Raw genomic sequence first — 144,179 nt, 5'->3', positions numbered from 1 at the left:
CCGCCTTGTGCTTCCACTGAGCCCCCGCTGTCAGGTGGGAATGCCATCAGCAGCGCGTCGACCAGTGTGCGCTTGTAGTCGCACATCTTCCAATCAGTAACAGGCGTTTTTACTAAATTTAGTTCCCTGTCCGTTATGTAGAGTAGGGGTATATCACAGCCAAAAATTGGTGAATTTCACCCAACAATGTAACAGACGAATTAGTGAAATGTATTTCCCTGTCCACTATATAGAGCAGGGGTATATCACAGCCAAAAATGTGTGAATATCACACAACAATGTAACAGACGAATTAGTGAAATGTATTTCCCTGTCCACTATGTAGAGCAGGGGTATATCACAGCCAAAAAAGTGTGAATATCACACAACAATGTAACAGACGAATTAGTGAAATGTATTTCCCTGTCCACTATGTAGAGCAGGGGTATATCACAGCCAAAAATTGGTTAAAAAGTCACCCAACAATGTAACAGATGAATTAGTGAAATGACTTAAAATAACATAAAATACGTAAAAATAAAAAATAATAATCTTAATCTAGGAGGTGGAGGTCCATATTGAGTAGGAGGTTGAGGAGACGGTGGACGTGGCGGTGTAGGTGAAAGCGGCGGCGGTGGAGGAGGTAGCCAACCCTGGTATTTTTTATTTATTTTTGCTTAAATTAGGGTACACCCGAAAACATTGGAAAATATAAAAAAATAAAACAATGAGAAAGTGAAAAAGTGCACAGGAGTATAACAATGGCTGGGTGAGGCCGGTATACATGTCTATTCTGCACAAGGTACGGACAAATCCTGCGGGATCCATGCCTGGTTCATTTTAATGAACGTGAGCTTGTCCACATTGGCTGTGGACAGGCGGTTGGGCTTGTCTGTGATAACGCCCCCTGCCGTGTTAAACACACATTCAGACAATACACTGGCTGCAGGGCAGGCCAGCACCTCCAAGGCGTAAAGGGCAAGCTCAGGCCATGCGCCCAATTTGGAGACCCAGAAGTTGAAGGGGCAGACCCATCAGTCAGTAGGTGTAGGCATGTGCACACATACTGCTCCACAATGTTGCTGAAATGCAGCCTCCTGCTAAGACATTCCGTTTTAGCTGGCGGTGCTGGTTGTTGTTGCATGCTGACAAAATTTTTCCACATTTCGGCCATGCTAACCCTGCCTTCTGAGGTGCTGGCGGTACGCCAGCTGCATTGGCGACCTCTTCCTCCTTCTCTGCCTTCATCTTCTGCTTCCAGTGTGCCCCCGCTGTCAGGTGGGAATGCCATCAGCAGCGCGTCTACCAGCGTGCGCTTGTACAGCATCTTCCGATCACTCTCCAGTGACGCAAGTAAGGACCGTGCGTTGTCCTTGTAACGGGGACCCAGCAGTGTGGCCACCCAGTAATCAGTACAAGTTAGAATGTGGCCAACTCAGCGGTTGTTGCGGAGACACTACAGCATGTAATCACTCATGTGTGCCAGGCTGCCCAGAGGCAACAACAAGCTGTCCTCTGTGGGAGGTGTATCGTCTGTGTCCTCTGTATCTACCTAGCCACGCACCAGTGATGCCCATGAGCTGGTTTGGGTGCCACCCTGCTGTGAACACAGTTTCTTCTCCTCCATCTCCTCATCCTCCACCTCGTCATCCTCCAGAACTGTGCCCTGGCTGGAAAATTGTGTACCTGGCATATGTTCGTTCAGGAACCCACCCTCAGAGCCACTTGTGAATGACTGGCCTGAAACCCTTGTAAATGATCCCTCTTCCTCCTCCTCCTGTGCCACATCCTCTTCCATCATCGCCCAAAGCATTTTTTTAAGGAGGCATAGAAGTGGGATAGTAACGCTGAGAACGGCGCCATCGGCACTGGAAATGTTGGTGGAGTACTGGAAATAGCGCAACAAGGCACACAGATCTCGTATTGAGGCCCGACTCACCTGTGCGTGCTGCAGCTGAAACTCTACTATCACCTGCTGCTGCTCGTACAGTCTGGCCAGCATGTGCCAGGTGGAGTTCCACCTTGTGGGCACGTCACATATTAGGCGGTGAGCGGAAAGGCCGAAGTTACGCTGCAGCGCTGACAGGCGAGCAGCAGCAGGGTGAGAACGGCGAAAGCGCACACAGACGGCCCGCACTTTCTGCAGCAGCTCTGACATATTGGGGTAATTTTTCAGGAATTTCTGCACCACCAAATTCAGCACATGCACCAGGCAAGGAATGTGCTTCAAAACGGCTAGGCCCAGAGCTGCTACGAGATTTCACCCATTATCGCACACCACCAGGCCGGGCTTGAGGCTCACTGGCACCAACCACTCATCGGTCTGTTGTTCCATGCCCGTCCACAGCTCCTGCGTGGTGTGGGTTTTTTCCCCCCAAACAAATAAGTTTTAAAACTGCCTGCTGTTGTTTACCCCTGGCTGTGCTGAAGTTGGTGGTGAAGGTGTTACGCTGACCGGATGAGGAGGCGGTAGATGATGAGGAAGCGGAGGCAAAGAGAAACTCCCTGCAATCCTCTGTGGTGGAAGGATATGTGCCAAACTGCTATCTGCCTCAGGCCCAGCCGCCACTGCATTTACACAGTGTACTGTTAGGGAGATATAATGTCCCTGACCGTGCTTACCCGGTCCACGTATCCGTAGTTAGGTGGACCTTGCCACAGATGGTGTTGAGCAGTGCACACCTGATTTTGTCCCCCACTTGGTTGTGCAGGAAAGGGATGGCTCGCCTGGAAAAGTAGTGGCGGCTGGGCACAACGTACTGTGGGACAGCCACCGCCATCAAATTCTTAAAACTGTCCGTGTCCACCAGACGGAATGACAGAATTTCAAAGGCCAGGAATTTTTAAATGCTGGCATTCAGGGCTAGGGATCGCGGGTGGGTAGGTGGGTACATCCTCTTTCGCTTCAGTGTTTGGGAGATAGATAGCTAAATGTCTGTGAAGGTTCTCATTTATCCAGATCATGGTATATATCTGTAAAGAATAAATCAAGGCAACTGGACTTACTGTAGATTTCTTGAAAACTTTTCACTCGTTCTTCCAACGAGCTTTCTCAATTCTGAGTGATTGTACAAAAAATTCTGGAAATAAATATGTAACTGAATCAACATCTGATAATTATAATCAGCATGGGGTCAGAGGTCATTAAACCCAGCATGGGGTCAAAAGTGTTGATGCCATTATCCTAATTGGAGTCAGTAGGTGATAATGACCTCCCAGAAAAAGGTGTCAAAACAGCATTGTATGGGGCAGACAATAGATGGCTTCTCCATTTTTACGTAGATGGCCTTCTTCACACCTCGTTTGTACCAATCGGCCTCCTTATCCAAAACACATACTTGTTGTCTTCAAAGGTGTGACCTGTTTCTTTTAGATGTAAGTACATGGCTGTAACGCACCTAGTTGATCAGTTAGGATCTCAACTGCAGAAGCAATGGACATCCACTATTATCCCACCACCCTTGTGTTTGGCTGTGGGATTCGCGGTTACTCAGTATGTACCCCAGGCGTCACTCTCAGTCTTAGGCGGAGAGTTTAGGGTAACAAAATCATTTACCGCTATCCATCTAATTAGTTTTACTGATGGTAAGGAGGGACTCTCAGAATTACAGGAGTCACGAGTTAGTATAAGCTTGTGCAACGTTCAGAGTTAGCATCTAGTATGCAATAGCTTCAGAGTTAGTATATTGCATGTCCTCAGTTTAGTATATAGTATGCCATAGGTTCAAGGTTAGTATATAGCATGTCCTCAGTTTAGTATATAGTATGCCATAGGTTCAGAGTTAATATAGCATGTCCATAGTTTAGTATACACTATGCAGTAGGTTCAGAGTTAGTATAGCATGTCCACAGTTTGATATATACTATGCAGTAGGTTCAGAGTTTGTATAGCATGTCCACAGTTTGATATATACTATGCAGTAGGTTCAGAGTTAGTATAGCATGTCCACAGTTTGATATATACTATGCAGTAGGTTCAGAGTTAGTATAGCATGTCCACAGTTTGATATATACTATGCAGTAGGTTCAGAGTTAGTATAGCATGTCCACAGTTTGATATATACTATGCAGTAGGTTCAGAGTTTGTATAGCATGTCCACAGTTTGATATATACTATGCAGTAGGTTCAGAGTTAGTATAGCATGTCCACAGTTTGATATATACTATGCAGTAGGTTCAGAGTTAGTATAGCATGTCCACAGTTTGATATATACTATGCAGTTGGTTCAGAGTTTGTATAGCATGTCCACAGTTTGGTATATACTATGCAGTAGGTTCAGAGTTTGTATAGCATGTCCACAGTTTGGTATACACTATGCAGTAGGTTCAGAGTTAGTATAGCATGTCCACAGTTTGGTATACACTATGCAGTAGGTTCACTCTGAGTTCCAGGACATTAATCAGAGCAGGTAACAGGCATATACTTGCGGTTAGTTGGTCCTGGCTAGAAAGCCAGTGGCAAGAAGGTAGACAGTCCTTCACGATGTAGTTAGGCATCCAGGTTTGGATATGTGGACAGAGTCTTCAGATACCATGGAGCTAGCAGGGTGCGCACTCCATTAGTGGAACACCCTGCTTAGCACCTGTCTTCAATTTAAGGGCTGAATGGTAAGTGGGCGGAGTCACAGAAGGCCCGGCGGCCACTGCATTCCACGCTGGAGCGCAAGCCAGCGTATCATCGCAGACGGCCGGTGCGTTCCACGCTGGAGCGCAAGCCAGCGTATCGTCACAGGGAGCCGCTGCGGTCCAGGCTGTATTGTTACAGTACCCCCCCCCTTTAAGGGACCCCTCCGGGGTACCCCGCTAGGAGAGGGTCGGTTGGGAAATCTTCTATGGAACAATCTTTGGAGTCTGGGAGCATGAACGTTTTGCACATCTTCCCAAGAGTCATCCTGGGGACCATACCCCTTCCATCTAACGAGATACTGGATCTTCCCCCGTCTTCTTCTGGAATCAATGAGCTGCTCAACTTCAAACTCTTCTTCTCCTTGGACCTCTATCGGAGGCAAGGGTCGAGGGTCATTTGATGGGAACGGTCTAGGTCTAAACGGCTTCAGTAGTGACACGTGAAATGTGGGATGTACCTGTAATCGAGGAGGAAGGGTGAGTCTCACCGTGTTGGGGTTAATAATCCTTTCTATCGGAAAAGGACCCAGGAATTGTCTTCCCAATTTCTTGGAAGGTACCCCCAACCGAAGGTTTTTTGTTGATAACCAAACCGAGTCCCCGACCTGGTAGGGAGGACTTTCTCTCCTATGACGGTCGTAGTAACGCTTCTGTCTTTCTTTTGCCCGTTGAAGGTTGTCTTTTAGCGTCTTAAGGGTAGTTTGCAAAGTGGTCAGATAATCGTCTGTGGCTGGAACGTTTGTGGGAAGGCTGGTTTGAGGAAGAGACCTAGGGTGAAATCCGTAATTAGCAAAGAATGGAGTATGTAATGTGGAGGAATTCGTAGAATTATTATAGGCGAATTCAGCTAGAGGAAGTAGGCCCTCCCAGTCATCCTGGAGAAATGAGCAGTGACATCTGAGAAACTGTTCCAGACACTGATTCACCCTTTCAGTCTGCCCATTAGTTTGGGGGTGATAGGCGGTAGACATTCTGTGGTCGATTTGAAGTCTGGAACAAAGTGCTCTCCAGAATTTGGATACGAATTGCGAACCCCTGTCTGATATGACCTGGCTAGGAATTCCATGTAACTTAATAATATTAGACAGGAATACCACGGCCGTGTCCTTGGAGGAGGGTAACTTCTTGAGGGGCATGAAGTGTGCCATTTTAGTCAGCAAATCCACCACCACCATGATGGTGTTGTTTCCTCTGGAAAGGGGAAGTTCAACTATGAAATCCATCGAGTCCCATTCCCAGGGTCTGTTGGCGATGGGAAGACTCATTAGGAGACCATAAGGTCGGTTCCTGTCAGTTTTACATGAGGCACAGGTCTCGCACGTGGAAACGTATTCCTCAATTTGTTTGGTCATCTTTGGCCACCAGAAGTTCCTGCGTATCAGGGTTGTGGTTTTAGCAATGCCGGGATGTCCCGCGAGGGGTAAATCATGGCAAAGTTTGATCACCTGATTGGTGAGGGAGGGTGGTATATACAGTTGGCTGTCCTTGTAAAGGAGACCCTGTTGATTCTGCGAAAGACCAGGGGGGGTATTAGCATGGTCATTAATTAGAGCATCCTTGAGCTGGGTTTCCAACGTTATGGTGGCAAGGACGAGTTTCTTCGGTGGAATGATCCATGTGGGGGCCGTGTCTGAGGTGCGAATTTCAGCCAGTTGTGACAAGGCGTCGGCCTTCCCATTTTTTGAGCCTGGTCGGTATGTAATTTGGAACTTAAACCTGTCAAAAAAAAAAACTCCACCGTACTTGACGGCCTGATAATGTTTTATTGGTTTTCAGGTATTGTAGATTACGGTGATCCGTATAAATTGTGATGGGGTGTATTGATCCTTCTAGTAAATGCCTCCAATTTTCCAGGGAGCATTTTATGGTGAGGAGTTCCTTTTCGCCTATGGGGTAATTGAATTCGGCGGTATTTAGCGTCCGGGAGTAGAAGCCGATAGGATGTAACGGAGTTGAAAAAGAGCTTCGCTGGGACAGAACAGCTCCTATGGCTGCCTGGGATGCGTCTACTTCCAGCACGTAGTGATGGTTCGGATTTGGGAGAGTCAGTATCGGTGCCGTAGTGAACCTGTTCTTTAATAACTCAAACGCTGATTGGGCGTCCTTGGACCAAACAAACTTCGTGTTGACACTAGTTAAACGGGTTAGTGGCTTAGTGGTAGCGGAGAAATCCTTAATAAATTTCCTATAGAAGTTTGAGAACCCCAGGAACTGTTGAAGAGCTTTCCTGGAATCCGGAATCGGCCAATTTTGGATGCAAGTGATTTTTGAGGGATCCATCTGGATACCTTTGGGTGAAATTATATATCCGAGAAAGGGAAGAGAGGTAGTCTCGAATACACATTTTTCCTGTTTGATGTATAAACGATGAACACTTAACCGTGCGAGAACCCAACGGACATGTTTCCTGTGATCGTGTAAGTTATCAGAATACACTAGTATATCATCAAGATAGATGATTACACATACGTCCAGTAGATCCCTAAAGATGTCGTTAATAAAATTTTGGAATGTGGCAGGGGCATTGCACAACCCAAAGGGCATCACTGTATACTCGAAGAGTCCATACCGAGTGCGGAAAGCTGTCTTCCATTCATCCCCTTTTCTGATCCTAATTAAGTTGTATGCGCCTCTCAAATCCAGCTTGGTGTAGATTGTTGCTGTTTGTAATCTTTCTATGAGTTCGGATATTAGCGGCAAGGGGTAGCGATTTTTGATTGTTACTTTCTTCAAGGCTCTGTAATCTATAATGGGCCTTAAGCTTGAATCTTTGTTTCTCACGAAGAACATCCCTGCTGCTGCTGGGGAGGTTGAAGGCTGAATAAAACCTTTTCGTAAGTTCTCTTCTAGGTACTGTTTGAGGTGAACAAGTTCTGGTTGTGCCAATGGATAAATTCTACCCGTGGGTATCTCACTACCCGGCAGCAAGTCTATGGGGCAATCGTAAGATCTATGGGGGCGGAAGAGATTCTGCCTTCTTTGCGCTGAACACCTCAGCAAAGTCTGCGTATTGGCTGGGGACCTGGTTCACTCCCACGTGCATGAGAGATTTAAGGGGAAAACAGGTCTCCATACAATAAGGTGACGTGAACTGAACTCTCCCCTGTTTCCATAGGAGGGTTGGCTGGTGTATTTGCAACCATGGCAACCCAAGAATCACGGGAAACAATGGAGAGTGTATGATATCAAGGGATAAGAATTCTGTGTGGTTATTTTCACATGTCACCATGAGGGGTTGAGTCTGACTGTGGATAGAACTAGAAGTGGTACCGTCAATGAAACTCACGGATATCGGAACGTTTTTTCTCATGTGGGGAATTTTATTTCGCTCGACCAGATGCGTGTCGATAAAATTCCCCGAAGCTCCCGTGTCCACCATGGCTTCAACGGTAATCCGGTTTTGGTCCCACTGTAAGGTGAGAGACGTGTAAATGTAACCACCAGTACTATTTTTTGTACTGCCTATGGTACAGGACGTGCCGCTCTTACCTTCGCACTTCTTACGTATCACGGGACATCCGTCAACGGTATGGTCAGCAGACGCACAGTATAGACAGAGCTTGAGGTTACGTCTCCGGGCTTTCTCAGTCTCGGTCAGAGGTCCTCGGATCGCCCCAATCTCCATCATCTCTACAGCAGGACCCTGGCAGAACGGTCTTGGGTTGGGTGTGAAGCCTGAGACTCTCTCGGCTCTGCGTTCCCTCAGCCGTCTGTCAATGGTGGTGGCCTTCTGCATCAAGGCATTAAGTGTAAGTGGTAATTCTCCTCGGGCTAATTCGTCCTTCAGGGCCTCAGAAAGACCTAGGCTGAACTGATTCCTGAGAGTGATATCATTCCATTCAGTCTCCCGGGCCCAGCGAGTGTATTCCGCAATAAAGTCTTCTACAGGTCGTTTCCCTTGTTTAAGGCTGCGTATAGCTGTCTCAGCGGTCAGCTGTTTACTATGGTCCTCGTAGAGAAGGGCCATTTTTTCAAGGAACAGAGGAAAGGATTCCAGGACTGGGTCTTCTTTTTCTAAATAAGTATTGGCCCATGCTCTGGGCTCCCCCCTGAGGTATGAGATCATGGTAAGTACTTTTGATCTGTCAGTTGGGTATGTCCGGGGCTGCATCTCAAACATTAATTTGCATGCGTTCAGGAAATCCCTGAACTGTCTTCGGTCACCCGAGAATAACTCAGGTGGGCTTACTTTGGGTTCAGGTCCATCACGGTGGTGTCCTGGCCCCTGAGTGACAAGTTGCCGTAGTGCCTGGTTTTCTAGCTGGAGATGTTGTACAGTCACATTGAGGGTCTCCACCCTCTTAGTGAGGGTGACGAGGTGACCTGCAACCTCCGCTGGATCCATCTGGGTTCCACTAATATGTAACGCACCTAGTTGATCAGTTAGGATCTCAACTGCGGAAGCAATGGACATCCACTATTATCCCACCACCCTTGTGTTTGGCTGTGGGATTCGCGGTTACTCAGTATGTACCCCAGGCGTCACTCTCAGTCTTAGGCGGAGAGTTTGGGGTAACAAAATCATTTACCGCTATCCATCTAGTTAGTTTTACTGATGGTAAGGAGGGACTCTCAGAATTACAGGAGTCACGAGTTAGTATAAGCTTGTGCAACGTTCAGAGTTAGCATCTAGTATGCAATAGCTTCAGAGTTAGTATATTGCATGTCCTCAGTTTAGTATATAGTATGCCATAGGTTCAAGGTTAGTATATAGCATGTCCTCAGTTTAGTATATAGTATGCCATAGGTTCAGAGTTAATATAGCATGTCCATAGTTTAGTATACACTATGCAGTAGGTTCAGAGTTAGTATAGCATGTCCACAGTTTGATATATACTATGCAGTAGGTTCAGAGTTTGTATAGCATGTCCACAGTTTGATATATACTATGCAGTAGGTTCAGAGTTAGTATAGCATGTCCACAGTTTGATATATACTATGCAGTAGGTTCAGAGTTAGTATAGCATGTCCACAGTTTGATATATACTATGCAGTAGGTTCAGAGTTTGTATAGCATGTCCACAGTTTGGTATATACTATGCAGTAGGTTCAGAGTTTGTATAGCATGTCCACAGTTTGGTATATACTATGCAGTAGGTTCAGAGTTAGTATAGCATGTCCACAGTTTGGTATACACTATGCAGTAGGTTCAGAGTTAGTATAGCATGTCCACAGTTTAGTATACACTATGCAGTAGGTTCACTCTGAGTTCCAGGACATTAATCAGAGCAGGTAACAGGCATATACTTGCGGTTAGTTGGTCCTGGCTAGAAAGCCAGTGGCAAGAAGGTAGACAGTCCTTCACGATGTAGTTAGGCATCCAGGTTTGGATATGTGGACAGAGTCTTCAGATACCATGGAGCTATCAGGGTGCGCACTCCATTAGTGGAACACCCTGCTTAGTACCTGTCTTCAATTTAAGGGCTGAATGGTAAGTGGGCGGAGTCACAGAAGGCCCGGCGGCCACTGCGTTCCACGCTGGAGCGCAAGCCAGCGTAACAACACAGGCGGTCGCTGCGTTCCACGCTGGAACGCAAGCCAGCGTATCATCGCAGACGGCCGGTGCGTTCCACGCTGGAGCGCAAGCCAGCGTATCGTCACAAGGAGCCGCTGCGGTCCAGGCTGTATTGTTACAATGGCTGAATCTTGACCAGAGGTTTTGGCTCTTCTATGGTGAGCCATACGCTGATGTAGTTGTTGTTTTGTTTCGCTGATATACAGTTCTGAGCATTCCTCATTACACTAAACTACATACACAATGTTGTCCATCTTGTGTTTAGGCATTGGGCTTTTGGGTGAACCAGTGGTTGCCTCAGTGTGTTGCTGGGTTTAAAGCAGACAGGGATGTGATGTTTATTAAAAATCCTTTTGAGTTTCTCAGACACCCCAGCTACATATGGGATAGCCATATTCTTGCGTCTGTCATGCTTCTTGCCCTCACTGGTAGTGCTCTTTCTTCTCCTTCCTTCTGTTTTGACAAAGGCCCAATCTGGATACCCACAAGTTTTAAGTGCCCCTCTGAGGTGTTTGAATTCCTTCGCTTTGGCCTCTGGGCTGGTGGGGATTTTCTCTGCCCGGTGGTGTAGAGTCTGGATGACTCCCAGTTTATGGTCTAGAGGATGGTGGGAATCAAATAGCAGGTACTGGTCTGTGTGTGTTGGTTTTCGATAGACCTCTATTCCCAGCTTCCTTCCCTCTTCCACTGTTATAAGACAGTCCAGAAACGCCAGTGAAATTGATGTTATGATCCACTGAGTTGATGTGGTCGGTGAAAGCCTATAACTCTTGTTTATGAATTTTAACCCAAGTGTCATCCACATATCTGAACCAATGACTCAGTGTAATTCTCTTGAAAGTGGTCAGGGCTTTCCTTTCTACTTCCTCCATATACAGGTTCGCTACAATAGGTGAGACTGGCGATCCCATAGCACAGCCATGTTTTTGCTTGTAGAACTTGTCCTTATACTTGAAGTAGGTGGTACTCAGACAAAGGCACGCACACACACATGCACACACACACTCCCCTATGGCCCACCGGATGTTCTCAGCTGAGGAGGCATACGCCCAGCTTGCCTCCGAGTCCGAGAGCCCCAGTAAGCATAAGGATGACCCCACTTTCCTTTTGTCATCTGCGTCCTCCCTGATCATCTAGCAATGATGATGAGCCCCAAGGCGGCGGGGCAAGGGGGCTGCCATGCTAGGGACCCTGTGGCCCACACTAGTACGAGCAGCTCTGGGGCTCGTACTAGTTTTTCCGGCCCACCAGATCAGTCCACCTGAGCCCCCTGCCGGTGAACTTGTCTGGTGTACCCCAGAGCATTCTGAACCCGCGATTCCTGATTTTGTAGGCCAACCAGGAATCCAGATTTCCACAGTGAGCTTCACTGAATATGACCATTTTAGTCTTTTTTTAGTGACCACTTTGTAAATCTGATGGTGGAGAAAACGAACATGTACGCCCGACAGTTCATTGCTCAACACCCGGGCTCCTTTTTGGCTAGGGCCGGTGGCTGGACTCCGGTCAGTGCAGCCGAGATGAGGACATTTTGGGGCCTTGTGCTGCACATGGGCCTAGTCAAAAAACCTGGTGTCAGGCATTACTGGAGTGGGGACGTCCTCTACCAGACCCCACTTTACAGTACAGCCATGACATGTACCCGGTTTGAGGCCATCTGGAAATGCCTGCATTATGCTGATAAGGCAGCATGTCCCCCCCAAGGTGATCCTGCCTATGACCGCCGTACAAAATCAGGCTGGTCATCGATCACTTTGGGGCCAAATTTGTGCAGGCCTATGTACCTGGAAGGGAGGTCGCAGTTGATGAGTCTCTCATTGCTTTTAAGGGGAGACTCATTTTTGCACCAGTATGTTCCCTCAAAGCGGGCAAGGTATGGCGTGAAGCTGTACAAACTTTGTAAGAGTACCTCAGGGTACACTTACAAGTTTTGTGTGTACGAGGGGCGAGATTCCCGTAATCAACCCCCAGAATGTCCCCCCACTCTGGGTGTTAGCGGGAAACTTGTGTGGGACCTTATGCACCCACTGCTAGATAAGGGTTACCACATGTACGTGGATAACATTTATACTAGTATCCCCTTGTTCCAGTCCCTCGCCGCCAGATCCACGTCCGTTTGCGGGACCGTGCGGAAAAATCAACGCGGCCTCCCTACCCACCCCCTCCAGGTACGTATCCCCAGGGGTGCGACCCGTGCCCTTACCAGTGTAAACCTGTTGCTGGTCAGATATAAGGACAAGAGGGATGTCCTTGTACTGTCCACAATTCACAGTAACGGCATCACCCCTGCCCCTGTGCGAGTTACCGCGGCAACTGTCCTCAAGCCCGATTGTATCGTCGACTACAATCGGTATATGAGAGGAGTTGATCTCTCTGATCAAGCCCTCAAGCCATATAATGCCATGCGCAAAACCTGGCATGGTACAAAAAAAGTTGCAGTCTACCTTGTACAGGTTGCCTTGTGCAACTCTTTTGTGCTGTCCCGGAGCGCTGGCAACACAGGGAAATTCCTTCAGTTCTATGAGGCAAACCTCAATGCCCTGATCTTTTCTGACCGGAAAAGAGCAGGCCGGAGTACCTCAGGAACTAGAGGCGCCCGGATCGTCCCTGGCCAACACTTTCCAGGTGTGGTCCCCATACTGGAAAGAAGGGACCGACACAAAAAAAGTGCAGAGTGTGTCACAGGAGGGGGATACGGAAGGACACCACTACTCAGTGTGACATGTGCCCTGATCATCCGGGCCCCTGCATTGACGGTTGCTTCAGGGAGTACCACACTTCCATGGAGTACTAAATTTATATTCCCCTTCCCCAATTTAGCCACTGACAATTGGATAAAAAACTATGGTTCTCAGACTTGAGACACTAAAACAAAAAAAAATAATTATTTTGCAAAACTAAAATACATTTTAAAAGTTGACATATTAGGTATCTCCACGTCCGTAAGAATCTGCTCAATAAAAATACCCCATGACCTAACCCCTCAGATGAACACGGTCAAAATTTTTAAATAAAAATGGTGCAAAAAAAAGGTATTTTGTAGTGTAAAACATAAATAAATAAAAAGTAGATATATTAGGTATTGCCGCATCCGTAAGAATCTGCTCTTTAAAAATACCCCAAGACCTAACCCCTCAGATGAACATAAAATATAAACGGTGCCAAAACAGAAATTTTTGGGCAAATTTTCCATTTTAATCAGTTTTTTTTCAGTAACAAAGCAAAGGTTAACAACCAAACAAAACTTTATATTTATTACCCTGATTCTGAAGTTTACAGAAACACCCCATATGTGGTTGTAAACTGCTGTATGACCAAACGGCAGGGTGCAGAAGGAAAGGAACGCCGTATGGTTTCTGGAAGGCAGATTTTGATGGCCTTTCTCAAATTTCTCAAATTTCATCTCTATTTGCCATTAACTGTTGTGCAACACCTAAAGGGTTAACAAAGTTTGTAAAATCTGTTTTGAATACCTTAAGGGGTGTAGTTTCTTAGATGGGGTCACTTTTTTGGAGTTTCTACTCTAAGGGTGCATCAGGGGGGCTTCAAATGGGACATGGTGTAAATAAACCAGTCCAACAAAATCTGCCTTCCAAAAACCACACGGCGCACCTTTCCCTCTACACCCTACTGTGTGCCCGTACAGTAGTTTACGGCCAGATATGGGGTGTTTCTGCAAACTACAGAATCGGGGCAATAAATATAGCATTTTGTTTGGCTGTTAACCCTTGCTTTGTTACTGGAAGAAATTGATTAAAATTGAAAATTTGCCAAAAAATTGAAATTCTCAAATTTCATCTCCATTTGCCAATAGCTCTTGTGCAACACCTAAAGGGTTAAAAAAAAGTTTGTAAAATCAGTTTTGGATACCTTGATGGATGTAGTTTCTAGAATGGGGTCATTTTGGGGTGGTTTCTATTATGAAAGCCTCACAAAGTGACTTCAGACCTGAACTGGTCCCTAAAACTTGGGTTTTTGTAAATTTCTGAAAAATTTCAAGATATTCTTCTAAACTTCTAAGCTTTGTAACGTCCCCAAAAACTAAAATAGTATTCCCAAAATGATCCAAACATGAAGTAGACATATGGGGAATGTAAAGTAATAACTATTTTTGTAGGTATTACTATGTATTATAGATGTAGAGAAATTGAAACTTGTAAATTTGGTAATTTTTCCAAAATGTTGGTAAATTTGGTAATTTTTTATAAATAAAAATGAATTTTGTTGACTTCATTTTAGCAGTGTCATGAAGTACAATATGTGACGAAAAAATCTCAGAATGGCCTAAATAAGTCAAAGCGTTTTAAAGTTATTACCACATAAAGTGACACTGGTTAGATTTGCAAAAAATGGCCTGGTCCTTAAGGTGAAAATTAGCCCGGTCCCTAAGGGGTTAATGAAGGATCAGCATGTCAATATTGGCATTGTCCATGATGTGGCTTCATTCAGTCACTGGGCTGAGATTGATTTCTGCCCAGTGATTGTGATGCTATCTTTAGTATTCGGTTTTGTAGGGAAAATTTTCCCGCTGGGCAGAGTGGTCATTCTGCCCAGTGATGTCCGTAATTGGTCAATTTTTGTGGCCTATTGTGATCCAGGGTTCTGGGTAAGGTTACCCGGACCTGGTAACCAGTGTCTAATTGGTGGAGGGTTTGGTGAGTGGGCTATAATTGTCTGGGCTCCGCGGGCTGGATTGCCTTTTGCCTGCATCTGTCTGCGGAGCCGGATCTTTTGTGACATCCCCCTCTCTCATTTTTGTTACGGCGATTGGCCTTTGTTAACGGTGATTTAAAGATGTCCTCCTTTGATAGGCGGGACTCAGATGTGTTGTTATGGTTTGCTTGAGTCTGAGTTTAAGACTAGACTCAGAATATGTTAGGGTTGGACTTCAATGGTGCCATATTCAACAATAAAACTTACATACTAAAATAAACACAAACCTCATATGGATGAAAAGGCCGCGGTCTTTATTAAAATCTTGGGGGTTACATAAATCAACCAACTTTAAATCCAATATAAATACCATTTTGAATAAATATTAAAGTTCATTCCTGAAATAATTTAAGTCCACCCAGAATTCTGAGCGACTAACCCCCCCGCCCCCCCTAAATGAAACAAAGACCGCGACAAATTGCAGGGCGGGCGGGACAAGCTTCTTCTCTGCTCTTGACACGCCGACTGCACTCCGCAGGTAAGATGCCTCAAAATATAGGTGAGTTTCCCGCCACACCTCACCGCCAACCAATCCAGACACTAGATAAAAATAGTAACAAGGCCCAGCAACCGGACAGCAACAGATTTATCCAATAGTAGCTGACCATTCTGCCAACTGACCAATCCTGAAGCTGTCCAGTTATCATACCGGCTCACTTAACCTGAGGAGAAATAACAGGAGACAAAGAGAAGGGGGGGGGGGGGGGGCAGAAAATACCACATACAAAACCATATGTTTCAATGGCACCATGAGGTGCAAAGCCCATTCAGGCCATGCCCCTATGATTATGTTTTTAATAAACAGGCATTGGTTGATTTTACCTCCACTCTCATGTGTTATTTATTTATTTAATGCATTATTAAACGGAACCTGTCATGTGGATATTTGATTATATTCTAACTAATTATATACAATCATTAACTACTAAAAAGTGCCTTAGATGTATTCACTTACTGGTGTGACAGATGGTTACCTCATAATATACACACAAAGATGCCACATGCCGCATGCTAATGAGCTGATTTGAGTCCAGCGTGATGTCATTGAGTCCAGCGTATATTTAATTCAGAGCTATAGCCTGCCCACCTGCTGCTGATTCATATGGAAAATAACTGTCATTCAGCAGCAGGTGGGCGGGGAGAGTCAGGAGCTCATGAATATTCAGGACTCATCATTATGAGCTGGAGCTTTTCAATACAAGATGTAAGCAGATTGACTGGGTCAATTAAAGAAAGTGACCCAGCATTTTGCTAAGAGAATCAGTCACTTATTTATGTTGCCCTTAGTTAGGACACCATAAAACTGATGACAGGTTCCCTTTAAGTTGGGTTGTATGGTTGTAATGTATAGTTCTTTTGGGACAAATATGCTATATATTGCCATGCAATTTTACCCACACCCGTGTGCAGATACCCGGAGGAGTACAGGCTGTGGATTTTTCAAAGCAGAATTGCATGTGGAAAATACAAATAATGCGGATTTTGCCGGTATGGATTTTCCCCAGATAATCCACAGCGGACCCGCCCCATGTGGCCATACCTTTCGGGTTCATTCACATGTCTGTATGTGTTTTGTGGATCCGCAAATTGCGGATCTGCAAAATACAGACACTGGCAATGTGCGTTCTGCATTTTGCAGACCGCACATCGCCGCCACCTCATAAAAAATTGCCTTTTCTTGTCCGCAATTGCGAACAAGAATAGGACATGTTATATTTTTTTGCGAAACGGAAGTGCGGATCCGCAAATGTAGATGCGTACAGCACATTCCGGCCCCATTGAAAATAAATGGGTCCGCACCTGTTCCGCAAAATTGCGGAAAGGTTGCGGACCCATTTTGCGGACGTGTGAATGGACCCTTAAAGTGAAATCTAATCCCATGCTCGGTCAATAAAATGCAATGTCTCTTGAATGTATACCTGGACTTGCAAGTTCTATGGGAAAACTAATAACACAAAGGGGGAGATTTATCAAAACTGCTGTAAAGGGAAACTGGTTTAGTTGCCCATAGTAACCAATTCGATTTCACTTTTCAGAGGAGCTGTGAAAAATGAAAGGTGGAATCTGATTGGTTGCTATGGGCAAATAATCCCGTTTCCCTTTACACCAGTTTCGATAAATCTACCCCAAAGGGTCTCATTTCTCAAAAACTGCCTAACAGTAAAACCGCCCCATTTATCAAAACTATGAAACCATCTGGGTTGCCTGTAGCAACCAGAGCTCACGTTTCATTTTTCTAGAGTCCTTTAGGAAATCATAGCTGAGCTCTGATTGGTTGCTATGGGCGGTTTCACAGATTTGATAAATGGGGCTTAAAGTCTGTATTCTTTCAATTAATGTACAGTATATTACAAAGCATCTATAAATTAAAGGCCTTGTAATATACAGATAGATACTGAATCCACCAGAATAAGAGGTTTAAAAAATTTCTGTATCTAAAACACAGATAACTAATGTGTAGTAGCTAAATAGAACCATCCATTTGCAATGTGCTTTTCTTAACCAAGGCACTCAGGGCACTTGGAGAATTGAAAAGCAGCACAGTAGCTGCCATCTAGGTATTTTTTCCTTAACATCCACTAGGGTCATTTGCTTTTTTAAAAGAAAGCTAATGAATCTCTCAGTATGTACTGGGGTAACATAGTAACTTAGTAACATAGTACATAAGGACGAAAAAAGACATTTGTCCATCCAGTTCGGCCTGTCATCCTGCAAGTTGATCCAGAGGAAGGAAAAAAAAAAAACGGTGAGGTAGAAGCCAATTTTCCCCACTTTAGAGGAATAAAAAATTCCTTCCCGACTCCAATCAGACAATCAGAATAACTCCCTGGATCAGCGACCCCTCTCTAGTAGCTATAGCCTGTAATATTATTACACTCCAGAAATACATCCAGGCCCCTCTTGAATTCCTTTATTGTACTCCCCATCACCACCTCCTCAGGCAGAGAGTTCCATAGTCTCACTGCTCTTACCGTAAAGAATCCTCTTCTATGTTTGTGTACAAACCTTCTTTCCTCCAGACGCAGAGGATGTCCCCTCGTCACAGTCACAGTCCTGGAGATAAATAGCTGATGGGATAGATCTCTGTACTGACCCCTGATATATTTATACATAGTAATTAGAGCTCCCCTCAATCGTCTTTTTTCTAACGTGAATAACCCTAATTTTGATAATCTTTTAGGGTACTGTAGTTGCCCCATTCCAGTTATTACTTTAGATGCCCTCCTCTGGACCCTCTCCAGCTCTGCTATGTCTGCCTTGTTTACAGGAGCCCAGAACTGTACACAGTACTCCATGTGTGGTCTGACTAGCGGAAACCTCTCAAACAAGAGGAGAACATACAAACTTGCAGATTTTGTCCTTGGTCAGATTTAAACCCAGGACTGCAAGCTAATTGCTGCCCAGTAGCCTGACTATTACCGATCCCTCAGCAGCTTGTGTCCATAAGGCCTCTTTCACACGGGCGAGTTTTCCACGCAGGAGCAATGCGTGAGGTGAACCCGCACTGAATCCGGACCCATTCATTTCTATGGGGCATCACTTGTGCGTTGCGTGAAAACTGCAGCTCACTCTATATTCTGCATTTTTCACGCAACACAGGCCCCATAGAAGTGAATGGGGCTGTGTGAAAATCGCAAGCATCCGCAAGCAAGTGCGGATGCGGTGCGATTTTCGCGCATGTTTGCTAGGTGACGATCGGGATGGAGACCCGATCATTATTATTTTCCCTTATAACATGGTTATAAGGGAAAATAATAGCATTCTTAATACAGAATGCTTAGTAAATTAGGGATGGAGGGGTTAAAAAAATAAATAAATAATGAAACTCACTTTATTTGCGAAGCCTGGCTCGTCTTCTTCCTTCTTCTTTGATGACCTGGGAGGAAAAGGACCTTTGGGGACGTCACTGCGCTCATCACATGGGCGCAGTGACGTCACCAAAGGTCCTTTTCTTCCCAGGTCATCAAAGAAGAAGGAAGAAGACGAGCCAGGCTTCAAGAACAAGTGGATGAGGTGAGTTTCATAATTTTTTAAAAAAAAATTAACCCCTCCATCCCTAATTTACTAAGCATTCTGTATTAAGAATGCTATTATTTTCCCTAAAAACCATGTTATAAGGGAAAATTATAAAATCTACACAACACCTAACCCAAACCCGAACTTCTGTGAAGAAGTCCAGGTTCGGGTCTGGGTACCAAATATGCCGATTTTTCTCATGCGAATGCATCCAAACGCATTAAAACGCTTTGCACTCAAGGGGAAAAATCGTGCATTTTCCCGCAACGCACACACATCTTTTCCCGCACATCACCCGCAACGCCCGTGTAAACCCAGCCTAAGGGTCCATTCCACGTCTGCAAAATGGGTCCGCATCTGTTCCACAATTTTGCGGAACAGGTGCGGACCTATTTATTTTCAATGGGGCTGCAAAAGATGCGGACAGCACACCGTGTACTGTCAGCATCCGCACTTCTGTTCAGCAGCCCTGCAAAAAAAATAGAACATGTCCTATTCTGTCTGCAGCCACGGACAAGAAAAGGCATTTTTATCATAGTGACAGCCATATGTCCAGTGTCCGTGTTTTGCGGATCCGCAATTTGCGGATCACAAAACAATTGCGGACATGTGAATGGAGCTTAACACATATGAGCACTTTCTCATGTATTGTACGTAGAACCCTCCAGATAGGAACCACATATACACATAAAAATCCTTTAAAGGAGTTCTCCCATAATTAATGTAAAACATTGTATAGTACATGAAAATCTCTTTCTAACAAAGCTAAAACCAGCCCTGTACCTTACATAGATCCAGAGATCTCCCGATTCATTGCTCTGCTAGATTTATATCAAGCTGGCAGCTCATAGGGGAGTGTCTTTTCAGCTACAACTCAGGGGGTGTGTCTTTTCTGCTGGAGCTCTCGCCCTATCACAGCTCAGGAGGCAGCTAAAGGAAGAAACTGAGCATGTGCGGCCATCTCAGTGAGCAGGTCAAAGAAATAAGAAAAAACAAACAGCAGGTGGCGCTATACAGATACATTTTATTGAGTAAACTCAGTGGCAATGCAACATTTTTAATTTCATGCAAGTGTTCAGATCCTTGTTTGAAAACTGTAGAATATTTTTCTTTAAGTGCCAAAGTGTTGGGCGAGCATGCTCGGCTGAACACTAGTTAGGCTCAAGCATCGCGATGCTCGGCACATCGCGGTGTTTGGCTGAATACCGCGTGTGCTCGAGCGCGATGCTCGAGTCTCCTCCCTGCAGGTTTGTTGGCTGCTACGCAGCAATAAACGTGCTGATAAGTACTTCCATTCACTGTAATGCTGTAACCATGTTGGCTGCTGGCATTACAGTGATTGGCTGGCCGGAACGCGTCATCGGGTGCTATATACCACCCGATGATACGTGTTCGGCTCAGTATTATTCAAGGAGAGCTGGAGAGCAGAAGGGAGAGATAGTGTAGGGATTGAAATAGCAATATTTGAGTTTTTATACTTGTTATAGACCCAAATGTCCTTTTAAAGGGGTTGTCCGGGTTCAAAGCTGAATCCGGACATACCTCCATTTTCACCCTGGCAGCACCCGTGACAGGATCATCGGAGCAGTTCATGTTCCGATGCTCTCCTTTGCCTTGTGCTAAATTGCACAGGGCAAAGGCATTTTTGGGAGATCCGGTGACGTACCGGGGCTCTCCATGGGGCTGCCAGGAAGCCCAGTGACATCGCCGGCACTGATGGGAGGGATTTAGCGCTGCCCTAGTTAGTAAAACAGCTAGGGCAGCGCTAAAGCCCGCCCATCAGAGCTGGTGACAGCTCCGAACACACTGCCGGGCAGAAGTTTCCGCCCGGCAGTGTGTTATTGAAAACAAAAGAGACCTAGCCTCAGGGGGGCTGCCTGGGTGAAAATAAGGGTACCCGGACAACCCCTTTAAGGACTATTGTGTGTGGCAGAAATATATACTTTTAGCGGAACCTGCGCTAAATAGCTTGCAATTGTTTGGCCGCTGCAGACAGCGACATTATCTGTGCTACATCTCCTGTCTCCTGCACTACTGATTTTCTGATCCCCTGCTTGGCGTAAATTAGGAGAGGCTTCAGAACTGCCCAAAATTTTGTGTCACTAATCTAATTAAATTGTAGATTGTAAGCTCTCGCGCAGAGTCTCTCTCCCTCTGTACCAGTCTAATAGTTTAATGTTTATCATATTTGTATTTTTTTAAATTATGTATGTGTAACCTCCTCTTATTGTCCACATCCATCAACAGGGTGCATGTCTCTCATAGTGCATTTGCAATGTTATCTTTTCATGTACATTATATCTGTACTGTATTAAAACCATACACTGGAGTTAAAGGAGTTGTCTACATTATTTTTATCGATGAAAACTACCTTGGCCCTAATAAAATAATAAAAGCACTTCCACTCACCATTCCAACCCTCTCCGATCCAGTGCTGTTGCTCCTTCTGGACACCCTAGGGTTATAGTGTGAGTGTACTGGTGATGATGTGCAGAGTGGGGGTAGTAGTAAATACCGTGAGGTGCAATGAGGAGATGAAATGGAAGAGGCAGTAGTTGAACCAAACAGGAACTATACTTGTCAGTTGTAGTCTTGCAGTAAAAAGCAGTTAAAGGCAGTACTTTGTGCTACATGAAGTTGGCAAGGATGATAAAGCTGCAAATCCCAATAAGCAGGCTCTGTGAGGTGTAGTATGTAGGTTCCAGCTCAACCTATGCAGGAGTGATAATGATACTCTACTTGGTTCCTGGTCTTGCTCAGGCTTTTTAGTCTTGCAATAATATGAATCCTCTATACAACCCAAGGGCGGTCTCTCTCATGGCAGGCAAACTCTCTGCTCCATTCTTTAAAAAGGTTGTCTTCAGAAACAGATCCACAATGTCAATATTAGGAATATGGCAACACACAACTTTTGCACATAGTTGTCAGGCTATGTCCAGGAGCTGGAAGCTTTTCTCAGTCACTTGGTGCAGTGGAGTCCATAAGCTAAATCTGCTGCTATCTCCACAAGTTCAAGTAGCTTAACTCCTGGGGCAAAGCCCAGGAGAACAGAGACAGAGTCTGTCTCCTAGACTCCTCACTCCTCTTCTCCCTCAACTCCTCTCCTATTTAACTTCCTGTGGCTGACCTATATAAATGATGTTATAGTGACCTCTAGTGTTGGAAATGTGTAATGCATGCTAACAGCCTGTAATTGGAATTTAGCAGCATTAACTACAAAAAATACAGTGATTAGTGCAAGATAACATGAAAGGGCATATAGCAATTTGGAGTGGCCTATACACACACAAGTGAGACACTACACTTTACTTACCAGGCTATAGCCAGTGACATATTATTGCGGCTGCAACTGTGACATTCTGTATACTGAAGCAGCCAATTACTGACCTCAGCAGTCTCAGGCCATACACTGCTGAGGGCAGTGACTGGCTGCAGTGGAATATGGAATGTCACTGCTGTAGCTGAAAAAATATTGGCTGCAGAGTCATTGGCTGCAGACCAGGGAGAGGAAGCAGCAGCAAAACTGTGTGCCGCCGTTTAAAGGGAATCTGTCACCTATTTTGACCATATAAAACCGTTAACATAGCAATGTGGAATAAAGTACCTTCTTACCTACATGTGTCTTCTTTCTTTTATTCAACTTTTCATTCTTATAAAAAAGCGATTTTTCTGATCTGCAAATGAGGTTCCAAGGTGCCCAGAGGGGCGTTGTTACTCTGCTCTAGTGCCCAGTAACGCCCCCCTGCAGTGCCCAGCCCGCCTTTCTTCCAAGCCCAGCACGCCTCATAAGAAATAAATGTCCTCCCACATACTTGCCGAACGGCGCCGCCCCCTCCCCACTACGTCATTTAATTTATTCATTGCACCATCGTGCTTCCTCCTCTCTTGGCCTAGGACGCCGCCCCCTCCCCATTACGTCATTTAATTTATTCATTGCACCGGCCCTCCCTTCCTCCTCTCTTGTCCTCCGAAATCCCGCCCAGGCGCAGCATCGGTGAGTGCCTGCGCCTGCACGATTCTCCTGTTCCAGAATGCAACAGCCTCCGATTACGTCACTGGGCTCGGCGCATGCCCAGTGACACTATTGAGGCTGTTGCCATCTGGAACAGGAGAATCGTGCAGGCGCAGGCAGTCACCGATACTGCGCCTGGCGGGATTTCGGAGGACAAGAGAGGAGGAAGGGAGGGCCGGTGCAATGAATAAATTAAATGACGTAATGGGGAGGGGGCGGTGCCGTAGGCCAAGAGAGGAGGAAGGAACGCCCAATGCAGTGAATAAATTAAATGACGTAATGGGGAGGGGGCGGCGCCGTAGGCCAAGAGAGGAGGAAGCACGATGGTGCAATGAATAAATTAAATGACGTAGTGGGGAGGGGGCGGCGCCGTTCGGCAAGTATGTGGGAGGACATTTATTTCTTAGGAGGCGTGCTGGGCTTGGAAGAAAGGCCAGCTGGGCACTGCAGGGGGGCGTTACTGGGCACTAGAGCAGAGTAATAACGCCCCTCTGGGCACCTTGGAACCTCATTTGCATATCAGAAAAATAACTTTTTTATAAGAATGAAAAGTTGAATAAAAGAAAGAAGACACATGTAGGTAAGAAGGTTCATTATTCCACATTGCTATGTTAACGGTTTTATATGGTCAAACTAGGTGACAGATTCCCTTAAAAAAAAAAATTCATAATATGCTAATTAGCATTCCGTTCAGTATTCGGCGCAGCGAGGAAGCTGGCAGCCGGCGAGCGCCTGCGAATACTGAACGGGACGGCACAGGCGCGAGATTTAGGCAGGAGGGATATCAAAAGTTTTTATAAAGTGCAGTTACTCTTTTAGGTTATACTGCTACATTTTATACATCTCTGTACATTTTATTTCAGTTTTGTGATAATTGTATTGTTGATAGCACCTGAAACATGACTACACAGGCAATTTCTTGTATCATTTGCTCTTGGTGACAAGGTTACAAATATGTAAAGTGTGTCTTCTGAACCTGTCATATTGAAAGGGGTTATCCTACTATAAATATTGTTTATACCTAAATCTTTCTGTGTCCACCTCAGAAAATGTGCTGAGGTGGAAACACATGTTCAGTTTTGTCTCTCTTTGCTCCTTCGGGTGTATGGAGGGATTTCTGGTGTGGTAAGAGGGCTGGAGCATCTTCTCTGCTTCTCCTAGAAGAAGCTAAGCCTCTGATAAGACAGCGAGACAGCTTTACTGCTGAGGTGGACACAGAAAGGCTGCTTAACAGAGGCATGAATTGGAAAATGCTTATATTCTGAGAAATTATAGGAAATTCAGGAATAATGTAGATGTAAGTACAAAAAACTGTTCATAATTATGGGCTGGATTTAACTATAAAGAATATTCTTTGTGGGATAACCCCTTCAAGTTTGCATGGGATCTTTATTGGCACAATTGTAATTCGTAATGTAATTCTACATTGGTTTCACTTCCAGTTTATGCTGCGCTTGGTAGAAAGTGGAGCTGCCCCCTAGCTACATAACTGGAAATTCCCTCTGCTCTCTCTCTCTCTTATACAATATATATATATATATATATATATATATCAATCCTTATATCTCATGTACATCATATTCATACGTAATAATGAGGAAGCATGGGGGAAATAACACAATTTGAGTGATTATTGCGCATACCATATACTGTATTTGTGTGCTTGCTCTTGTGCCATTTATTACATTGTATGACATACAAATGGATTTGTGGGACGTCTAGCTGCTGGGAATCGGGACATATCAAAATAAATACTTTGAAATCAATGTAGGCCTCGTTCACATCTCCATCACAGAGATCCAGTTGCCTGATATATCACAAATGATGGCCGGACATCATGCAGCAGTTTTTGTCGTCAGAAACCCGGCTTATGCCGGAAAGTGTCTGCCGGAACTCATTACAGTCAATGGCGATGTAACGGTGAAGTAGAGAATCCGGTAATGCTGCATCCTGCAAGATCCGGCAGGCTGCTCAATGCTGGAACAGTCTGCCGGATCTCCATGACAGAAATGTGAAAAAGGCTTAGAGTTATTACAAAATTCTCAGCCAAATAGTAAATTACATTCAGTAATTTTACCTGTGTGTATTGTGGGTAAAAAAGTAGGTCATGCCTAAAGTTGAGGTGTACGTGTCACACCACAACACTTACTTCATACTTCATATCTAAGAAATGAGCTCTGATAGTGAGCAAATGACTATGTGTGACCCCCTGACAGTTAGGAACCATTGATTTGAGGATACCTCTATGTTTTTATGATATAGAAACTTGCACAGTATATATATATATATATATAGTATGCTTAAAGGGGTTGTCTCATCTTGGTAGCATATCACTAAACTGTGCCACCAATGTCAGATAGGTGCAGGTCAATCCTATGAGACCTGCACCTGTCTCTAGAACGGGCCACATTTTTATGGTACTGATGAAAATAGCCGAGTGCTGGAACATTTGTGATTCTACCTGTAGGGGTTCCTTAAAGGGGTGGTGTCATCTCAGATTTTCAAGGCATATCACTAGGATAGGCCAGAAAAGTCACATAGGAGCGGGTCCCACTTCCGAAACCAATACCTTTCTCCAGAACAGGAACCTGGAGGTGAGCAGAGAGCAGCCACACATGCATGGTCTGACGAAAATAGCCAAACACTGGCTTGGCCCCATTCATTTCTAGCTCGGCTATTTTCGTAACTCCCATAGAAGTTAATGGAGAGCAAGGCGCTCATGCGCGGTGCTCTCTCCTTCACTATTGGGATCCAGTTCAGGAGTAAGGTGTGATATTCAGTGCGGCCTCTCATTGAAATGAACTGGAGACAAAAACCACAGAGCCTTTGGTAAAATTTCAGCACCTGTGTTCGAGACAAAATTCCACGGCAAAGGATGCCATGTGAACATATCCTTACTACAGCAGTCACTGGTTAATACAGGTCCCTATCACATAATTAGAATCTGTCTGTGCGACAGACGACTGCATTGACCCTGAACATAAAGACAGCGGTGGCAGAATCTCTCGAAGCCTGTCACTGGAACAAGCAGCAGTGGGCAGTGAGCGGCAGGTGCAGCATGAACTACTACTCCAATCTGACTCTGAGTGTCTGTAGGAAGGAGGTCAGAGGCAATCCCGAGGCTGCTGCCTGTTTGCAATGTACAAGCAGCAGCTACAGTTGTATGCTATACTTATTTTTTATATAGTATTCATATTTTGGATTGGTTTCCTTCCTAAAGCACCTTCTGTTCTCCTCACTTCCCCCACCACATAGCCCCTAACTTTTCCCCTTTCCTAAACTACCATGCCTCTCCCTAGAGGCGTGGGGGGCCTAGACCTTTTGGTTGCATTGAGCCCAAACATTTCTTTTAGCAGGCCTAACGTACATACTGATAAAACATGATGCATTGAAGAGATATGACATTTACTTATTTAGTAAGATGCCACCAGGTGTTCAAACTGTATAGCAATGGCCCATCCAGCTAATGAGCTGAGTGCTGGTGAACGTGCATGCTCAGTCCTCCTCCCCACAGCCAGTGCTCTGCATAGTGGCCCCTCTGTTCACTGCAAATAGAAAAAGCTTTCTGCTCTGGTTGCTGGAGTCTCTATTGCAGTATAGCTGAGAAGACTCATTCTGAAGGGAAAATAAGAAGAGAGTGAACTTTATTTGAAGCTGCCAGAGGGAGAAGCAGATGGATTCTGTCCACAGCCTGTCACCTTCAGTACAGTTCAGCAGCACAAAGGGGACACATCTAAGCATAACCTTTAAAGGGATTTTCTGGGATTTTGATACTGGTGACCTATCCTCAGGATAGGTCATCAGTATCTGATTTGTGGGGGTCTGACACCCAGGACCCCTGCCGATCATCTTTTTGAGAAGGCACCGACGCTCCTGAGAGCACTGTGACCTTCTCCATGCTTACCAAGCACAGCTCCGTACATTGTATAGTGGCAGTGCTTGGTATCACGCTCAGCCCCATAGAAGTGCATGGGGCTGAGCGCAATACCAAGCACAGTTCCTATATGTACGGCGCTGTGCTTGGTAAGCACGGAGAAGGCCGTGGCTCTCACAGAAGCTTGGGTGTCTTCTCGAACAGCTGATCGCTGGGGGTCCCAGTAGTTGGACCCCCACCGATCAGATATTGATGACAAGGATAGGATAGATCATCAGTATCAAAATCCCGGAAAACCCCTTTAAGAAAAGGGTATTTTTATGCTACAAAAACTAAAATGCATATATTAAAAATAAAATAAAAATGTATATATTTCCACAAATAATATTTATATTTTCAATATGTGTATATATTTATATAGTGACCCTGTACATTTCCTCCTGTCTCTGCTCATGTTACTGGCAGATTCCCAGAGCTGCCGGTAATCCGAGGAGTTGCTTCCTGCACATGTTGCAGAACACGCAGCGCGCTGAATCACCAACTCACACACTTTGAAATAAATACGCTCACTGCACAAAATGCCTTCCAGCAAAGACACACATAGTCAGAGACACAAACACAGGACCCTATCTATATAACTTCTCATAGAAGAACATCTGACATTGTGTAGAGCATTTATTTCTAAGTAAGTATCAGTCCTTCAGTTGTCATCTTCTGTCAGGTTCCTGGGAAAGCTGGGTGGTAGACGGCTCCCTTAACGCTTGTCATCATGCTTTGTTACAGCAGCAATAATAATAAACTGTCTGATTTTCCCCATTATAGGCACTTGAGTTGGTAAGTTTTTTATGTGATGTATACCTAACACTAAACGTGTCGGTTTGTCTTTATATGTGTCTATAACTTTAAGGCACAGCCACAGGTCACACTGTCGGCAGTATTAGGGGGGCGACATTAACCAATCAGTGATCATTCAATCTTCCCGTCATTAAAAGCTTGATATCAGAGACATGCAGAGGCACAGGAACTAGATGACAGGCAGTGACTGACAGATTGAGAACTTTCCAAGACAAGTGACTGGGTGAGAAGCACATGGTGAGAAGCTCCTTCAGACCCTCGAGCTATTAGGCACGGTAAAGAAACTTGGGGTCAGAAACACTTTATTGGGAAGAAACATGCGTGAAAGTTAAAGGGACTGGCACGTGTCAAAGTGATGGGGACTCAGTGACAGATGTGTTTAGTTGGAGGAGGGGCTGGCAACAGACACACATACAACACACACGTGACCCCTGTGAGACATCCACCTGGTGTGACACTGACACCAAAGGAGTAGCTCTGAGATAGTTCCATGGGTGCAGTGGAGCATTACGTGTGAGAATGCATAGAGAAACTCGGATGCACAGCCTGTCAGCAGAGCACCCCATGCAGAGCACCCCAGAGCTGCAAAACACTTTGAAGATGCCAAATATGTTGCGGATGCAGAGCATAGGACTGCAGAGCCTAACAGGTCTTCAGAGCAAGACAGAGATGCAAAGCTCAATGGACATGCGGCGTGCAGGGGAGATACAGAGTGGGACAGATGTGCAGAGCGCGGTGAGAAAAAAAGTCACGGTGGGGATTCAAAGTGAAAAACTTACACTGACGACTGGAGAGCTGCAGAACACGCAGCAGAGCAGATATGAGGACGCTGGTTCCAGAGATGAAAACCTACCTTCCAGTTACCTCTACCCCCATGGTTCTCGCCACTTACCTCACTCCAACTCCTATAGTCAGGAATATGATGTGGAAGATGCTGAAACTTATGCCCAAGATGATGGGAATCTATCATACTCATTACCCCTCCCACAGTCCTTCACTGGCACCCCAAGCCGGGGGTGCCAAAAGTCAGAAAAGGTGCAGGTAAACCTAGCTAACTATACCTTATGGGACAAATTTCACAAGCATCAGACAGAGATGATCATCACAAAGCAGGGCAGGTAAGTAACGGTTCTGTTATTCTCAAAGAAATGTGATTCGGAACTAATAGCACATAAAATGCACAGGCTCTAGTAATACTAGTAAAAAGCATCTATAAAATAATACGATATGAATATATACATACATATAAACATAAAATGACTATATTTCACTTTTCACATACTGACAACTATCACTATAAACATCATCTATTACACTCCATGTATAGACACACCAATGCTGAAAGATCGAAAGATCGAAAGATTAAAAGAAAACACGCAATCTCAAATTTATCAAAAAACAACGAGGACACAGAAGTTCAGATCTGAATGGTTATATCCTGAATATTTTTAGATCAACTAAGTTCAATGTCGGGTTAGTCTCTTTCAAGCCATTTTAATTTCAAGTCAATCAAATTCTGGGCACAAAAATATTTTGATACCATTGGTTTATTTGAAGTAGACAAACAGACAGATAGACAGATAGGACAGAGATAGATAGATAGATAGATAGATAGATAGATATAAAATAGATAGATATGAGATAGATAGATAGATAGATAGATAGATAGATAGATATGAGATAGATAGATATGAGATAGATAGATAGATAGATAGATAGATAGATATGAGATAGATAGATAGATAGATAGATAGATAGATATGAGATAGATAGATATGAGATAGATAGATAGATATAACTATATATTTTATAACATATATATATATATAAGATACAAATAAGAAAAAGGGGGCGCCAAATGTGCAGTATCAGTTGTTTACAAATGGATTTTAGACACACAAAATTGTGCTTACCAGATAGTGTCGTGAAAAGTCACAACGGCTGTAGATCGCTAGCCGGTTATTTCAAATACCGACCGGTGGGCGGTTATCCTAGGCTGCAGCCATGGTCTTCTGTGTTGCTCCCAAGGCAAACGACAGGTTTAGAAGATAGCTTAGAAAAAAATCAGGATCACTGGAGGCGCTGCCAGGATTCGGATGAATGATGCATCGGAAGTGGTGTAGTTGATGCAAAGAATCTTTATTCACAGGTAGTCTACTCGTTTCTGGGGCTGGATTGCCCCCTTCTTCAGGACTATATATTTATAACAATATTTTATTTCCTACCCATAATCAGGTGACTATAGGCCTACCCATAAAACATACAGTCTACTTGATTTTTAAAATGTATTATGGATTTGTTAGAAATGTTTTGCAAACTGTTAGGCTGCTTTTACACACTCAGTGTTTGGTCAGTGATTTCCATCAGTGATTGTGAGCCAAAACCACAAATGAAGCCAACACAGACATGAAGTATCATAGAAAGATCTGCACCTGTTTTGTGTTTTTGATCCACTCCTGGTTTTGGTTCACTGACAAAACACTGATGGTGTGATGACGGACTTAGGGGTAACTCTAAAAAAATGTTCTCTTACGGTAAAGAGATCCTATTATTCCCCAAGTAGGCCTCATACATGGCCACACGGCCTTGTACCAGACAAGAAATATATATATATGTCAAACATTTTATATATTAGTGTTTTTGTAATCGTACTGTTCTTGCATCTGTGCAAAAGAGAATTTGCTAAATCATAAGAAAGTGTGACATATAAGTATTGTTCTGTAAAATGATACATAGATGCAAGCGTCTGAAACGGAAAAATAGTTGGATTTAATATGTCCGCCTTTCATTTCCTCACTAATAGTTTGTTGTGTGCCTGCTCCTTTGACTAATCTTTGGGTTTCATGTGACTCATTGTTATTTTCTTAAAATTTTTTTGTAAACAGCTGCACTTGAAAATTTATTTTCTAATTTGTAATGTGTTTTTTGATCCTAATAACGGATTTCATGTCCTTCAAAGTTTTAACATAAACCTTAAGTGGTTCATGTTACTAAGCATCAAACGACAAAACAGAACAATTCAAAAGAGTATTAAAATTAAAGTGGATTTACACATAAAACATACACGACAGTCATAATTCTACGGTTATTACTATACATTGCAAGTTTCCATTACAATTTACTAGAGCCGTGAGGAAGCTATGGTCAGGCCTTCATGAGCCCATTCAGATGTTCCGGCGGACCATAAGTACTGACTCGCTCCCTATATCTGACCCCAATACTTATTTTTTACTCTGAAATGTTCCCACTGTGTAACAATGCAAACTACTTGAAATCTCAACAATACTGCTCATCTAGCTTTTTATGTAACTAAACTTACAGTGGAATGGCGTATCTATATTATGGGGTGCTGAGGCACTGGTACCTGGGGTAGCCCAGAGTCAACAGTATTATACATTTATTATAATAGATTATAATATTATAAATGTGTGTGTATATATATATATATATATATATATATATACCGGTATTTAGTAGATTTTTTACACCGGTAATCTTTCTCATAATACATTTATTTTTCATATTTTAAAATTGACTACTACTTTAAGTGATTTTTACATCTTCTATATAGATGGCTCTGTCTTGTCAATGCATATGTGGCTGTCTTCGTACGTCAGTTCTGTGTGTATATATTTATATTTAGAAAACATAATCCAGGCAGCACTCCAAAGAAAAATTGGTCCTTTTATTGAGCCAAAAACATTTTTTTTACTATCTATGGACTTTCTGAGCCAAGGTTTGTGGAGGCTTGCACCATGTTTACTATTAAGCATTGTGATGGCTAACCTCCGGCTACGACTCCCAGCATGCTCCATTCATTTCTATGGAGTTCTGAGAACAGCCAAGCAAGTGTATATCTTGGGAGTTGTAGCTTTACTACAGCTGGAGTGCCGGAGGTTAGCCATCACAGGTTAGGTGATGGACAAGCGCAAATGTTCCCAACGGTCTCTTACTAGAGCCTAAACTGATATTGGTGGGCCACTATAAGAGCCAACAGGCTCCTGAAGAGTGCAGTATTGCGAGCATCCTAAGCTTGCTGACATACGTCTACTTGACTAGCACTAAAAAGTTATAAATTTCCACAGTGATTCATAAGAACGGTGAGCTATCACTTTATGCGCTGTGTATTTTAAGGCATTTAGATGTGTAGGCGGTAACGATCTCTAAGTGAGACTATGCAGAGCTGTTTGACTGCTTTAAATTGAATGGAAATTAGTAGAAATGCAAACAGCTAAGTAAAAAAATACATCCTTAGTTAAAAACATATACCCTCGCATTCGCTCAAACTTCCTTGTGGTTTAGTGGTTTGGACAAAGTTATACCCTTCTGCTGTATGTGATCTTCTGAGAATCTGGACACATCAGAATCATACCCTGCATAGATGCCGAGGCAAAGATTAGCTTAAATTAGATAGATAGATAGATAGATAAATATGAGATATATATATAGATATGATAAATAGATATGAAATAGATACATATAAGATAGATATGATATATATATATATATATATATATATATAGATAGATAGATAGAGATGAGATAAATAGACAGATATATATGAGAGATAAATAAATAGATATGAGATAGATAGATATGAGAGATAGATAGATATGAGATAGATATATAGACAGATATGAGATAGATAGATAGATAGATAGATATGAGATAGATAAATAGACAGATAGATATGAGAGATAAATAAATAGATAGATATGAGATAGATAGATACGAGATAGATAAATAGATAGATAGATAGATAGATATGAGATAGATATATAGATAGATAGATAGATAGATAGATATGAGATAGATAGATAGATAGATAGATATGAGATAGATAAATAGACAGATAGATATGAGAGATAAATAAATAGATAGATATGAGGTAGATAGATAGATAGATAGATAGACAGGTATGAGATAGATAGATAGATAGATAGATAGATAGATAGATAGATATGAGATAGATAGACAGGTATGATATAGACAGATATGAGAGATAAATAGACAGATATGAGATAGATAGATATGAGGTAGATAGATAGATAGATAGATAGATAGACAGGTATGAGATAGATAGATAAATAGATAGATAGATAGATAGATATGAGATAGATAGACAGGTATGATATAGACAGATATGAGAGATAAATAGACAGATATGAGATAGATAGATTGATAGATAGATGGATAGACATGAGATAGATAAATAGACAGATAGCTATGAGAGATAAATAAATAGAAAGATAGATATACTATAATGTATCATTTCAAAATGTCAGTTTTACATGATCGTTTCAAATACAATGATAATATAAAATGTATATCATATCGACCTTTGTTTTATAAAGGAATTACAATTCATAAGCAAGCTGCATAATGGAAGGTGGGGAAAGAGGTGGAGGAAGATGAGAGGGTTGTGTCATCTTCGCATTGTGATCATTTAGAATAATCCAGTAACTTTAAACCTGCAATCCTATATAAAACCACCAATCACATCAGGATAACATGAGTTATACTTAATGGTCACCTCAGCTCTGCTACATCTGTTGTATAGATTTCAGTTTGTTAGTTTATACTGTGCAAAGCAAGGTTGGTTTGCTGTAGGGACACTCAAGAAATGTGTAAGTATTCCAGTTGTGCCTAAGGAAAAAAGTCACCCTTCTTGTGGTATTCTTTGAGCCAAAATCAGAAGTGGATTCAAAAAGAATGAGAAAGATAAATGAAGGACTAATACTTCTTGCTATTAGATCCCTTCTGGCTTTTTTCTCCAAAGTAAGCTGTGTGTGACCCACCCATAAAGTGCTATGATGGTATATAGCAGCACACCGAGTCCCTACACTGCCATATTATGAAGCCTTACACATTTAAAGCATTGCTCTACTTTATGGCATACAATGGAACATCCCAGAGTTTGCCCCTATATGCAATCAGAAGGAAATACAGAGGTACATTATGGGCCCATAGATTTCTATGGGTTTTGCAACACAGTAGTGTGCCTAGGCTACCTGTATATTGGGCAGATTTGTCGGATGTAAATTTTGTTGCAGATTTTACCCCTCATTGAAAATAGTCAAATCTTTAGTGAAAATCCATAAAATGTATTGATATGCTGTGGATTTTTAAATCTGCACCACAGGTAAATTTATGAGCAGAAAATGTATGCAGCATGTGCATGAGATAGTCCTACAGTCCTCTACTTTGTTGCGTCTCTATAACATGGCGGACTTTCGATCATTAAGTCCGCATGGAAAATCTTCACGAAATGTGTGCATTTACCTTGGCATGTGCTAAAGGCAGGTTTACACCGGAGCTAGGAGCCTTCTAATGCAGAATACGGCTCCATCTGTACGTCTGTAATAACACTGAAACTATATGGAGTAACACATACAGCTACGTGTGCCGTTACCCTTTGGCCACACAGGTGTCCATATTACGTCTGTGTGAAACCAGCCTTATGTCTTCCTTATGTTTCTATGCTTTTTATAGCCTGATAAGTACATTACAAATGAAGTCGCTTTTAATAATTGTAAAATGAATCTAAATACCATTAAAAAATATTTTTTTTCCTTTTTCCAGTTACGGTTTGCTAATAAAATATTTTTGCCCTGCTTCTCGATGTGTCACAAAACATATGGTGTTTCTCATAACTACGGCAACATCCTAAATTAAGGCGTTCACACAATCGCATCATTTACAAGTTTATTTTTACTTCGCTTTTTACGTTAAGAATGGTGTTATCATTTCCTCCTCACTAAACTTTTCAATTTCTTAGATGGTGTAAAAAGTTTTTTTTTAACAGTTTCATTTTTTTCTCAGGTTTACCCAGTTTGTCCACAATAGCTGTGGAATATACAGTACATGAAAACCCTTTGTGTTTCTACTGTTGTCTTCTGCCCTGTACGATGTATAAGACCTGTTTCTAGAAGGACTGGTTTGCAGATGGTGAGAGAAATCAATAGTTAACATGCCATGGACCTGTGCATAACTTGGCATTCGCGCTTCCTGGAGGATTAAATCCTGATTACACCTGCCGCTGCACGCTTCCGTTAAGTAAAATAAGATCGACTAGTAAGTCCTTTCTCAAGACTGTACTCCCGGAACTTGAAAGGAATACGTTTTCTCAGTTTTCTGGACAGACTAATACATGAATATTAGAAGTTGTATGGGAACATTTTGCCTCCATTTCTGGTTAGGATCTTCAACCATACATGTGTAGGTGTTCCATTTACAAAGAAAATGTTAAGGTCCGTTTTACACCACCGTTTTTTTTCTTCCCATATTGGGATATTGATAATTGGTAAATTATTCTCAAAGGCGGAACCCTTATATCATCAATAAAGTTTAATAATTTTTTAATCAAAGAAATAGACCCCAACGGCAAGTCATTGTCTCCAAATACAGCCAAATATTTTTTTTCTCTTGAACCTTTGGCGCTCACTACGGTATCAGAGCCAGGGCCCATCAGAGGATCCTTTGGTACTCTGCTGGGCCAGTTCAACCCCATTGAGAACAAATTCACAAGAAAGGAATGGGATGGTGCGAATAGCTGTATTTGTTGCTACGGTGAAGAAAACTCATATAAAAGCATACCTTACCCCTATACGAATAGCAAGGATTAACCCACAAACCTCAGAGCTTTTCTGGAGGGACTGTGGAGAATTGGGCGATTTGTTCCACATGCTCTGGAAGTCTGTAAAAATGAAATGCTTCTAGGACGAGACATTTAAGTTTATGTTGCAAATGGTTAGATGCAGAGTGGTACCAAGTCCAGAAATAATTTTGTTACTAAATTTAGGAATAGAGCAGATTCCTAGGGTTTTGGCACGCGTCCTAGATGCTGCTCGCTGTTCAATCATTGAAAATTGGAAGTCACATCAACCCCCAGATATTGCAGGAATTCCACCTAGGGTTAAAATACATACTACCAATATGAAAGGTGCATAGGTTTACAGTTTGCAACAAAAGATATCTCCCATATAAGATGGGAAAGGTGGCTGAACTGTGTAACACCCCAGAGTTGTGTTACTACACGCCTCTACCCCGCTACTATCTTCTAGGAGCCGTTATATTGTCATCTGATGTGATTTTGCTTATGTCCTCCACAAATGTGCATCTAAAACCATGTTAAACACAATTGTTCCTGTAATTTTCCTGGTATACTAGCAGGTGGCAGCATCATTGGTAGAGATAGCTTTCATTTTATGGCAGTTCAGAGTGGAACAATCCTGTTCTATTCTGCCCCCCTGCTGAAGAGAGGTGGACTATTCCATCTTCCTGCAGCCAGGGAGGAAGAAACCATTTAGAAAACCATTTTGAGTTACCCCCTGCATAGGGAAGACAGCAAGGACCAAGTCTCGGTCTGAGACTTAGTCATATTCCCAGTCTGAGCTCCTTCAGCCTCAGCTGGATAAAGAAGCAGAAAACTACAGACAACCTCCAGAGTTCTAGGAAGAAACCATCTGAGAGATAAGTCCAGAGACCTAGGAGAAGCCATTCCTCCTCAGCTAGTCTGTCCCCATACAGCAGAAGGTACAGAAAAGCGCAGAAGAGTAATTCCTGTCACAATTACAGAGCTACCAAGCAGATGACTTATCCTGCAAGCTCCAAATTTAAAGCAGAAGCATTCATTTCCTGCCAATCATTGCCTAAACCTGTACTGTGTTGGTGGTTACCTGATAGTATATTGTTTCTGCGCTGTTGATTTATTTCACGCAGGGTTAGGTCTCACCAGGAAAGATCGCACCAAAGAAATACAGGTATCCAGCTTTTTAAGAACGAAAAGTATTCACGATCCCTCCCCTCTTGCTTGGCTTCAAGCGCTTTTAATCCTCCGGTCCCGTACTTTATTTCATGGGATTTCTGATTACCATACGCGTTTCGGAGTGGACTAAGACTCCTTCCTGTTCTATTAACCCTCCTTGTGGTACTAAGTGGTGGTGTGCCCTACTATCCTTTTTCTTTTGCCCTTAAATATTTTTCAGAGGATTGGGTGAATCCTCTTTGTAGGTGCACCCATACCATTCTTGACCAGCAGGTGAGCCCTCTCTAATATTTATCTTCGATTGCCTGCATACTGCTTGGATACAAGTTATTTTCAGTAAAGAAACGGTTGAATTTATCTGGGGTGTACCCTGTGCACGCTGCAATTGGTGTCACGACAAATACAGAACTTTAACAACCCGTATCCTGGCCATTGCATTAAAGTGGCGTCAGTGAACAGGATTTAACTTTGTGCCTATAATACAGGCTATAGTAATAACCAAAATCCCAGAAAAAGAGACTTTTATTGCATGTACTTACTGCTGAAGAGTGTGGGTTTGCACCAGTTGCAGGACATTGGCAGAGCAGGGGTTAATCGGTCATCTTAGATATCTCTACCCGGCAGAGGGGAATGAACCAAACAGCCTGCCTCCACTGAGAAAGCATTCCTACAGCAGCAGGAACTAAAGTGCTGAATACAAATTCCCAGGAGGACAGAGAAATCGCTACCCATACAGGAAGTGAAGCGGCGGCCATCTTGAAAAAGGGAAAATACAGTCATTTCCGCTTTGGATGTTGGAGAAACGTCAACCGTCGATCTGAGTGAGTACTACTGTGAAAATAACCTTGCTAAAGACTGTTAAGGGTTATAATCTGTCTGCCAGAGCACCATACTCCCCAAAATTGAGCCGTTGCAGCAACTCTTGAAGGAGCCACGCACCAATTTTGCTGCGGTCGCCCAAAGCAACCTGCATCTAAATTGCATTGTAGCCCATACTTATCCCTCTAATCTGGTACTGGGTATCAAGGGCCATGTCTGACAACGAGGATAACACCCACTTGGACCGCAGTGATCAACCAGCAGCAGCGGCAGCCACCTACATCATGCCTCTAACTACTGCCATAATGGAGTCAGAGAAGGACTGCCCTGTGGCCATTGTCATTGCCACTAGAGACTTTCAACCGCTGCAACAACAGCGAAGAAGACTTCCAGTCCCTCCGGTAGGGAGCAGCAGGCCATCTGCCAGGCAGATTTTACCACTGTTGCCCCTGGAGTAGCAGAGCCAGAAAAGAGCAAGTCTGTGGCTATTATCTCTGCCACTACAGAAATCTTTGGGACTACTACTACTACTACTGCTGAACCCACCAAACAGGAGCACTGCCCTGAGGTGTGTGAGGATAAGGAGGAATCCACTGATACTGCTCTATGTACTCCAGAACCACCACCGAATCCAGAGCTTCTTGCTATCAAAGGCCAAGGGTCTATCCTTTATTGCTGTCCGGAGAATCTGTCACCTACCAGGAAAAGGCCAAGGCTTACAGAGGATTTTCCAGAGAAAGGTGATCTTGCAATTCCAAGTTCTGCCACAGAAAGCACCAGGAGATCGCAGATGAAGATTCTTCTGGAGTTACAGCTGCAGAAAGCACCAGCGCTAGCAGTCACAGTGATGAGGATGTCACACAGCTTAAAGAAGGATTTTTACACCCTCAACTATGGGACCCAGGAGGAAGACTTCCAGCGCTTTCTGTAAGAGACCCCTTGCTGTCAGGAGAACCATCCAATAGACTATAGGAGCCAAGCCAAGGACACATTTTTACTGGTAAGAAACATAGCCACCTGTTCATTGTTTACATTTTGGCATTTTTCATCTAACCTGTTTGTGCCTGGACTTAATGGACTCCATCTATCAGCCAAGCCATACCTCATGTTGGATTACAAATGATTTTAGATTTTTGTGTTTTTCCTACTTGTTACCAGTTATGCAACGTTACAAGCTTGCACCCAAAGAAAAGACTCAAACGTGTACCTGAGCTCTGTGTGACTTATACTGTTCTAATCTTGCACTAATTTTGCTTAAATGTTTACAGGCGTAGCAACGTTTAAGCACTCATGCCCATTGTATGGAGTCTTTTACAGATGCTGCAATGTGAATTTATGCACCTTTTGTGAAACTGCACTTAACTTTTGCCTTTAGCCAGATTAGTAGCACCTTGCTTTTGTGTCACTTCGCTTTATAGCTCTGTTCTCTTTATATGGACTGCCTCTGCAGATGCTTAATACTAATGGCCTACATCTGGTGTCATATATCCCGGGTACCCAGGTAGGACAAGTGGTAAGTCCCAGGGAGGTCCAGCAACTACAAGGGTAACCCAGCTGCTTCGGGAATGGTTAGGGGAATCATATACACCTCCTTCCTGTTTGTTATATGTGCCAAGATTGGTAATGGGACTACTAAAACCCCCATCCTGGTGTGTCTTCCAGGAGTTTCATGGGAATATTATACCCTCCTCCTGTGACATTGCCAGAAGCGTTTGGAGAAGCTGATACCTCCCCTTCTGTGCCTTTGCCTAAGGTATGGCGCCTCCACCTTAGATCCATTTTAGCTACCCTTAGTCACCATAGTGATCGTGCTATAAGCCTTATTTTCAGACTTTGGTGCAGAGAAGGGAATACAGGATAAAGCCACCCTTTCATTTGCGGGCATTTCATTACGCCATGGTGGGACTACAGAGTAAAAACACCTCCATGCTTTCTTCGTACTAGAGCTCAAAAGAAAGCCAGTAATGATTGCTTAGTGCAGACCTTTGGTTCACTGGGTATACAGAGAGGGAAACTGTTAATTAGGACACCCTACTCATTCGGGCAGGAACCTTAGGGTTGCTTATGTTTGTCTTTGTCTTTATATGCACTTCATGCAACACTTTGTATTTATTTTGGTACCCCAGAGCTAATTCCTCTTATCCTAAGCACAAGCCGAGGACTGCTTGACTCAAAGTAAGGGGGAATGTAACACCCCAGAGTTGTGTTACTACATGCCTCTACCCCGCTACTATCTTCTAGGAGCCATTATATTGTCATCTGATGTGATTTTGCTTATGTCCTCCACAAATGCGCATCTAAAACCATGTTAACCACAATTGTTCCTGTAATTTTCCTGGTATACCAGCAGGTGGCAGCATCATTGGTAGAGATAGTTTTAATTTTATGGCAGTTCAGAGTGGAACAATCCTGTTCTATTCTGCCCCTCTGCTGAAGAGAGGTGGACTATTCTATCTTCCTGCAGCCAGGGAGGGAAAAAACTGTTAGAGTCAGTTGAGTTACCCCCTGCATAGGAGAAGACAGCAACGACCAAGTCTCTGTCTGAGACTTAGTCATATTCCCAGTCTGAGCTCCTTCAGCCTCAGCTGGATGAAGAAGTAGAAAACTACAGACAACCTCCAGATTTCCAGGAAGAAAGTATCCCCTGAGAAACCATCTGAGAGATAAGTCCAGAGACCTAGGATAAGCCATTCCTCCTCAGCTAGTCTGTACCCCATAAAGCAGAAGTTATAGAAAAGTGCAGAAGAGTAAGGCTACTTTCACACTAGCGTTCGATCGGATCCGTTCTGAACGTATCCGATCATAATAATGCAGACGGAGGCTCCGTTCAGAACGGATCCGTCTGCATTATTTTGGCATATAAAAGCTAAGTGTGAAAATAGCCTCGGACGGATCCGTCCAGACTTTCAATGTAAAGTCAATGGGGGACGGATCCGCTTGAAGAGTGAGCCATATTGTGGCATCTTCAAACGGATCCGTCCCCATTGACTTACATTGTAAGTCTGGACGGATCCGCACGCCTCCGCACGGCCAGGCGGACACCCGAACGCTGCAAGCAGCGTTCAGCTGTCCGCCTGTCCGTGCGGAGGCGAGCGGAGCGGAGGCTGAACGCCGCCAGACTGATGCAGTCTGAGCGGATCCGCATCCATTCAGACTGCATCAGGGCTGGACGGAAGCGTTCGGGTCCGCTCGTGAGCCCCTTCAAACGGAGCTCACGAGCGGACAGCCGAACGCTAGTGTGAAAGTAGCCTAATTCCTGTCACAATTACAGAGCTACCAAGCAGACGACTTATCCTGCAGGCTCCAAATTTAAAGCAGAAGTATTAATTTTCTGCCACTCATTGTTAAACCTGCTGGCACCAGAGACTAAAGCTGCATACTGCTTGGATACAAGTTATCTTCAGTAAATAAACGGTTAAACTTCATCTAAAGGTCTTGACATCATTTCTGCTGCAAAATTCCTCCATTACTCCTACTATCACTACACTCACATTTATTGCAAGTGAGCCAGGAGCCAGGAGTTCAGCCGTACCCAGGTAGGAGATATTATAAGCCATTACACCACTCTGGCTTTCCTAATCTGGGACGTGTGCTATAACACCTTGAAAGGGCCCTGGGGTAGTATCCTGCGCACGCTGCAATTGGCGTCATGACAAATACAGAACTTTAACAACCCGTATTCTGGCCATTGCAACTGGTCTTATTCGGATGGATAAACTTTGCTACTCAGTGGTATAGCTGCCTGCTGTCTTTCTTTATTTTTTTACCTACACTGTCTAACTTGGGTTTAATTATAATTTTTTTCCTAAGTAATACAAGATTTGGTTGCCTGATGGATCAAGATAGATCCCATAGATATTGTATAAAAAACACAACCAAATGCAATACATGTTTCATTGCGTTTTTCACGCAGGTCTTGGGTCAAGGAGTTAGTGAGAAATTGCAGAAGCCATTCCTCACTGATGACTGCTAGGAGGTGCTGTGGGTTATTCTTCAGGTTTTCTTCACATGTAAGAAACTGAAGACATCCACCCAAGAAAGATGCAAGAACTTAACAGACTCACAGAAAACCCTGAAGCAAAACTGAGCACTAAGGGTACTTTCACACTTGCGGCAGAGGATTCCAGCAGGCAGTTCCGTCGCCGATCCGGCAATCCGGACGCAAACTGATGGCATTTGTCAGACGGATCCGGATGCGGATCCGTCTGACAAATGCATTGACATACCGGATCCGTCTCTCCGGTGTCATCCGGAAAAACAGATCCGGTATTCATTTTCTTTTGCATTTTTAAAGGTCTGCGCATGCGCAGACTGGAAAGATGGATACGTTTTGCCGGAACACTTAATTCCGGATCCGGCACTAATACACTTCAATGTAAATTAATGCCGGATCCGGCATTCCGGCAAGTGATCAGTATTTTTGGCCAGAGAGAAAACTTCAGCATGCTGCAGTATTTTCTCTGTCCAAAAAATGCAAGAGGGACTGAACTGATGCATCCTGAATGGAATGCTCTCTATTCAGAATGCATTAGGATAAAACTGATTGTTTTTTTTCCGGTATTGAGCTCCTGTGACGGAACTCAATACCAGAAAACAAAAACGCTAGTGTGAAAGTACCAGAACCTGCGCATATTTAATATTGCAGGATTTTTAGTGTGTGCTTCTGAGGGGTTTTTCAGTTTTTGGCAAATTTTATTGTTGTTTTTTGCTTTTGTTTTTTTGCAGCGTTTCAGATGCCAGCATCAGATGTTAGGTAATTTTTCTATGGAAAATATCAAAAAAACACAGGATTGTTTTTTTCATAGTGCCATTTTTTTTATACTTGAGACATATTTTTTTAAATTGCAGCATGCTATGCATCTGGCATTGAAAAAATGCAAGTGTCAGTGTGTGTTGCATCTTTTAATGATGATTTTGCATGACTTTTTTTTTTTTAACCAATGTGTACTTTCCTATGAAACAAAGCAATTCAAAAACGGCATAAAAAACACAAGGTGCTAAAACACATTATACAGGCAACAATGCCTAAAAAGACTGTAAAAAATGCTGCACTTCAGGCGTTTCTTGAGGTGTGTGTGGCAGCAACTAACTAACTTCGAATGGACATATTTACTAAGAATGCTTCCACTCTATGGGACACATTTTTTAAGACCGGTGTTTTAGACTCCGGTCTTAATAAGCCCCTGTGCTGGCGGTAGATTGCCAAAGTTACAACTTCAGCGTATCCACCGCCAATTCTAAAATTAAGACAGCTTCCTTGCTGTCTTACATTAAGACCATTTTCTAAGCCTAAGGCCTCTTTCACCCGGCCATAGTGCTCCCGTGGCCATATTGCGGGCCACATGCGGCGGTTCCGCAATACACGGGGCACCGGCCGTGTGCATTCCGCATCACGGATGAGGACCCATTTACTTGAGTGGGTCTGTAAATCCGGAGATGCGGTGCGGAACGGAAGCACGGAACAGAAACCTGGAATGGAAACCCACAGAAGCACTACGGAGGGTTCTGTGGGGTTACGATCTGTGCTTCCATTCTGCAAAAAAATTTAACTTGCTCTATCTTTTTGTGGAAAGGACGGTTCACGGACCCATTCAAGTTGAATAGGTCTGGATCCGTTCCTGCTGCCGCACGGACGTTGCCCGTGAATTGGGGACCACAAATTGCTGTCCCCAATGCACGGAACAGAACAAATACGTTCGTGTGAAAGAGGCCTAAACCAGGTGTAGAAATTGATGAATGAGACGGGCCTGCTGGCCCATGCCAAGGCCCGTTTTTTTTTTGGACCTGGCGTACCATCCAGCCAGGGGCGGATTAAGTGCATGATAGGCCCGGGGCTGTCTACCCAACTTGGGCCCCCCCCCATTCCCTCCACTTTAGTTTAGTTTTTTTTTTTTGTATGAAGAGGCCATATGACATCTTCAGACAAAAATAAATAAATTGGGTCCTAAACTGAAAAATTTGGTCGTCAAATTTAAAATACATATAATTGTAATAAAAAAGACATGGAGGAGAATACAGCACCACATACCTCTTACATCCAGTGACATCTCCTGTCATGTAAACCTTCTCTTTCCTCTTCTCCTCCATTTGACCCAGACCACCATGGCAAATTCTTTTAGCCGCATCTCGTCTCTACAGTTTGTAACACAGACACGTTAGATTTCTCAATTTTTCCATCAACCTCCTCATCCTGATGTCCCCACAGTGTCATCCTGCCACCCCTAATACTGTGCCTGTTGTGCTCCCCAATGCACCAGGAACTATACTGCTGAAAAAATAGTGACCCTGATAGATATAATTGGGGTATTTTATCAAACTGGTGTAAAGTAGAACTGGATTTCCAAAAGAGCTGTCAAATATAAAAGGTGGAATCTGATTGGCTGCTATGGGCAACTAAGCCAGTTCTGCATTACACCAGTTTGATAAATTACCCCAAATGTTCCTATAGTGTCCACAGCAGCTATAGTGTCCCCTAGAGTGCCCCGAGTAATAATAACACCCTATATTGTGCTCCAGGCAATAATCCCTGTATAGTGTCCCCAGAAATAATAGAATTGCCCCTACAGTGCCTCCCCAATAGCAACACCCCCATATAGTAATTTCCACCACACTGCCCCCACATAGTAATCCCCCATAGTAATTTGCCCCCACACAGTAATTTCCCCCAAACTGCCCCCATATAGTAGTTTGCCCCCACACAGTAATTTCCACCACACTGCCCCCACATAGTAATTTCCACCACACTGCCCCCACATAGTAATTTGCCCCCACACTGCCCCCACATAGTAATTTGCCCCCACACTGCCCCCACATAGTAATTTGCTCCCACACTGCCCCCACATAGTAATTTGCCCCCACACTGCCCCCACATAGTAATTTGCCCCCACACTGCCATTTCCCCACACTGTTCCCACATAGCAATTTCCCCACACTGCCCCCACACAATAGTTTTCCCCACACTGCCCCCACATAGTAATTTGCCCCCACATAGCAATTTCCCCACACTGTCCCCACATAGAAATTACCCCAAACAAAAATTACCCCACACTGTCCCCACATGGCAATTTCCCCCACACTGCCCCCACACAATAGTTTCCCCCACATAGTAATTTGCCCCCACACTGCCCCATATAGTAATTTGTCCCCACATAGCAATTTTCCCACACTGCCCCCACACTGCCCCATCTAGTAATTTGCCCCCACATAGTAGTCCCTCTCATAATAATTTGCCCCCACATAGTATTCCCTCATATTAATTTGCCCCCACACAGCAATTTGCCCCCACACTGCCCCATCTAGTAATTTGCTCCCACATAGTATTCCCTCCCATAATAATTTGGCCCCATACAGCCCCCACATTCCCCCCCATGTAATCGATTTATCTTCCCTAATATGTCCTCCTGTGTCCCTCCCCCCAAGTAGGCAAATGAAATAAAGAAATAAAAAATAAACAAAAAATTAAAAGATAAATACTCACCTATGTCCAGGGCCAGGCGCTTGCTCGCAGAGGAAGGCGGGCGGGATGAGTCAGGCGCGTCACAGTGCTGCGTCCCGGCACAGGCGCGCAATGACATCATCACGCACGCCTGCGCCGGGATTTCACTACTGCATAGGCCTCAGGCCTACAAGGCCTGAAGCCTATGGCGGTAAATGCCGGTGATCGGTGACGGGACAGGGAGCTATGCGCTCCCGTGCCCCACCGCAGTATGTGGGCGTTCAGGTCAGCGTTGGGCCCCCCAGCGGTGCTGGGCCCGGGGCTGCCGACCCGAACGTCCCTATTGTAATCCGCCACTGCATCCAGCCCATGAAAAGGAGGCTGACCGGACATTGCAGTAATATTCATTCAGGCAGAACCGATCACAGTGTCTCCAGACACTTTACCAGTGTCCACAATAAAGATATCACTTTATTGAGGCTAATAGTTCTGGAACTGATTCCTGAGGCCACTAGGAACCACTTCTCCAAACTCGTCAATAGGAAGGCTTATTGGATCTTCTGGCTACGGACACTTAATGTCGGAGGGCCTCAATGAGACCATTCAACGAGTCAGGTAGTAAAGGAAAATAAAATACATCTGGTCCATAGTTTTTTTTATTTTTTTTTATGTATCCAGTCTATCATATATATCTTCTACTTTTTAATTGTATTTGTTTATTTTTGACATTTATCCTATTTGTGTTTATTATTTATGAGTGTAATTTCTTTTTTACATTTTTAATTGTCCGGTTCCAGTTTTTATCCAGTCCAAGTTTTGTTTGTAGGCTGAACCTGTATAAATTGTGCTCCTTGCTATGCTCTCATTCTGTCTGATTAAGAACGTGTCACACTTTCGAAATGGGTTATATGAATAAAGCAACTCTGTGCTCCTCAGCCTGCTTCTTTTAGATGTTTTTCTGCATGATAATATAGAGGGATTGTCCAGCCCTGATGGTGATATTTAGAGATGAGCAAAGTTTTGAAAAATTCAATTCAGCAACTTCGCAAAAGTTAGCCAAGAAATTTGATTATTACTGTTCTTTCCTTCAATCTCCTGCAAATTATTTGACAGTAAACACAGAATATTAATCAGCTCTGGCATACCCACTTCTCCAACCCCAGCGCTCTCCTGCCCTACAGATGAAAGCCCTTCTTCTGCCGTCTGCTTTTCCTCCTTTTCCACATCATCTAATATCGATGAGAATATGTCATCAGGAACAACCAGCTCCTCCTCTCTCTGCATCTTGCTGACTTCTCTAGGACATGGAGACTTTAAAGGAAGATTTGGAAGAAGTAAAGGCAGCAAAAGATAAGGATGGTCATCATTACGACCTGGCTCCCTAAGGGGTGCAGACTGGATGGTATTGGTTGGCACACTGGCACTGGAGTAATAAAGGCTTCCATCTTATTGGTATTGAATTAAATATCTTAGTTTATGGCTGATGTAGTAAATGTAGGAATAAATAAATAAAACGGACGCAGAATAAGTCTCCCTGCCCTCTCACTCTCCAATATTCTTCTATTAATTGTTTTCAGCAACACTGTCCGTAGCGCATGAGTGTTTGTCATGTATCTTCCTATTTATGAAGGTGTGCCTTTTTTATGACTGAATTAGATTAAAAAACAGTCAAATTTTTACCCCACTCCAGGGATGGCTTATTTTTATTTGACAGTTTTGAGTAGTAAAGTGAGACTTTTTATGCATTGAAAGTCTGAATTTCTGGGAGACACATAAGAATCCAAAATTGTGCGTGACTCTTCATAAAAGTCACAGACAAATCATTGCGCAATTTGCTGTCCCCACATAGTCTTATACAAGAGGTAAATTAGTTTCTCACTTGTACTGGAAAACTGAGAATCATGGGGGAGGTTTATTAATCCTACTGTTGAGAAGAGGGCTCCGAGGTCTATGGGGTCCCTATTGTCGTGTTTAGAACTCCCACTGATCTAATATTTATCTCCTATCTAATAGATAAGAATTAACTTGTAACAACAGCAATACCCATTTACGGCTACCTTCACACTTGCGGTAGCCCGCCGGATCCGTGCTACCGCAAATCCACCGTGCTGGCGGAAGTCCGCTCTGGCCCCATTCACTATAATGCGGGTGGGCCAGAGGTCTGGCCACAGCATGGCAGACATACCGGGAAGGCGGCCGGACAAAAACTGCAGCATGTTGTAGTTTTATTCTGGCCGCCTCTCGGCATGTATGCCGTGCTGCGGCCGGACCTCCAGCCTGCCCTCATTATAGTGAATGAGGCCGGAGCGGACTTCCGCCAGCACAGTGGCCTTGTGGTAGCACAGATCCGGCAAGGCTACCGCAAGTCTGAAAGTTTCAGACACTTTTTTTTTACTCGTCTGACAAGGGGTGCAGCGCCACAGGAAAGGCGGTGCCATATTTTTTAAAATAAGCAAAGGCAACAAATAGGTGGTGTAAATACTAGAAACTGTAATAAATCTGTTACAATTTAACCCGTTCAAGCAACAGTCAGTTTGGACCAAATGCCGGAGCCCGATTTTTCTAATCTGACATGTGTCAGTTTATGAGGTAATAACTTTGGAACAATTATACTTATCCAAGCCATTCTAAGATTGTTTTCTCGTGACACATCATACTTCATGTTAGTAGTGAATTTGAATTGATACTTTTTACCTTTATGCATAAAAAAAAAACATTTTCAGAAAATTTGGAAGAATTTGCTATTTTCAAAATTAGAATTTCTCAGCTTTTAAGACAGATAGTGAGCCAACATAAAATAGTTATTACTTTACATTTCCCATATGTCTACTTTATGTTTGCATCATTTTGTAAATGTCATTTTATTTTTTCAGGAAGTTAGAAGGCTTAGAAGTTTAAGCAAATTTTAAAATTTTTAAATAAATGCCAAAACCCACTTTTTTAAGGACGCTTTGTTGGAACCACCCATAAATGACCTACACCCCTCAAGTTACTCAAAACTGATTTTACAAACTTTGTTTACCCTTTAGGTGTTCCACAAGAATTAAAGGAAAATGGAGGGGAAATTTTAAAATGTCATTTATTTGTGTGCAGATTTTCCATTTTAATCCATTTTTCCTGTTATTCAGTAAGGGTTAACAGCCAAACAAACCTCAATATTTACTGCCCTGATTCTGCAGTTTACAGAAACACCCCATATGTGGTTGTAACGTGCTGTATGGGCTTACGGCAGTGCTCAGAAGGAAAGGAGTGCCATATTGTTATCGGAGGGCAGATTTTACTGGAATGGTTTTCAGGTGCCATGTCACATTTGAAGAGACCCAGAGGTACCACTAGAAATAAAACCCCCAAAATTGACACCATGTTGGAAACTACACCCCTTAAGGAATAAATATAGTGGTGACCCAACAAGCATTTCATAGAATTTAGAAATGCATGGCTGTGAAAATGAAAAAAACTTTTATTTCCAATGTAATGTTGCTTTAGCCTTACATTTTTTATTTTCACAAGGGCTAACAGGAGAAAATGCACCCCACAATTTGTCATGCATTTTTTCCTGAATACGGCAACACCTTGTATGTGGTCGTAAACCACTGTTTGGGGACACGGCAGCATTCAGAAGGGAAGGAGTGGCATCGAGATTTTCTAACATGTAATTTGCTGAAATTGTTTTAGGGGCCCATAACATTTTTACATTTTCACCAATGTAGCTGTGTGTGCAGGACGGGCTATAGTTTTTATTGGTATCATTTTGGGATACAAAAGTCTTTTTGATCCCTTTTTGGAATTTTGTGTGGAGGTGAATTGGGTAAAAATAGCAATTTTGTCAGTCAGTATTTTTATTTTTTATGTGGTTGCTCTTCTGGTAAATATCATATGATAATTTTATTCTGTGGGTTGATACAGTTATGGAAATACCAAATTTATATAGAAAATTTGTAGTTGTTCTTAGGGCCTGCTTTTTGTGGGACGGGCTGTAGTTTTTATTGGTATAATTTTGGGGTACATATGACTTTTTTATCACTTTTTTTTGTGGAGGTGAGGTGACAAAAACAGTAATTCTGTCATTGTTTTCTACATAATTTTTTACGGCGTTCACCTCGCGGGATTAGGAACATGATACTTTTATAGATCAGGTCGTTACGGATGCTGCTATACCAAGTATGTGTAGATTTTTTTATTTATTTCATTTTTTTATGACATAAATGAAAGGATATGAGAAAAGCCCATTTTTATTACATTTTTATTTTAATTTATGTTTTATTTATTTTTTCACTTTTTTATTTATTTATCAAGACCCATTTGTATCTTGAAGATCCAGTGAGCCTGATGGCTATACAGTGCATTGCAATAGTCATCTGTCTGTATCTTGTCTTTATCATCTGTCTGTATTACAGTTACACTAAGGCCTCATGCACACGACCGTTGTGTGCATCCGTGGCCGTTGTGCCGTTTTCCGTTTTTTTCGCAGACCCATTGACTTTCAATGGGTCCGTGGAAAAATCGGAAAATGCACCGTTTTGCAGCCGAGACCGTGATCCGTGTATCCTGTCCGTCAAAAAAATATGACCTGTCCTATTTTTTTGACGGACAACGGTTCACGGACCCATTCAAGTCAATGGGTCCGTGAAAGAACACGGATGCACACAAGATTGGCATCCGTGTCCGTGATCCGTGGCCGTAGGTTACTTTCATACAGACGGATCCGAAGATCCGTCTGCATAAAAGCTTTTTCAGAGGTGAGTTTTCACTTCGTGAAAACTCAGATCCGACAGTATATTCTAACACAGAGGCGTTCCCATAGTGATGAGGACGCTTCTAGTTAGAATATACAACGAACTGTGTACATGACTGCCCCCCGCTGCCTGGCAGCACACCGATCTCTTACAGGGGGCTGTGATCCGTACAATTAACCCCTCAGGTGCTGCACCTGAAGGGATTAATTGTGCGTATCATAGCCCCCTGTAAGAGATCCGGGGCTGCCAGGCAGCAGGGGGCAGACCCCCCTTCCTCCCCAGTTTAAATTTCATTGGTGGCCAGTGCGGCCCCCCCTCCCTCCCTTTATTGTAATAATAACATTGGTGGCACAGTGTGCGCCCCCCCCCCCCGGCCCCCCCTCCCTCCCTCTATTGCATTAATAACATTGGTGCCAGTCTGCGGCCTCCCTTCTCCTCCCCTCCCCCCGATCATTGGTGGCAGCGGAGTTCCGATCGGATTCCCAGTTTAATCGCTGGGGCTCCGATCGGTAACCATGGCAACCAGGATGCTACTGCAGTCCTGGTTGCCATGGTTACTTAGCAATAGTAGAAGCATCATACTTACCTGCTGGCTGCTGCGATGTCTGTGTCCGGCCGGGAGCTCCTCCTACTGGTAAGTGACAGCAATGCGCCGCACAGACCGGTCACTTACCAGTAGGAGGAGCTCCCAGCCGGAAACAGACATCGCAGCAGCCAGCAGGTAAGTATGATGCTTCTACTATTGCTAAGTAACCATGGCAACCAGGACTGCAGTAGCGTCCTGGTTGCCATGGTTACCAATCGGAGCCCCAGCGATTAAACTGGGACTCCGATCGGAACTCCGCTGCCACCAATGATCGGGGGGGGGGGGAGAAGGGAGGCCGCACACTGCTACCGATTTTATCAATGCAATAGAGGGAGGGAGGGGGGGCCGGGGGAGGCCGCACACTGGCCACCAATGATATTCAAACTGGGGAGGGGGGGGTCTGCCCCCTGCTGCCTGGCAGCCCCTGATCTCTTACAGGGGGCTATGATACACACAATTAACCCCTTCAGGTACGGCACCTAAGGGGTTAATTGTGCTGATCACGGCCCCCTGTAAGAGATCGGGTGCTGCCAGGCAGCAGGGGGCAGTCATGTACACAGTTTGTAGTATATTCTAACTAGAAGCGTCCCCATCACCATGGGAACGCCTCTGTGTTAGAATATACTGTCGGATATGAGTTTTCACGATGTAACTCATATCCGACAGTATATTCTAACATAGAGGCGTTCCCATGGTGATGGGGACGCTTCAAGTTAAAATATACCATCGGATTGAAGAAAACTCCGATCTGATGGTATAAAAGAGACTCCAGACTTTACATTGAAAGTCAATGGGGACGGATCCGTTTGCAATTGCACCCTATTGTGTCAACGTCAAACGGATCCGTCCCCATTGACTTGCAGTGTAATTCAGGACGGATCAGTTTGGCTCCGCACGGCCAGGCGGACACCAAAACGATTATTTTTTCATGTCCGTGGATCCTCCGAAAATCAAGGAAGACCCACGGACGAAAAAACGGTCACGGATCACGGACCTACGGACCCCGTTTTTGCAGACCGTAAAGAAAAACGGTTGTGTGCATGAGGCCTAAGGCTGATCAGACCCTCAGGGTCTGATCCACCTTAGGCCGAATGCACACGGCCGTGCTCCGTGGCCGAGAGCGGTCTGTGGTATGCCAGGCTGGATTCCTGTTCAGAGCATGAGCGCACGGCGTCATTGGTTACTATGACGCCGTGCGCTTCATACCACCGCTGCACTACAGTAATACACTATACGAGTGTATTACTGTAGTGCAGCGGCGGCATGAAGCGCACGGCGTCATAGCAACCAATGACGTGCGCTCCTGCTCTGAACAGGAATCCAGCCCGGCATACCACGGACAGCTCTCGGCCGTGTGCATTCGGCCTTAGGTACATGGCAGCTCAGACGCCTTTGTAAGGCGTCCGGTTTCCATGGCAACCATCGGCCCGCTGCCATCACAGCAGCGGCGGCCCAATGGAAGAGAGAGGGAGCTCCCTCCCTCTCAACCACATGGATACCGCAGGCAGCTACTGACCGCGGTACCTATGGGGTTAAACGGCCGAGATCGGTGTCAGCACCGATTTCGGCCGTAGCAGCAGAGTGTCAGCTGTAGGTACTGTTTTCTGTTGCATTTTCATTTTTTACTCCCTGCCTTATCAGAGCCATAACTTTTTTGTTTTTCCATTCACTTAGCTGTATGAAAGTTTGTTTTTTGCAGAATAAGTTGTACATTCTAATGGAAGCTTTTAATATTGAATAAAATGTAGTGGAAAGCTATAAAAAATTCCAAAAGGGGTAAAATTTGAGAAATATAAACAACTATTCAGCCACTGAGTTTTGTTTTTACTGAGTTCCCTATGTGGTAAAACTGACCTGTTACCTTCATTGTCTGGGTCAGAATGATTACAGTAATACCACATTTATATAGTTTTTCTAGTGTTTCATAATTTAAAAAACTATTGGAAAAAATTATCTTTCTCTTTGCATCGCCATATTCTGACCCTATACATTTTTTATATCTTTGTCAAGAGAGTTATGTGGGGGCTAATTTTTTGCAAGGCAATCTGTAGTTTTTATTGATATCATTTGGACTTTTTTTCCGTTACCGTGTTCAAATTGCAGGATAAATACCTTTATAGGTGCATTTTTTGGGCTAGTGGAGTTTTTGTTTTTCAAACTGCAGTGTGCTCTGTGTCTGGCTTTTTTCTTAATTTTTAGGCTACATGAACAAGAACATTGTTTGTTTCTGTGTCCGTTCCGTTTTTTTTTTTGCGACTAGGATGCAGACCCATTCATTTCAATGGGTCCGCAAAAAATGCGGAAAGCACACCGTGTGCTATCCGAATCCATATGTCCATTCCGTAGCCCCACAAAAAAAATAACATGTCCTATTCTTATCCGTTTTAGGCATTCTTACAATTGATCCGCAAAAAAAACTGATGGCATACGGCTGTCATTCGTTTTTTGTGCGAATGCACAAAACACATACGGTCGTGTGCATGTAGCCTAAATTGCATTTTTTTCTACCAATCTTTTTTCTCATACAGTGCTACAGAGGAAGTGACATTACAGGGGGCACATTCATTATTTAAAAAAAATAAAATAAAAAAACGGTACCTAACAAGCCTCATTTACTATAATGGGATCCATTCGGTTTCTGTTCAGGAGAACATTTTTGTAGTGGGAGAAAAAAGTCCTGCATGCACTCTCATCTTTTTTTTTTTATAAATTCTGTGACTGAAGCCCTTAATGGAGTTGCAGATGTGAAAGCAGCCTTACAACTGACTATGTGAATGGGATTTAACATCTCATCTTTGTGGTAATTTACCACAGTGACATAAACAAAGGAAAACATTTTGGAGTTGTATTGAATTAAAAAAAAAGGGCAAATTTGCACCATATTTGTCAAAATGGTGGCTTGAAATATTTGGCATAAATCAAGTGATGTGTTGGAAATCAATAGTTTGGCGCACCATGTTGAAATAATTTGCACAGGTTATGAAATCAATTTTTTTTTAAAACTTTAAGAGGGAAGAGCAAAAAATGTCTAACCTAGAGATGAGCAATTTCATATTTTGAAATTAGTTCACGCTTCGTTTGATGGTTAAAGCAGAATTGCGTTATGGATTCCGTTACCGTGGACCATAACGCAATTCTATGATGGAATGCATAACGGAATGCCTTTATCACAAGCAACTCCTGGATCTGCACTAGTTTTCATGCATTGGTCTGGTGCAGATCTGGTACCGCTAACGACTGTGCTAGGTCTGCATCTCTGACTGCGGCTCCCTGACCCGAACTGACTACATCATAGTGTTTTATGATACAGTCAGTTCCTATCTGATTCCATGATGAGGTGAGCACAGTACAATAGACCCAAAAACAGATAGGAACTGACTGTATCATAATTTACTATGATGCGGTCAATTCGCGTCAGGAAAGCCATGGTTGGTCTAGGATAGTAGTGGCGAACCTATGGCACGGGTGCCAGAGGCGGCACTCAGAGCCCTCTCTGTGGGCACCCACACCCTTAAAGATATCTAAGCCGTATCAATATGCCTTAGACTCTTCCTGCCATTTATCAGCGCACAGCACGCTATGAACAGCATGAGCAGCACATTGAATGTAGGCAGGCTATTATAGCTAAATGATAAATATACTATACTGGACTGTAGTATTCAGGTTACATTGCGGTGTTGGCACTTTGCGATAAATATGTGGGTTTTGGGTTACAGTTTGGCCACTCGGTCTGTAAAAGGTTCACCATCACTGGTCTAGGAGATGCGGCCAACAGAAATCCATATAAATGGCTGCCATATGACACTTTATTTCCACTCCAAGGGAAATATAGGTCCAGACGCAGGTTCCACCAGTGACCACAGCTGGAGTATGGTAGGATGGTTTCTATCATGAAAAATGTTGTCGTCATTAGAAGACACATTTAGTGTCTGTGACAAAAAATGAATCACAATTTTCACTATCATCCAAAAACTAAAATTTTTGCTCCTCACTACCAAGTCTTTGATTATTGACATCTACATCTGGCCTGTGACAGGAAATGTTGTAAATGAGGAAACCACAAGTCCATCTGGTCCTGCTACCACAGCAAGCAGGTCTTTAGCCCATGGAAGAAGTCTGTTCTAACCAGTATGATCTTCAATTATTTTCTTCACAGATTTCTTTTCTGTTGGGAGAAGAAAGAATTTATGGTAGATCCCTTAGTATCAGTAATGAGATTAGGCCAGGATCTGGAGCAGTAATACGGATGCTTAAATGCACCGATATAAAGACTGTATGAAGCCATAGGCACACCCACTTCTTTCCTATGAGATGGGAAGGACCAAGATTCTTCAGTTAGCGCTTTGACCAGAACCAGGAGGGAATCCCATTTAAATTTTTACTTCTTCTTTTAACCCCTTAGTGACCGCCGTAAAAAGGCATACGGGTGGTCACTAAGGGGTTAAGCTGTATATGTTCCTGTTGTCGCCTATGATGTCCCAAATAATTTATACATGATCCTCGAAATTTGTGCTTTTGATCAAGGACCAAAAATAATCATGCATAGAATTGCTATTGTTTCCAGGGGTATCTGCTCTTTGATTTTTTACTCTAATTGCAGATATGACTTTACTGTAAAGAAATAGAATAATGCAGTATTGTTGCTTGTTTTACAGGCGCATGTTCCCATTCCTCAGTTTCCATTTGTCAGGGTTGGATCCTCTGGCCCAGTACACTCTACATGTGGATATGGTGTTGGCAGATCAGAACCACTGGAGATTCCAAGGTGGAAAGTGGATCCAGTGTGGCAAGGCTGAGGGCAACATGCCAGGTATTAATTCCAGAAAGATGATAATTAAAATAAATAGTTCATGAATATTTGCGGTTGTGGAATATGTCTAAAGGGCATTTTTGCATAGAATTCTTAATAAATAAATAAATAAATTATGCGTCTTTCCTGGCCAGGAAACCGAACTTACCATCACATTGATTCCCCGAACACGGGTGCACACTGGATGAGACAGGAGGTGACATTCAGCAAATTGAAGCTAACCAACAACAAAGGGGCCTCAAGCAACACGACACAGGTATGAGATGAAAAGATGTTTATATCTATGCTCTATTGGTGGATTTATCATGAGGGGAATATCTGAAGTCAGTTTTGCTTCAGTCGGTGTTGCGGTACTTTATGTCACATTTATCTAATGTCGCACTTTGACAAATTAGTCTTATCCTTAACCCCTTGCTAATCTAACCAGTGTCACTTAGGCCTCATGCACACGACTGATTTGCATGAGGTGATTTGGCTTCAGTGGTCCGTGTCCGATTTTACTTCAGTTGCATTTCCTTGTGTCTTCCTTTTTTTGTGTGTGACAGGGGGAAAAAAAGGAAGGTTAATGAAAAGTGTAATTTTATTGCACCTTGGTCTTGTAGAAAAAAAAAAGCTGACACGGATGACATACCAGTTGTGCATTTGTTTTCTTTTTGACTGACCCATTGACTTGAATGGGTCCGTCCTCCATTTTCCACTGACAAGAATAGGACAGGTTATTTTTTTTTTGACGGACTGGAATCACGGATGCAGAGAAAAAACTGAGGACTATCAGTTTTTTTCACAGCTCCATAGAAATGAATGGGACCTCCGCTAAACTGTGAAAAATGACGTAACGGACGCGGATGCACACACCGGTCGTGTGCATGAGGCCTTAATGTGTGAATAACTTTAAAACGCTTTTACTTATCCAGGCCATTCTGAGAATGTTTTTTCGTCACATATTGTACTTCATGACACTGGTAAAATAAAGTTAAAAAAATACCAAATTTACCCAAAATTTTGAAAAATTAGCAAATTTCCAATTTCTCTACTTCTATAATACATAGTAATAACATTTACATTCCCCATATGTCTACTTCATGTTTGGATCATTTTGGGAATATTTTACTTTTTGGGGGATGTTACAAGGCTTAGAAGTTTAGAAGCAAATCTTGAAATTTTTCTGAAATTTTCAAAAACCCACTTTTCAAGGACCAGTTCAGATCTGAAGTCATTTTGTGAGGCTTACATAATAGAAACCACACCAAAAAGACCCCATTCTAGAAACGACATCCCTCAAGGTATTCAAAACTGATTTTTACAAACTTTGTTAACCCTTTAGGTGCTCCACAAGAATTAATGGAAAATAGAGATACAATTTCAAAATTACACTTTTTTGGCAGATTTTCCATTTTAATAATTTTTTTACAGTTACAAAGCAAGGGTTAAAAGGCCAAACAAAACTCAATATTTATGGCTCTGATTCTGTAGTTTACAGAAACACCCCATATGTGGCCGTAAACCTCTGAACAGGCACACAGCAGGGCGCAGAAGGAGAGGAATGCCATACGGTTTTTGGAAGGCAGATTTTGCTGGACTGGTTTTTTGACACCATGTCCCATTTGAAGAATCCCTGATGCACCCCTAGAGTAGAAACTCCAAAAAGTGACCCCATTTTAGAAACTACAGGATAGGGTGGCAGTTTTGTTGGTACTATTTTAGGGTACATATGATTTTTGGTTGCTCTATATTACACTTTTTGTGAGGCAAGGTAACAAGAAATAGCTGTTTTGGCACCATTTTTATTTTTTGTTATTTACAACATTCATCTGACAGGTTAGATTATGTGGTATTTTTATAGACCAGGTTGTCACGGACGCGGCGATACCTAATATGTATACTTTTTTATTTATTTATGTAAGTTTTACACAATAATTTCATTTTTGAAAATCATGTTTTAGTGTTTCCATAGTCTGAGAGCCATATTTTTTTATGGTATTCACCTGAGGTTTTTATAGAGTTTTTATAGAGCACGTTATTACGGATGCGGCGATACCTAATATGTAAACATTTTTTATTTATGTAAGTTTTACACAATGATTTCATAAAAAATATATATATATATCATGTTTTAGTGTTTCCATAATCTGAGAGCCATGTTTTTTTCCCGTTTTTGGGCGATTATCTTTGGTAGGGTCTCATTTTTTGTGGGATGACGGTTTGATTGGCACTATTTTGAGGTGCTTATGACTTTTTGATCGCTTGCTATTACACTTTTTGTGATGTAAGGTGACAAAAAATTGTTTATTTAGCACAGTTTTTATTTTTTACGGTGTTCACCTGAGGGGTTAGGTCATGTCATTTTTTTATAGAGCCGGTCGATACGGACGCGGCGATACCTAATATGTATACTTTTTTTTTATTTATGTAAGTTTTACACAATAATATCATTTTTGAAACAAATCAAACAACAAAAATCATGTTTTAGTGTCTCCATATTCTGAGAGCCATAGTTTTTTCAGTTTTTGGGCGATTATCTTGGACGGTTTGATTGGCACTATTTTGGGGTGCATATGACTTTTTGATCGCTTGCTATTACACTTTTTGTGATGTGAGATGACAAAAAATGGTTTATTTAGCACAGTTTTTATTTTTTACTTTTTTTATTTATGTAAGTTTTATACAATAAGCTTTTTTAAAAACAAAAAAAAATGATGTTTTAGTGTCTCCATATTCTGAGTCAGTTTTTTTTATTTTTTGGGCGATTGTCTCAGGTAGGGGCTCATTTTTTGTGGGATGAGGTGACTGCTAGATTGGTACTATTTTGGTGGGCATACGCCTTTTTTATCGCTTGCTGTTGTACTTTTTGTGATGTAAGGTGACAAAAAAATTGTTTATTTAGCACAGTTTAAATTTTTTATGGTGTTCATCTGAGGGGTTAGGTCATGTTTATAGAGCCAGTTGATACGGACGTGGCGATACCTAATATGTATACTTTATTTGGGGAACATGACGTTTTTGTTTACTTTTACTTGAAACTTAATTTTTTTCGGGGGAAAACTTTATTTTTCCAACTTTTTTTCACTTTATTTTTTGTCCCACTTTGGGACTTCAACTTTTTGGGGTCTAATCCTTTACAATGCATTCCAATACTTCTGTATTGGAATGCATTGGCTGTATGAGTCTGAATTGACCTGCGGTTTGCGGCGATCGCCGTCACGGGGGAGGGGGGGGGTCACGGGACCCTCCCGCGCATTGACCCAAGGTGCCTGCTCAATGGCGGTGATCGGAAATAAACAGGACGTACCGATACGCCCTGTGTCCGGAAGAGGTTAAGGACCAATTCAGTTCTGAAGTGACTTTGAGGGGCCTACATAATAGAAATCCAACCATATACAGTATGACCCCATTTTAGAAACTACTGCATATCAAATTCCTAGAAGAAATAAAGAGACCGTCGCTCCATAGTGCAAACCACTCTAGAACAGGTTTGCGCCCACATGAGTAGATGTCAATCACTGATAGGACCGCCTCCTCGACTACAAAACCCAGAATGAGCAGGGATTTAAATGAATGAAATACAAGTTATACTAAATCGTTTCCCATAAAAGTACATGCCCATGTCAGGTATTGCCACTTAAGAGATTCAACATGTGTTCTGATTTTACAGATGGTGGTTTTGCAGTCTCTTCACAAGTACCAGCCTCGACTCCATGTCACACGCTTGTTGGATTCAGGCAACCCTGAACCTCAAAGTAATACCTTCACCTTTCCAGAGACGCAATTCATAGCAGTCACTGCTTATCAAAATGCTGAAGTGAGTGTCTTTATTACAATAAAAAAATACTTTTTAGCAGTTTGCGCTAATAAACTAGTTCATGATTTATGAGCGGCAACCTACATCCAAAAATTAAATGCAAACCGGGAACAAAGTAGGTTTACAGTTAAAGTCTATGTAGTTATACATACATTTTATTTTGCTATTAGGTAGGGACAGGAATAGGGAGCATTTTGCTATATAAATACACTTTATTAAGGGAAAACTTTATTTATAGGAGAAAACTAGGGCTGAAATGTCACTTAGGCTCCATTCACACGTCCGCAATTTCGTTCCGCATTTTGCGGAACGGAATTGCGGACCCATTCATTCCTATGGGGCAGCACGATGTGCTGCCCGGACACCGAATTGCGGATCCGCACTTCTGTTCCGCAAAAAAATAGAACATGTCCTATTCTTGTCCGCAATTGTGGACAAGAACAGGCATATTCTATTATTGCCGGCAATGTGCGGTCCGCAAAATGCGGAACGCACATTGCCGCTTTCCGTGTATTGGGGTCCGCGGCTCCGCAAAACACGTTGCGGACGTGTGAATGGAGCCTTAGGAAGACGGCTCTGAAAAAGATCGCTGCTAACTGCACAGTGCCGGGCTGGAAGCTGGTGGGTGTCTGCCCTCACTGCTCTCTCGTATAATGGGGCTAATAAAGTGATAATACATGAAATATATATTAATAAATAGGTACACTTTCTTCCTGCTCACTGACCAGCACTGTCAATGAACTCTCCCCCTATACTACTGGTGCTGTGTGATTAATGGAAAGCGCTCACCAGAGACAGTGCGGGGAGAAGCTCCTCTACTGTACATAGGGACAGATATATCCACAAACTGTCCTTGTGTACAGCAGAAGAGAGTCCCCCTTCACTGCCTGTTGGGAGCGCTTATCGCTCGCACAGGCATCACTCCCGGCGGCTGGTTAAGCACACAGCGTGCCAGGAGTACAAGGGGAGAGTTCACGGACAGTGAGCAGGAAGGAGGCAAGCCCTAAAAGAGATCTATGAGGCTGTGGGTTTGGATCAGAATGGGAGCACACTTGTGTGACCCTACTTATATATCTCACTAGTGGCACATGTACATCATAGAAGGGGTCCTCTGCTTAGGATGGCCATTCATTCCTATGACATGCTACACTTCCTCAGCAGAAATATTTGGTCAGAAGCAGCATAACCTGATAATAGCTGATCGTCAAGCATTAAAGATGCAGGAGCCGTGATCATTAGCTTATTGCATGTTGGCTGTTATTCTAAAAGGGCTTTCATATAAAAAAATAATTGAGTAGGATCTCACTCCTTATATTAATCTTGACAGATTCTTGCATTCAAACACTTTTTGTCAAGATTCTAAAAGTGCTTATACAGGTCCTTCTAAAAAAATTAGCATATTGTGATAAAGTTCATTATTTTCTGTAATGTACTGATAAACATTAGACTTTCATATATTTTAGATTCATTACACACAACTGAAGTAGTTCAAGCCTTTTATTGTTTTAATATTGATGATTTTGGCATACAGCTCATGAAAACCCCAAATTCCTATCTAAAAAAATTAGCATATCATGAAAAGGTTCTCTAAACGAGCTATTAACCTAATCATCTGAATCAACTAATTAACTCTAAACACCTGCAAAAGATTCCTGAGGCTTTTAAAAACTCCCAGCCTGGTTCATTACTCAAAACCGCAATCATGGGTAAGACTGCCGACCTGACTGCTGTCCAGAAGGCCATCATTGACACCCTCAAGCAAGAGGGTAAGACACAGAAAGAAATTTCTGAACGAATAGGCTGTTCCCAGAGTGCTGTATCAAGGCACCTCAGTGGGAAGTCTGTGGGAAGGAAAAAGTGTGGCAGAGGTGACCGGACCCTGAGGAAGATTGTGGAGAAGGACCGATATATAAAATATATAAAAGTCTAATGTTTATCAGTACATTACAGAAAATAATGAACTTTATCACAATATGCTAATTTTTTTAGAAGGACCTGTATATGAAGAAGCAATAATATGTAAACTGTGCTCTTAGTCAACCACACCACAAATAAGCAACCGTGTTGGCACCAGCAAGGATTTCAGGGTTATAACCAGCCCCAAATAACAAGGTAACCCCTAGCTTTCATCATTTACCCCACCGTCTTTATTTCATAAGGTGACGTGGCAAAGTACTGACAGGACTTGTGTGTACATTGTGTAATGTGTTGTAATCTGTTGCAGATCACACAGCTGAAAATTGATCACAACCCATTTGCTAAAGGATTCAGAGAACACTGTGAATCACATGTCCCCGGTGGAATTACGGGGTCAGTAAACTATCATACATGGCAAACAGTTCCTCTCTGATTTTCACTTCTATTGGGATTATGTTGGCAGTAAATTCTATCTATGCATTTTGTAAACCAGTCTAGTAGTTTTAAATGGGGTAAATTAATCACCTATAAACATATTAAAGCGTACCGGAGCTAAAAAAAAAAAAAAAAAAAAAAAAAAAAAAAAAAAGTTTGAATAATGGCTGTGCTTTATTGTAGAATTATGACAGTGAAGGAATAGGTCTTTATTTGGGGTTCCCTAATGTCTTTTTCAGCCATATAATTCCATGTTTCAGCTGCACAGCTAGATGCATTTCGCTCAGAAGGGGCGGGAATCCCTTCTGTGAAATCTGCCAGCACTATATTGCTGCGACGTCCTTTCCCTTACTTCCCACTATGTTTATTTTCAGCTCTGGAGCTCACAGAAAAGATGAGGAGGGGGATATCACACTTATCGACACATAGATGGCTACTATAATCTTTAAAAGCTGTGTAGAAGCAGTTCTTTTTATCAGGCTCATCTCACCTAGCTCCGACACGTCCCCATTTGGTGTCAGCCGTCTTCTGAATCTCTCTTACTAGGGACGGATCTTGCCTGATAACAGACAATGGACTGCAAATTAGGTGGAAGCGAGACCCTAGTGGCCATGACTTTTGGGTTTTTTTTCAAGTGCATGTGAGCATATATTTTTTTAAATGAAGTGATTTAGAAATTTACTAGTTACACCATTCTCTACTAAATTAAATTGTGTGAAAGTACAGTGACTCTTTAAGTAAGATTGCTTCTTAGGCAGAGAAACATATGCAATCTATGAATTTCACAATCTCCCTTGTTTTACAGGTTGTGCATTCAGCCTGCAGGTGAGCGCCTCACTCCATCTCCACCAGTCCGTTATCCTTCTTCTCACCTGCAGGACCCCCTGCAAACCACTCGCCTCTATTCTGTAGAGCAGAAGGAGCCTCAGCCTTGGTATTTGTCCTCGCAAAACATTGCTCCACATCGGGACTACACACATTATGATGCAACAACCAAGATGGCTGCGGCCTATGCAATGAAGTGTTACTCTCATCCAGCTCCATTAGCATACTATACCGAAACCCTGGGGTCTGCCTGGGCAGGACCAGCACAATACCATCCCAAACCAAGCCCTGCACCCTCAAGTTGGTTTCATCCCTTTTTAGACAACCGTGGAAAAGAGGAAGAGTCCAACCACTGGGGGGACCTCACAGCTTATGTTGAGGACAGCAAACGAAGGAGACTCTCACCATACAGACCTGATGGATCTCCCCACACATATGACAGAGACATAGACATTCCATTTCCTGGGTTCTACAGCCAATAACACAAATTACAAACTGTATGACATTTATTAACAAACCAGAGGACATTACAAGTAATTTTGGACTTACCATGGTGCAGGGGCACACTGCTAATGGTACCATTGATGTTTAGCACACATTCTATAAAGGTGGCTAGACATTAAACTTCATGGTCTTGCTAATAAAATATTTTATACACAATGCAATATTCATTACATATAGTTTTATTAAGGAGTCCTATCAACATAGTAAGGTTTCTCAATTGGCCTTGGTTTCTTTGCCCTCTTCTTTGCTATGGTGCTCCAGCATGGTGCATAACTGTACCGAATGATGAGTCAGGAGATTCGATGTCTGGGCGGTGAGCATTGTCAGCGTTCCAACAAGCTGGCCCTGCAACAACTGCTTGCTCGGCAGTTTGGAGTAGTTTATAATGCCTTGCTTGCTCAGTAGTTTGTTCTCAATACAGGCTCCTGGAGGGAAAGAAAGAAGTATGTGAATCGGGCACAGTGTTTAATAAAAGGCATCTCACCTGTTTTAGTTATCCCTTTCTACCTGGCAATGGCTTTCTGTGTGGTCCTCAGAGGGTGCTACACTGCACAATGATAATGTGTTTCTAGTGACGTGCTGCCAATGAATCAGAATGAAAGGGGTTCTCTTAGCTCCTCTAAGGCCAGGGGACCAGCCATTTCTGGCTGCTGCATGGCAGTCATTCAAATAATAATATTCCATGGTGATGGTGCAGTATGGCAGTGTATCATACCATAATCAGACCCATAGGAGTTCAAGTCCTCTAGAAGGACTAAAGTACAAAGTAAAAAAAAATAAAGTTTTATTAAATTGTTTAAAAATACTTTTTTAAAAGTCCATACAAAAAACATTTCCTCCTTTAAAAAAACCTTGTTGTTTACATTACATTTTTTTTTTATATCATCGCATTCATAACAATCCCAAAATATAACATTATCACGATATTCAACAGGCACAGTGAACGCTACATATAAAAAAAAAACAAATTAAAAAGGTGTCCCCTCAAGTCTGTCATGTGACCTCTGGCATTCAGTTAACTGTCCAGATATCTAAGAGGTGAACAGAACATATGTATACAGTATATTCAACAATACTGCCTGCAGCAGCATCTTATCATCATGTCTGCCAGAGCCATCTACCATTGTTCTCCCTTCATGTTTACAGTTAAAGGGGTTGTTGGGGTTCAGGGCCGAACCCGGATATAAGCTATTCTTTTACTACATGAGTGGAGCATCAGAGCATTTCCTTGCTCCGATGTTCCCCATTACCTTGAGCTGCAACGTCTCCGGCACAGATTAGCGGTATGTGCAGATAGGACGTATATAGTCATTGGGCAGTCAGGAAGGGGTTAAAGTGCTGCATTCATGTATCAGGTAGACATCCAGTCATTTACTGAACATTTTTGGGCAAAGGCCTTCATCAGAGTGCTAACAATACATACAAAGAACAATCACAGTAAGACTCCATTCAGACGTCCGTATTAAATGGTCCGGATCCGTTCTGCATAGGTGCGAACCCATTAATTTTCAATAGGGCTGGAAAAGATGCGGACAGCACACAGAGTGCTATCCGCATCCGCACTTCCATTCCGCGGCTCCGCAAAAAAAATAGAACATGCCCTATTCGTGTCCACAATAGCGGACAAGAATAGGCATTTTCTATTATAGTGCCAGCAATTTGCAGATCCGCAAAACACTTACGGACGTGTGAATGGGCCCTAGTGGTTTTCAAAGTAGGACACAGTGATTATAACAAACGATTACACACTTATTATCATGATTGATATTGACATCCAGTCTCAAGGAGACATTTGCATAATACATGGTGGAAAAAGACTATAAAGTATAAGGCTTATCCTGGTATTGTTCTCTGCAGGGGAGTAAACTATGCTGAGATCTACTGGAGATATCATGAAGAAACACAACTTTGAATACTGATCTCGGCATAGTTTACCCTGCTGTGCAATTGTTTGTTATGATCACTATGTCCTACATTGAAAACCATTACTGTGATTGCTCTTTGTATGTATTGTAGCACTCTGATGAAAGCCTTTGGCCGAAAACATTCAGTAAATGACCGGATGTTCACCTAATAAATGAATACAGCACTTACATATACTAGGCTGTTTTGGAGGCGGGTACTAAGCTACTTTACATAGTACCCGCCTCCAGTAGCGCTATAGACCGCTAATCTGGGACAGTGACATTGCAGTGCAAGGAAAGGGGAACATCGGACCAAGGAAATGCTCTGATGCATCACTTATGTGTAGTAAAAGAATAGCTTATAACTGGGTTGAACCCCGACAACCCCTTTAGCTTTATTAACTATACAGGTGTCAACAACCTGATATAAGACAGGTATGTAAGCAACATTTTAAATACATGTAAGGCTACTTTCACACTTGCGCTTGATCGGATCCATTCTGAACGGATCCGATCATATTAATGCAGATGGAGGCTCCGCTCAGAACGGATCCGTCTGCATTAATAACTTAGAAAAAATTCTAAGTGTGAAAGTAGCCTGAGCGGATCCGTTCAGACTTTCAATGTAAAGTCAATGGGGGACGGATCCGCTTGAAGATTGAGCCATATGGTGACATCTTCAAGCGGATCCGTTCCCATTGACTTACATTGTAAGTCTGAACGGATCCGCTCGCCTCCGCACGGCCAGGCGGACAGCTGAACGCTGCAAGCAGCGTTCAGCTGTCCGCCTGTCCGTGCGGAGGCGAGCGGAGCGGAGGCTGAACGCCGCCAGACTGATGCAGTCTGAGCGGATCCGCTCCATTCAGACTGCATCAGGGCTGGACGGAGGCGTTCGGGTCCGCTCGTGAGCTCCTTCAAATGGAGCTCATGAACGGACCTATGAACGCTAGTGTGAAAGTAGCCTAAGGCCCCATTCACACGACTGTATTTTGGGGTCTGCATCCGAACTGCATTTTTTGTGGATCGCACATGGAACCTTTTATTTCTATGGGTCTGCAAATAGAAAAACGGACAGAATTCTGCGTGCTGTCCGCATCTGTATTTCCGTTCCACAAAAAATACAGAACATATGCTATTCTTGTCTGTTTTGTTATGACAGGTCCGCAAAAAACGGATGCACATCGACTTCACATGGATGTCATCCATATTTTTTATTTTTTTTTGGGGGGGGGGGGGGGGGGGGGGAAATCAGTGTTTTGCAGACCGCAAAATACATACAGTCATGTGAATGCACCCTTAAATTGTATAATTTCCTATTATATAAACAAATTAAAAAAAATAAAACCTGGACTACCCCTTTTAGTATAGTCACATTAAGCTACTGTATTGTACAGATCAGCCCAAGATACAGGTTCAGAGATGAGCGAATCGATGTGTACAAATTTAATACATTCAAAAATCAGTCTTCTAGAGCAGGCATGCTCAAGCTGCGGCCCTCCAGATGTTGCAAAACTACAACTCCCAGCATGCCTGATCAGCCTACAGCAGGGTATTGTAGGAGATGTTATTTTACAACAGCTGGAGGGCCGCAGGTTGAGCATGCCTGCTCTACAGCAGTGTGGGGCTGGCTCCGCTGCTCAAGAAACTCTCCTCCCCTCTGATTGACAGGGTCAAGTAAGGTCTTCTTACCTGGCCCTGACAGTCTCATGCCTATGCAGTTTCTTGAAGTAACAGTGCAAGCAAGGGACTCTAATCCTAATACCTGAGCAGCGCAGATGCAGACTGTGCATGTGCCGCCACACTTCAGGCTGTACCCAAATGTAAGCGATAACAGGTCAGGGGACAAGGCTGGCCCTGTCAATCAGGAGAGGGGGAAGTCTGTTGAGCAGTGGGCTGGCCTCCCTGCTCAATTTGATTCTTACGAATTGATTTGCTCATTTCTATGTAAGTTACTTACCCAGAAGTTGTATTTGAGGTGCCGTCCGAATTGCTTGCAACATTTCCTTCACTTTGGCATGCGGACTCACTACCACGAAAGTATGCCCAAGAAACAAGGGTAACAATCCCTGAAGGTGGGACTGGCCTAGAATCTTTCTTATGACCTGTGTGCAGATATAAACCATAAGGATTAAGCCTCCTAGTTCATTCTCTGTGATAGTGTTTTTTGTTTACCATCAATACCTGGAGCGGGAAAACCTTAATGTAGATCTCATGCTTATGGAGTCTGTGCTTGAGATGTAAAAAATCATCAGCTCCAATTGCATTACGCTGAAACACGGCAAACATCTTATTCTCCTGGAGGACATTCTCCAACTGAGAACACAGAAACTTCTCCAGTAGGTTTTCCTGAAAGAGAAAATATTTATATGTAAGGACCGACTGCCGCCATATTATTTTTATAATAATCCACCATAGTGCACTTGGGTGGATTATAATAATTCACCCCAGATGCTGTACATCATTTTACTCCTAAATTGATCTAAGCACAGATAGTACTGCCTCCCTATCTCTATTTAAAATAGTCAAGGCACAGACAGCACTGTCTACCTGTTTCTATTTGTAAATGATGTAGGCACAGATAGTACTGTCTACCTGTCTCTATTTGTAAGTGATCAAGGCACAGATAGTACTGCCTCCCTGTCTATCCCTGTAAATGATCTAGGCACAGATAGTACTGCCTCCCTGTCTATCCCTGTAAATGATCAAGGCACAGATAGTACTGCCTCCCTGTCTATCCCTGTAAATGATCTAGGCACATATAGTACTGCCTCCCTGTCTATCCCTGTAAATGATCAAGGCACAGATTGTACTGCCTACCTGGATCTATTTGTAAATGATCACGGCACAGATAGTACTGCCTGCAGGGAGGTGGAGCTAGCCACGCAGGAGATGGCTGTCTGACTCAAGAGCTCCTGATCACAGCACTCATCAAAACCACTCTTTGGGTTCCCCGCAAGAATGAAAATGGGCAAGCCGACCAAGGAGAAATCCAGGGAGTCTCAGGGTACTCCCCGAGAGCATAAAGGGCAATCTGACATCGATAAATTCCTGCGGAAGAAACGACCCAAGATGGCGCAGGAAGCAGATAACGCTCAAGTCCTCATGGAAGACTCTGACGACGGAAGCTCCTGCACTCCGTCTAAAGCTTACAGTGACCGAGACACTACCCCTATCACCAGAGCCTTCCTGAAGGAATCCCTCGCCTCCGCATTCAAGCCTAGATCTTGGAGTCTGGTAATGCCTGTCCACTGGGGAATCTTCCTCATTCTTACTTCACTTTTGTGTGCGTGTTTCGGTGGGTCCTCAATGTCATCTCGGTCACCCACTGAAACTCTTACACACATCCCTCCTTACAAACTTTTCCTTTAGTGCACACGCCACCACCCTTTAAGTTTTGTCATACCACTTAATGGAACTCCAATGATGACTCGCTGGGCTAACTCCCTATTTTTCACGTTGCAGTTGTCTATGCTGTGAACCGATAACTGCTCAATTTGCCTTAGCAGGTTTCATTTTGACTTCTGCTCTTTACTTGTTGTTTTATCCTTATTGTATAGGCTTTGCCCCGGGATTTTAACCGCCCGGAACCCAAAATGCACTTCCAGCAGCGACGAGAAAGCTCGTGGGTACCACCAGCTGCCACCGCTACTTACAGGTAGTGGCTGGAGCATCTCTGGCATATGAGTGCTGTGTGAATTCACACTGGCTTGGTGTACCCCACAGTTTTTCCTCCTCCCGCTACAGAGTACTCTGACTTATTCCCCTCTTACAATAGTGATGATAATGTCTATACGCTATCTTTCCACTAGTCCATGTATTCCTCAGCAGAATCCTGTACATGGTTATGTTTATCGTTTCTCTAGGTGGGCTATATGGGTGACCTCTCCCTGTGTCTATAAGAACACTTTTGTCAACTTGTGTAAACTGTACTGTTGAATATGGTCCCCCTGAAAGTGATTTCTTTAAATGTCAATGGCTTAAATATACCTAAAAAAAGAGACAGGTCTTTCATATGCTTAGGAGAGAGAGAGGGCAAGTCTGCTGTTCCTCCAAGAAACGCATTTCTGTCACAACCGCATCCCTACCCTATTCCCTAAATACTACCCGAAATGGTTCCATAGCACACACTGTTCGGCCTCAAGAGGGGTATCCATTGGAATTAGCTCTGATGTCCCTTTTCAAACGCTTACGCAATCTATTGACCTAGAAGGCCGTTATGTCTTTCTAAAAGGAATGTTTTACGGCAGCAAAGTGACTCTTGCTAATGTATATGCAGCCAACGCCAACCAAATTTCCTGGCTGGTTGGCATCTTACAATCCTTACACACCTTTAGAGAGGGCACACAAATTTTGGCTGGCGATTTTAATATGGTGCTAGACCATCTCACGGATTCCACTTCTGTGACCCCCAAACATTCTATCAAACAACTTTGCAGACTCAGGACTGCCCTGACTGCACACCAAATCTCAGATGTATGGAGACTGCTGAACCCCAGAGAAAAGGATTTTCACCTTTTACTGAGCCGTACATGGATCTTACTAGCAGCTGGATTTTCTGTTTATCTCGAATCACGCCCTGGAGAGAGTGAAATCCACAAGTATCGGTCTAATCACAGTCTCCGACCATGCGCCGGTATCTCTAGAGGTTCACTTAAAAAGCTATCCCCCCCGAGAGCTTAGACCTGGAGGCTAAACGAAACTCTCTTAGAGAATGAACAAGATAGGGTCATATTAGAGGAAAAGCTGAAAATGTTCTTTGAGCTGAATTCCTCTCCGCAAATAGATAAGCCTATATTATGGGAAACCCATAAGGCTTTTGTCAGGGGGGAGCTGATAGCACTAGGTGCTTGGATACGTAAACAAAGAACTAGTAAGGTAAACTATCATTTCTCAGCTCTCCACCCTAGAGAACATTAATAAACTCTCCCCTTCTGACTCCACGCACGCAGATATTGTCAAACTACGCACTCAACTAAAAGATCTGCTGAACATTAAGTCAGCCAAAGCTCTCAGAGTAGTAAAGTACAGATTCTATGTACATGGAGATAAGAGGCTCTAAACTCCTTTCTCAAATAAGGGGCAAAAGGGATTAAAATCCGGACGGGGACACAGCCTTACCACAACCCCTGCCATAGCACAGGAATTTGCCAAGCTTCTACTCCTCTTTATACAATTTGCCAGTAAGGGACCTCACACCTTCAACAGAAGATAGACTCCTTCCTAGCCTCTGTACATGTACCCCAGCTTTCAAATTCAGAAAAGAACCAGTTATTGTCCCCAATAACCGAAAAGGAAGTCCTAGAGACCCTTTTAAGTATACCCTCTGGAAAGTGCCCAGGCCCCGACGGCCTACCCATCATCTATTACAAAAAACTTAAGAAGACACTAATTCTGCACCTTACTGACTTGTGCAACTCCCTGTTACAGGGTAGCCCTCTCTCTCCACAGTCTCTAATGGCCCACATAACAGTCATCCCAAAGGAGGGAAAAGACCCCACTAAATGTAGTAGTTACAGACTCATTTCCCTTCTTAACGCGGATATTAAGCTTTGGGCCAAAATCCTTAGTCATCGTATTGCCAAATTTTTACCCCAATTAATGAGAAGCAGGTAGGCTTTGTGAAGGGAAGGAAAACATAATGTTAGCAGAGTTATACATGCCATTTATTATGCAAAGAAATACAAGACTACTTTGATACTCTTAGGTACAGATGCCGAAAAAGCTTTCGACAGAGTCAACTGGGCCTTCATGGAAAGAGCACTGCAACATTTTGGCTTCCCTCTGCATTCGTTTCGGCAATTTTCTCCCATTACGGGCACCCCACTGCTATAGTTATAACCAATGGATACCTCTCCCCCTCGTTCCACATCACAAATGGCACGAGACAGGGCTACCCTCTCTCCCCGACGCTCTTTATCCTAGCCCTAGAAATATTCCTCAGCAAGATCAGGACATCCGAGATGACATCCAAGAACTTGTCAATTTAACCCACGTGTTGGCAGTCTCTCTGATCTCCTGGTACCTGCCACAGGAATGTCCGTGACACTACCTGTCTCTATTTGTAAATGATCAAGGCACAGATAGTACTGCATGCCAGTCTATATTTGCAAATGATCACGGCACATATAGTACTGCCTACCTGTTTCTATTTGTAAATGATCAAGGCACAGATAGTACTGCCTGCCTGTCTCTTCTTGCAAATGATGTTGTTTCCTTGTCTTTACATTAGTGGTGAGTGCTGCAGCCTCTCTCATTTACTCATACAACAGTAAGCACTAAAAATTGGGATTTTCTGATAGCTTGTGGGATAAATCTATGGCTACTGTAAGATGAGAATGGAATATCGGAATGTAATGGCATGTTGGGGATGGCCATCAGAATGTAACTAAAAATTAAAGGGAACCTGTCACCCCCTAAAACCATCCCAAGCCGCCAGCAGTACCTACGTGTAGCCAGCAGCGTGTTTCTGATGATGCCTTTCTTCCTGAAGGCAGATGCAGCAAAAGTACTGAAAACGTTGTTTTATCCCCTGCCCGGCGCGCTTCTCCACACCTGCTTGAAGTCCTTGCTTCACGTCACTGTAACTGTGCCCCCTTTCCTGCCCCATCGCTGTGACTGACAGCGATTATGCATGAGAGTTCGGCTGCCTTTGCCGAACAGCCGGCTGTCAGTCACAGCGAAGGGGGAGTGGTTACCGTTATTTGAAGCAAGGAGGCCGCTGCCTCCTTGACTTCAATCATGTGTGGAGAAGCGCGTCGGGCAGGGGATAAAACAACGTTTTCAGTACTTTTGCTGCATCTGCCTTCAGGAAGAAAGGCATCATTAGAAACACACTGCTGGCGGCTTGGGATGGTTTTGGGAGGTGACAGGTTCCCTTTAACCACTTAAGGACCACAGGTTTATACCCCCCTAGTGACCAGGCCCTTTTTTACAAATCGGCACTCCACAACTTTAGCGGTTTATTGCTCGGTCATGCAACTTACCACCCAAATTAATTTTACCTCCTTTTCTTCTCACTAATAGAGCTTTCATTTGGTGGTATTTCATTGCTGCTGACATTTTTACTTTTTTTGTTATTAATCGAAATTTAACGATTTTTTTGCAAAAAAAAAATGAAATTTTTCACTTTCAGTTGTAAAATTTTGCAAAAAAAAACGACATCCATATATAAATTTTTCGCTAAATTTATTGTTATACATGTCTTTGAAAAAAATGTTTGGGTAAAAAAAAAATGGTTTGGGTAAAAGTTATAGCGTTTACAAACTATGGTACAAAAATGTGAATTTCCGCTTTTTGAAGCAGCTCTGACTTTCTGAGCACCTGTCATGTTTCCTGAGGTTCTACAATGCCCAGACAGTACAAACACCCCACAAATGACCCCATTTCGGAAAGTAGACACCCTAAGGTATTCGCTGATGGGCATAGTGAGTTCATAGAACGTTTTATTTTTTGTCACAAGTTAGCGGAAAATGATGATTTATTATTATTATTTTTTTTTTCTTACAAAGTCTCATATTCCACTAACTTGTGACAAAAAATAAAAACTTCCATGAACTCACTATGCCCATCACGAAATACCTTGGGGTGTCTTCTTTCCAAAATGGGGTCACTTGTGGGGTAGTTATACTGCCCTGGCATTCTAGGGGCCCTAAAGTGTGGTTAGTAGTTTGAAATCAAAATGTGTAAAAAATGGCCTGTGAAATCCGAAAGGTGCTCTTTGGAATGTGTGCCCCTTTGCCCACCTAGGCGGCAAAAAAGTGACACACATCTGCTATCGCCGTACTCAGGAGAAGTTGGGGAATGTGTTTTGGGGTGTCATTTTACATATACCCATGCTGGGTGAGAGAAATATCTTGGCAAAAGACAACTTTTCCCATTTTTTTATACACAGTTGGCATTTGACCAATATATTTATATCACCCAGCATGGGTATATGTAAAATGACACCCCAAAACACATTGCCCAACTTCTCCTGAGTACGGCGATACCAGATGTGTGACACTTTTTTGCAGCCTAGGTGGGCAAAGGGGCCCACATTCCAAAGAGCACCTTTAGGATTTCACCGGCCATTTTTTACAGATTTTGATTTCAAACTACTAACCACACATTAGGGCCCCTAAATTGCCAGGGCAGTATAACTACCCCACAAGTGACCCCATTTTGGAAAGAAGACACCCCAAGGTATTCCGTGAGGGGCATGGCGAGTTCCTGGAATTTTGTATTTTTTGTCACAAGTTAGTGGAATATGAGACTTTGTAAGAAAAAAAAAAAAAAAAAAAAAAATCATCATTTTCCGCTAACTTGTGACAAAAAATAAAAAATTCTAGGAACTCGCCATGCCCCTCACGGAATACCTTGGGGTGTCTTCTTTCCAAAATGGGGTCACTTGTGGGGTAGTTATACTGCCCTGGCATTCTAGGGGCCCTAATGTGTGGTAAGTAGTTTGAAATCAAAATGTGTAAAAAAGGACCTGTGAAATCTGAAAGGTGCTCTTTGGAATGTGTGCCCCTTTGCCCACCTAGGCGGCAAAAAAGTGTCACACATCTGGTATCGCCGTACTCAGGAGAAGTTGGGGAATGTGTTTTGGGGTGTCATTTTACATATACCCATGCTGGGTGAGAGAAATATCTCTGCAAAAGACAATTTTTCCCATTTTTTTATACAAAGTTGGCATTTGACCAAGATATTTATCTCACCCAGCATGTGTATATGTAAAATGACACCCCAAAACACATTCCCCAACTTCTCCTGAGTACGGCGATACCACATGTGTGACACTTTTTTGCAGCCTAGATGCGCAAAGCGGGCCAAATTCCTTTTAGGAGGGCATTTTTAGACATTTGGATCCCAAACTTCTTCTCACGCTTTCGGGCCCCTAACATGCCAGGGCAGTATAAATACCCCACATGTGACCCCACTTTGGAAAGAAGACACCCTAAGGTATTCAATGAGGGGCCTGGCGAGTTCATAGAATTTTTTATTTTTTTTGCACAAGTTAGCGGAAATTGATTTTTTTTGTATTTTCTCACAAAGTCTCCCTTTCCGCTAACTTGGGACAAAAATTTCAATCTTTCATGGACTCAATATGCCCCTCATGGAATACCTTGGGGTGTCTTCGTTCCGGAATGGGGTCACATGTGGGGTACTTATACTGCCCTGGCATTTTAGGGGCCCTACAGCGTCAGAAGAAGTCTGGAATATAAATGTCTAAAAAAAAAATTACGCATTTGGATTCCGTGAGGGGTATGGTGAGTTCATGTGAGATTTTATTTTTTGACACAAGTTAGTGGAATATGAGACTTAGTAAGAAAAAACAAAAACAAACAAAAACTTTCCGCTAACTTGGGCCCAAAAAAATGTCTAAATGGTGCCTTACAGGGGGGGGTGATCAATGACAGGGGGGTGATCAATGACAGGGGGGTGATCAGGGAATCTATATGGGGTGATCACCCCCCTGTCATTGATCACACCCCTGTCATTGATCACCCCCCTGTAAGGCTCCATTCAGACGTCCGTATGATTTTTTACGGATCCACGGATCGGATCCGCAAAACACATGCGGACGTCTGAATGGAGCCTTACAGGGGGGTGATCAATGACAGAGGGGTAATCACCCATATAGACTCCCTGATCACCTTCGTCATTGATCACCCCCCTGTAAGGCTCCATTCAGACGTCCGTATGATTTTTTACGGATCCACGGATACATGGATCGGATCCGCAAAACACATGCGGACGTCTGAATGGAGCCTTACAGGGGGGTGATCAATGACAGAGGGGTGATCACCCATATAGACTCCCTGATCACCTCCGTCATTGATCACTCCCCTGTAAGGCTCCATTCAGACGTCCGTATGATTTTTTACGGATCCACGGATACATGGATCGGATCCGCAAAACACATGCGGACGTCTGAATGGAGCCTTACAGGGGGGTGATCAATGACGGAGGTGATCAGGGAGTCTATATGGGTAATCACCCCTCTGTCATTGATCACCCCCCTGTAAGGCTCCATTCAGACGTCCGCATGTGTTTTGCGGATCCGATCCATGTATCCGTGGATCCGTAAAAAATCATACGGACGTCTGAATGGAGCCTTACAGGGGGGTGATCAATGAAAGGGGGGTGATCAATGACGGGGTGATCAGGGAGTGTATATGGGGTGATCACCCCCCTGTCACTGATCACCCCCCTGTAAGGCTCCATTCAGACGTCTGTATGCGTTTTGCGGATCCGATCCATGTATCCGTGGATCCGTAAAAATCATACGGACGTCTGAATGGAGCCTTACAGGGGGGTGATCAATGACGGAGGTGATCAGGGAGTCTATATGGGTGATCACTCCTCTGTCGTTGATCACCCCCCTGTAAGGCTCCATTCAGACGTCCGCATGTGTTTTGCGGATCCGATCCATGTATCAGTGGATCCGTAAAAATCATACGGACGTCTGAATGGAGCCTTACAGGGGGGTGATCAATGACAGGGAAGTGATCAGGAAGTCTATATGCGTGATCACCCCCTTATCATTGATCACCCCCCTGTAAGGCTCCATTCAGACGTCCGTATGCGTTTTGCAGATCCGATCCATGTATCCGTGGATCCGTAAAAATCATACGGACCTCTGAATGGAGCCTTACAGGGGGGTGATCAATGACAGGGGGGTGATCAGGGAGTCTATATGGGCTGATCAGTGGTTTATAAAGGGTTAATATGGGCTGATCAGTGGTTTATAAAGGGGGGGGGTGTAGTGGTGTTTGGTGCTACTTTAGTGAGCTGCCTGAGTCCTCTGGTGGTCGATCCTAACAAAAGGGACCACCAGAGGACCAGGTAGCAGGTATATTAGACGCTGTTATCAAAACAGCGTCTAATATACCTGTTAGGGGTTAAAAAAAATCACATCTCCAGCCTGCCAGCGAGCGATCGCTGCTGGCAGGCTGGAGATCCACTCGCTTACCTTCCGTTCCTGTGAGCGTGCGCGCGTTCACAGGAAATCTCGGCTCACGCGAGATGACGCCTATTGGTGTTAGTGTGACCTGGGAGAGCCGCCGCGATGACGCCTTTCGGCGTTAGCGTGGCGGCAAGCGGTTAAGGAGGAGAAAGTGGAGTGTTCCTTTAAGATATATGTATCGTTGAGACTAAACTTCCCACAACTCAGCAAGGACATCATTTGGTGTACTACTTTGCTGACTGGTATTGAAATGTTACAACATGCTTCTTGTCTAAATAATTAAACATACACATCCTTACATATGTTACTGCACATTATTATACTTGTTGGAGCAGCAGTCTGTGCTCCAGAGCTGGTCTTCCTATTGCAACAGAAGGCCCAAACCTGCAACCACCTGCAGACAAGTAAGACGTCTGTGTACTGCACTAGTCAAGCTATTGTGCCTTCAGTGAAAGCACAGACCACTGTGTCTATTTGCTACACAGGTAGTTCAGTGGGCATGTCTTTTCTTTGGGGATGTGTCCTTTCTGGGACAGCTCTCTTCCTGAAACGGTCCCAGCTTCTAAAAGAATATTCATTGGGTGGCAGATGAAGGATGGAACTGAGCATGTGTGACCACCTCAGCGAGGTGGACAGAGAAATAGGGAAAACAACAAACAGCAGGTGGCGCAATATAGGTAGTCTATTGATTAACTCTATCCTACATTTTTAATAACATGCAATTACAAAAATATTCAGATCCAGGTGCTGGTGTGAAAAACTTTCATGTATATTATTTGTGAGACAACCCCTTTAACCTAATAAATTGATAAGATATCATTTTGAATAAACTGTGTCATTCACAAGAACTCTGTTTTCCTGGCTAGCATAGAGAATATGATTCTTAGTCATCATTTTGGACACAAAAGTAATTTATGTTAAATGCTTTAGTCACTTTGTAAATACACTGCATTAGTTATCTGGTACTGATCCCGAATTACAACCTGCATCATAATCTATAGCTGCAGTCACAGTTCTGCAGGCTGCAGAGCTGAACTCTTAGAATTCCTTCTCACTGTCCTTACAGAGACTGCTTTGATGATTTGTACACTTGTATGTACAGCTAACCAGTTAGGAGGTGTGTATGATGACAGGCTTGCTGACTGTATCCAATGATGAACCGCTCTGGAATGTGGAAACGGCCCCAGACGAAGGGAAGCCAAAATGCTCGTTGGGGTTGGCGTCATCCTGGCTGCATACACCGTGGGTAGAGTTATTGCACTGCTACTTTGAATATGGCTTAGTGTGTTGGTGTACAGGGCATGCAGTAACGGTTTATCTTCTTGGGTTCTTTTTATACCTGGCCCAAGATATATTTGTCTGGTGGTGGAGCGTCCACTTATGTCGTGATTGCTGCAATGCTATCATTTATGAATACCTTATACATATACACTTATGTGGTGTAGGACTAGCAGTGGTGACTACAGATGAGCGCACCCGAACTTTACAGGTTCGTGGATTCCGTTATAACGGAATTCGGAGACGGAATGCAAAATGGAAGCCTTTAAGAGGCTTTCCAGTTTGATCCGTCATAAGAGAAGTCTATGGGAATAATAACGGATCCGTCTGGTTTCTGTTATGCAGGACGGAGAACAAACAGACGGCTCCGTCATGCTTGGCCATAGACTTCTATTATATGACAGAACAAAACGGAATGGCCCTTAATGGCTTCCGTTATAACGGAATTCCTACACCACCCGAACACCGAACCTGTAAAGTTCAGGTTCGCTAAACCCTAGTGGCGACACCTTTTTCTGCTTCTCATCCCCATTTTAGGCACTGACGTTTTTTATATTGTGTTATCAATAAAGATTTTCATATTTTGGGGTTTTGGGGCTCATATTTCCTGTTTGAGCCCTACCAGTTACTATAGGGTCTACTAGGTACGTTACTCCATACACTGACTGGATGCAACAGACAGAGAATGAACCGTACGGTTCCTGCAGGCAGCATGTTATAGAGCAGGAGGAGCTGAGCAGGTCGATATAATGCTTTACAGGAAAATATTCATTCTCATTATTACCTTGCCTGTGTGGTCGGCTTCGGCCTTCGGCTTCACGCAGCTCTCACTTATAGCCGGTTTAGGTGCAATGTATTTTGTAAGTGCCAAAATCTTCTGCCTCTCAAAGTGCATGGCCTTTTTGTGACGGGTGACAGCTTTGGACTTATGGCGGACACATTGCAGGGACGGGAGCCAGGCTGAGGTAGAGGGAAAAGGCGAAAGTTCTGTCAGTATATCAAAGCGCCCAGAGGAAGCGATAAAATGAAAGAAAGGAACAAACGTTATCTCTAGAGCACACCTGTCCTCAAATGCTCCCATCTTTTCGTGTCACACTATGAGAGCATCAATCATTTGGGCACACACACTGCACCTCTACTGGTCTGATAACCGCAAACAGACCCACGACCTGAAACAGGTTATCCCAGATAATTAACCCCTTAAGGATAAAGCCTATTTTGGCCTTAAAGGGGTTGCGTTACTTCAGCAAGTGGCATTTATCATGTAGAGAAAGTTAATACAAGGCACTTTCTAATGTATTGTGATTGTCCATATTGCCTCCTTTGCTGGCTGGATTCATTTTTCCATCGCATTATACACTGCGCGTATCCAGGGGTTACAACCAGGAGCGGTGGTCGTACTTGCACACTATAGTTTCCTATATAATTTTCCTATAGTGTGAAAACACAGCCAATGCTGCTGCACTGCAGGGCGGTCGTAACCATGGAAACGAGCAGTCTATAATGTGAGGGAAAAATGAACCCAGCCAGCAAAGGAGGCAATATGGACAATCACAATACATTAGTAAGTGCCTTGTATTAACTTTCTCTACACGATAAATGCCAAGTGAGACAACCCCTTTAAGGATGCATTTTACAAATCTGACGTGTCACTTTATGAGGTAATAGCTTGGTAATGCTTTGACCTAGCCAAGTTATTCGGAGGCAGTTTTTTTTGTGACATTGTACTTCATGTTAGTGGTAAGTTTTGGTCTCTTTAGGCTACTTTCACATCTGCGCTTTCCCTTTCCGCTATTGAGATCCGTCATAGGATCTCAGTAGCGGGGGTAAACGTTTCAGTTTTGTCCCCATTCACTGTCAATGGGGACAAAACTGAACCGGATGTTATGCATTCCGTCATAGAACTGCGTTATGGTCCGTGGTAACGGAATCCATAACCCAATTCACCTTTTACCAAAATATGAAATTCGCTCATCTCTAATTATAATATAAGATATTTTATTATTCTGTAGACTGATACGACATTTTACTGCTTTTGAATCATAAAAATCACTTCGTTATTAAAAAAATCATCTATATTTTGCCATATACTAATATCCATAGCATTTTTATTATTCCGTCAATGTAGCGGTGTGAGGGCTTGAAAAGTGATGTTTTTATTTTCATTGGATTCACCAGGCGGTGTACATTATTCTGAGGATCGATACGAATATGGCTATACCAAATTTATATAGTTTATTTCATGTTTTACTGCATTAGAATAATACAATCCCCTTTTTTTACATATGACTTTTTTATTAGCCTATTAGACTTCTGTACATGGCAGACCTGGAAGCCTTTGTAAGGCCTCTGGCTACCATAGCAACCATCAGGACCCTGTGGGGATGAGTAATGGAGGGCCCTATGAGGGAGAGAGGTAGTTCCTTCCATCTGTAAACTCCTTAGATGCAGCAGTAGCTATGGATTGTGGCCAGGATCGCTGCTAGCATCAATTTTGGCTACTGCACCGGGCTGTCAGCTGTATGTTACAGCTGACATGCACTGCTGATAGCAGCAGCTCAGTTTCTGAGCCACTGCCATCACTATGACATAAATTTCTGGCAAGGTACATTGAATTAATAACTGCCATAGTGTATATTTGCAGCATAGTACACTAAGGAGTTAAAAACCTTGGACAAGCCAGTCAATAGCCTAAAAGAAAAAAAATCATGTTATATTCACCCCTTTCTGGTGCCGGTCTGGTCCTCCTGCCGCTGCTTGTATGCAAACTGCAGCTCTGACGTGCCAGGACAGTGATTGGCTATAGCGGTGATGTGCCACACACCTACAAGTCACTATGTACTTCATACTGTTGGTGACATGCAGGTGTATGGCATGTGACCGCTGCAGCCAATCACTGTCAGCCATATACCACAGCGGATAGTGATCGGCACAACTGATACAGCCAATTACTGTCTGCTGTATACCATAGAGGATAGTGGTCGGCACATGACTGCTACAGCCAATCACTGTCAGTCGAATACCACAGAGGATAGTGATCGTCTCATGACTGCTGCAGCCAATCACTGTCAGCCATATACCACAGCGGATAGTGATCAGCACAAGACTAATGCAGCCAATCACAGTGATTTGCTGCAGCAGACATGTGCTAATCACTATCCTCTGTAGTATATGGCTGACAGTCAGCCATATACCACAGAGGATAGTGATTGGCACAAGACTACTGCAGCCAATCACTGTCAGCCATATACTACAGAGGATAGTGATTAGCACATGTCTGCTGCAGCCAATCACTGTCAGCCATATACCACAGAGGATAGTGATCGGCACAAGACTACTGCAGCCAATCACTGTCAGCCATATACCACAGAGGATAGTGATTGGCACAAGACTACTGCAGCCAATCACTGTCAGCCATATACAACAGAGGATAGTGATTGGCACGTTACTTCTGCAGTTTGTAAACAAGCAGCGGCAGGAGAACCGGACCAGCACAGCAAAGAATGGCTCTGAAAGGGGTGCATATGACATGATTTTTTTATTTTAGGGTATTAGAGGGCTTGTCCAGGTATTTAAATTATCTTAAATAGGGCTGCAGTAAACGATTATTTAAGTAATTGAGTATTCTACCGATTATTTTTACGATTAATCGAGTACTCTAATAAGAAAAAATGAACTAATAGACTGTCTTCCTGTAAAAAAAACTCATCAGACCCCACTGCCATCAGTCCCCAACACCCTTCGTTCCCCCCTGTGCGATTAGCCCAAGTGCATCAGTTCCCCCCTAGTGCCATCAGCTCCATTCCCTATGCCATCAGCTCTCCCCCACCCCAGTCCCATCAGCTCTCCCCCACCCCAGTCCCATCAGCTCTCCCCCACCCCAGTCCCATCAGCTCTCCTCCACCCCAGTCCCATCAGCTCTCCTCCACCCCAGTCCCATCAGCTCTCCTCCACCCCAGTCCCATCAGCTCTCCTCCACCCCAGTCCCATCAGCTCTCCTCCACCCGAGTCCCATCAGCTCTCCTCCACCCGAGTCCCATCAGCTCTCCTCCACCTCAGTCCCATCAGCTCTCCTCCACCCGAGTCCCATCAGCTCTCCTCCACCTCAGTCCCATCAGCTCTCCTCCACCCGAGTCCCATCAGCTCTCCTCCACCTCAGTCCCATCAGCTCTCCTCCACCCGAGTCCCATCAGCTCCACTCCCGCAGTCCCATCAGCTCTCCCCCACCCCAGTGCCATCAGCTCCACTCCCCCAGTGCCATCAGCTCCCCCTCCAATTCCACCAGCTCCCCCATGTCATCAGTTGCTCACCCTCCCACTGCTATCAGCTCCTCCCCAACGCCACCAGTTCCCCCACTCCCCCTCCTAGACATCAGTGCCCAGCCGCAGCACTAGTAAACTAAAATGTCCTGACGATATGTGTACTTCGGGATCCAAAGCAGTGTTGTGCGAGCAGGCGGGTGACCACGGAGCGTAAGTAATAGCAAGCTCTTCACTCACACTCTGTGGTCACATGGCACAAAAGAATCATCGATTCGATCGCTTCGAGGATTTTTTTGTGTTGAGTTAATAGATTCATTCGAGTAATCGTTTCAGCCCTAATCTCAGACAACCCCTTTAAAGTGTCGAACATAAAAATTGTCCTTGCTCCCTGTAGCAACCAATCAGAACCCAGTTTTCATGTCTTAAAGGGATTGTCTAATATGAGACATCGGTGGCATGTCGCTAGAATATGCCAACAATATCAGATAGGTGCAGGTCCCACCTCTGGAACAGGACCCCTGAAGTGAGCGCATGTGCGGCCGCCCTCTATTTATTTATATGGCACTGCCAAAAATAGCTAAGTTCTGGCTTAGCTATCTCCGGTGTTCCGTGTAACTTCCGTACCCATGAAACTTCCCTACCCTCACAACTTCCTGTTGTGACGCAGCTGCACCGGACATAACGTTCCCAGCTTTGGAAGGAGGTATGCCGCGCCGCGCACAATGACGGGGTAGGGAAATTTCACACCAGAGTTGGGGAGAAGGGGCAACCTAATGTGCTTGCGCCTTACCTCTCAGCTGGACACCGGACGACACTGCGCATGCGCCGGGAGCCTCAGCAGTGGTTAGAGGGTAGGGAAAAATTACTGGTCAGTGCTAATGGCCATTTGTTCTGTTAAATCTCCCTACCACTCACTGCGCACGCGCAGTGTCTGATCATCTGGAGCCAGCTGAGAGGTAAGGGGCAGGCGCACTAGGTGGCCCCTTCTCCCCAACTCTGGTGTGAAATTTCCCTACCCCGTCGTTGTGCACCTGCGCGAAACACCTCCTTCAAAAGTCGGGAACGTCATGTCCGGTGCGGCCGCGTCACTACAGGAAGCGACGAGGTTAGGGAAATTTCACGGAACACCGACATTGCCGTAGAAGCCAACGGAGCGGTGACTGCGCTTGTGCGGTGCGTTCTCCATTAATTTCTATGGGACTACTGAAAACAGCCGAGCTCGACGGCTAGTTAGCGATTTTTTTAATTCCCATAGAAATGAACAGAGAGCGTACCGCGCATGTATGGGGTGCTCGCCTTCACTTTTGGGGGCCCATTCTGGAGATGGGTGCAGGTCTCACAGGTGGGGCCCACTCCTTCTGAATAAGATGTGACAACCCCTGTAACTGCTTATTAGAAAAATAAACGCTGCTCTGTGATTGGTTCATACAAGAGTCCTTCATGTGACTGCATGCCACCTGCAGGTGGGCACAACCAGGCACACGCGTCAATGCAGACAAGTGACTCGTATGTCACCAGTGTCACCCAGGTGGGGTCACTGTGCTGCTGCACTGGCGACATTAGTGACAAATCTCATCAGGCTGCACTCCACTCATTACCCCGTGCCGCCCTTGAACCCCTGCCCCGCGGGCGCCCGAGACTAATCACGTGCTCCGGATCTCACCCAGCTCCCGGGCAGCTCCTCTAACCAGGGTCGCAGCCATTTCTTCCGGAAGCGAAGGGGCGACGCGCAGCCTTCTGGGAGCCGGCGGTTTCCTAGCAACGAAAGGACGCGTGTGGACGAGGAGGCAGCTTCCTACTGCTGGTATGCAAGATGGCATGGGGTGAGTGAGACAGTGAGGGGGGCCACGGGATACCTACCGTGTATGATACTGTGATGGGGGACACCTACCGTGTATGACACTGTGATGGGGGCCACGGGACACCTACCGTGTGATTACCGTGTATGATACTGTGATGGGGGACACCTACCGTGTGATTACCGTGTATGATACTGTGATGGGGGACACCTACCGTGTGATTACCGTGTATGACACTGTGATGGGTGCCACGGGACACCTACCATGTGATTACCGTGAATGTCACTGTGATGGGGGACACCTATCGCGTATGACACTGTGATGGGGGACACCTATCGCGTATGACACTGTGATGGGGGACACCTATCGCGTATGACACTGTGATGGGGGACACCTATCGCGTATGACACTGTGATGGGGGACACCTATCGCGTATGACACTGTGATGGGGGACACCTATCGCGTATGACACTGTGATGGGGGACACCTATCGCGTATGACACTGTGATGGGGGACACCTATCGCGTATGACACTGTGATGGGGGACACCTATCGCGTATGACACTGTGATGGGGGACACCTATCGCGTATGACACTGTGATGGGGGACACCTACCGTGTGATTACTGTGTATGACACTGTGATGGAGACCACAGGACACCTACCGTGTGATTACTGTGTATGACACTGTGATGGAGACCACAGGACACCTACCGTTTGATTACCGTGTATGACACTGTGATGGAGACCACAGGACACTTACCGTGTATGACACTGTGATGGAGACCACAGGACACCTACCGTGTCATTACCGTGTATGACACTGTGATGGAGACCACAGGACACCTACCGTGTCATTACCGTGTATGACACTGTGATGGAGACCACAGGACACCTACCGTGTCATTACCGTGTATGACACTGTGATGGAGACCACAGGACACCTACCGTGTCATTACCGTGTATGACACTGTGATGTGGGACACCTACCGTGTATGACACTGTGATGAGGGCCACGGGACACCTACTGTGTGATTACCTTGTATAACACTGTGATGCTTTACTATAGGGGACAGAAAGGATGGAGATTCCATACTAGAAGTTCTGGTGAGGAGGAACCTGGAGCCTTCTATACATGGAGAAACACAGGAGCTCTTGTGAGTATTAATACTAGTAAGGGCTCATATGCGAAACTATTCATTTCAATGTGGCCGCAAAAAAAAATAACGGAAATTACTCTGTGTGCATTCCATGTCCGCAGGTCCGTTCCGCTAAAAAAATAGACCATGTCCTATTGTTGTCTGTTTTGCGGACAAGGACAGGCATTGTTACAATGGATCCGCAAATAAAAGGGAATCACACGGATGTCATCAGTTTTTTTTTTTGTGGATCCGTGGTTTGCGGACCGCAAAATGCATACGGTCATCTGCATGAGCCCTAATTATGTATTCTGGGTATGTTGGTGTCTGCAAATAACAGACTTTCTGTATCATTTCCACCTGGTTTGTAAGATCTCTGCTTGCAGTCATCTAATAGGAATATTAACACTCTGCCCTGATCATGTAATGAACACAACGCTGCACAGCTATAGTGGACAAGTGTATAACTTTCCATTATACAAAAAAATAATATGTTTTTACTTAAACCAGAATAGTCTCTTAACTGAACAACCGGTATACCCCTTTAACAGCCTAAAATTGGTTGTGATGTCATGATGGCTTACAGGATGGAAAACCACTTGTGATGTCATAAAAAGGTTTCCTGCTGGTAGATACTTATGATGTCACAGTGGCGCACTTAAGTAGAACCCACTTGTGATGTCACAGTCACTTACCTGAAAGAATCACAGTTGTGAGGTCACAGCAGGTTACCTGACAGAAACTGACTTGTGATGTCACTGCCGATTACTTGACTAAAACCCCCTTGTGATGTCACAACAGCTTAACTCACACATACTCAGTTGTGATGTCACCGCACCGTATCTGATGTATAAACATTTGTGATGTCACAGGAGTTTATCTGACTAAACCCACTTATGATGTCACAGTAGCTTCCTGCACGGTCGCAGTTGTGATGTCACGGTAGCTTACCTGGCAGAAGCCCATTTGTGATGTCACTAAGAAGTTATGATGTAACAGCAGCTTATATATAGCCCTCATTCACTGCTGCAAAACAGACCTCCTTTACATCTCCCATATTTTCCCTGTCTCACAACCCTAAATATCTTTTTAAGGCCTCATGCACACGAACGTATTTTCTTTCCGTGCCGTTTTTTTTGCGGATCATTTCAATGGGTCCACACAAAAAATGGAAGGTACTCCGTGTGCATTCCGTTTCCGTATATCCGTATTTCCGTTCCGCAAGAAAATAGAACATTTCCTATTATTGTCCGCATTACGGACAAGGATAGGACTGTTCTATTAGGGGCCAGCGGTTCTGTTCCGCAAAATACGGAATGCACACGGATGTCATCCGTATTTTTTGTGGATCAGTTTTTTGGGGACCGTAAAATACATACAGTCGTGTGCATGAGGCCTAACACTTTTAAAAAGCTAACACTTCTCCATCACCCAGTGCCCTCACCGTCACAAAAGATTGACAACATCAGAGAAAGCTTCGGCGCAGTCCTCAGAACTACTGAGTCATCTTCCCCCAAACTGTGCTTCTCCACCATTAGGCCTCTTGCATATGTATTTTGTGGTCTGCAAAAAATGGATCCGCTAAATATACGGATGACGTCCGTGTGCATTCCGTATTTTGCGGAACGGAACAGCTGGCCCCTAATAGAACAGTACTATCCTTGTCCATAATGCGGACAATAATAGGACATGTTCTATTTTTTTTGCAGAATGTAAATACGGACATATGGAAACGGAATGCACATGGAGTACCTTACGTTTTTTTTTGCAGACCCATTGAAGTGAAAGCAAAAAAAAATTAATGGACATGGAAAGATAATACGTTCGTGTGCAAGAGGCCTTACAGAGGAAAACCTTTCCTCCCTTCACTCCAGATCCCATCTCACCTGCTGTGCACTTGACCCGATCCCTTCCCACCTCACCCCCAACCTCACCACAGGGTTTTCAACCTATTAACCTCTGGTGTCTTACCCTCTGGTTTTAAACATGCTATCATTACACCCATCCTCAAAAAGCATTCCCTTGACCCATCTTCTTTATATAGTTATCGCCCATCAGGACTGGTGCAAGGATTTTTGCCAACACAAGCAAAGCAAAATTTTGCCCTCCCCCAGAACTCCACCAGCATCCTATGGATATGGGGCAAAATGGAATATATACAGAGGGGGCAAATGGATATATATATAGGGGGCAAAAGGGAATATATACAGAGGGGGCAAATGGAGATATATATATATATATATATATATATATATATATATATATAGGGGAAAAATGGAATATATCTGGGTCCCTGTATATATTCCATAATCATTTGTCCCCTGTGTATATATTCCATTTTTTGCCCCCTCCATATCTATTACATTTTTTTCCATTTTTTCCTTAGTTTACTTATTGCCAGTGCCATATACTTTTGCCCCCGGGGTCGGGCCCCTGTGAAGGATTTGCTGGTGCCTGCCATATAGTGCCATGCCAGGTGCAGTGCCCCCTGTGTAAGTTATGAAGCCAGGCAGTGGTGTGCACATAAAAAAAATTAAAAATACTTACCTCACTCTGAGAGTGAGACTGCTCCGCCATCTTGCTCTCGCTCGCAGCCTCCCACAATCCCGTCTTCCGGCGTGCCTCGCAGGGTCCTGCGAGACCCGGCACGAGATCACAGCAAGAAAGCAGCGCCGGGCCCGGATGGGTGGAGGCGGGGCCGGGGGTGGTGGGGCGGCGCAACTTCTCATAGCGGCCGGCGGCGCAAAGGATTTATTACAAAAAAAAAAGTTGCATTTTTCCGCCCCCCTGTCTCTGCGCCCACTTGGTCTGCCTTATTATAGCGCCGGCCTGTCACCCATATCACTTTTTCCATATGCCTCAAAGCTATTTGAACAACATGTCCACCTTGAACTGTCCTTCAGGCTCTCTTCCTGCTCCCTCTTTGACCAACTACCATCTGGCTACCAACCTCACCACTCAACTGAGACTGCCCTTACCAAAGTCACCAACGGCCAAAACCCAAAAAACATTACTCCTTCTCCTTGACCTGTCCTCTGCCTTTGACACCGTCAACCACTCCCTTCTGTTACCATCTCTCTCATCTCTTGGCATCACAGACTTGCTTATCATTAATATTGCTAACAGAAATCCCCAGCAAAAATGCATATAATGGAGGATGCCCGTAGCGGACCATATGTACCACAAAGACATCCTACACAGGATAACCAAATGTATGGATGTGATTGGCTATATAAAACAGAAATTTACAAAAAATTGTGCACTACACTGGTAAATGCAATTGATAATATATGGATAAACCCTCACACTGATATTAAAATGAGTCTTTCGCCAATATATTCTTATATCAAGGACATACCGGAGCCCGCGAATCCCCTCAAGGTATCTCAAAGTGGCACGGGACCTAACGCTAACCTACCTGTGCTGTATCGGACAATTACAGGGGCCGTATGGGCAATTACAGGGGCCTAAGGTCCGTCACACAGCGAACAACTCCTAGTTACCTCCAGCGTGAGATCACACATACAATGGGAGGAGGATGGAGGCTGTGAGTCCCGCCTATCCCTATCACAGTTTTTAGTGTTTTGGTATAACTTAAGTACAGATTTGATTAGCTTCTTATGGTTAACATAGTAACACAGGGGCACATTTATTAAGACCTAAGCTGGCAGTGGATCCGCCGGAGTTATGAAGAGGCACTAGCCTCTCCATAACTTCGGCAAATCTAGCGCCAGTTCTAAACGGAAGGATGCATTCACGCGACCGTAAGTGTTTTGCGGTCCGCAAATTGCGGGTCCGCAAAACACGGATACCGGACGTGTGCGGACAAGAATAGGACATGCTACATATTTTTTGTGGGGCCGTGGTACGAAACAACAGATGCGGACAGCACACAGTGTGTTGTCCGCATCTTTTGCGGCCCCATTGAAATGAATGTGTCCGCACCGTTCTGCAAAATTGCGGAACAGATGCGGATCCATTTATACGGTCGTGTGAATGCACCCTAAGACAGATGTTTTACATTTAGACCATTTTCTACACCTAAAAGCGGCGTAAAAAATGGTTAATGAGACGGACCTGCCGGACTGTCCTCCTTTCCGCTCACACCACGCCCACATTTTTAGAACTGGTGTTAGTCAGGTTGAAGTCAAAGATAGCGGCGCAACTAACCATTGCGCCGCCATCTGCGCCTGAAATACACCTAATTTAGGCGTATTTCAGTATAGTAAATGACCCCCATAGTTTGTAAGGCTGAGAAAAGACATGCATTCATCCAGCTCAGCCTGTTATTCTACAAAGTTGATCCAGAGGAAGGCAAAGAACCCCATGAGGTTGAAATCAGTTTTCAGGCAATAAGATCAATGACCCATCTCCAGAATTCTAATAACCTTAAGGCTGAGTTCACACTATTTTGCAAGCAAGTTCAGTCAGTTTTGTCTGCGATTGCGTTCAGTTGTTCAGTTTTTTCCGCGCGGGTGCAATGCGTTTTGATGCGTTTTTCCCGCGCGTGATAAAAAGCTTAAGGTTTACAAACAACATCTCCTAGCAACCATCAGTGAAAAACGCACCGCACCCGCACTTGCTTGCGGATGCAATGCATTTTTCACGCAGCCCCATTTAATTCTATGGGGCCAGGGCTGCGTGAAAAACGCAGAATATAGAACATGCTGCGATTTTCACGCAACGCAGAACTGATGTGTGAAAAACAACGCTCATGTACACAGACCCATTGAAATGAATGGGTCAGGATTCAGGGCGGGTGCTGTGCGTTCGTTCACCTCCCGCATTGCACCCCTGCGGAAATCTCGCCCGTGTGAACTCAGCCTAAGAAGTCCTCTTGATGGCTGGAACCCCATGAGCTAGAAGCCTTCCTGACTCCAGTGTGGATCAATGACCCTTCTCCAAAACTCTAATAACCACTGGCAGAAAGGAGGTCCCCCATGGTTTTAGCCCCTTTTTCTGTTCATGCTCAAATCTAGCCTTGGCCAGTTCATGGCTTGGGACACGTTTGTAGATCCCTATTCAGTTGTCTTCCTCTGCAGGTCTCAGGCGTTGCTCCATCTACACACTGTGAGGCTGGATAGAGAAGGGATCGCAACACTAAAGCATCTGGAGTTGGTTAAGGAGGTCCAGAACCTGTACCTACAAGAGGTAACCTAATGCCTGCTCCTATCAACAATACACTGGAGGGAGGGACCCTTACCTGTTATCTGCGCGGGGTGTGTCCTGCTATATGACATGGCCTATTTCTCCTTTCTTTTGTTCTAACGCCCACTTGGTTTGGCAGCAGATAACACAGTGAAGATTCAGGATGGATGCCAGCATACAAGTCATGGCCTGCCTGGATACCAAACCATGTAGCAGCCTATGCTGTGCTTGCATTGTGACATCATACTTTGTTAATAGTCTCCTTATACTGTATGTGTTGTTTGGCTTTTTGCTATGTAAAAACATTTCTATGTAAATCACTTACTGGCATGCGGTGGAGAAGTGCCCAGAGTATGATAGTATCTGGGCATGGCAGCTAGTGCAGCCACTTTATCTGTCACTGCTCCCCCGACTACATTATCACATATTTGATTGTTTCTTGCGCATATATCTTGCTGTACTGAACTTTAGCTATTAGTCTAGAATGGTATAGAATGGGATTTTGAGAATACAGGAATGCCAGCTTTCATGACGACTTGTGTTTGCTTTTGTTTTTGTTTTTTGTTTTTTTAGAATCAAATAAAGAAGATTGAAAATATAGATGTCCTGAAGAATCTGAGGTGAGTTTACGCGGGAGCCTCAGTATCTGTGTAGTGACTGATATGATCATGAAAATCTGCTTGCAGCCTGGTATGACCGCTCCTGAAAATGTCCGCATATCTGAATAGCACTTTTTTTTTTATAGCATAATAGTATTTTTCACTCTTTGTGCCGTATTCTGAGAAAACAGCCTTCTACACATTGGCAAAGTTTGAGCAGTTGTCACTCTGGCAGCGTCTAACCTGTGTCTAGTGAGTGACGGCCAGCTTCTTTGTCGGTAATAGATTGGCACTGTTCGAGAGGCAGAAGTACTAGATTGGCATTATTAAAGTATTAAAGTTATCCTCTGTCCTCAGGATAGTGGATAACTAACTGGTTGCTGGGAACCCCCACCGATCCTGACAACGGGGACCCATAGCCTGATTGAGCGGCAGGCTAAGCATGAGCCCTGCCCCCCCTATTCATTCTCTATGGGACTGTTGTAGATAGCCGAGTACAGTGCTCAGTTATTTCCCGAAATCCCTTAGAGAATGAATGGAGCGGAAAGGCGCATGCTCGGCCTGCCACTCCATCTGGACATGGGACCTCCATTCATGGGATCGGGGAGGGTCCCAGCAGTCGGACCTCAGCAATTAGTTAGTTCTCCTGTATTCTGTGGGAAAGGGGATAACTTTAATACTTGGCACGAACCCTTTTAAAGGGGTTGTCCAACATCCTCCCCAACATCATACACCCCTCACAAAGAGGTTTCATTAAATCTAGACAATCTGTCAAAAACTTCAGGGCAGCTATAGCCGCCACCCATGAGACACGAGATGGTAATCCCCCCCCCCCACTATTATTAAGTCTAGATGCCGAAAAGGCGTTTGATAAAGTGTCATGGCCCTTTCTGAATGCTGCTCTATCTCACAGAGGATTTGGCCCGGTATTAATAGTTGGACCCCCTCTTAAATCACTTCCAGCCACTCCACACCTCCACACAACATAGTCCTAATTTAGTCGCCCTGGCCGCATTTGCAGATGCTATTCTGTTAATCATCAAAAACCCTGAAATCACACTCCATTACATTACAGAATCTTTTGGATATTGGACAATTCTGAGGATATACCCTAAATCTGGAGAAATCTGAAGCCATGCTCCTTAAAGGCCACACGAGACCGAGGTGGACAGCTCATTACCCATTTCAATGGGGCTCACACTCTATATCATACCTGGGGGTACAGATCACCAAGTCACCGGGAAAATTATACAATGCAAACATCGCTCCCTATATACGTGCGCTTGAGGACACATTGGCAGGCTGGCGACACCTTCCTTTGTCTTACATGGGGTGGGCGTACCTAGATGGTGGAATTCCCTCGCCTGTTATACCTTTTACATTCGCTACCAATCTATTTACGCCCTAGGGATGAGAAGAAAATCAACAGTCTATACCGTAAATTTATCTGGCAGGGTCTCCGCCCCAGGATACCTTATATTGTCCTATAACAGCCTGGATTGAATGGGGGGGTTGAACTTTCCTAATATAAGGGCTTATAATATCGCAGCTCTCATGAGAATTGCTATAGACTGGATATACTATACTTCCATATTCTCAAATAGGGGTCAGGAACAGGCCTTTATACCCGGACTAGCCCTTCCTAACTTACTCCATACCCCAATGGGAGAGATCCCAGAACGAGCTAGGGAAAATATTTTATTAACGTCGACTTGGCGGGCGTGGCAAAAAATGAGAATCCTCAAAAATCGACACCCCCACAACTCATTACATATGACGATCTTAGCTAACCCACATTTCCAAATGGGATCACCACATAGAGATTTTTCTGAATGGCATAAGGGAGGTATAACTTTGCTCGGCCACTTGGTGGACCATGCCACATATAAGATTCTGTCATTTGAAACTCTCAAAACGAAATACCCCACCAATAAGTAAATTATTTTTCCTTACTTACAAGCCAGCAGTTATCTCCAGAAGTTACTACCCAACCTAACCCCTCGAGAATGGAGTCCGGCTTTACAGGCCTCTCTCAAACCTACTCCTACCTTAAAGGGACATACCACCAGTTACTATACATTTCTAAATACCCCTCTAGATTATAGTCAAGGGCAATGGGCATTAACTAAATGGCTCAGCGATATCCCGCAACTAACGATGTCCACTTTGTATCAGGCCCTGGAACGCAATATCCGTTATTTGCCATCCAGTGACTACCGGGAGACGACCCTGCAGATTTATCACCGGGCATATAGATCTCCAGTACGGGGCCATCGTATGGGCGTCTTTGAATCGGATAGCTGCTTCCGTTGTAGAGTGACAGGAGCAGATGTTTTTCATTGCTTATGGCTATGCCCGGTGATACAACTTTTAGGGTAGAATACACACATTTACCACCACCCATCTGACGTCAGCAGCACCTTTGGACCCTATATGGGCCATTTTTGGATACATTGACTCGACCACAATGCGGTGCACCCCTGGCAGCCGGAAACTACTATGTTTAGTAGCAGCAGCAGGGGTCAAGACCATTCTCCATACATGGATCGATCCTACACCGCCACCATTTACGTTATTCCTTGAAAAACTTTCCTTCTTAATGAAGATGGATTGGGTAGAGGCATCTTCAAAAAGGAGGCTCACGTGAAGCAATTTTTTGCGTACTGGGAGAGTTTTATTGCCCCTCCGGGTTAGGAGATGTATTCAGAAATGCTTCCAGCTTACCTGGTACCAGACACAAATCCTATTAAATAACCCCCCTATATCAGGGATGTGATTTAATCTGAGTGCTCAATGGGGGTCCCTGCGCGCCGTGTGCATGTTTAGATCTTCCATGTACTGACTATGGAGAGGAGATGAATGAGCTGGGCTAATGTTATGTTTTATTTGCTCCGCGGTTTGCGGAGAATTTAGTTGTGGTTCTTCCACCGCTTTTTCCCCACACCCATCCTTTCCCCCTACCCTTCCGTCATTCCCCTTCTAAAAAACCAATGTCAGAAGGTTGGCGAAAGGACTTTTAATATATTGCTTTATTGGCTTGTATTAGGACCATCACCAGAGACGTGTTATAAATAATACTGATCAATATTACTGCTCTTAGTAAAATGTATGTTACTCTTTCTTATGTCCACCTTAAATAAAAACATTTGAAAATAAAGGGGTTGTCCCGTGAAAAATATTCGCGAACAGCAATATTTCCAAACTGTTTAAAATCTATCTGTATAGCGCCACCTGCTGTTTGCTCTTGTTCTAATTTCTCTGTCCTGCTCACTGAGATGGAAGCGCATGATCAGTTCCATCCTTCAAATGCCTCCTGCTGCAGTAGAAAGCACACGCCCCCTAAACTGCCAGATTGTAATAAATCTAACCGAACAGTTGGAGAAATGAATGTAGAGATCTCTGAATCCATGTGAGGTACAGGGCTGGTTCTAGCTTTGTTATAAAGAGGTTGTCTTGTACTAGATTATGTTTGATTTAGATTTTTTTACATTATTTATGGGATACCTTTTAAAGAGTTTGTCCCATCTACCGTTTTCATACTTACCTGCTGCGAGCTTCGCCGTTCACTTCCTGGTTTCCGGCTTGTGAGGCAGGACGGGCTTAGTCAGCTTGATTGAAGGCTTGTCCCGGCCGGGCCACGCGCTGTCTTGAACGCGCACGCCGCCGCCGCACATGCGACATGGTGACTTCTTCCTGGCCAGTATAGTACAGAGCCGGCATGTGCGTTCGTGGGTCTGTACTATACTGGCCAGGAAGAAGTCACCACGGCGCATGCGCGGCGGCGTGCGCTTTCAGGACAGCGCGCGGCCCGGAGAAAATAAGGTGCCTTCTGCGCGGCCACGGAATTTGGGAGAAGAGCGGTGGCCGTAACTACGGGAGACTAAATTACAACAATGAGGTAGGTGGGGATGAATATTCTCAAGAAGGGTGAGAATTGGCTAATAAAATATATTTACAAAAATGATCACTGTCAAATCATTAACAGATTTAACAGTGAACATTGTGATGGGGTAACCCCCTTTAACTTCAAAAACTACATCACAATGGTACATGTAAAAGCATCCTTAATCTCGGGCCTTGTGATTGTTATTTTAAGTGTGGGTCTGAAAGTTCACACTTTTCTCCAAGGTTCCTTAGTCTTTCTTGGAACAGAGTGGAAAAAATCCAAAACCTCCGGTGTTTGACAAATCTGCAGTTCCTGGACATTTCCCACAATTTGATCAAGAGGCTGGATGCAGGTAAGTCAGTCATAGGTGCCATCCTCCAGCAGACATTAGATAGTAATTACATGTGTGACCGATGTATCTTTCAATCTGTGGATTTTTGCACTGTACAGGTGAATTACCCCGGAGTCTTCTCATCTTGGATCTTACTGGAAATCCATGCACCAAGGCAAAAGACTACAGGTGAGACATTAAAATCGATAGGGTTGACCAGATTACAAAAAAGTTTTTTTTCAGAAACAGTGCTGCTTTTGTCCAGTGGTTTGTGTCTGTTATTGCAGCTCAGATCCATTCACTTGAATGAGTATGGACTGCCATACCAGACTCTGCTCATAGACAAAACTGGCTGTGTTTCAGGAAGAAAGCAGATAATGCCTTTGAATGGTAATTCCTCCCAAAATTAATAAATTGTATGTTACTCTGTAAGGGTAGGTTCTCACCTCCATTTAAATGGCCTGTCGGAGCTCACTGGATCTGGCCTAGCCGGATACTGCCATTCACCACTCGACCATTGACTATAATGGGATCCGTCCTCTTTCCAGCATGAGTGCCGGATTTCGGGTGGACAAAAATCGCTGCATGCAGTGGTTTTCATCCAGCCAAAACCCTGCACCCATGCCAGAAAGAGGACGGATCCTATTATGGTCAATGGGGTCCGGTGGTGAATGGCCAGATCCGGTGATCTCCAGCCTGCTGCTCTCTGCTGGATTAGTTAAACTGAGGTGTGAACCTACCCTAAGCTGTGTTTGGTGTAACTGTGTTGTTAATGTAAAACTTTTGACATACATTGGTTGGGGCAGGGGACAGGAGATAATACATATCTATGTCCCTGCTTTTAATCAATGGAGTGCTGTAGAAATGAACTATGAACACTGCAGGTGTCGCTCCCACAAGTGCACCAGAGATGGGCATACCGCCCATCTCCAGATGGGCCTTTGTTTCAGCAATAGATGTTTATCTTCTGAAAATCCAGTTTATTTGGTTTGCAAATGAGCCAGTAAGGGGCCCAGAGGGGCATCATTCTGGCAGGAAGGAGCCCAGGCATGCCTTCTGCTAGTGCCCAAGCCCACCCTCATGCTAGGAGCGGGGATAAGGGGGCAGAGTTGTGGGCAGGAGGGGTGGGTGGACACATTGTGGCCGGAGGCGTGCAAGAGTGACGCCCCTCTGGGCACCTTACTGACTAATTTGCATACCAAATAAACTGGATTTTCAGAAGATAGAAACCATCTGTTGTTAGAACAAAGGCACATCTGTAAATAATGTACTAAGTGCTATTAGGCCAAGGCTTTACTTCAATAGCAATTATCCTGATGACAGATTTCCTTTAACGCCCATTGTGAAAAATATTCTCTTTTTAATGAAAATGAATGTGTAGTTCTCACAGCTCCTTCCCTACTGTAGACATGAATGTCATGAGATCCTGACCTACTTGATTTTTAATTTGTTCCTCTAATCAGACATAATATAGTGAGATACACACTTTACATACTGTGGTTCTATTCTGTTATTTGAAAAACAACAATTTTGGGCAAAAAACTTAAATTGCGGCCTAGTCTGTATGTGTGAGATACAACTTTTACATACTGTTGATTTTTTATTTGTTCCTCTAATCAGACATCAAATACTAGAGGCCTTGCCTTTACTTCAACAACTGGATGGAGAGACAGTGAGAGACTCTGAAAATTCAAACTCTCTAAGAATTGAGGGTGAGGAGGATGGAAGTAGTAGTGATGACAGTGATGAGAGTCTGCCCTTTGTTTTAGGTATGGTAAGCTGTGGCAGTGCCACATCCAGACATTCACACTCATTTACACATTCATCTAATAGCACTGGACACTTGATACTGTAATCTTTGATGCACTCTTCTCCTTTAGAAGGTCTCTCATCTGTGAGCCAAGAGATGATGCAACGGTCCTACCAGAGAAGGGACAGGGCGCTAAGAGAACATGAGGAGCGTTTATCAGAGCTCAGTGATACCCCAAATAAACAGCTACTCATTACAGCCCAGAATGCCACTGCCAACATAGTATCTCAAGAATGTTCATCCATGTCACTGAAGCAAGCATCAACTTGTACGACCAAGCCACAAAATGCTATGATTTCTGAAAAAAAGCATCAGAATTCTGCTTTAGTCAAGAAGCAACTCAAAGATCAGCAGAACAATGGCACCGCAATGCCACCTTCCAAACTAATCGCGAGAAATCAAGAGTCTGTCTCTTCCAGGAAGCCGGGAAATGGAAGGTTAAGTGAAGGACTGAACAGGACCTCTTGTAAAAAATTGCTGCCTTCTGCTCCTCAATCAAAACCAGATACAGTTCCTTCAGTAAAAACTCCTAGTGCACTTAACACTCCTCAGAAAGAGAGACAGACTATATCTGCTCCTTCCACCAGGAAAATGAATGTTGTCCCTACCAAAAATACATTGCCTGGCACCAGAGAAGGTCTCAAGTAGACATAGCCCATCCACTGTTTCTTCAAGATCTCAGAATGAGAGACAGGCAACATCCGCACCTGTCAAGAAAATCCTGCAGTCACCAGAGAAGCTGGCAATGACTCGGCTCAAAGTCAATTCTGGTGCACAGGGAACTCGAAAAAAGTCACCTTGATTATTTTGGTTTCCAGATAATTTTATAATTGGCCATTGTTTTAACAACATGTATTAAACAGATAATTATCATTGTTGTTACTGCTTGGAACAGTAATGTCATCACATTGTGCAGTGACCCAACCGAGTAACGCAGCATGAGCTTCTTAAATGTATTTATATAGCGCCACCATATTCCGAAGCGCTTTACGATTCAGAGGGTTCATGTACAAAACAAAAGACATCACAAAGTTACCATCTAATATACAACCGAAACACTAGGTGTGAGGGTTCTGCTCGCAAGAGCTTACAATCTATGAGGGAGTGGGGGCGACACATAAGGTAGTAGGAGTAGTGTAGGCCAGTCTGTGTATGCTAGTGGTTTGGGTGTGTGGATTACTGTCAGAAGATAGAGTTCAGGTCTAAAGAATAAGAGTTGGGAGGGGAGGGGGTTTAGTAGGGGAAAAGTCAGTTTAGAAAGCATAAGCCTGCCCGAAAAGATGTGTTTTTTTAAAGAGCTTCTCCAGGTTTAGAGCTGAACCAGACATACCCCATTTTTACCCCTCTGGCCCCCCTAATGCTCCGATGCTCTCCCTTGCCCTGCGCTGGATCGCACATGGGAACGGCTTTTTTATTTATGTTTTTAACACCACTAGGCAGGGGCGTCCACCTAGCAGTGTTGCCATGACATCACTGGCTCTGATGGGCGGGCTTTAGCTCTGTCCTAGCTGTTTTACAGGCTAGGGCAGCGGTAAAGCCCACCCATTAGTACCAGTGACATCACCGGGCTCACTGCTGGGCGGAATCCTCCACCAAGCAGTTTCTATAGAGAGCACGGTACATTACCAGATCTCCTAAAAAAAAAAACTTTTCCCTGGACAAAGGAGAGCTTTGGAGCTCATATTAGGGGGGCTGCCTTGGTGAAAACGGGGGTATGCCCGAACAAGACACGTTTGAAGGTAGAGAAGTTAGGAATTGACCTGATATTCCAGGTAGCATTCCAGACAGTAGGTGTAGTTTGGGAAAAGTCTTGGAGATGGGAATGACAGGTACCAATTATGGAGGATGTTAGCCTTAGATCACTTGTATAATGCAAGTTCCTTCTCCACACAGTGTAGAAATAGGTCAGACAAGTCTGAAGGGTCAGGAGTCTCTATTCCATTGAGAAGATTGTTGACTAGTTTAAGATTTTCAGCTTCCATCTTTCTTTGCTTGTCTTGTAGGTTCCTTTGAGTATCCTGCGTAAAGAGAAGTTCACACGATCATATACAGCAAAGCATGTTCCTTTTAGGATGGTGAAGATTAGAAAGGATGGCAAACATTGTACTATGACTTCTATAGTCCCCATTACACTGCTCGTCAGTGGAGAAGAAAGATGCATTTACATGCAGCCAGAGGTGGACTGGCCATAGACCCTACAGGGAAATTTCCTGGTGTGGCCGATGCCCAGGGAGCTGCCCAAGCCCTCCTTACTGCCACTGGCAAAGTACATAGTGGTCTGATGCCCTCAGAGGTAATTAAAGGGGTTTTCCAAGTTATATTTATTGATGAGCTATCCTCACGAATAGGTAATCAATATCAGATCGGTGGGGGTCTGACACCCAGCACTTCCGCCAATCAGCTGGTTGAATAAAAGTCACGCGCCATGTCAGCGCTGCCTTCTCTTCATTGCTGTGATGTTGATAGTGAGCAGGTGTAATTACACCTAAGCCGTCCCATTCACTTCAATGGGAAGTAATGACACCTGCTCACCGCTGCAATGATGATGGTGAGGAAGTAAACAATGAAGGGAAGGCGTGCCTTCTCTTCAACCAGCTGATCAGCGGGGGTGCCGGGTGTCAGACCCCCGCTGATCTGATATAGATGACCTATCCTGAAGATAGGTCATTAATAAAAACAACTTGGACAGCTGTTTAGATGGCACAATCGGCTGTCAGCAAACGATTTAGGTGACTGCACCAACGATCTATTAGCCCAAAAACTAGCATTTCACTCGTTCATCGGGTAATTGGCGGTACCTTTACTGGCGAAGAATGGGCAGTGTAAAGGGCCGTTTAGTAAGACAAAGACTTAACGATATGTAAATACCATAGGGCTGGCTTTAGGCTTGTTTCACATTTGCCCTATGACATAGAAAAATATATTATATTCTTTATTTCAGCATATATAAATAAATGTGTAAACATAAATCATAAAGAATGGGGACAAAACATTTAGATATGGAGCAGTATCCTCCACACTAAGTATGGATCCAAAAGCGCCCACATAACTCCCACAAAAGATGGAAATGTACATCACACAAAGGTTAGCAGGCCTATACCAATCCTAGTAGTATCAAGAAGTAACGGCATCAAATCTACATAATAAGGAGGGGATGAAGTAACATACCCATGCAAGGGGTTAACCACTCCTAAGTCACTGAGATCCCCAAATAAATATTTAAAAAAACCGAGGTCAGGACAATAACCAACATGTGGATATGTCGATGCGCGTTTCGCCTTAACTTCGTCAGAGCTTCCTTGCTGTCTTACATTTAGACCATTTTCTACGCCTAAAACAAGCCCCCTTTTTAGATCTAGTGGGCGCTTGATCTTTTATTCATGTATCCTTTATTTCATCTCTGTAACAATGGACGCGTTTCAGCCTGCCAAGCCTTCGTCAGCTGACGAAGGCTGGACGGGCCGAAACACGTACATTGTTACAGAGGATACATGAATTAAAGATCAAGCGCCCGCTGGGATTTCTTTGCTACATTGCGGATTGTTCCTTCCCGTGTGCGCGTCCCATGAGGTTGAAAGTGCTGACCACTCTTGACTACGAACCCTTTTTAGACCTGGCGTAAGCTAGCAGAAGACGCAGATTGCGGCACAAAGGACCTTTCTCTTTAATAAATCACCCCCTTAGAGGTTAATTTGACTAAGGCTAGTTTCACACTAGCATTACAAATCTCTGGCAGGCTGTTTCGGCAGGGAGCAGTCTGCCGGAGATGTCAGGATCTGGCGCTGCCGGACAACTGCTGGTCCCCATTATGGTGCGCAGCAGTTTTCATCTGGCCATTGTCACGTTTGCTGGGTTGTAGCTGGATCTCCGCCGATCCCCATTATAGAACCTACGGTGATGCGGTAGATTCCGGTAATGCTGGAATGCAGAGTCCATGTGCCTAAACAAAAAAACTACAACACCAGAACACTGGTGTAAATGAAGACACATTTGTCTTTGCTGTTGGCCACACCCCTTCCCCATCCTTGCCACGCCCCTTTGGGAAAAGTGTAGAGGGCAGCATAAAAAGAGGCACTTATCACTATTTCCCCCCAAAAAGTCGCATTAAAAAAAAAATCACAAACACACAGCTTGCGACTTTTTAAAGCCAACCTTCTGGCGCAAAGGGAGATGCTAAATCTCCCCCTATGTTTTATGCAGAATGAAGCAACATGAAGTAGCAACCAAATTATAGGCAGGCAGCAACCAGCCATCCAAATTAAAGGCTCTCCAAAGTTTCACAACCACTTTAGAACTAGTTTTTTATTAAAAAAACAACTTAGCATTGTATGTATGTATGAAGGTGCTGTGCAGACCTATGCGTCTCCATGGTTACAGAAACCTTGGGGGAGATTCATCAAAACTGGTGTAAAGGAAAACCTTGGCCACGTTAACATCTCCTGTGAACGTTTCTGGCAGGTTGTTCTCTGTTCCTTGGATCTGCTGGATTCTACAGACCACTGCCGGATCCAGCGATGATCTGACTGCTTTCCAGTATAAATGCTGGGTTTTGGCAGGACAAAAACGGTTTTCGGTTGGTCAACAGCTGGATCCTTTTGCCGCAGATGCGAACAGGGCCTGACTTAGTTGCCCACAGCAACCAATCAGATTCCACCTTTCATTTTCCAGAAGAGCTTTGAAAAGTTAAAGGTGGAATCTGATGGTTGCTATGGGCAACTAAGCCAGTTTTACTTTACACAAGTTTTGATAAATCTCCACCTTGTTTTTAATCAAGACTTTTCGCTTTAGGTTGGCAAGAAGACTCGGCAGTGGAGTAACACATGGCTGCAGGATCAGACTGCACAGGGTTTGTTTGTAGTCTGTCACCATGGAGACACAGGTCTGTTTAGGAGATGTATTTATAAAATTGTAACATAATTGTATCCAAGACTATTTGCAAAGTTGCTTCTTTTCAATTGGAGATAGAAAAAAATGGTTGAAAAAGTGCATATTACTATGTGAAGTAGTAAACGTGAAGCACACCCTCCCCCCTCAGATGTGAATTGGGATCTGACAATGTGGCTGACTGGTTATGCTTAGCAGTGTTAGGCCTCTTTCACACGGGCGTGAGTTTTTTTGCCCGGATAAGAGCCGGGTGCGTTGTGGGAAAATGCGCAATTTTTTCTGCGCAAGTGCAAAACATTGTCATGCGTTGCACTCGTGTGAGAAAAATCGCGCATGTTTGGTACCCAAACCCGAACTTCTTCATAGAAGTTCGGGCTTGGGATTGATGTTCTGAAGATTGTATTATTTTCCCTTATAACATGGTTATAAGGGAAAATAATAGCATTCTGAATACAGAATGCATAGTAAACCAGCGCTAGAGGGGTTAAAAAAAATTAAAAAAAATTTAACTCACCTTAGTCCACTTGCTCGCGAAGCCCGGCATCTCCTTGTGCCTCCTCTGCTGATGAACAGGACCTGGGGTGAGCTGCTCCATTAAATACAGGTTAAGGACCTTCGATGACGTCACTCCGGTCATCACATGGTACGTCACATGATCTTTTACCATGGTGATTCACCATGGTAAAAGACCATGTGATGACCGGAGTGACGTCATCGAAGGTCCTTAAGCTCTATTTAATGGAGCAGCTCACCCCAGGTCCTGTTCATCAGCAGCGGAGACACAAGGAGATGCCAGCTTCGCGAGCAAGTGGACTAAGGTGAGTTAAAATTTTTTTAATTTTTTTTTAACCCCTCTAGCGCTGGTTTACTATGCATTCTGTATTTAGAATGCTATTTTCCCTTATAACCATGTTATAAGGGAAAATAATAATGATCGGGTCTCCATCCCGATGGTCTCCTAGCAACCATGCGTGCAAATCGCACGGCATCCGTACTTGCTTGCGGATGCCATCCGATTTTCACACACCCCATTCACTTCTATGGGGCCTGCGTCACGTCAAAATCGGAAAATATAGAGCATGCTGCGATTTCAACTGAACGCACAAGTGATGCGTTAAAAACATCGCTCATGTGCACAGCCCCATAGAAATGAATGGGTCAGGATTTAGTGCGGGTGCCATACGTTCGCCGCACGGATCGCACCCGCACGGAAAACTCGCCCGTGTGAAAGGGGCCTTAATATTGCCGTCCTTCATACCTCATTTCCTTCAGATGCCTCGAGTGCCTTCTGATGATGCTTGTAGAGCTCATGCCTTCTGTCCACATGTGTCTGAAAGCGAGGGGTTTGCCTGAGAGGGTCATTTTCTCCAAAAGTGGGTGACAACACCCAGGGCACCTGTTTCACCCGTGGACCAAACACAAAAGGCTTGAATACAGACCTGTGACAAACATGGGCACAATCAGCCATACCGTTTCTTTAAAATGGTTGTACAGGATTATACATATAACATAACTGATTTCTTCCAGAAATAGTGCCATACTTGTCCATGGGCTAGGTCTGGTACTGCAGCTCGGCCCCACTGACGTTAGTAGGTCTAGGCCACAACACCACACACAGCCTGCAGACAGATGCGGTGATGATTTTGGAAGAAAGCAGTTTTTCTAATCCTGGAAGCCCTTTTAATTAAACAATGCACACATATACATCTGCGCAACATGCTGGGTGATGCCTGAGGCTTTTTCACACTTGCGTTTTTGCCTGATCCGGTAGGGATCAGCAAAAAACACCTCCGTCTTCTAGATAATACAACTGGCTGCATCCGTTATGAACGGATCATTGTATCATCTTTCACAAAGTAGTGACTGATCCAGCACTAAAACTATCGTAAGTCAAGGGGTGTCCAAGAAAACGGATCGAGCACCATTGACTTGCATTGTGTGTCATGCTCCACATCCAATGCCGGAGACAAAACCGCTGCTTGCAGTCTGTCCAGTATGGGAACGCAACCAAACGGAATGGAATGCATTCTGGTGCACTGCGTTCTGTTCAGTTTTATGCCCATTGACAATGAATGGGGACAAAACGGAAGCGTTTTTCTCCGGTATTGAAATTCTCTGCCGGTTCTCAATATCGGAAAAGTTAAACGCAGATGTGAAAGTAGCCTGAGCCTGGCATAGAGACCAGGGCAAGTCAGCCACCAATTAGGCACCCATTATAACTTGAATATGTTCCATTAAAGCAATGACGGGTTGTTTCTTCCATTCAGTACATTGGCGATACCCTGACAAAACGTTTTCTGAAATGTTCCTGCTCCAAGTGACACCTTCAGCGGCTCTCAAGCAGAGGTAGGTAACAGTATAGCATTTTTGCTGCACTTTAATCTATCTGATATCTGATTATCTTAGAAGCTGAGCTCAATGTGGAAGGTAGGTGTGCCAGGTAATGTAGAGCACTTGGAAGGGAAACTGGACTTTAGTTATTTTAGGAACACAGCAAAGCCCCTGCACAACTCTAACCTGGACGGATCAGGTGTAGCAGTCAGTAGATGGATGCAAGGTGAATTAGGACAGCGAGGAAGCACAGACACCATACTGGATGTAGTACGGAAGCCCCCAGAGTCCATACAGATCCCACTCTCCTTATCTCTCAAAATTTGCATCATTGACTCTTCTGTGATGTTCCCTAGAAGATAATTACATAGATTTAATGACATTGTTATGGTCACTTTGTTCTGTTCAGGCCTCTTTCACACGACCGTATGGCTTTTTCAGTATTTTGTGTTCCGTTTTTTGTTTCTGTTGTGTTTTTCTGTTCCGTTTTTCCATATGGCATTTACAGTATACAGTAATTACATAGAAAAAATTGGGCTGGGCATAACATTTTCAATGGATGGTTCCGCAAAAATGGAACGGATACGGAAGACATAGGGAGTGCATTCCGTATGTGTTCTGTTTTTTTTTTTGCGGACCCATTGACTTGAATTGAGCCACGGAACGTGATTTGCGGGCAATAATAAGACATGTTCTATCTTTCAACTGAACAGAAATACGGAAACGGAATGCATACGGAGTACATTCATATTTTTTTTTTGTGGAACCATTGAAATGAATGGTTCCGTATACGGAATGCAGAAAACGGCCCGCAAACAAAACAAAAAAAATGGTCGTATGAAAGAGGCCTCACTTTGTAATTTATGGTAGTACGCACTAATTAAGGCCTAATTCACATGATTGTATCCGTTTTGCGGTTCGCAAATCACAGATCTGCAAAATGCGGATGTGATCAGTGCGCAGTGCAGACATATTCTTTTTGTGGAACGGACATATGGGTGATCTGTGTGCTTTCTGCAGCGATATGTCTGTTCAGCAAAAAGATAGAACATGTTCACAAAATGCAGTCCACGGACCCATTGAATTCAGTGGGTCTGAAAAATTGCGGACGGTGGTGGTCATGTGCATGAGGCATTATACAGTGATGTCAGACTGGTCCCACAGAAGCTAAATGTGGCCATCAGCCGCCATAGAAATAACCATGAGACATGAGTGCTCCTGTATACGGAGTGCTCTGACCATCCACTGTTTTGAGGGAACTGTGGGCTCTTTCCCATAATGAGAATTGTTTTAAATGAATCTTCTGCAGATGCTTTCTACTCTGGCATCCCTTTCTTGTATTGAAGAAGGCCAGTCTTGAGTGACTCCTTCTGCTGCTAAGGGACCTTGTCATGAAGACTATTATGACTATGGCCATTGATGGGACTGAGCTGAAATGCCTGGAGCACCGTGGCCCATTAATAAGCTGATTGGTGGGAGTACCTGGAGTCAGACCCCGCCTGATTTGATACCGGTGTTGTTTCAGACACTGCACATTTTCATCCCATGCAGCTCGGGGAAGCCTGTGTACTTTACTGTGGGTTTCATTCCTAGTAAAATACTGATGTGAAATATTGACTGTGTGAATGTGGCCTTAGGCCAGATCCAGGCAAACAATGTTAAACTCGTCCATGTGCCAGCCACGATAAGTGGACTCCTTTTTAAAAGGACTGCACACAGATGGCATCTGTTTTTCTCATAAACCCATTCATTTGAATGGACGAACCTAGTGAGAAAATTGGACCAAAACAGAGCATGCTGTGGTTTCTCTGCACGGACCAATAATCTGTGAGGAAAGTGGTACACGTGGATTGGCCCATTGACTGTAATATATCAGTGTGCTGTCCGTTCTACACTTCTATAGCACCCAGATATGAACCTCACTTGTCTGAAAGGTCCTCAGAGCTGTAGGTAGATAGGGGGTATCAACAAAAGATGCTGCTGCCCTAAAAATGATCAGAATAAGATGAAACAAATAGTTAAACTTCACCTTCTTGTTTGTGCAGCAGTTCTTGCCCGGCCTTGTATCTTGCTTTTGCTGCCTCCATACGCACTGGCTGTGTCTTTAAAGAATAGACAAGTCTAAAGTTAAACTCTTCAGTGCCATTCCACCAACCCTGTGCCAGGGCATGTGAACGGAGCTGAGGGTGCTCCTGCCATATCATGGTGCCAATGCTCAGCTGGTTAGAAATGTTCCGAGCACCTTCTGTGTAGGCAAAATATAAGATTGTTGGTTATTATTCTATGAAATGCTTACCTTTTGAATGATTCATGCTTTCCTACCAAAGCAAGAACTGGCCTACCCATTATTTCAAACTTTTCTACTTGGCACTATGCAATGCTAATTATGACCCTTGGTGATCCTTTAGTTGTGAGTAGGGGCAACACATCACCACCCCCATACACTTCTGTCAGTTTTAGGGTACGGCCACACAGAGTTTTTTAGGAGGTTTTGAGGCAGATCTGCCCGCAGGATTTTCTGCCAAACCCAGAAGTGGATTTCAAAGGAATCGGAAATATAAAGGAAGTAATTATACTTCTCCCTCCTGGTGGATCCACTTCAAAACCATCTCCAAAAAAAACTGTGTGGCCATACCCTTAAATTGGACCTAAGGGCTCATGCACATGACCGTCTGTATTTTGCGATCCACAAAAAATACGGATGACATCTGTGCACATTCTGTATTTTGCGGAACGGAACAGATGGCCCCTAATAGAACAGTACTATACTTGTCCTGTTGTCCCTATGCGGACAATAATAGGACATACGGAAACGGAATACACACGGAGTAACTTCTGTTTTTTTTTGCGGACTCATTAAAGTGAATAGTTCCGCATACGGTCCGCAAAAAAAACCAGAACGGACACGGAAAGAAAATACGTCCATGTGCATGAGCCTTAAAGGGAGTAATTTATGGCTAGAGCTCCTGTGTATGGAGTCAATATCTAGATTCACTCGATGGGGGTCATTTACAAAGACCGGAATTTTAGGTTGGTCTTTGTTTTCCCCCTGCCCTGGCGGATGAGACTCAGGCCTTGTTATAAATTAGGTGCACCACCAGCAGTCCATGCACCTGGAGTTAAAACTACTCTAGCTCCTGAACGGAGTAGTTTCTATTCTTCTTTCACTTTATCGCCACTTCCAAGTTTCGAGTGCGGCACACAAAAACATCCGTGCAACATTTTGTCGCAATATCGTTCATAAAAGGGTCTATTTTACGCCAGGAGACACATATGCTTGACTGTCCCATTTGAGTTGTTACTCACCCACAGAAAGGGAAGAAAATCCTTCAGACAAGCAGATGAGTAAAAAAAAGGTTTTCAATTTATAGGATAAGGACTTTAATAAAGGCTTACCTGTAATTCTCTCAACTGCCCAGTATGGACCAGCAGTCTCCAGCACATATGCCTCCAAGCGGTCACACAGCAAGAATGTGTTGTGGTACATGAAGGGCTGGGGCTCCTCCTTGCAGCTCCCTCCCTGTCCGTACTGGGCGAGCAGGTCAGTGATTACCTTGACAGCGACTTTAGCAGAGGGGGCGCGCTCCAGAGCAAGTCTGCGCAGAATGGATAGAAAAGAATGATGGCTTATGTGATGTCCGTGCTTTATGCAGTAAAATACACTTTGAGGAGAATATTAAGTGCAATAGATATCTAGAGATACCTTACATGCTGTGGTCTGCTAATATAGGGTTTAGGCCTCTTGCACACAAACATTATATATATTTTTTTCCGTTTTTTGCGGTCCGTATACAGAACCATTCATTTCAATGGGTCCGCAAATTTACTCCGTATGCATTCCGTTTCCGTATTTCCGTTCTGTTCAAAGATAGAACATGTCCTATTATTGTCCCCATAACGGACAAGGATAGTACTGTTCTATCAGGGTCCAGCTGTTCCGCTCCGCAAAAAATGGAATGCACACGGACTTCATCCAAAATACTGAAAAAGCCATACGGTTGTGTGCAATAGGCCTTAATAGTGGTTTAGGTTTCTCACCTGACCAAATCCATGCCAAGGAGAGCATCATACTCTTCTACAGGTTCCTTGGTCCACACAGCTTCATTTCCGATGCAGACCCCCATTTCATTAGCACCCATTTCTGCACCCCACAACCATGCTGGACGACTTAACAGTACAGCTAGTGTCTTTGGTGTCTGCTCCACTTCTACGTAGGTGCACTAACCAATAAATGTTAGAAATGAATTACACAATTTGATAGACATACCGCTAATTTCTATTATTGCTAGGGGTTGATCCATCTTACCATAACCTTTGACCCTGGTGGATGTGTGGCCGCCCCATAGTACACAATCTCTTGGACCTCCCAACAAGGTCGGTCCGAGTTCTTTGCAAAAATAACAACTGGTGAAAGTGAAGCTGGAGGAAGCGAAACAAGGCAGTCACAAGAACTGGGGTACTCCGGTAGGGACATGCTGCTGTAGACAGATGAAACGAGGCGTTTAGCACATTACAGTTATTCTTTCTTTGTCCCTGATAAGAAAGCGTTTCCCGTCTGTCTGCAGGATTTAAAGGGTAGTCTGCTTTGGAAAATCCCTTTTAGGCCAAGTTCATAACACTATTTAGTTTTCTGTTCTTCTGATCCGTCAACAAATAAAAAACAGATCCTGTATTTTAAGCATCCGTTATGCTCAGTTATGTATATTTCCACTTTAGCCATTTCCGCCAGAGCAACGTTATTTTGGACGAAAAAAAAAGTGCTGCGGATCAGAGGAACGAAAACTAAATGGTGATGTGAACTCGGCCTTAGTTCTAAGTGACGGATTGTACCCTGTGATTTGCAGATGAATCAAGCAAGTGCATGGATATATTTACACGTGGTGGATACACTGCAGATTTTCCATCGCTTAATGGCGTGTTTATCTTCAGCGAATCCCTGTTCAACAGAAATCTTTAGTAAATGTTGTCCTCATGCTTAGGAAAAATTCTGCAGCTTAAAGATCTCAGAGTGGCCGGACCCCTGGTGGTGATCATACTTACCTTGTCCCTGATGCTGGGTGCCTGCTCTAGTGCTCCACCACCGGCTCTGTAACTTTTATGCCACAGTAGGCAACATCCTGTTGATGGTGGGGCACTTGACCGCTGCAGCCAATCAATGGCCGCAGCAGTGACCTGTCACCCATGCAGAATGTCACTGGGTCACGTGCCACACAGGTGATTGGCTGCAGCAGTCACAAGAGCCGGCCCAGCGGTGGGGACCAGGTAAGTATGATCACCACCGTGGGTCCAGCTACGCTGAGGTCTAAAAATAAGTTGGATTACCCCTGTAAATTGAGCCATGGTGCTAATTTTTTAAATAATTCCACTGCATATTTGCAGCCAAAACCACAATAAATCGACATGTAACATGTGCATTTTGCCTCGGAATCACAGCAAAATTGGTTGTGGAAAGCCCACTGTGGAAAAGCCACCATATGTGGCTGTAACCTATAAGTCCTCTGCAGTACCACCACAGGACAAACAGTAAGACCTGTCAATCAAGACAGGCCTGGAGAAGCTGGTGGGGAGCCACCTTCATAACTCTTAGGGCTGTTTCACACGAGCGGATGCCGTGCGTGACATCCGCTCCGTGAAAGAGTGCCAAGACCCGATGCGGACTGCAGAAGCACGGAGCATTAACATGACTGATAATGCTCTGTGCCTCTCTGTGACCTCTTTACTACGAAATCACAGTGAGATAAAGTTGTCACTGTGATTTCGTAGTAAAGGGGTCACAGAGAGGCAAGGAGCATTATCAGTCATGTTAATGCTCCGTGCCTCTGCAGTCTGCATCGGGTCTTGGCACTCTTTCACGGAGCAGATGTCACGCACGGCATCCGCTCGTGTGAAACAGCCCTTAGGCCCCTTTCACACAGGCAAGTATTCCGCACGGATGCGATGCGTGAGTTGAACGCATTGCACCAGCACTGAATCTGGACCCATTCATTTCTATGGGGCTGTTCACATGAGCGGTGATTTTCACGCATCACTTATGCGTTGCGTGAAAATCGCAGCATGCTCTATATTGTGCGATTTTCACGTAACGCAGGCCCCATAGAAATGAAAGGGGTTGCGTGAAAATCGAAAGCATCCGCAAGCAAGTGCGGATGCGGTGCGATTTTCACGCACGGTTGCTAGGAGACGATCGGGATGGAGACCCGATCATTATTATTTTCCCTTATAACATGGTTATAAGGGAAAATAATAGCATTTTTAATACAGAATGCATAGTCAAATAGCACTGGAGGGGTTAAAAAAATAAATAAATTATTTAACTCACCTTAGTCCACTTGTTCGCGTAGCCCGGCATCTCTTCTGTCTCCTTTGCTGAACAGGACCTGGGGTGAGCATTCATTACATGAACAGGACCTGTGATGACATCACTCCGGTCATCACATGTTCCATCACATGATCCATCACCATGGTAAAAGATCATGTGACGGACCATGAAAATAATACAATCGACAGAACACCGATCCCAAGCCCGAACTTCTGTGAAGAAGTTCGGGTTTGGGTACCAAACATGCACGATTTTTTTCACGCGAGTGCAAAACGCATTACAATGTTTTGCACTCGCCCAGAAAAATTGCGGGTGTTCCCGTAACGCACCCGCACATTTTCCTACAACACCCGTGTGAAAGGGGCCTTAGGGTGACTTCACATACGGCAGATTTTGTGGCAGAAAATTCTGGAGTTTCATTCACCTTAATGGGCCTTGCAGAAATCCAAGTGCTTTCTGCCCCATTCAGATGAATGGAAGCGATTTTCATTCACAGAATTTTCTGCCACAAAATCTACCACGTGTGAAGGCGCCCTTACTGGTTAAAAACAAGCCAGGAAGGAGGAAGAACAACCACAAGTGTTGCTCCCTTACGGCTTCTTTCCATCCGGCTCAGCTTGATTGACAGATTTCAGCTATTTAAAGGTGCCGTGCAGCCAGGGCTGGACTGGGGATAAAAACCAGCCCTGGAAAAAGTTGCATACCAGCCCCACAGCATTGCGTCATTATTTACTTGTTTATAATAGGAGAAAGCATTCATTTAAAAACAGGTGTGTTAACACGAATATGAACTTTGCCCCACGATAGCTCTTTTGTAGAACCCCCATTGTTCATGTAATCACAGTGTTTTCACAACCAGGATGCCTCCAACTGTTGCAAAACTACAACTCTCAGCATGCTCAGACAGTGTTTTACCACGCCCTTTGACCCGCCCCTTTTTTGTTGGCCACCAATTTAATGATTGTTGCATGCAACATTTTACTTGACCAGCTTTTTTAGATATTCTAACGCAGTCCTGTTACAATCCCCCCCCCCCCCCAATGAGCCTTTCGACCAAATAATAAAAATATTTATAAAATCTCACCCATATGCTGCAAAAAAAATAAAAAATCTGCAATGTAAAATCTATAATAAAGATCAACTACAAACAAACATATTTCACATGAAAACTTACAATTACTTGGCTTGACCCTTGGAGATCTCGGACACCACTTCCACACTTTGGCCGGGGGCTCGGTGAAGCTGATGTGTTTTATCCTAATGAGAAAGATTTCATAATTAGGATTTGGAGAAAGGGCAGAGGGATAGCAGAGCAGGGAGAGGCTGGTGCTGCTACTAGGGGGTCATAGCATGGGGGAGTAATAAAGCCCACCATAATGTCCCCCCCCCCAGTAGTAATAATTCTCCTTATAATGTGCAAAACATACCCCCTTGTAATGCCCCCAGTTGAGCTAATGTTCCCATAATGTGCCAATATAAAATACCCCTTCTCAGTGCCCCCGTAGATGACCCCATAGTGCTTCTCCCCCCCTTCCCCCCACCATAATATGTCCCAGTATAAAATGCCCCTATACAGAGCTTCCCATAAAAAATACCCCTCCTTTTTACCCTCAGTAGATGCCCCTATAGTGCCCCCCAATCATGTGCCAGTAAGATGTGCCCCAATAGATGCACCCCAATCATGTGCCAGTAAGATGTGCCCCCATAGATGCCCCCAATCATGTGCTAGTAAGATGTGCCCCCATAGATGCCCCCAATCATGTGCCAGTAATAAGAGCCCCCCCACCATCATGTGCCAGTAGCCCCCCTTATGTGCCAATAACCCCCCTTATGTGCCAGTAGCCGCCCCTTATCATGTGCCAGTAGCCCCTCTTATGTGCCAGTAGCCGCTCCTTATCATGTGCCAGTAGCCCCCATATCATGTGCCAGTAACCCCTCCTTATGTGCCAGTAGCCGCCCCTTATCATGTGCCAGTAGCCGCCCCTTATCATGTGCCAGTAGCCGCCCCTTATCATGTGCCAGTAGCCCCCATATTATGTGCCAGTAGCCCCCATATTATGTGCCAGTAGCCGCCCCTTATCATGTGCCAGTAGCCGCCCCTTATCATGTGCCAGTAGCCGCCCCTTATCATGTGCCAGTAGCCCCCATATCATGTGCCAGTAGCCCCCATATCATGTGCCAATAGCCCCCATATCATGTGCCAATAGCCTCCATATCATGTGCCAGTAGCCCCCATATCATGTGCCAGTAGCCCCCATATCATGTGCCAATAGCCCCCATATCATGTGCCAATAGCCCCATTATCATGTGCCAGTAGGACCCCCTTATCATGTGCCAGTAGCCCCCCCACCCCATCATGATCCAGTATTGTACCTATATAAAAAAAATAAACACTTATACTTACCTCCAGCGATGCGATGCAGGCCTCTTACAGCCTGTGTCCCTCGCTATACGGCTCAGGCGTTGCGATGACGTCATCGCGCCGCCTGCACCGGCCTCTGATAGGCTGCCGGCCTAGTGCTGGCAGCCTATCAGAATAACAGGAGGGGACACACCTCTCCCTCCCCTGCCGCAGCACAGACATCTGTATCGCCGTCCTGAGGACGGCAATACAGATGGCTATAGAGATGAGCGCTTCCACAATAGAAGAGCTTATCTCCTGCCGCCGGCCGCCCCCACTTGTCACTAGGGCCTGCCGGCCTATCAGGAAGTTTCCCGGTATCCCGGCAGGCCAGTCCGGCCCTGCGTGCAGCCATTAACAATAAAGACTAAGTAAATCCATGCAGTCTGATTAGTTTAATTAGGGCCTGCTGCAGCCCTTACAGCTGCGCAGTTCTCCAACGCAGCACTGCCGCGCCGTGTGGTCTTACACTAACTGCTGTATGACTGATAACTGATGTGCAGCGAGCCGTGGAATAACAGGGCCTGTGGTCATCCTGAATACCTGGCATCGTACAGTACAAAACAATGGAGGCAAAGTACAAAGTCAATCATTTCAAGAAGCTAAACCCTGGAATTTGCTGAAACCAAGGCTATTAGAACCTGTGTCCTGTACTCGTGTCCCTGGCTCCCGTAACTATCCTTCCTTGTAATGCGTTTTAAAGGAACACACAGACACATAGATAATATGGTCTTCATTATATATATGGGTATATAGCAGTGTTAAACCTGCGCAGGCTGGAGGGGCACCTCTGATTGCCTGGCACTCAAGGTTTGTGACCACCACGAATCTTAAAGGGGTATTCTCAGGTGAACATCTGTGGCATAATGGTAGGATATGCCACAAATGTCAGAGGAAGCCGCAGTGCTCACAGGAGCTCACTTCTCGCCGCTTACGCACTGCACCTTATAAAGCAAATGATACAGCAATAGGTGGTACGTCACTGGCAGGGGACATGGTTACAATTGTGATCACTGCGACCTCTATAGCTATGCCAGTGACATCATGTTCATCGATCACATGGTCAAGGCACAGCTCCGTTAAAGGGGTTATCCCATGACTAATGTGAAAAATGAAAACCAGACATCATATAGTACATGACAATCTCTTTCTAACAAAGCTAGAACCAGCCCTGTACCTCACATGGATCCAGAGATCTCCACATTCATTGCTTTGCTAGATTTGTATCAAGCTGACAGCTCGGGGGGAGTGTCCTTTCTGCTGCAGCTCAGGGGGTGTGTCTCAGGTCTCCCTATCACAGCTCAGGGGGCAGTTGAAGGATGAAACTGAGCATGTGCGGCCATCTCAGTGAGCAGGACAAAGAAATAAGAGAAAAAACAAACAGCAGATGGAGCTATATAGATACATTGCATTGAATAACTCAGTGGCTATGCTAAATTTTTTATTACATGCAATTACAAAAATATTCAGATCTAGGTGCTGGTTTGAAAACTGTAGAATATTTTTCATGGGACAACCCCTTTAAGTCAATTGAATGGGGCTGAGCTGCGATACCAAGTACAGCCACTAAACAATGGAAGGCGCTGTGCTTGGTGAGCGGTGAAGCGCCGCAGTCTCCTCAAGCAGCTGATCAATAGGCGTCCTGGGTGTTGGACTCCCACCGATTAGATACTGATGACTAGGGATGAGCAAACTTGTGTTTTCAAGTTCGGCGTACAAGGTTCGGGTTATCTAAGAATTCCGTTCTGGATTCCACTACCACGGCCCATACGCAATTCTTAGATGTCCCGAACCTTGTACACCGAACTTAAAATCACAAGTTTGCTCATCCCTACTGATGACCTATCCTGAGGACAGGTCAAGTGTAAAAAAAAATTCAGAAAACCCTTATTGATGATAGGTCATCAGTATCAGATTGGTGGGGTCTTACTCCCGACAACCCCCCCAACTGACTGAAGGAATCGCAACGCTCCAGCGAATACCGTGTCCTCTTCATTGTTTACCATGTACAGTGCCGTACATCTATCTGGACTGTGTGGGCAATTGTACGGTTACGGTGTTCTTTGTCAAATTGTTTGAGCACCATACTTTAAGGCACTTTAGTTATGCTTTAACGGAAAATGCAAGACTGGGCGCTATCCAACACTGAGCCGGTGCACCCTGACTGTGATCTCAGCACCCTATTATCAGTGGCACCCTGCATGTTCAGACTCTGCCCCAGCAATTCAGACAATTCTGCAAATCTTAGAAAAGTTCCAAAAGTTCTGTCACTGAAAGGGTTAATGCTTCTTTCTGTTATGATTGCAGTTGAAAAGTAAAAAGAAAAAAAAAAAAAGATCAGACAGTCACAATTGATCAGGGTGCCCCTTTTAGTTACATTGCCCCCCCCCCCTCTCAGGGGATAAATTGCCCTGCCTCCTCCTGTCTCTGCACAGAAACATATACATCCAAGTGGTGACAGTGCAAACTGAGAATGCAATAGCTGGACAGGTGCAGGTTACAAAATTACCCCAAAATAATAAACTTCACAATATTTTAAGCCTTTCCGCATTGTGCCAGTATTGTCTGTGCTTCTGCCCGGTTATATCCCTCGTTATAATACTTCTGAATACTTTACCTCCTCCTCAGGTCTGTACGTATAGCTGGTGCTTCGGATACTGCTTGTTCAGGCAGAGCTGTGACCAGGCTGAACTCTAGGACTGTCAAGGCCTGACGGTGTAGGCCGCACAGCTACTTAGTGCCCCTAATGGATCAAGCTGGAATTACATTTTTTTTTTTTTTGCTTGTGCAGGTTATCATCATCACAATAATATAATTCCTTTTTAGCAAAAAGAAAGAACAGATGTAGCAGAGCTGAGTGTGTCAGTTATGTATTTCTTTTCAGCACCATCTCCCACAAAAATGTTAATTCTTTAGCTCTTTAGAAAGGTACACAATGTACAGTGTATTGAGACAACAGCAGCGTCTCTAAGACCTCGGCAACACTGCAAATTTTTTGGCACGACTGATTTAGACTGTCGAACTACAGCTGCAGTCCAACTGCAATCTCGAGGACTGCAGCTCTCAATCAATAGTTAAAGTCAGTCAAGCTACAAAAAGTAGTTTTTCACCAACATGTACAGCTGTTTTCAGGAGTAAATGTTGGTAAATTTGTTGGTGACAATGTCCTGGCCCAGCCGCCACCATGCCTTCGCCACTCCTAAGTGTTGAATTCAGTGAAAAAACGCCCATATGACAAAAAAGTCGCAAAAGGGGGTTGGGCATGTTCGTAAATGTGCCAGTCTAAAGGCTCCTTTACATGGGCCATCACCGCAGGAAATTATGCAGAACCATCGGTTTGGGAACCAGGTACAGCTGCTGCTGCCGCTTGTCCCCATAGAGAATCTTTGGTTCTGGTTAGCAGCTCACTGTTTACATAGGACGATCTGCTGCCCAGAAGCAATGAATTAGGTGACCACATCAGCAATGCTGTCACCCAATGAATGAGCATGTTTACACGGGGCAATTATGGGGAACCAGCTTTCCTAGTTACGCTCCTTCCCGATAATTGCCCCTTTTATTGGCCTGTGTAAAAGGGCCTTAAAGGTGTTGTCTTACGTCAGCAAATGGCATTTATCATGTAGAGAAAGTTACTACAAGGCACTTACTAATGTATTGTGGTTGTCCATATTGCCTCTATGACCACTGCTGCAGCACAGATACGAGGGGCCGAGGAGGAAACTGCAGCACATGGGTACGTACGTTCCCGGCCACCAGAGAGGCTGGTTATTTTTTCTATAGTGTGCAAGCACGACCACCGCTGATGTAGTGCAGGGTGGTCGTAACCCCTGGACATGAGCAGTGTATAATGTGATGGAAAAATGAATGAACCCAGAAAAGGAAGCAATATGGACAATAACAATACATTAGTAAGCGCCTTGTATTAACTTTGTCTACATGATAAATGCCATTTGCTGTGTGAGACAACCCCATGGACACAAGTTCAGATTTTTTTTATGCAGTTTGGAAGCCAAAATCAGGAGTGGGTCATAAAAGGAAAGTATAAAGGACAGATAGGACCTCTCCTTGTTTCGAAATCCACTCCTGGTTTTGGCTTCCAAAACTGCACCAGGAAACCTGATCATGTGGCTGTAGCCTAAGAGAATATTCACATGAGGCAGATGAGTTGCAGAGATTTCTTCAACTTAAAATAATTTCCATTCATTGGGTCAATTTGGAGCACATTTCAACATTCCCTCACTTCACAGCAGTGTCTGCAGATGCGGGTGTGGCATGTCACTGCGGTCTGGACTATTAAGGCTTTACTTGAGGACCAGTGGAGGAGATATCTCTCTGGGGAGTTTTGTAACAGGAGCAGGAGCACTGCAACTTCCTTCCTCTCCTTTCCCAGTCTCAGCAGGAACTACCCCTCCCGGCAGGAAGCAGGACCAGCCCACTCCTACCAAGAGGGGAGGAACCGGGTGGTTAACCCTGTTCCTGCCAACTGTTTCCAACCTTCCTTGCTGGTATTAATGGCCAGAAACAAACAGTAAAATACATAATACAATTAGCAATACCCCCACATCTGGGGTACTACACATTTACTTCTGCAAGAGGTAGTGAACAGTCTCAGAAATATTTGCAACTCTCACTAAGGCCTCATGCACACGACGACGTTTATTTTCACGGTCCGCAAAAACGGGGTCCGTGATCCGTGACCGTTTTTTCATCTGTGGGTCTTCCTTGATTTTTGGAGGATCCACGGACATGAAAAAAAAGTCGTTTTGGTGTCCGCCAGGCCGTGCGGAGCCAAACGGATCCGTCCTGAATTACAATGCAAGTCAATGGGGACGGATCCGTTTGATGTTGACACAATATGGTGCCATTTCAAACGGATCCGTCCCCATTGACTTTCAATGTAAAGTCTGAAGTTCTTTTATACCATCGGATTGGAGTTTTCTCCAATCCGATGGTATATTTTAACTTGAAGCGTCCCCATCACCATGGGAACGCCTCTATGTTAGAATATACTGTCGGATATGAGCTACTTCGTGAAGCTCAGATCCGACAGTATATTCAACACAGAGGCGTTCCCATGGTGATGGGGACGATTCTAGTTAGAATACACTACAAACTTTGTACAAACTGCCCCCCCTGGCAGCACCCGATCTCTTACAGGGGGATATGATAGCACAATTAACCCCTTCAGGTGCGGCACCTAAAGGGGTTAATTGTACTATCATATTCCCCTGTAAGAGATCAGGGCTGCCAGGCAGCAGGGGGCAGCCCCCCCCAGTTTGAATATCGTTGGTGGCACAGTGTGCGCCCACCATCGGGCCCCCCCTTCCTCCCTCTAATGTTAGAAATCGTTGGTGGCACAGTGTGCGCCCACCATCGCCCCCCTCCCTCCCTCCATTGTAATAAATCGTTGGTGGCACAGTGTGCGCCCACCATTGCCCCCCCCCTCCCTCTATAGCAGTAACAACATTGGTGGCAGTGTGCGGCCTCCCATTCCCCCCCCCTATCATTGGTGGCAGCGGAGTTCCGATCGGAGTCCCAGTTTAATCGCTGGGGCTCCGATCGGTAACCATGGCAACCAGGAAGCTACTGCAGCCCTGGTTGCCATGGTTACTTAGCAATAGTACAACAGTAGAAGATTCATACTTACCTGCTTGCTGCTGCGATGTCTGTGTCCGGCCGGGAGCTCCACCTACTGGTAAGTGAAAGGTCTGTGCGGCGCATTGCTAAAGAACTGTCACTTACCAGTAGGAGGAGCTCCCGGCCGGACACAGACATCGCAGCAGCAAGCAGGTAAGTATGAATCTTCTACTGTTGTACTATTGCTAAGTAACCATGGCAACCAGGGCTGCAGTAGCTTCCTGGTTGCCATGGTTACCGATCGGAGCCCCAGCGATTAAACTGGGACTCCGATCGGAACTCCGCTGCCACCAATGATAGGGGGGGGGGAATGGGAGGCCGCACACTGCCACCAATGTTGTTACTGCTATAGAGGGGGGGGGGGCGATGGTGGGCGCACACTGTGCCACCAACGATTTATTACAATAGAGGGGGGGCGATGGTGGGCGCACACTGTGCCACCAACGATTTCTAACATTAGAGGGAGGGAGGGGGGGCGATGGTGGGCGCACACTGTGCCACCAACGATTTCTAACATTAGAGGGAGGGAGGGGGGGCGATGGTGGGTGCACACTGTGCCACCAACGATTTCTAACATTAGAGGGAGGAAGGGGGGGCCCGATGGGGGGGCGCACACTGTGCCACCAACGATATTCAAACTGGGGAGGGGGGGGGTCTGCCCCCTGCTGCCTGGCAGCCCTGATCTCTTACAGGGGAATATGATAGCACAATTAACCCCTTTAGGTGCCGCACCTGAAGGGGTTAATTGTGCTATCATATCCCCCTGTAAGAGATCGGGTGCTGCCAGGCAGCAGGGGGCAGTCTTGTACAAAGTTTGCAGTGTATTCTAACTAGAAGCGTACCCATCACCATGGGAACGCTTCTGTGTTAGAATATACTGTCGGAAATGAGTTTTCATGAAGTGAAAACTTAGATCAGAAAAAGCTTTTATGCAGACGGATCTTCGGATCCGTCTGTATGAAAGCAACCTACGGCCACGGATCACGGACACGGATGCCAATCTTGTGTGCATCCGTGTTCTTTCACGGACCCATTGACTTGAATGGGTCCGTGAACCGTTGTCCGTCAAAAAAATAGGACAGGTCATATTTTTTTGACGGACAGGATACATGGATCACGGCCTCGGCTGCAAAACGGTGCATTTTCCGATTTTTCCACGGACCCATTGAAAGTCAATGGGTCCGCGAAAAAAAATGGGAAACAGCACAACGGCCACAGATGCACACAACGGTCGTGTGCATGAGGCCTAAGGCTGGATTCACTAATCTATGTTCTGAACATATTACTTGCATGTGTGATGGGATCTATGATGCTGTGAGTTTGGGTCAGTTAAACCAGCAGTTGGGCCGTGACATATGCAAATAATACGGATATATCCGGAAAATGGATGTATGAATCCCACCTAGAAGTGGGGACTTAGACGTAGAACTGATTTTGAATTTTCTAATGTAGTTGAATGCTTTGAACATCAATGCAACGGTTTCTGTATGTAGTAAAAATTAAAAAATTAAAATGACAGTTAAAGAAAATACTGATTTTTAAGATAAAATACAAAGATAGCGATAGATAGATAGATAGATAGATAGATAGATGCTAGATTGAAAGCTCCTGTCAGCATAGCCCTTGTTCCTCTTGTTTTAATTGTGGACTTGTTGTTGCCATGACTCTGTACATATACCCTCTGATTGTAAAGCACTGTGGAATATTTTGTGCTATATAAATAAAAATTATTATTAAGAGTTATTGCATGGTTAAGACCACTTACTGTTATCTCACATATATATTCTTATTATTATAGCCAAATTTACCACCCTAACTCCTCCCACAGTTTTTACACTACATAGACAGTAATATACCGAAATGTGCGGATTGTTACCGATTGGTGTGCTATTACTTTGTGAATCGTTTCGCCGAATGGTTCACGAAAATTGTTGCAAAATTGGTCCCATAGGAATGAATGGCAGAATGTTCAAAACTAGAGTGTGAGCTGAAAAATCAGGACATGATTTCTAAACTGCCACCACTCCCTACACAAATCTTATATCAAAACGTTCAGCTATCCCTGCTGCCACTAAAAATGTCCAAGGCTAAGCCATAGTCCTGATAGTTTTCACAATATGACCATTTGTCTGCAACTCACGCTTCCCATTGACATTCATTGAAACTCCACTCTAGCCACCTCAAATTTGAAGGTCAATTTCAAAACTGCGACTGTGCCTTCATTTTTTATATTTCAGAGACATACTATACATCAAAATGTAGGTCTGGGTCTTGTAATTCTGACAATAAACCGTTGAAGATGGCAGCCGCCAGTGAAGTGAGCAAGTTGGAACAGTTTGTTTTTAACTGCTCTTCTCTGCCCTTACTGTAGAGGGAGTTGCCATAGGAACCCAGGTGTGTGAGCAGCCAGCAGAGTGACAAAAGCTAGAGTGTGAGCTGAAAAATCAGGACATGGATTTCTAAACTGCCACCACTCCCTCATTTTCAAGCCCACCTACACAAATCGGCTGCTAATGTTTTTATAAATGTATGTTTTAATGTAACTGTGAAGCACTTATGGCAACAACATTGCAATTGAATGTGCTATATAAATAAAAGTTGAAATGCATTTCTCACTCTATCAAGCTTGCCATGTGCACTTTTTAAATATGATCAATTAATTGGTTAGTGTAAATTTTACTATCTGTACTCACTTCAAACACTCCACACAGTTACTCTGCCCACTCCATAAAGTAAGGCTGGGTTCACACTTGAGCGTTGCGCAAACGCGCGTTTTACGCGCGTTTTTGACGCGCATTTTTATGCGCGTTTTTGTAATAGTAAACGCGCGTTTGACGCGCGTTTGTGTGATTCACTACAGTGTCCTATGGCCACAAACGCCCCAAAAGTCGCTCATGTACTTTTTGGAGCGTCGGGCGTTTTACAGCGCGATCGTACGCGCTGTAAAACGCCCAAGTGTGAACCATTCCCATAGGGAATCATTGGTTTCTCCTTGTTGAGCGTTTTACAGCGCGTAGGAACGCGCTGTAAAACGCTCAGGTGTGAACCCAGCCTTACTCTGCCCAGTCCAAACTTTCCACAGTTACTCCAGCCACTCCAACCACACAACAGTTACTCAAGCCACTCCACCCAGTTACTCCGCCCACTCCCCAGAAATTGTAGTTTTTCTAGCTATTATTAGATAGATGATAGATAACTACATATAAAATAGATATGTCGATAGATAGATACAGGGGAGTATAAAGGGGACGGGGCATGTGCCCGGGTCCAGATGTTGGGGGGGGGCAGTTCTTTTCACTGCCGGGTAGTTCGTTTTCAGAGTCAAGCAGGGAGCCGTCCGCTCCCTGCTTCACTGTTCTGCCGGCGCTCCCCCCTCAGGCCGCACATCGCGCTGCTGGCAGTAGAAGGAGAGCTAAAAGCCCGGAAACCAGCCTCCTAAAAGCCCGGAAACCAGTGCGATGTGTGTGTGGGGGAGCGCGTCGTCAGGGGAGCAGGTAAGTATTGTGTTTTGTTTTTTCCTTCATGTAGCTGGAGTCTGGAGAGGGCACTGGGGGCCAAAGGAGGACATAGCTACAATGAGGGGACACATATCTGGGATAACTACAGTGAGGGGGTACATATCTGGGATAACTACAGTGAGGGGACACATATCTGGCATAACTACAATGAGGGGGCACATACTGTAATCTGGCATAACTACAATGAAGGGGCACATACTCTAATCTGGCATAACTACAATGGGGGGCACATAATCTGTCATAACTACTTTAAGGGGGCACCTAATCTGGCATAACTATTGTGAGGGGGCACATAATCTGGCATAACTACTGTGAGCAGCACATTTCTGGGAATAACTACAGTGAAGGGGCACATATCTGGGCATAACTACAGTGAGGAGGTACAAACTGAGCATACCTACTGTGAGGGGGCACAAAGGTGGACATGACTACTGTCATGGGCACAAAAATGGACATAACTACAGTGAGGGGACACAAGGAGGACATAACTACTGTGAAGGGGCACAAGAAGGACATAACTACAGTTCAGGGGGCGGGGCGCAAATCTGAATCCTTGCCCTGGGTGCAGGAAATCCTAGCTACACCTCTGGATAGATAGATAGATAGATAGATAGATAGATAGATAGATAGACACAACTGTGTATAACTGTGTGTACTACATTTAAGGCACATCTGTTCCTGTTTTGCACACTCTACCTGTTGGGTAGATGTATGTCTTCTGCTGGTGCTCACCATATTTCAGTCCTGCCAGCCCATCCCTGCAGAGACCACAAACCTCACAGGAGATGCTGATTCATGGATTATACAAAGTGCTCACCTTCTTGACGCCTGTTGAGGAGCAGACTGAGACCTGAGCTCCTGCCCCCTCCCTGTGTCTGCCCCAACAAAATACACAAACTCATCACAAATCATACAGATTTATTTTATTCATATTCTTAATGTTATCATAAATTCATTGTTTTCAACAACGGGTGATTGGTGTGAAGGTCCAAAACAATAACTTGGGCCACAAAGCAAATATGTAACAGGGAACCCCAAATATTACAATTCATTTGTAGTACTGGTCTCCAAAGGGTACTTTCATACTACTTGCGTTGTGAAGATACGGCAGGCAGTTCTGTCGTCGGACTGCCTGCCAGATCCGGAAATCCGTGTGCAAACAGATAGCATTTGTAGACGGATCCGGATGCGGATCCGGATGCGGATCCGTCTAGCAAATGCATTGAAACACCGGATCCCTCTCTCCGTTATCATCCGGAAAAACGTATCAGTTTTGCCGGAACACGTGGGCATTAATGCATTTCACTGGAAAATAATGCTGGATCCAGCATTCCGGCAAGTGTTCTGGAATTTTGGACTGAGAAAATACTGCAGCATGCTGCGGTATTTTCTCCGGCCAAATACCATGAGAGGGACTGAACTGAAGACATCCTGATGCATACTGAACTAATTGCTTTCCATTCAGAATACATTAGGATAAAACTGATCACTTTTTTCCCCGGTATTGAGCCCCTATGACGGAATTCAATAGCGGAAAACTTTAGCGCTAGTGTGAAAGTAGGGCCCAGGTATTACCGACACCTTTGGACTCCCTAAAGTTAATACCCTGTGAGGGTCAAGGCAGATATCCTGGGTAGCAAACTCAGGCACGCGTCCTAAATTTTTGTTCTTGCTTTATACTGTAAGGTAGGGTATCAGATTATAAAGCTCTGGGGCATAAGGGGCATAGAAAACTCTACTTTATAACTGCTTGTTATTTGCTAGAACCATATTGGTTCCTATTTATACTTCAGGCCAAACCTTTGTCTGGTTTAAAAGAACCTGTCACCATGAAATGCAGTGCAATCTGTGGGCAGCATGTTATAGAGCAGGAGGAGCTAAGCAGAATGGTATATAGTTTTATGGGAAAAAAGGTTCAGTAAAACGTGTCATTTATACATTTAAACCTCTACTCTTTCTATACTTAAAGAGGCATTCCCATCTCAGACATTTATGACATATCGCTAGGATATGCCATCAATGCCAGATTGGGGTCCCCCAAGTAAAGTAGAGCACACTGCACATGCGCAGTGTGCTATCTATTCACTGCTATGGGAGTTCCAAAAATAGCCAAATGCACTTGCTTGACTATTTTCAGAACTCCCATGGCAGTGAATAGAGAGCAAGCGTCACATGCAAGGTCACCTCTCTATTCACTGCAATGGGACTGCTGGAAATAGCCGAGCCAGCGCTCTGCTGCTTTCAGAACTCCTATAGCCATAAGCGGAGGGTGGCCGTACATGCATGGCTGCTCTCACTTCACTTCAGGGGGCTTGTTCTGGTGATAGGTGAGGGTCGCACCACTATCAACCTATCAGGTGCTATCTGACATTGAAGGCATATCTTAGCGATATGCCATCATTGTGCGAGATGGTAATATCCCTTCAAGACCACCCCTGTGTACAACTATCAGTGACTGACAGCTATCTCTGCATACACACTTACACAGAGAATGCTATCAATCACCATACCTCCCAACAAGAGAGAAGAGGGACATAATGTGTGGCGTGCTTTGCGAGCTGCGGCAAATGTTTCTACACTAGGCCACGCCGCTAACTTGCTAAAAAAAAAAAAAAAAAACGCCTAATCCCACAACATGTCCTACTTTCTGACAGCCGCTATTCTCTGGCTGTTAAAGAAACAGCCATGTGACCAGCCTCATAGACTTTAATTGGTTATAAAAATTGCCGTGTGACATCTGTTACTTAAAGAGGACCTTTCACCTGGATATCCTTAATCTAATTATTATCCTACCTTACAGTGCGGCCCCCACTGATGTCTTGGCTTTTTTTCTGTGGCCCCCGTATCTTTTGGCGCCTCATATGCTAATGAGCTGACTCGGTTATACTAGGTTATCTTCTCCCTGGCTGCGAGCGCATCCAATCAGAGCGCCCCGCTCTTAGCCAGGGAGAAGGAGCTCAAGTTCTCGTGAGAATCGCAGCTCCTTCTACCGCAAGAATTTGAGCTCCTTCTCCCTGGCTAAGAGCGGGGCGCTCTGATTGGATGCGCTCGCAGTCAGGGAGAAGATAACCGCGCCCAGGAGAAATACAAGTCCTTGCCTAGTATAACTGAGTCGCTTCCTTAGCATATGTGGTGCCAAAAGATTCGTGGACCACAGCGGACGAACGGGGGGTTCTTTAGAAAAATAAATACATGCCAAGACATCAGTGGGGGCCGCACTATAAGGTAGGATAATAATTAGATTAAAGGGAGTCTGTCACCACATTTCAGCATATTAGACCGATCAAATAGGGTTATATGATCCACCCAGAACTTAAAAACTGTATCTTTGTTGTAGAAAACAGACTTTTCTTTTAGCCGAAAATGAACTTATAAGATTATGTTATGAGCCCTCTCAAGTGCCCAGGGCGGTGTCTCAATCCTCGGAGCCCCAGGCAGCACCTCCTAAATGGCTCATAACCCCGCCCTCCGTGCACCTCTGCCCGCCCGTTTACTCCCCTCCCCTGTCCTTTTCCACTGCGGCTGTGCGGTCCAAATCGTGGCGGGCGCATGCGCAGTAGCTATTGCGATGCCCTGCCAAAGGTACAGTTTTTAAGTTCTGGGTGGATCATATAACCCTATTTGATCGGTCTAATATGCTGAAATGTGGTGACAGACTCCCTTTAAGGATATCCAGGTGAAAGGTCCTCTTTAAACTACCCTCACACCGCCATTTTTTGTGTATAGATAGTGATGAGCGAACTTCTGTTTTCAAGTTTGGCATACAAGGTTCGAGCTCGGATTATCTAAGAATTCCGTTATGGATTTCGCTACCACGGACCATAAGTTGTAGTCTGTCGTAACGCAATTCTTACTTAGATAACCCAAATCTTGTACGCTGAACTTGAAAACAGAAGTTCGCTCAACACTACCTATAGGCTAAATAACATCGCGCCCCTCCTTTCAGCCCCTCCAACATACAGTCCCATGTACATAACATCACTATCTATCTTCAGCCTATTCCAATGTACAGTCCCATGTAAATATCATCATTCCCTCCCTCCAGCCCCCTCCAACATACAGTCCCATGTAGATAACATCACTCCCCTAGTGCTAGGCAAATAACCACTCCCTCCCTCCAACCAGGAGAACTACAGCCCCCAACATATCCCAAGCTCTCAGCCTCTTACATTAAACCAGTCGCAGTATGTTCTCTCCACTGCTAATCCGTTTGGCTCCGCATCGTCAGGCGGACACCAAAACGCTGCAAGCAAGTGGAAAGTGGTGGAGGGGCAGCTGAGGTAAATGGTGAAGTGGGGAGCGGAGAGCTTAAAATCAGCTGTCTCTGCGTCCTATGGAAACAAAGACAGCTGAAAGCGGGACCGTTGGTAAAATGACCTGCGTGCACAAGTGAAGTCAGATACAGCAGAGAGTTAAATGAATGAAATACCAAGTTATTGTTAATTTTTTCTCCATAAAACGATCAATCTGCTAAGCTCCTCCTGCTCGATAACATGTTGCCTGCAGATTGCACTGCATTTAGTGGTGACAGGTCCTCTTTGATAGAAGGAGGGTCCCCTGTTTAGGATTCTCATGTCCTGGCCCATAGTATACAGAGGTTGCAAAGAGAACATCTCACTGGGAAGGAGACGTTCCCTCCAGCATTATGCAGACCGTGCACCGATCTGAATGGGCACTGTGTCATTCTTAGTTTGCCCTGTGGTGGCGCTACAAAGAGGTTAAATACTTACAGGCGAGTTTCCCAAAGATTACTGCTGATTCGGGAGTTTCCAGCAGCAGGACACTTTGTGCTCATCTTATTGTCAAGAGACCCTTCGGAAAGTAGGGATTTTAAAAAGAGGAGAAGTGTTTGTGTTTTTAACTTAAAAGCGCCAAACTACCTATAAATATAGCCTATTTACAATGCGATGAACTACAATGGGTCCAACATCAGCTCCTTCTGGGTAGTAAATGAAGTTTGAACATGTCACATTGTTAAGAGCGGAATTCATTCAAGTCACATGTCAAGCATAATAAAGTACATATGATTAGTTACTGGCCGTATCCCACTCCAGGCCTCCCACTGGACTGGTTCTAATAAATAATATAAACCTGCAAAGGCTGGACAGGAGACTGGTTCCAAAATGTCGAACAAATTCATGGAGCAGCTTTTAAGGGTTGCCGTAACTGTGAATTACTTTTCTAATAATCAATTGGCATCGTGTAGACCCCTTTTTAAGGTAATGGCAGCCCTTCAGGGTCGCAATAACAAAGAGCTTTTGAGTAAGAACATCTTTTAACCCATAGAAAGCCTGATGCACATAATGAAGACAATTGTACACTGGCAAATATGTTTACGAGCAATGTTGTCACATATGCAGAAATTGAAGCAAGCAAAGTCCTTGGCAGAAACAAAATATGAACACACCATTTGATTAATTAAGCTGCTTACAGATCACCTGGGTTCCAAACAGTGACTAGCCAACTAATAGCATGGAAGGGGTTAATAAAGCACCCTACAGGTCCCCTGGGTGCAGCCAGTGCGTGCCGCTGCCTCACTGGGTGTGGAGTTGTTCTCTGCCCATATCCCTCCACACCCAGTTTTATAGAGACATTCCCCCCATAACATGAGGAGACTCTGCGGGAGGGGCAGCCCCTCACAGTGGGTGTTCCCTGTAATCCGTGAACTCTGGGAAAAACGAAAGAGTTAAAGTGAAGCCCGTGAAAAAGATATAATACTCTGTGCACAGCCTTCTTTATTTATTTTTTCCTATGGTGAAATGCTTTATCCGATCTTCAAAACTATTTTAGGCACCCTGCGATTATCTAATATTGCAGAACTACAAGCCCTAAGGATTCTCCTTTCCCATTTAATATCAGCTGATCTCCTCTTCTCTGCCCCTAGAATTTCTCTAGATTTCCCTATGCCGCATGTACTGGCCCCTCTTGCTCTACTCCTGGAACAGTATGTGGTAATGTCAGAAGCAACAGTCTATCTACAAATAAATTAACATGTAATAGGAGCTTCTCCACAAATCAAGCACTGTACAGTGAAGCATCATGTTGGAAAAGACACCTCACACCATCACAGAGCTTTCTCAATCAGACGGGAAGGGGTCTCAGTTTGTATGACTACTAGTACTCTCTTCAGGCTCCCTCTTAGCCTTACTAGAAGCCTCTGTGGACCCCCGGGTCTCTCCATCATGGGTCTTCATGTGTTTGGTGAGATGATCACTTCTCATGAATACACGACTACAGGAAGGGCAAGGGTATTTTTTTGCTCCAGTATGGGTCTGAAGGTGTCTTTGCAGCTCATCACTTCTGGTGAATCTCTTGCCACAGAAGAGCCAGTTACAGACAAAAGGACGATCACCACTGTGCCAGCGTAAGTGAGCCTTTAGATGGGAGGTTTTGGCATATGCTTTCCCACAGCCTGGGATGTGGCAGTTGTGCATATTTTTTCTCTTTGTTACATCTCCGCTGGTACCAACACGTTCTGCTTCCTGGCAGTTGGGACAACGACAGGCAGTTTGGGCAGAGCTACGTGGCATTGCTCGCCTGGCACTTTTTGGACGAGGGGAACTATCTGAACTTTGTTCAGCAGCGTGAGATTCCATTGTGGCTTCCAATGCTCCCATGAGATGCGGTGTAGGAGGGAGCATGTTTGCCGGGGGAATACACAGCTCAGAGCCATATACACCTGGGTGGGGTGAAGTTGTAGTAAAACCTCCAGTTCCAGGCTGCGTATCCATCCAACTGAAGCCAGCATGGAGATCCCACCATGAAGGAACACCAGCCTCTTCACCAGGAGCCCCTGAGGGTGGAGGTCTCATCCAGGATTCATATGGGTGAGACATCTCAAAGGATGGGTGCAGAAACTTGGTAAATGAAGCGCTCTCAGCAGATTCTCGGCCTGCAAATGTTTGACAGGGAATTCGTACAGAAGAAAGAGAGGTGTATCTCTCAGGAGGAGTATAGGATGGTTCTTGGGGTGACTCTTGCTGAAGAGAAAGTCCTGGATCAGAGTCTGAGGGGATGGTATATGACTTCAGGGAGAGCTCAGAGGTGGCTGGGGAACCAGGAGCTTCTGGTTGTTGGTTTCCCAAAGAGCTACATACAGCAGTCAACATTGCAGATGAAGTTGTCCAGGCAAAAGTTAGCTGTGAAAATATCAATAGGAAAGGTTTAGAAAGCTAATTCTCTTCCACCCATACAATAAAATATTTGCCGTATGCAACCAAATATAGCTGAAGACTGTAAATACATGGATTATATTAGATAAATTATGAGCACCTTCAGTATGACCCATTGCTTCATCTTACAAGAGAACACCATGTCCAGATACTCCTGTACCCAATGAAATTTATTGTGAACTATAAATGTGGGTAACAGTGGTTATTTTACTCGGTAACTCAGACACATTAAAGTAGAAAGAAACAGGCCTTTCACAGAAAGACTTTGCGTTCCCAGCTCCTCGATTATAGCTGGGATTACAACCTTAATGTAGCAATGCCTTTCCCTAATGGACTAATTTAACTAGGCACAAAAGGAATTACTGTGATGTGACTATAGAGGTAACACTCACAAAACTGATAAATATGGACAAGACAAAGGGGAAAAGGCAAGGAGTAAGCAAAACATTTTTCTCCTATGTAGGTTGTAGGTGACTAAAAACAGCACTTAGCTGTTTTGAAAATGGATGACAATGGGTATAACATCTTAGAAACACAAGAGGAGTAAGATACAACATAGGGGGTCATAAACTGCTTCAAAATTCAAGAGGACACAAAGCACTGAAAAATGAATAGAAACATGGGGTGATGCAAATTGAAGGTGGGCTAGATGTAGCAAAGGGGAGATGATGTCTGAAAAAGGGGATCAATGCACTGGAAAGATGGGAGAACTAAAAATTTCTACATGGGTTTAGGTACAACTTGGGTCTAAAAGCTGCCTTAGTGATTGAAGTGCAGGGGCGGATAGGCCATAAAAGGGACCTTACTGTGGGCTGATGCCCATGGGGCCGCCCAAGCCCCCCTGTCTGCCACTGGGCAGGTACATAATGAGCTTTCAGTAGTAATTAACACTGTCAGAATCAGGTACTCATGTACCCAGCCAGTAACGGCACATGCCCTCCTGAATATAACTGCTGTGACCTCACAGGCTCCCTGCTCCATATCTTGATCAGAGACAACTGGGGGAGGAGAAGGACAGAAAATGGCCGCTATTGATGGCCACCACAGAGGGACAGCTTTTTGGGCCAATACATTGTGCTGCACTGTGGTATATGGTATTTTGCGCTATGGTATTGCTGACTCCCTCCCCCCTACTTGTGTTAACCTCCTGTCAATTTGGACCCACCTACAACATGGGACCACTTTTTCTTTTCCAGGGCCACTTTAAGTTCCCAGTCCAGCCCTGTTGAAGTGTATTAAAATTTTAGCAATGATAGTCAAGACTATCCTGTGAGAAGCAAGTAATTGTTTACAGCTACTCTCTTCTAGATTCTTCTTTCGCAAATCTCCAAGCCCTTTTGTTCTTGTGCTGGATGCTGTGTCCAGTGGAGCACATTCCCATACTTGATGTACTTGTGACAATCTATTTAAATCAGTAGAACCTCTACTCCATTATTATGAATGTTTTACACTCTCTGTATTTTAATGAATGCCTTCCCACACTGGATGTGCGAGAACATCTACCCTTTTCCATACTGGATACATGCCTATAGTCTCTAGAACCTCTACCTTTGCTCATGCTGAAGGCACTTATGTCTTCTACTGCCTTCACAGTACCTTTTTCCTGCTTGCTCTGAATACAGTTTTTATTTAATTTTATTCTGCGTGAAGGTGTCCATACACAATAATCTGTGTTGGCGTAACGATCGTTTGTTCAACCATCAACCTACTTCTAATAATGTATGGCCACCTTAAAGGGTTATTCCAGTAGCTATGCTGTGGTACCTTGGAAAGAATGACAGAAACAGGGTAGCCTGCGGTGCTACATTGTTTACATGGCTCCCATTCATTACTATGAGAGTAATGGAAACAGGGGAGCACAGCCTGCTTGTCCATTTCCATAATACTGCCCACCACCTGCTGGTGCTCACTGAGGTCATTCCAATGAGATGGAAATAATCCGCCTGTATTACACAGGTCGAGGGTCGGCCAGATCATCACTAACAAGAAACGCTCTTTGCTGCCGATTACCCGATGAACAAACAAATGCATATTTTTTTTTATGCAGACTATGCAGACTAAAAAAATCATTGTTTGCTGGCGGTAATTGTGAGATTGTGCTGTCTAATCATGCTCTGCTGTCGGCAAATAGTGATTCTGTTTGGGGACGAGTGATTGGCATTAGCGATTGCTCCTCCCCACACTGTAGAGGAGATGGCTGCATGGCGATGGTCAGGAAGGAACGCTTCTTTCTTGACACTCGAAAGGACCCTAAGGCTGGGTTCACAGCTGAGCGTTGTACAGCGCGTTCCTACGCACTGTAAAACGCTCAACAGGCAAAAACCAATGTTTCCCTATGGACATGGTTCTCACTTGAGCGTTTTACAGCGCGTACGAACGCGCTGTAAAACGCCCTACGCCCCAAGAAGTACAGGAGCTTCTTTGGGGCTATTGTCGCGCGTTCCCGCCCATAGATTCATTGGATGCCTCTGTGTTCAATCACAGAAACGCGCGTACTACGCGCGTTTCCAAAATACAAAAACGCCCCAAAATACGCCCGATAAAAACGCCTGTAAAAAGCGCTTATCGCATACACTCAGGTGTGAACCCAGCCTTAGGTCTAATACAGCTCTAAGGGTCCTTTAAAATGGCCAGACAACTGGTCGTAACCAGCACTGATCAATGATATAGCAAGTTGTTTTTTATTTGTTGAAAGGATCTTTTAGAGAGAACCTGTCACCATGAAAATGCGAAATAATCTGCGTGTTATGGAGCAGGAGGAGCTGAGAAGATTAAGATATAGCTTTATGGGAAAAGGTGCAGTAAAACGTCATATGTATTCATTATATTCCTGCTCATTCTGGGCTTTGGCGTCACATAGACGGTCCTATCAGTGATGGACAGCCATATATGTAACCATGGTCATAGAGGGAAGGCTGTCCATCACTGATAGGACTCCTCCTTGACTTAAAAGCCCAAAATGAGCAGGAATATAAATGAATAAATAATACGTTTTACTGAATCTTTTCCCATAAAACTATATATCACTCTGCTCAGCTCCTCCTGCTCTATCACATGCTGCCTGCAGCTCAGACTCCATGTTCTATGTGACAGGTTCCCTTTAAATTGGGCAATTGCCTTGGGTGGACGACTACACAAACAATCATTGATAACTTACGATGGCTCATGCTGCCATTTGTTTCCATTATGGTCGGCAGCACACACCCTGTTTACCTGGGGCGATGTGCTGCCCAAAACTGATCATTACGACTGCCAACAAAAAAAAAACGATGATTGAGAACAAACAATTCTATGATTGTTTGGCCCTATAAAAGGCCCTTCATTTCTGATATGTTCTCTTGGGTCCTAAATCTTCTAGAATGCGAATTGTCAGATCAGGATCCCACGTCACCCACTCTGATTAGATGGTTCAGATATACAGAGCAAATGTGAATACAGTTTATCTTTCATCCTGAATATTCCAGGAGCCAGCTGCTGTAATAAAGGGCTGCTGGATGCAAATTACAGTCATTATTGTCTGAGTCGTAACGAGCGCTGGAGGCAGAGAGAGACCCCAAGGATATTAGGGTCAGAAGGTCTGGGGAGCAGACAATTAACCCATTCAGTGTCTAACAATTCTTAAAGGAAATGTGTCATCTGCCAGTTAAAATCAGATAGTAGGGCATATCCTTTTTTTTTCTAATCTGTTTTAATTTAGATTTTTTATTTTATTTTAGTTGCTCTATGGGGGAGTTTTCTGGGCATGCTATGTGACCTGTGCAGTGGTCATTGTACAAGGAAGGAATAGATAAGCTCTGACATCACCTACTGTGAATGGTGGATCCTGAATTATCTATACACAGAGGTGATATCATTACAGGCAGAATTAAAAGATAAGATAAACAGGTAACTATTATTAGACATAGTGGTCAGTGCGAAAACTGCAGGATTTTTTGTTTTAGGAAGTGACATGGAAAATTAAAAATGACATCATCAGAAATTCTTTAAAAATATGTGAAACCTAAAAAATTATTTAAACAGCAGGTCATTTTCTGATGAAACATTCCTTTTAAATGGGTTATCCGAGGACCGAGACTAACAAATGCTCCCGTATAGGCTGGGTCCCTCACACTGAATCTACTTACCTGGCTCCCTGCTCCCTGCACCACTCCTGGTCCCTGCTGTGAATAGGGCCCAAGACCTGCATCTTTAGTCCTAGAATTCCGATAATGGGTATCATGTATTATTCAATAAATAAAATGACTGCACAATCGTCTGAATATGGTCCAGGACTCTGGATCACTATTTAATTTGCTCATACACTGTATTAGTTACATTAGCTATGCCTTAACCTATTCATTTTAGGCATAAACACAGCGGGTGAGATTTATCAAAACTAGTTGCTATGGGCAGCTAAGCCCGTTTTCCTTTACACCAGTTTGATAAATCTCCCCTAAACCTTTTTTTTTTTACACAGACAAATGTTCAGCTATCAAAATATATAAACCATATACTGTACATGCTAGGATATTATCCAATGATCTGAAAACCGTAGTGAAAGCACAATTCTAAATTTTACTAACTGTAGTGATACAGTTGACAAGAAATCATCAGTATTTTACGTCCAAGAACCTCCCTTTGATTTTATTTTATTTTTTTGCATAGATCACTGCTCTAATTGATCATTTCCTCTAAGACCAACTGAATTGGTGAATTGTGTCTATGCCAAAAAAATTAGACATAAAATTAAAAATATATATTCGTACATTCTTGAAAAGTAATTCTTATTAAGATACTGTATCTTGTAGATTGTATGCTCTCACAGGCAGGGTTCTTTCTCCCTTAGTCCAAGGGATCATGCACCCGACCGTATGATTTTTTGCAGTCCGCAAAACACGGATCTGCAAAAAATACGGATGATGTCCGTGTGACATCTGTGTTGCATCCACTTTTTGTTTTGTGGATTCTTTGTAACATGCCCGTACATGTTCTATTTTTTTTTTTTTTTTTGCGGAACGGCCATTTGGGCACATACGGAAACAGAATACACACGGAGTCATTTCCGTTTATTTGTGGACCTATTAAAGTGAATGGTTCCGCATACAGGCCGCAAAATAAACGTAATGGACACGGAAACAAAATATGTTTGTGTGCATCAGCCCTAAATCTGTCATTTATTTAGTTCATGTGTGTTATGTTATGTATGTAAATCCTGATGAGCACCCTTGAATAAAAGGGGTTTTCTCACAATACAAACATATAGTCTATAGGATAGGGGATAAGTATCTGATCATTAGGGGCCCAACCACCAGAAGCAACACTCATCACAAGAATAGGAGTCCTGCTCCACCAAATGAATGTAGCAGCATGTGCCCTACCACTCCATTCATCCTTCATAGGACTGCTGGAGCTAGCCGAGTACAACGCTCAGATATCCCGATCCTTGGGATGGGGAATATGTTTGTATTGTGGGAAAAGCCCTTTAAAAAGAATCTATCACCACATACCTATAACTAAAACCATCAGCCTCTGTAGATCTGGACTTGCCAGCATACTCTAATGCTATTTGTCCCATCTTGATAAGTGCCACCAATCCTGAGAAATAAGCCTCTTTATGCTATGCCAATTAACCCCATGGTGCAATGAGGGAGTTGCCGTTGCACCTTGTTGCACCCTAGGCTCCGCTCATTTTCTTCCTGCTGGTCACGCCCCCACCACTTTGACTGAAAGAGCCAGGCAGTATAGATGTACTCACGCCTGGCCCTGAAGTATAACGGGAGAGCGTTCAGCGCATGCGCAGTACATGGCTGAAGTTCATCGGGCAGATGGAATCTATCTATACATCTGCCTGGTGATCTTTAGCCTGGCCCTGTCAGTTGTAAAGAAATTAAATAAAAATGAAATTAAAAATAAATGAATTAAAGAAAAATAATGTCACAAATAATCTTTAAAGGTCATCTGTCAGCAGATATGTACCTATGAAGCTGTCTGACCCATTGCATGTGGCTTGGTGGCTGAAGGTTAAATGTGGGCATACACATTTGAAAGCTGACGGATGAATGATCGTTCGGATGATAGCTATCTCGTCCGACTCCTTAACAGCTCCTCCATACACATTCAGTTTGGACAAACTCGTACGCTCATTCTATGGGGAGAGCGGAAAAAGTCACAGACACTTCTGGTAACAGCTTATCTCCCAGGAGGACAAAAGGATGCGCAAAAATATTCATCATAAACAGGAAGATATTTTTTGATTAATGAGCAGCGAACTACAATTTTGTGAGTTTTTTACCTTCAAAAATGTTTAAAGGGGTTTTCCGAGATTTTTTTGACACCCGGGACCCGTGACGATCAGCTGTTTGAGAAGGCACCGATGCTCGCAGTAGCGCTGCAGCCTTCTCGCTGCTTTGCCTAGGCCAGTGACATCTCATTCATCGATCACGTGGCCTAGGTGCAGCTCAGCCCCATTCAAGTGAATGGGGCTGAGCTGCAATACCAAGCAGAGCCGCTATACAATGAAGGGCGCTGTGCTTGGTGAGCTGTGAGAAGGCCCCAGTGTTCACAGGAGCGCCTCTGCCTTCTCAAACAGCTGATTGGCGGGTATCGGACCCCCACCGATCAGATATCCAGAGGATAGGTCATCGGTATTTAAATTACTTTCAGTATTGAAAATACTTTTAATTATGTGAAACAATGATCGCTGAATATTTTTCACTGCATTGCTCCTTATTGTGATCATTGTTCGTCCCGAGAGCATTTACACTGCTAACAAATGGCAGATTACTGATTAGACGAGGGGAGACAGATTTGTCTGATCCACGAAAAACGAACGATTTATCATTCATCGTTTGATTGCTTTATGCTATTACAAACAAATGCAAGGGTCTTAGGATGTCAAGTTTTGCTTACTATGCGATAAAATACATTACCTAGAATATCAAATTATGGTTATATAGTGTAGAAAAAAGACGACTGAGGGGAGATTTAATTACTATGTATAAATATATCAGGGGTCAGTGCAGAGATCTCTCCCGTCATCTATTTATCCCCAGGACTGTGACTGTGACGAGGGGACATCCTCTGCGTCTGGAGGAAAGAAGGTTTGTACACAAACATAGAGGAGGATTCTTTACGGTAAGAGCAGTGAGACTATGGAACTCTCTGCCTGAGGAGGTGGTGATGGTGAGTACAATAAAGGAATTCAAGAGGGGCCTGGATGTATTTCTGGAGTGTAATAATATTACAGGCTATAGCTACTAGAGAGGGGTCAGCTGATACAGGGAGTTATTCTGACTGCCTGATTGGAGTCAGAAGTCAAGTCTTTTCCCTACAGCTTCTAACTCATTGTGTGTTTTGCCTTCCTCTGGATCAACTTTGCAAGATAACAGGCAGAACTGGATGGAAGTATGTCTTTTTTGAGCATTTCAAATTATACTATGTTACTATATTAGTTCTGAATAGTATTTTGAATGGATTCCAGTCATTGACAGCAAATCATTTTGTTCAAGCAATTTGTTAGGATGATGCAGGATTAGGTACATTATTATTATTCAGATTTCAAATTGAAAATGGGATTATGGCATTTTATCTATGAGAAATGATTAATTGAAATAATTATAGAAGTATCATCTATAACTTAAGTCTGGGCCTAACCATTCCTGCTGCCTGAGGCTCTTGTCATTACTCACGCAGTGGCATAACATTTGCATTATTGTAGTGTAAGGTATTTCATTCTACCCTCCATAAATTAATCAACCTCATTACATGTCCCCTCGTACCTATTGCATTCATAAAGGCAATATTTCCTATGTATGTGTTTTAGTATCATGTTTTTATCAGTGTTTAACATTATCTGTCATGATATAAAAGATATATGATGTAATATAAGCAGTGATGGCCAGTTCGCCGTGTTCGCCCGCGAACACATGCGGGCTGCCATCTTAAATCACAAGTCTGGCGAGGCAGAGGTAAGTCCTTACCTGTGCCTGCACCGCGAGCCGGTCTGAAACAAATGCGGTCACTGGGAGCAGGCAGTTCCGAGAACAGCCACCGGGGGCCTTCATGGGGCTGTTCTCAGAACTGCCTGCTCCTGGTGACCGCATTTGATTCAGACTGGCTCGCGGCGCAGGCATAGGTAAGGATATACCTGTGCCTCGCCAGACTTGTGATTTAAGATGGCAGCCCGCATGTGTTCGCGGGAAAACACGGCGAATTGGCCATCACTGAATACAAACAAACTCTTTACATAAAAGTGTATTGAAACGCTGCTGAAGAGTTTTTACTTAAGGGCCCTTTACATAGACCGAAAATCCGGCAGATAAACACTAATGAGCATTCATAGGAACGCTTATTAGAGATTATCTGGCGGTGTAAAATTGCCGCCGATTATCCGATGAATAAGCAAAATGTTAGTTTGTCAAGTAATTGGATCATTTGTATAGGCACCTAAATTGTCATTTGCTGGCAGCAGATCGTGCTGTGTAAACAACGAGTCTGTATGGGAACGGGTGATGGCATTAGCGATCGCTCCTCCCCATACTGTGGAGGAGATTACCACATGTAAATACAGCAGTCTCCTTCACTGACTAGCAGGTGCATGCCGGGACGGAACGCTTCTTTCCAGACAATCGCCTGCAAAATTGGCCAATGTAAAGGGACCTTTAGTCGATATTCAATAAGACTCATTACAGACAAGTTTATTATGGTCACATTTCTGCATCCATAATGTGCCTGCAAATCCCATTAGTTTGAAACCCTAATGCCTAAACTAATAGCGCTATGGATCACTATGATATGTCTAGTTCCTGGAACTAGATTTGCTGGTGCGGCAGATTTTGTGGGCCTAATAAAGGAAAAATGTGTCCCTATTACACTAGTCTGAAACCAATGTATAGACAATAAGACCACATACCACCACAACCCTGAACCATGCAGGATTATACAGAAATATGTACCTTACAGACTATAACGTGTGTCTTATATCAAATGTAACATGAAGCCAAATAGCTTGGCCACAATCAGCTGCACAGCATAGTTGACATCTGAACCATGCAGCTTTAATTGTGGCAATCAGGATATTCTGCGGTGATGACTTTCCATATAATGACTAATGGCTGTGAGAACTAATATCTCTTGTATAATATATTTTAATTCAGAACAATATTAATTGTAGTGTGCCAACCTCAAGCATCTTGCAACTCCCATATTGTAACACTTCCTAAATAGCCCACATCAATAATATGCCTTTAATTAAAACCATAGCCAGGAAATAAATGTCAGCAAATCCAACAGGTCTTAAAAGTATTTTGCATTTTTCTTAAGTGAGAGATTTTGTAAAGCTGGTCATATGCTATATACCGTCTTTCCCACACCATAAGACAAACTTTTTCCCCTCAAAAGTGGAGAAAAAATGGCAGTGCGTCTTATGAAGCAAAAACTAGAGAGCACTTCCATTATGGAAGCACTCACTAGCACTCTGTAGGACCGGGGAGTGGTGAATACAGTGCTCTTTGTGCTGGCAGTAATAGCACAGCGTAAGCTCGCACTATGACCTGGCACTGTGTAACATCGGGTCACAGTGCAGCAAGGCGTCGGTAGAAGACCAGGGGGCGGTGAATGCAGGAAGAGCACACTGGATCTGCAAGTGGAGGCACTGTCCACAGCAGGAGAGGTAAGTTCATTTATTTCATGTCTCCTCTGATGGCCGTCTAATCTGAGGTCTGATGGGCGTCTAATCTGAGGTTTGATGGGATGTCTGATGAGATTCTGATCTGAGGCCTGATGAGCAATGGGGATCTGATGGAGATTTATCTGAGGTCTCATGAGGAATGGGGTCTGATCTGAGATCTCATGGGGTCTGATTTGGAAGCCTGATATGAGGTCAGAAGAAAAATAGTTGTCTGATTTAGGGGTCTAATGAAGATTGGGGGTCTGAAATGAGGTCTGATGAAAAACATTTTTTTCTTATTTTCCTCCTGTAAAATCTAGGTGCGTCTTATGGTCAGGTGAATCCCACATCGCTTTTGAACTTGACTCATGCGTCAAGAAGGGTTTTAATCAAAACATGCTTGTCTATTCCCAAAATATCTGTACAGAGAGCCAGATACAGTCTTTGGCTCAGGATAGGTCATCAGTAACTGATCTTGGGGGTCTGACACTCGGGACTCTTGCTGATCAGCTGTTTTGAGAAGGCATCAGTATAGTGGCTGTGCCTAGTATTGCAGCTCAGCCCCATTCAATTGAATGAGTTGCTCCTAGGCCATGTGATTGATGAATATGTTGTTACTGGCCTAGGAAAAGATGACAGAAGGTCGCGGCTACCTTCTCAACCAGCTGATCAGCAGGGGTACTGGGTGTCGGACCCCCACCAATCGGATACTGATGACCTATCCTGAGGATAGGTCATCAGTAAGAAAATCTCAGAAAATCCCTTTAACTACCTCACTGCATTTAGTAATAGAATTCTAGGCTTCTGAAGGATCAAATTAATGTGTATACATTCTTGACTTTTCAAAGTTTGTTCCATCCAGTGCCCTAGTTATGCCAGAGATAAATTAGATTTGCATAACAAGCAATTAGGAATGTCATTGCTGGGAATCATTTCTTTCCGTGTAAGTAAAGCTGGTCAAACACTTTAGATGTATGTTGGCCAAACCTGCCGAGTTCTGCAGGACAGGCTGACCATCTACTATGTATAAAAGCCTCCTGACTCTCCTCGGAGCTGTAAGGGGAGATAAGGACTGGACAGTTGGATTTCATCATGTCCGATCTTTTTGTTCCCATGGATATAAGCCACCACCCGTGTTGTCTGTCAACAGCTTTCTCCCGACTCCCAATTAAGAACACATGGGACATGGAGCAGTATGGAACAGTTGGGAGAGATAGCTGTTGGCAAAGTGAGTGTGATGCTGCCAGCTGTATAAAATGTATGCATCAATGTCAAACATATAGAATACCCCTTTATGTTCCGGATTAAAATTTTATACATTTTGAGATTATGCATTTATTTGTCTAAATCACTAGCATGTAATTACTAGGCATTTTCATTTGAACATTTCTGGGTTTTCATTGGCTAAACACGTCGTTTGGTAATTTGGCAATTGAGGTTCAGAGTTATCATAGTCCAGTGGTGTACACTGGCCTATAATAACCAGGTGCATTGCCAGATGATGGGCCTGATTTATGATGAGCTGCTTGTATTGTCATAAATTAGGTGCAACATCCGGCAGTCCATGAGCCTGAACTGAAATTTTAGTTTTCCGAGATTTCCGTGTTCTACTACACAGGAATACTGACAGAAAATAAGAAATGTGGTGCCCCACCCTCACCACTCCCCCTTTTCAGAAACAAGGTGAGGCCAGCAGAGTAATGGCATTTGCGCAAAACTTTTTCATGCCACAAAAGTTGCATATCTTTATGATAAATGTGGCCCTCAGTTTAATTCTGTTTATATGGCCAAAAAGCATCAGCAGAACATCAGTTCCAGGCACGTCAGGTGCCCCCTGACAAGATAAGGCAGGAAGCACTATGAACCATGATGGTTTCAGGTTGCTCTGATTTTTCAAGACAGGATGCAGTTCAGTCATTGGCACTATATATACAGCTTCTGCGGAGAGCCATAATATAGACATGCACGTAAAACCTAAATCGAATACCTAAACCAAAATTTTAACTATTTTTTCAGAAATTATTTGTTTTCTTAATGCGTAGGGAAATTGGAGTGACAGAGCAGAACTCAGGTAAGAATATATTTCCAGATATAAACTTCCACTGACAGAACCATGTAAAGGGTAAGAATGTATATAATGTAAGCAATTCCATGGATCTATGAATGAAACAAAATGGAAAACATAACAATGAAAGGGTCATGAGATGGCCACCGCTCACCCCACCTAAAAGGGTAAAATAAGCCCTATCTCACAAACGGTTGGGAAGCAAGGGATGAGTGATAAGGTGAAGAAATTACGGGCCCTCCTTTCTTGGCATTGTGGGTGTGGTGATATGAACCAGGAAGAGAGCCCAATTTAATTTTAGCTATGTACTCCTCTGGTCTTCTGAAGTACCAGAAGATCCTCTGATGTCAGAGTCTCTGACACATTAATAAGCCCCAAAAGTCCAGCAGACACTTGCCACTTGTGTCTATTTCCTTTGGGTTGGTTTCCTATTGATGACAGTGACAAGCACAATAGCAAAGATTACAAGTTCAACACTGTCTAAAAGTATATCAGTGGAAACTTTGGCTCTTCACATGGGTTTACTGCATCTTTAGGCCTCTTCCACACTAGCGTGACGGATTAGGTCCAGATGCGTTCAGGGTGCGTTCAGGGAAACTCGCACCGTTTTGCAAGCAAGTTAAGTCAGTTTTGTTAAGTTCAGTTATTCATTTTTTTCAGCGTGAGTGCAATGTTTTACGCGCGTGGTAAAAAACGAAAGGTTTACAAACAACATCTCTTAGCAACCATCAGTGAAAAACGCATTGCATTTGCACTTGCTTCCGGATACAATGCGTTTTTCACTGAAGCCCCATTTACTTCTATGGGGCCAGGGCTGTGTGAAAAACACAGAATATAGAACATGCTGCATTTTTCACGCAACAAAACTGATGCATGAAAAAAACACAGACCTATTGAAATGAATGGATCAGGATTCAGTGCGGGTGCTATGCGTTCACATCATGCATTGCACCCGCACAGAAAACTCGCTCGTGTGAAAGGGGCCTTACTGTCAACATAGAGTTGGGAAATTCAAAATCTACATGCAATTGTTGAGTTGTCACAACTCATATTTTTCCGAGAAGATCAACATGATGCTTTAAAGATTTCAACATAACTAATAATCTACAAATAAGTTGTAAATTAAGGGAATGCTCCTACAAAAGAGAAGAGATGAAAACATAACCTCAGATCCAGGCTAGATTGTTCATAAGCTAGATTCTTGAGAATAGATCTCCTATTCCAATTCTTTATTTAGGAATTGCAAAACTTCTTTTATTGCCAACATTTAGTCTTAATCTTTGTTCTCTGTCTCTTGCTTAATATCATTCATATACATTAAACATAACTAAACTCTATGTTCAGAATATCTTACCAGTTCACAAATATAGAAGAAAAATTCAATTCAAGACCTTAGTGTGGGTCTTGCTCAAGGTGAAAAAGCGCAGGATGTAAAGACCCTATATTATCACTTACTGTACTGATTCACCTACATACCTTAACAATCTGGATACTTCCAATGAAGATGTCTTCGAGATGCAAGGTGATCACCAGTCTTGGAATATCATGTGATCAAGTCCATTTGTGACTATTCTCTTAGTCTTTAAGCTTGAGGATACCTACACACACCAACCATATGACTCCTCACACTATTCTCTTGGGGCTCCTTTTTCTTGTTACGGCTATAGAAAAAGGATTTTCTCCTTAGAATTAAAGGAATCTCGATTGTCCATTGACTCCTTTATAATCTTAGTTGTTGGCCTACTGATTAATGTCTATGGTGTTAGGGTAGTCATTGCCTTGAAAGGAGTAGCCTGAGGACATCCACTGACCAAGTGTCCTATGAAGATCTCTGAAGGTTTCTTGTTACAAGCTTTCTGCAAACATCCATGCTTCGAGAACTCAGCAGCAGCATCTGATCCCGTCCACACTCGGCTCCTGAAATACTGTCAGTTCATGGCTGCTCCTCTCTCACACCTAAACTTTCCAGGTTGCACCTCTCTGCCTTTTTCCCAGTGGGGCTCCACCTCCACCTCTCTGATGACTTTAACCCTTGATGTAGTTTGCATTGCTTTCCCCTGTGAAGTTTAACTCATTAAAAGGAGGGGTGTGTCACCCAGCAGACGGCTGAAACACACAAGAAAGGAAGAAGGATTTGAAGGATTACCTGTGAGATATACCTTAGTAAAGGAAATGTAAAAAGCGCCTCACAGTCTACAGGATGTATCGAGTGCTTAGGAAGGAAGCAATGACTGCATCCATAGTGATCAAGCGATATTTAGAGAACACCTGGATTATACTGTAGACCTCAACAGTTCACGTTCCCAGTGCTTACATTAAGAGAAATTCATATAAGTGCATCTTCAAAACATATTTATATATTTAAAAAAATCCTTATGCTATTTGAAAAGTTCTAGAGCAAATATCTGATATACACTAGGTTGTCTTATGTGTGATACATTGATTCTGTACCATGCAACATTTTTATGTAAACATTGGGGGAGATTATTAAAAAAATAATACAGGGAGTGCAGAATTATTAGGCAAATGAGTATTTTGACCACATCATCCTCTTTATGCATGTTGTCTTACTCCAAGCTGTATAGGCTCGAAAGCCTACTACCAATTAAGCATATTAGGTGATGTGCATCTCTGTAATGAGAAGGGGTGTGGTCTAATGACATCAACACCCTATATCAGGTGTGCATAATTATTAGGCAACTTCCTTTCCTTTGGCAAAATGGGTCAAAAGAAGGACTTGACAGGCTCAGAAAAGTCTAAAATAGTGAGATATCTTGCAGAGGGATGCAGCACTCTTAAAATTGCAAAGCTTCTGAAGCGTGATCATCGAACAATCAAGCGTTTCATTCAAAATAGTCAACAGGGTCGCAAGAAGCGTGTGGAAAAACCAAGGCGTAAAATAACTGCCCATGAACTGAGAAAAGTCAAGCGTGCAGCTGCCAAGATGCCACTTGCCACCAGTTTGGCCATATTTCAGAGCTGCAACATCACTGGAGTGCCCAAAAGCACAAGGTGTGCAATACTCAGAGACATGACCAAGGTAAGAAAGGCTGAAAGACGACCACCACTGAACAAGACACACAAGCTGAAACGTCAAGACTGGGCCAAGAAATATCTCAAGACTGATTTTTCTAAGGTTTTATGGACTGATGAAATGAGAGTGAGTCTTGATGGGCCAGATGGATGGGCCCGTGGCTGGATTGGTAAAGGGCAGAGAGCTCCAGTCCGACTCAGACACCAGCAAGGTGGAGGTGGAGTACTGGTTTGGGCTGGTATAATCAAAGATGAGCTTGTGGGGCCTTTTCGGGTTGAGGATGGAGTCAAGCTCAACTCCCAGTCCTACTGCCAGTTTCTGGAAGACACCTTCTTCAAGCAGTGGTACAGGAAGAAGTCTGCATCCTTCAAGAAAAACATGATTTTCATGCAGGACAATGCTCCATCACACGCGTCCAAGTACTCCACAGCGTGGCTGGCAAGAAAGGGTATAAAAGAAGAAAATCTAATGACATGGCCTCCTTGTTCACCTGATCTGAACCCCATTGAGAACCTGTGGTCCATCATCAAATGTAAGATTTACAAGGAGGGAAAACAGTACACCTCTCTGAACAGTGTCTGGGAGGCTGTGGTTGCTGCTGCACGCAATGTTGATGGTGAACAGATCAAAACACTGACAGAATCCATGGATGGCAGGCTTTTGAGTGTCCTTGCAAAGAAAGGTGGCTATATTGGTCACTGATTTGTTTTTGTTTTGTTTTTGAATGTCAGAAATGTATATTTGTGAATGTTGAGATGTTATATTGGTTTCACTGGTAAAAATAAATAATTGAAATGGGTATATATTTGTTTTTTGTTAAGTTGCCTAATAATTATGCACAGTAATAGTCACCTGCACACACAGATATCCCCCTAAAATAGCTAAAACTAAAAACAAACTAAAAACTACTTCCAAAAATATTCAGCTTTGATATTAATGAGTTTTTTGGGTTCATTGAGAACATGGTTGTTGTTCAATAATAAAATTAATCCTCAAAAATACAACTTGCCTAATAATTCTGCACTCCCTGTAATGATGCAACCGATCAGATGGCTTCTGAATCAGAGGTGTTGCTAGCATTGAGCACAAGTGGCCTGTGCCCCAGATCTATAGCATGGTACTTGCCGCATTCATTGTATCTTTGTCCTACTCTTCTGTCAGTGCCCCATAGTGCTCCAGGCATTTTCAGAATCTAAAAATATACTTGATTGATGTTATATAACTATTTGGTATCAGTACCATGTGACAGCATGTTATATCTTTCCTATAATGTATGGCCCAGGTGTCAGGAGTCAGTTTCCCTCCCAATCCATGTATGGTACATTGTTCAGGTGTATTGCAGTGGTCACATATCCCGTTTACAGTGCTGGGTGCTTGTTGCCCTCTACTCCACCCCCAATAACCTACATGGGATCCAAAAAGTAATGTATACATTTTTCCTTCAGATTTCCCTTTCCAATTTTTTTAATCCAGATTTTGATTAGAACAAAAATTTGAACAGTAAGACTACTTTCACATTTGTGGCACAGCTTTCTGGCAGACAGTTCTCTCTGGATCCAGCATTGACGGATGTTATCGGAATGGTCGCCTGCCCCATTGACTGTAATGGGGTCTGGCGGAGATCCAGCTGCTACCGGGCAAATATTCAGTTTCAGCACCTTTATATGTGGCACTCTGTTTTTAGAGGGACGAAAAGTAATTGGACAATTGACTCAAAGGCTGTTTCATGGGCAGTTGTGGGCAATTCCTTCATTATTTTATTCTTAATTAAGCACATAAAAGGCCTGGAGTTGATTTGAGGTGTGTTGCTTGGATTTTGAAGATTTTGCTGAGAAGTAAACATGC

At 44.0% G+C, this 144,179-nt stretch overlaps 5 protein-coding genes across 11 annotated transcripts; 2 read left to right on the top strand and 3 right to left on the bottom strand.

The window, feature by feature from the left end:
- The first annotated feature begins 27,764 nt into the window (after positions 1–27,764).
- TBX21 (T-box transcription factor 21) lies at positions 27,765–62,202 on the top strand. Its single transcript, XM_044296677.1, has 6 exons — positions 27,765–28,709; positions 54,590–54,744; positions 54,879–55,000; positions 58,397–58,543; positions 60,768–60,853; positions 61,701–62,202. Exons 1-6 carry the CDS (start codon positions 28,111–28,113, stop codon positions 62,200–62,202), a joined length of 1,611 nt encoding a protein of 536 aa, XP_044152612.1. The 5' UTR covers positions 27,765–28,110.
- Positions 62,203–62,387: 185 nt separating this feature from the next.
- MRPL10 (mitochondrial ribosomal protein L10) lies at positions 62,388–82,379 on the bottom strand. 2 transcript variants are annotated; one of them, XM_044296684.1, is made up of 5 exons: positions 82,280–82,379; positions 77,139–77,314; positions 66,310–66,474; positions 66,086–66,230; positions 62,388–62,649 (listed from the first exon to the last, which is right to left on the bottom strand). In XM_044296684.1, the coding sequence occupies exons 1-5, from the start codon at positions 82,317–82,319 to the stop codon at positions 62,438–62,440; spliced, it is 738 nt and encodes a 245-aa protein (XP_044152619.1). In that variant the 5' UTR covers positions 82,320–82,379; the 3' UTR covers positions 62,388–62,437. The 2 variants fall into 2 exon arrangements, with proteins under 2 accessions (XP_044152619.1, XP_044152621.1); XM_044296686.1 differs by having other exon boundaries at positions 82,215–82,306.
- Positions 82,306–95,992, top strand: LRRC46 (leucine rich repeat containing 46). 2 transcript variants are annotated; one of them, XM_044296682.1, is made up of 8 exons: positions 82,306–82,439; positions 83,484–83,571; positions 88,596–88,704; positions 89,275–89,321; positions 93,429–93,538; positions 93,637–93,706; positions 95,138–95,286; positions 95,398–95,992. In XM_044296682.1, the coding sequence occupies exons 1-8, from the start codon at positions 82,430–82,432 to the stop codon at positions 95,973–95,975; spliced, it is 1,161 nt and encodes a 386-aa protein (XP_044152617.1). In that variant the 5' UTR covers positions 82,306–82,429; the 3' UTR covers positions 95,976–95,992. The 2 variants fall into 2 exon arrangements, with proteins under 2 accessions (XP_044152617.1, XP_044152618.1); XM_044296683.1 differs by lacking the exon at positions 88,596–88,704 and having other exon boundaries at positions 82,403–82,439.
- Positions 95,993–96,268: 276 nt separating this feature from the next.
- Positions 96,269–113,980, bottom strand: SCRN2 (secernin 2). Of its 4 annotated transcripts, none has more exons than XM_044296678.1 (8): positions 113,880–113,980; positions 106,849–107,020; positions 106,581–106,762; positions 105,939–106,138; positions 104,572–104,787; positions 102,729–102,894; positions 101,470–101,650; positions 96,269–97,345 (listed from the first exon to the last, which is right to left on the bottom strand). In XM_044296678.1, exons 2-8 carry the CDS (start codon positions 107,014–107,016, stop codon positions 97,187–97,189), a joined length of 1,272 nt encoding a protein of 423 aa, XP_044152613.1. In that variant the 5' UTR covers positions 107,017–107,020; positions 113,880–113,980; the 3' UTR covers positions 96,269–97,186. The 4 variants fall into 4 exon arrangements, with proteins under 4 accessions (XP_044152613.1, XP_044152616.1, XP_044152614.1 ...); XM_044296681.1 differs by having other exon boundaries at positions 101,470–101,607; XM_044296679.1 differs by having other exon boundaries at positions 106,849–107,017; positions 113,880–113,977.
- A 7,941-nt stretch (positions 113,981–121,921) lies between these two features.
- SP6 (Sp6 transcription factor) lies at positions 121,922–141,239 on the bottom strand. 2 transcript variants are annotated; one of them, XR_006390559.1, is made up of 3 exons: positions 140,777–141,239; positions 124,123–127,556; positions 121,922–123,179 (listed from the first exon to the last, which is right to left on the bottom strand). XR_006390559.1 is itself a non-coding variant. In XM_044300106.1 (2 exons), the coding sequence occupies exon 2, from the start codon at positions 127,524–127,526 to the stop codon at positions 126,516–126,518; it is 1,011 nt and encodes a 336-aa protein (XP_044156041.1). In that variant the 5' UTR covers positions 127,527–127,556; positions 140,777–141,239; the 3' UTR covers positions 124,062–126,515. The 2 variants fall into 2 exon arrangements, 1 of the variants encoding a protein (XP_044156041.1); XM_044300106.1 differs by lacking the exon at positions 121,922–123,179 and having other exon boundaries at positions 124,062–127,556.
- Between the last annotated feature and the right edge of the window lie 2,940 nt (positions 141,240–144,179).

Source organism: Bufo gargarizans, chromosome 6 (assembly GCF_014858855.1).
Source record: "Bufo gargarizans isolate SCDJY-AF-19 chromosome 6, ASM1485885v1, whole genome shotgun sequence".
Lineage (NCBI taxonomy): Eukaryota > Metazoa > Chordata > Amphibia > Anura > Bufonidae > Bufo > Bufo gargarizans.
Note: the sequence above shows the minus strand (reverse complement) of the source record. Positions and strands in the feature narration are given on the sequence as shown.

What these genes read in the sequence shown, in the direction of transcription:
- TBX21 (XM_044296677.1), top strand. Translation starts at nt 28,111, where the DNA reads ATGCATAGAGAAACTCGGATGCACAGCCTGTCAGCAGAGCACCCCATG. An exon ending in GGCTGAGGGCAACATGCCAG is followed by an intron (nt 54,745 to 54,878) that starts GTATTAATTCCA and finishes TTTCCTGGCCAG; the next exon opens with GAAACCGAACTTACCATCAC. An exon ending in CCTCAAGCAACACGACACAG is followed by an intron (nt 55,001 to 58,396) that starts GTATGAGATGAA and finishes CTGATTTTACAG; the next exon opens with ATGGTGGTTTTGCAGTCTCT.
- MRPL10 (XM_044296684.1), bottom strand. Translation starts at nt 82,319, where the DNA reads ATGGCTGCGACCCTGGTTAGAGGAGCTGCCCGGGAGCTGG. An exon ending in AAGCCGACCACACAGGCAAG is followed by an intron (nt 66,475 to 77,138) that starts GTAATAATGAGA and finishes TTTCTCTTTCAG; the next exon opens with GAAAACCTACTGGAGAAGTT. An exon ending in ACCTCAAATACAACTTCTGG is followed by an intron (nt 62,650 to 66,085) that starts GTAAGTAACTTA and finishes CTTTCCCTCCAG; the next exon opens with GAGCCTGTATTGAGAACAAA.
- LRRC46 (XM_044296682.1), top strand. An exon ending in GATGTCCTGAAGAATCTGAG is followed by an intron (nt 89,322 to 93,428) that starts GTGAGTTTACGC and finishes CTTTTCTCCAAG; the next exon opens with GTTCCTTAGTCTTTCTTGGA. An exon ending in GATCAAGAGGCTGGATGCAG is followed by an intron (nt 93,539 to 93,636) that starts GTAAGTCAGTCA and finishes TGCACTGTACAG; the next exon opens with GTGAATTACCCCGGAGTCTT.
- SCRN2 (XM_044296678.1), bottom strand. Translation starts at nt 107,016, where the DNA reads ATGTCCCTACCGGAGTACCCCAGTTCTTGTGACTGCCTTGTTTCGCTT. An exon ending in CTTGGCATGGATTTGGTCAG is followed by an intron (nt 106,139 to 106,580) that starts GTGAGAAACCTA and finishes CATTCTGCGCAG; the next exon opens with ACTTGCTCTGGAGCGCGCCC. An exon ending in GGCAGTTGAGAGAATTACAG is followed by an intron (nt 104,788 to 105,938) that starts GTAAGCCTTTAT and finishes TTGCCTACACAG; the next exon opens with AAGGTGCTCGGAACATTTCT.
- SP6 (XM_044300106.1), bottom strand. Translation starts at nt 127,526, where the DNA reads ATGTTGACTGCTGTATGTAGCTCTTTGGGAAACCAACAACCAGAAGCT.